The 144,179-nt window shown below is 39.4% G+C and overlaps 1 protein-coding gene across 5 annotated transcripts; it reads right to left on the minus strand.

Moving 5' to 3' along the window:
• Positions 1-480: 480 nt before the first annotated feature.
• SMARCA2 (SWI/SNF related, matrix associated, actin dependent regulator of chromatin, subfamily a, member 2) lies at positions 481-118,540 on the minus strand. Of its 5 annotated transcripts, none has more exons than XM_063321264.1 (34): positions 118,372-118,540; positions 108,329-108,589; positions 97,885-98,008; positions 82,545-82,874; positions 81,720-81,821; positions 79,267-79,516; positions 74,884-75,010; positions 73,463-73,636; positions 73,064-73,237; positions 69,160-69,330; positions 65,327-65,380; positions 63,875-64,005; positions 63,624-63,684; positions 62,001-62,101; positions 61,547-61,694; positions 58,313-58,476; positions 56,348-56,414; positions 55,652-55,762; positions 53,891-54,133; positions 53,482-53,595; positions 51,926-52,033; positions 51,264-51,350; positions 49,689-49,735; positions 48,106-48,272; positions 45,075-45,238; positions 43,385-43,612; positions 39,769-39,846; positions 34,776-34,994; positions 18,707-18,924; positions 7,846-7,951; positions 7,075-7,176; positions 3,363-3,495; positions 2,070-2,212; positions 481-1,438 (listed from the first exon to the last, which is right to left on the minus strand). In XM_063321264.1, exons 2-34 carry the CDS (start codon positions 108,551-108,553, stop codon positions 1,403-1,405), a joined length of 4,707 nt encoding a protein of 1,568 aa, XP_063177334.1. In that variant the 5' UTR covers positions 108,554-108,589; positions 118,372-118,540; the 3' UTR covers positions 481-1,402. The 5 variants fall into 5 exon arrangements, with proteins under 5 accessions (XP_063177334.1, XP_063177335.1, XP_063177336.1 ...); XM_063321265.1 differs by lacking the exon at positions 118,372-118,540 and adding an exon at positions 117,089-117,241; XM_063321266.1 differs by lacking the exon at positions 118,372-118,540 and adding an exon at positions 116,645-116,863.
• Between the last annotated feature and the right edge of the window lie 25,639 nt (positions 118,541-144,179).

A 144,179-nucleotide genomic window follows, 5' to 3' on the forward strand; every position in this document is an offset into this window, starting at 1 on the left:
TTTGATTTTCCAGAGTAGCAACATTAACTGTAGATATGTAGTTCAAATCTTTACACTATCACATCTTAGTGCATCACAACCCTGATACCTCAAGATAATACTTAAAATAAACTGACTTATATGTGGGCTGACTGCCTGCATAACTCATTGTATTCATGCCCACTTGAGGCCTATGGACATACGTTTCCTGAAATAAAAAGAAATGTTTATTTTATTGCTTAATCGCTTCAATTGTAATTAGGTAATGAACTACACTTTCACTTCAAGGTACTATCTTACTACTTCAATTTTATTATTCTTATTTTAACGTGTATTGCATATCTTCTTTCCGTCTCTGAAGATACTTCTATGGTATTTGAATGAGTTCTTATTTTACATTCAGGACAGACCACGGTGGACCTTTCTACAGGAGACATTCCTGCCCTCTTGTCCCTACTATAAAAGGATTTTTGTGGAACTCATAACACAAGGCCGCATCTATTAAGCTAAATTATCTCTTTTATTAGGAAAGCACCAACACCACATTCTTCAAAATTACTGGAATTTTATTTGCCTCAGGCTTATGACTTGCAACCAAAGACATTGTGCAAAGAAAGCAAAGATTAAGTACACTTTAGGGAAAAGGTGATAATCCACATTGGTAACATAGAAGATCAGTCTGATGAAAGAAGCCATCCATTACACTATATAGATTGCAATATTCAATAGCATGTTTTTAACCCAACTTTTTTAATCGAGGAAAAAAAAGTTAAGCAAAGTTTACAGTAGACATAAATCTGATACAATTCAAAAAGCATTTTTCTGAAGATCGTCAAGCGTAAAGTGGAAAAACGTATATATGGGACAAGGTGGATGAAGGCTAACTACTGTACATTTATAAGCTATTAAAGAAAGTTGCATATATGTACCACAGTGTAAAAAACCAATACAGAACAAATAAAAACTTTTAAAACTGCCTGATTAAAAATAAAATAACCAGTGGCTTTTAATGGCTTCTCCTGGTTATCAATGCTACAAAACTTTTTTTTTTATGTCTTTCTGATGCCACTGAAAAACATCCTATCGAATGACAAAACCAGGCACAATCAAATCATTACCGAGTTAAAACCAGTCCATAGAAATATACTATCAAACCACATTTTCCATCAAAAGCTTTTTTTTTGTTGCTTTGTTTTAAAATCTTTTGAGGCCCATTTGGTCACAATATTTTACATTTTTTTCCTTTTTTACACCATGATATCATATGTTTGTCTGGCACTATCCTAAAGCTAATTTATAGAGAATGAGAATACAGAAACAACCCAATGTCTATTTGACAAAATGAATTCACTGGGTGTAAAATAGGAGCAGGGAGAAGAGAAGGGGGAGGGGTCAGTTCTGCCAAGAAAATAAACCCTATGGATCACTCATCATCACTTCCGCTTGCTTCCGACTGGTCCTAGAGGTAAGAGACACAAGACAAGTCAGAAATTCTTTGCCAGCTATTCTGTGGAATTTGTTAAAGAAGGAAAAAAAAGAGAAAGTAAAAGGAAGAAAATTGACAAACTGACAAATCAAGGTAGCCTTAAGAAAGTTACTACGTTATCTAATACTTCGCTCTCGTGACATTTCATTTAATTGCTGTAGGCTTCTTTAAAGAAGGGAAGACACAGAGTCAGGAAACACCAGATCTTTCTTTGTATCCAGACATTTAAAAACAAATGGGAAGAGGTCTGTTTTCATTTGCAGCAACAGTAGAAGTATCCCCAATAAAAATAAAAATCAAGCTAAGAGTTTTTCATCTGTGGACAAAAGCAAACAGACCATGAGGTTTAAAGTTTCAATGAAAGTAGGAACAGCTCCAATAAATAAGCTCCAAACTTCTTGGACTTCTTGTCTTTCAGCACTGGGAGCAGATCTCATAAGCACAGCCAGACACCGTTAACACCCCCTCCCAATTTTCTCAAGATGATCAATCCAGATTAAAAATGTGCTTAAGCATGAATAGTTGAGAATTCTGACAGCAAGCAGGACAGGGTAGAGACGCAACCACTGCAACCACTTCCACAGTCTCACGGAACAAAACTTACATTTTCATCTTGATCCTCATCACTATCATCATCACTCACAACAGGCTTGGCTTTTGCTCGGCTTTGCCTCTTCTTGCCTTTTCCTTTCTCCCGAGTTTTTTCATCCTTCTTATTTAGCTTGATTTTGACTTTCACTGATTTTGCTGCAAAAATTTTAACAGCATACATGAATGTAACTTTCACTTATCAACTTTTAAATGCTGTCTTTGTTTACAGAAATTCACCCCTGGCAGCAGCCTGGAAAGATATTCCCCTCTGCTCTTTATCTGGAGTGTGGAACAAGGAAGCAGAGGTATTTGCTTTTACGTCTCTACTTCTTGATAGTTTTAACAGTAACTTGTATTAAACTACAAAGAATAACTTGAAGTTGACCATGTGCATCTTCTTTTCGCTGTCAAAATGCATGGTGTCTGCAGGGAGTATATGGTCCTGTGAGAAGACACACATCTAAAAATATTTTCTTCCTCGCACAAAGAAATATTTATCCCCTGTACAAACAGACAATTTTTTTATTTTAAACTATAGAAATGCTATGTCACGGTGACTGGCAAATTTTGAACTGACACCTTTCTGAAGAACATGTTGAATTCCCAGTTCCAGAATATCCACTCATTTCCAAATGAACTGCTAAAGTTGTATGCTTTGCACACCCATGTGATGTACTTGGAAGAGTAGCTCAGGGCCAAGTACGACAGTTCCTGTAACCATACTGACGGGGTAGCTGGAGAGTATGGGTAGATGTATGGGGTGGCAGAAAGTGGAATGAAGGTATCCCTTCTTTTCCACTGTGTCATGTTTCCAAGTCTGCAGAGACTGAATGAGTGTCACCTCCTGCTTCTGAAACAATCGGAGTTTCACTTAGTCCTTGCCGCACTGAAGAATATTTGCAACATCTTCTGGTTCTTAACCCGTTTGATATGTCACACCATGCCCAAAGGCTGACCACCCATAGATAAAGACTGTCTCTAGCCTTTCCAGCCACTTCTATTTACAAATAACACGAACAGGACCAGAAGGGTTTACAAACGCTCATGGCCAGTCACATCTATTTTCACAAAGCACATCTGTGATTCACTTCTGGCTTAGAAATAATTTAGTATACTCTAAGAGGTATAGCCAGAACACACAGCCGAAGGCCTTAAGCTGAATGTTAACACCCACAGCAGCAAACTTAGTAAGTTACTTTCACCAATGTAAAACAGAACCTTATAATCAGTCTCCATGCAGAAACTAAAAAACCTCCCCTTCCATCCCCAGATGTACTTTCTTCTCAGTATTTAGCAGGGGACTCACATTCTGATTCTGATTCTTCTTCTTCCTCATCTTCTTCATCATCATTGCTTTCATCCTCACTTTCTTCTTCTTTGGCAATCTTTTGTCGTGCGCTTTTGAACACAGACTGAAGAACAATGGAATCCTCATAGATCTACAGTATGAATACAAGCCTATGTCAGAACTGTAAAGTCAAGCAGTATAAAAACTTCACAGCATAGACCTAAATTTCCAGTGCAAACCCACATAGTATATGGCCTTTTCAAATACTGAACAACAATGCTTTTTGCATGAATTTTACAAGAAATGCCAACATTAATTTTTCATGCTCTAAATGAAGAAATTTGTCAATAGTGAGCCACAAAAATACAACTCTTAAAATGCATTATATCTAAAATGTTCAGTTAGAGTGTTTTTCTTATTATTTTTATTATCACAGGAACTATTGTGTATTTTCATTAGATCATAACAGCCTTGAAAAACTGCCAAAGCAACAAACTTCAGCAGTAAGCAGCTTAATTAAAAAATGGGTTATAGTCTAGCAGTACAGTTGATAATGACAAATGGCTCATGTTGATTATCCTTAGTTTTTTCTAAAATCCGAACTGGCTACAAGGAAAATAAATTATGCCAAGCAGCTCATTCCTTCCCTCCTCTAAGATCTAAAAAGATTGAAAAAAAAATCAGTGCTTGTTCTAAACTTAGCACCTGTTCTCAAACATTCTGTAGCTTGCCAAGTATATTGGGTACATCAGATTTCTCCTTAACTGCAAGCTTGAGGGGACTCTCCAGAATGAGAGGACTACATTTGGTTTGTAACACATTTCTCAGATTAACACAGTAAAAATCTTGTTGTCTTGCTGAGTATCCGTCTGGGACTTCATAATCACCTTAACAAACAAACTTGAACATTTAGTTTTGTAAAATGTCAGAAGCCATGCACTGGACAATTCAGCACTAGTCAATTAAGAATAGTTAATAGAAGGATAGAGAGTCATAGATTGTATTTGGTTTTATGATCATTCTCACTTGAACTACTTTGTCTGTCATACTTTGGCTTTGGCTACATTTGTCTAAATTACAGGCCTTCCCGTATAAAGGGACACCAGGTATTTGTGAGAAAGCGAATGTAAGGATTTTTGGCTGCCATTATACTATGAACAATATAATTATATTATAATATTATTATAATTATTAGATACATATAATTATGACCAACGACAAAACTCATGACAAATCTTATGTTTCAATAGTTTTAACCCCTTACATGTCTGTGTTTCATTTGACCATCACAACATGAAAAACTTTTCAAATTGCTGAGGTTGCGTTGAGGACAAAAGCCTCGAACCACAAAGTCTGTCTCTCCCTGGAAACACCTCATAAAAAAAAAACCCTGGACAGGCTGGATCGATGGGCCAAGGCCAATGGTATGAGGTTCAACAAGGCCAAGTGCTGGGTCCTGCACTTTGGTCACAACAACCCCATGCAGTGCTACAGGCTTGGGGAAGTGTGTCTGGAGAGCTGCCCAGCAGAAAAGGACCTGGAGGTGTTGGTCGACAGACATCTGAATATGAGCCAGCAGTGTGCCCAGGTGGCCAAGAAGGCCAACAGCATCCTAGCCTGTTGCAGGAATAGTGTGGCCAGCAGGAGCAGGGAAGTGATCGTCCCTCTGCACTCAGCACTGGTGAGGCCCCACCTCGAATACTGTGTCCAGTTTTGGGCCCTTCACCACAAAAAAGGCATTGAGGTGCTGGAGTGGGTCCAGAGAAGGGCAACAAAGCTGGTGAGAGATCTGGAGAGTAAGTCTTACGAGGAATGGCTGCTGGAACTGGGGTTGTTCAGCCTGGAGAAAAGGAGGCTGAGGGGAGACCTTATGGCTCTCTACAACTACCTGAAAGGAGGTTGTAGTGAGGTGGGGGTCAGTCTCTTCTCCCAGGTAACAGGTGATAGGACAAGATGAAACAGCCTCAAGTTGTGCCAGGGGAGATTTGGGCTGGATGTTAGGAAAAATTTTTACACTGAAAGGGTTATTAAGCATTGGAACAGGTTGCCCAGGTTGAGTCACCATCCCTGGAGCTATTTAAAAGACCGGTAGACATCGTGCTTAGAGATATAGTTTACATTAGTGATGGTTTTTGTCAGAGTTAGGCTGACAGTTGGACTAGATGATCTGAAACGTCCCTTCCAACCTAGGCAATTCTATGATTCACATGGTTCCTGCTTAGATGGAACTGCTGTGCTCCAAGGAAAAGCAGCATGCATGTATGATGCAGAACAACAGAACACACACGTAGAATTTCACTTGAAGCCACTGTGTACTTAAACAACTGCCTGAATTAGTCTTTTGGTTTTGGGTGCGCACCTAAATTATCTAGTTTACTGAAGTGAACTGGTATGTCAGAGCAAAGCTGGACCCAAACTATTACAAAGAACATGAGGCAGCCTTAAAAACTGGTGGACTGCTGTTATCATTAGATATTTGTAGATGTTTTACTGCTATGTGACTAAGCAGTAAACTGGCAATTTACATTTGGACACGTAGCAAAATTTTGTCCCACGCTTCCTATAGTCATTGATTTTCACATCAAAATATTGTTCAGCTGATTTATTTATAGGTTGTTTCCATATAACTGAAGACAGTAAAAACACCAAACGAACATATTACAGAAAACATTTTCTGTCTCTAGATAGCAAAAATACAATCACAAAATGATAAGCTGTATTCAACAATCCTTCATAATTAACTGCATGCTTATTTTAATTTTTAGTTCTCAAATCTTAATATAAACTCCCCAGTTTAGCTAAGGGTCATCAGGAACGTTTAGGAATTTGAAGGATGCATTAGCATTGGCAGCATCAGCCTTCAAGCTTACTTTTACTTAGGTTTAACATCTTTTTTTTTCTCTTGCACATTATAGGAGTTGTCTGTCTTCATGTTCTCTGTTTCAATTTAATGTTGTGTTTGCATCACACTATTTGGACCTCATCTATAAAAACAATCACCCAGGACTATGTTTCACTGTGTTGTGAAACAACTTTCTTACCTGTCTTCCAGATTTTGTAGTCTCTCCTTTTGTGTCAGTGTCCTGTTCTGAATTCACAGCACTGAGCACATGCATGTGTGTGAAACATCTGTTTGAGATGAGAGATCTTTGCCTTCTAAACCTCTGAGACTCATCTGGGATTTATTATTACTGCCTCTTAAAACAGACACTGATCTTTCAACATTAAAAAATAAAAACTAAAAAAACCCCAAGGGTTCAGAGAGTATAAAGCTTCATACACAAAGCTTTACTGCTGGACAAACCCTGAATTTGTATCTTCCATTAGCAGAACTGAAGAGTTCACTACAAGGTATTTCGTCATCATCCTGTCCTAAACTGTACTGTTACATCTGCTCCTTCTGTCATCCGCTGTGGTAAACCCAAGATGATGTATCACTCTACACGCACTGCTTTTTACCATACGTTCAAATAGTCTTACAGCAGCTCTAAACCACACTCAGATCAGAAAAAGCTGATCTCAGAATTAGAGTCAAAACCAATTTCTGTGCATGCACACACTGCAGCTGTGTCCAGTGAATTCTGGATGTTTCTAAGAATCTGGCCATTTTTCTCTATTCAAAGTAAGAATTAAAGCACAGGGTTTATATACATAATATAATAATCCACAAGCACTGACAACATTAGGTAGGAGAAACTTTTATGTTTAGCACAAAGTGCTTCGTTCAGACCTGTGATCCCTCCAGATTGAATGTCTGAGCGTTGTGACACAGCAACATGACATCTTTCTCCAAGTCTCCAAGGCTCCGATACTTATGGTTGCGAATTCTTTCCTGTTGCGTTTGTTGAGGAAATGAAGAGACGTATGGATGGACAGTGGTACAGAAAGAAAAACAGCAGACAGGACACAGAATTAACATTTGATTTCAACACATTAAAAGCTTTCTCTTTAGAAAGCTACAGAAATGGAGCTCTTTTGGTAAAGGAGTTCCAGTTTCTTCTTTCTAGCACAGAAACAAAATAAGCTATGACATAAATGAAAGTCATAGTTATGACATCACCTAACGTGCAACAAAAAGCCTAAACCCCATTCGCCAAACCATGTTTGGATCTGACCTCATTGTTCCGAGATGTGATGCTTGTTTAGGGATGACACATTCCCCTAGAACCATTAAACCTTCACAAATGCTGTGTTTTTACCAAAGATGTGCTTACAGATTCACAATACAGTCTTTGCAAAAAAGACACTGAGATGTCATCTCTGAAAGTGGTGTTCATGTCACACTGCTACATTTTGATTTGACTTTGCAATTACAGTGTTATACTGCAATACACACTAAACAAAATTCCTAACAAGGTGTGTAACCATGTTTAAAACCTAAGCCATAAATACAGGTACATGCAATATTCATGCTGTTGTCATTTTAAAGACAAATTCACGCTCACCCTTCTGTATAACAAAAAGAAATGGAAGAATCTCCACTTCCAAAAAATATTCTTACCTTTATCTTTTTGAAGTCCACCGGTTTTCTAATCAATTCATAATACTCTGGTAATTCTTTTCTAGATGGGAGCTGAATGAAGACTTCACTTAGCTGCCGCCCTGAACTGTTGAGAAAAACAAACCCGCAATGCAAAGAATTACTACAACTTTCTCACAAAGAACCCCCCACACGTATAAGCTCTAATCATAAGGAAAAATAGTAACAAAAAAATCACAAGTTTTTCTTTCAGAGAATTAGAAATTGAACGCTGCTCTGATTTTTTAATTTAGTACAGATAATTAATTTACAATTGAAAACATATCCTTTGCACTGTTGTCCTAACATACTGCCATTATTATAGGACCATATGTGTTGGAGGTTTTATGGAAGCAGGATCAGGATTTCAATCTGAATTCGACAGCGGTTTGTCTAGTACAGTCTTATAATCTTCTCAAGTTTTATTTCGCAATTTTTAGCAAATGTCCCTCCTGTCACTGTAAGTTTATCTTCTTCTTTGTCATTTTACAGTTGTTTTGTACCTCCTTGTCATAGCAAACCATTTCTTCATACTGATTTCCATTATATCAGATCCTGATTGCTATCAGACTAAGTAGATAATACAACGACAAAGATTATTAACTTCCATTAATGACTGTTAGGTTTCTGGGAAGATCACTGTAACTGTATTGAAAATCAGTACTGACATTTGTACTTCTTCAGTCATCTAAAATAACATGATGGGTTATCTAAAAACCTTTCACACTCTGTGAACATTGCTTATCACTTACAGGTGTTCACAATTTCTAAGATTTCCAGATTTCCCATTGTTCATCCTTTATTAATAGCTATTTTAACACTTAAAAATTGAGGGGCTTTTTTAATCTTATTTGTGGCTTCCCAAGTAATACATGGCTGTAAGTCACCTGGAGAGAAAATCTGCTGATGGCACTTAGGGGCTAGTCTTTTTTTTTTTTCCCCGCTCTGTGTGTGTCATTTTTCTCACAGACAAAGTAGCAGAAAAAAGCTCTGCTGACAGGAACTATCATTCACTGCACGTATTATTCACAAGCATTTCCCAGCCCACATGCACATGCCTCCTTCTCTCAGAGCTACTCCAAAAAGACCCTCATTTGCACCTTCAGGGGTACCAAAATTTCACAGGAGTTGGGCAAGAAGGCTGCCAAGTCCCAGTCTCGACCTGAGCTTCTCTCTTGCAGTCACCCTCCACAATGGTATGGGATCTTATCAGACACATTAAACTAATACTGAATCCAAGGTTAAATGAGGCAATTCTGCCATTGAGCATAAGGATGACAAAAAGCACAAAACAGCTCTGCCCTCTATGAAAGTCATGAATGCTTACTATATCTTAGACATTTCTTAATGCCTGAAACAGTATCAGAATTTGAGGAGCTACTGTTTTTCTTATGGACCTGGTAGATCAATGAACTAGTAGGTATAAACAGATTTTCCTCACTTCCTAAGTAGCTGTTGCTCACCTAATCCAAGATTTGTTATTCTCTGTTTAGCCCTGGGACACTGCTGCTCCTTATACACCTTGCATCAGAGAAGACAATAATGTAAATGTTCTAATCACAGCTTGCTAATCAGCGTTGTTCAACCAATACCATGGGCGCCAACTGGCAGCTAGAGCATTTTTCCATCCAATGCAAACCTAGAAACCTAAAGCCTGTCTCATCTGACAACTTTTGTCTGACTTGCAGCCGCAGAAGCTGTTCCCCTTGCCTGGTCAGCTTAACTGCCGGGCTGCCTCCTGCATTACAGCAAGATTATGGCACGTGCATGAACACCCTTCTGGGTGCTGCTGCTGCATGGTGAGACAAGGTGGCACACCGTGCATCCCTGTCAGGGAAGGTGAGAGTGAAGTCTATCCACCCCATACATTTCTGTCAGGATAAACAACCCAACAGACCACCTGCACCTCACGCTCCAGGACACTACTAGCCATTTCAACCAACGGATCTAATTTATTTCGGAAGCACCCTGTTAGTGAAATAGAAGAAATCATAAAATTACCAGATAATCGTTACCCCAAGTCTTACTGTTTCTCTCCTGACAGCAAATAATTGTGAAACTCAGGCCACGGTACCTCCCATCTCCTTTGGTACTGATTCACACCAAAGAGACAAATTCATTACTTTCACAGTTCCCCTGTTAAAACAGGAGGTGTTTATACTATGCATTTAAAGGCACCAATCTTGTTAATGATCTATGTGAGTGACTATGTCATGCCACGTGACAGAACTTGTCTTCATGTCACACTGCCCTCTCAAAGAGAAACTGGAAGCAATACAAGGAAAAGCAACGCATTAAGTACACACTACACAACTGACTAAATTAACAAGTGTTTCTACTTCTTTGCAAATTGAGGACTGTATTTATTTTTTTTTGTTAATAAAGAAAAGTGTTGAGCACTCACAGCTGCAACTGAGATCAATGAAATTTGTTCTGAGCCTACAGAACACTAAGTACTCTGAGAAATCACATCTCTGGTGCCCAAATGGTGTCTTAAAATTTACGCCTCTATCCTCATTTGTAAAAAGAGAATAAAATGTTGTGAAAAAAGTTCTGTATCTGCAAAACATTCAGACTCCTTATGAGCATTATAAAGAAGCCCAGGGGGAATTCACCATTCATTAACTGATCAATGCCCACTTTGCATATGCAATGCACTGGTCCAGTGGAAAAGCAAAGTAAAGCAAACCACTACACAGCATACCATAATGTACCTTCCTGGAGGAATCACATTAGGTTTCCACCTTTTTTCTCTTACATTCCATTTTCCTATGTCCTTGACTTTACAATAACTTAGTAGTTATTTGAATAAATCTGTGCAATATACTGACATATGATATAGATGTAAGCCAATCCTTTAAAAAGTGTGAAAAGTGGCTTTCAAAACTTTGTGCATTATGAATGTGGATTTGCTACACAGAAGGACTGAGTCATCATTGCTGTGTTTTAAACTTCAGCAGCTTTCTTTTAACAGAAATATCTATTTGAGAAAAAATACTAATACTAAACCAGTGATGCTGGTGTTGCTTCAATGTCTTAACAACAAATAGAATGATTAAGTATAGAGGAAACAACTACTAATAAACTATTTTTGATCACATTTTAAAACATGTTTAGCATATTTGTCCAATTTAAAAAGTTCCTGATTATTATAGAGGTTTTTATCTCATGACTATATAATTTTTTTCCCTTTTAACATACACATACACCCCTTCGTATATTGTATTTTATATTAAAAATATGACAGTAGTAAATTATTAAACAGCAATATCCTATTTTCAAGACATAAATCTAGCCAACTGTGATTTGTTCACACATTCTATTAAACTAAGAATGCCACAGAAAACCTTCAAGCTTTTGCTTGATATAATTAATTACTGAGAATCATTTAAGGCCGTGAAAGAAAAAGCATTAAGGGCATGAAATATGCAACAGACAGAAGACTAGTGCCTGATTTTGTCTACTCAGATCAATAACAACTTATTCTGTTCTATCCTTTTTATAGAACCTCCTCTCACAAAGAAATGTTATCTTCTGCTCCCTTTGTATATGTGCATCTATACTGTAAATTAATGTTGTCTTTTCTTACATAATCTCAAATGGCTGTGTTGTGGATACAACAGGAGAAAATTAGTAATTAGTAACGCAATTCTGATTTTAATCCCTGTCCCCAGTTTTATAATTAGAAAATAATAACCACAACAACTACCACATAAAAATCATGCGCAGTAAAAATCACTTCTGGTTGCCTAGCAACTAGCAGGATACATGCTGAAGGGAAGAAAGACCAGAATAAATTAAAAGACCTGACTGCGAAACAACTGTGAGTGACAGTTCACTGCTGCTGCATCAGCTCAACATGCTAGCCCTGTGCACGCTCACAGGACTAATATATAGTCTCGCACGCTGTGCGAGTTAAAAATCCTTAAGAAATACTGCTCATTTTAAAAATATTTTTGCTTAGAAGAATATTTGTGCTCAATATATCTGGTTTTCTCTCATTTTTGTCAAACTGCTTATAAGGTACATAGAAGCATATATTTCCACCCATTTAGTCAGTATTATCTGGAATTAAATGCAGGAACAATTAGGCCTCACTTGTACAAGGCTGCTTTTGTCTTTGTTTTTGCCGGCAGTATGTGGCCAGACACAAGCTGCCACTGACCTGTCAAAAGTATTACTATGATCAACACCCTTTCTCCTTTGGAATCAAAAGGAGAGACAACTACGAAGCTGAAACTGCAAGACGTTCTTGTATTTCTGGCAAATTTCAGACTTTTAACAAAATACTGCAATTCTATTTAGAGTAGGTAAAATGAAGAGTCCTGCATGCTTGCCCTAGTCATAGCGGTCACAACCAGAACCGCGGCATGCAAATTACAACTGCTAATCAAATGCAACTCAAATTACAAGTCCTAATCAAATGCAACTCACAAGGACGCCTTTAAAAAAGAGCGTGTGTGTGGGAGGAGAATTAGAAGAGCTTACATAGCGAGGTGGTTCCTCTGTATTTCATGACTTCCAACAGTAACCGAGCTATGTAGGGAGATGATTCATTTTCGTTAAATGTATTTAATGGTTTTTCCTTTTTGGAACTACCTGCAGTAATACATGGTGGATCTGTCCCCATCATTGAAATGGAAGTGGGTAAAAATACTTAAAAATATAATTCCTGGTTTTGACACATGGCTATGTGCTCCATAACTTTGGCTTGGCTATAAATAAGAATTATTTGCTTTGCATGTTTGAATACTCAAGAGTACCAGTTGGCATAATTAATTACTAGTTAGATTAGCAGTGGCTAATTACATTACTCACCATTTTACAACAGTTAAACACTGACAACCTCAGAAAACAGCTGGTAGTAGTCTGAATAAAATCCATTTCACATAGAGAAAATTACTCTCTCCCTGAGCTATGTCCTGTCAAAAGCAGAATACTATGGGCACGAATTTAAAAATTTTGTCTTTAATGATGCAGTGATCAAAATGCTAAACACCACAGACAGGGGAAGTCTCTTGCCAAGCAGGAAATGTGGACAGGGTACAACAACCCCATCCTCCAATTTCCTTACCAGCTTCATTAAAATGTGGTCAACAGGCACCTGCTATGTTGAGGAGGCTTTATGAAGTTAACTGGTTCACCATGCACTTGAAGCCTCATGAGCAGAGCAGAGAGCAGGCAGATCACAAATGAAAATCCCTGTATGCAATAGAGTTATCAGCATCCTGGGACTCTTGAAGTCAGCTGTTGCTATCTAACCAAAGCTAATGCAAACTAGCAGTAGCATCAAACTGGAGCCTAGACAGGAAACATCAAACTGTGATGCAAGGCAGAAGAGGACAGTGGATCTGTAGGGAAGCTGAAGGATTGCAAGGTATGAAGTATGATCCTTTTTCTCCACATAATTTTATCAGGAAAGGGAGGTTATACTTACAGCTTGTCTTCCTCTGAAATAAAAAATAAAGGAAAACCATCAAAAGAGGAAAAAGATAGTTTGGGGAACAGCAAAAACCAGCTGTTAGGGCTCAAATTTGGCATACAAATTCCTTACTCTGAAAAGAACAGTAAAACTGTCCCTGCTTTGAAAAGGCTAAAGCATACAAACTAATTTTGCTTTCTGAAAACATAACATACGTATTACACATATGATTCTATGGCTATCCTCTTCTATGGGCGTTCTAAACTTTAGATGGAAGGAAAGACAGGTTAAAAGCATCAGAACTGGAAAAAAGTGTGACAAAAATGCTGGACTGATGCATTTCAACTTCCTCTTTTCTAAACAGGTGTTTTACACTGCAAGATTAGAACAAGGTAAAAGGCTGCAAAGGCACCTAAATCTTAAGTTTAAGAAATAATTTCAACAAAATCCCAGACTAAAGTGTATTTTTGTAAATGGAGTCTGCAAAGATGATGCATATACTTTACACTGGAGAATCAGGATCAAGTGTTTAACTGGAAAGGCGTTTCCAGGTCCTTGAATCTAGGGCCTTGGTTTTGTAATCATATAAAAGTTTTTTAATCAAGGAAAAAAGCCCAAGTCTATCTAGGTATTTCTGCCCCACTATTCCGTATGGAAAGGTTCCAGAACTTGTTAGTATTAATGACTTGAATGCATCCATGAAGGTTTACACTTATATAACCTTGTGATCACCGTCCTGTATTTTACATATTTCTACACTCTCCCTGTGTTTATGCTTCCCTTCTTTCCCAAATGAACTTACTGAGAGCAATCATCTTCTCTCAGATTGTGCTGTGTTTGGATAAATAAACCAACCTGTTTCCTCTCGCAAGACTCTCCCATGCTACTTATCATTGAAATAATTATTTACACTTGTCTCAGTGTAAACTAATCTTTCTTGAATGGAAAAGTATTCAAGTACTACATACAGCAACTCTAAAGCATTAATGGTGTCACATATAATGACATACACATATAATGAGTATTTCCTCATCCACACAGTCAATAGTGTCAGTATCAGGCTCCTATTTGCTTATGGCTGGACAATACTGATGGCTCGTAGCTAGCTTTGATCAACAATTTCTGTGCCTAGGTCACTTTTTTCTGTCAGTTCCACATGGTGACCTTCCAACTCAAAGAAAAGTTTCCTATTTTTAGTCTGTAAGCAGCTTATAATGCACTCTGAGGTACTATACTTCATGTCAGTTCTTTTACTCTAGACTTAACTGTGTTCAGTCCTCCATAAATACCATTCCAACACTAGTATTTTTGCTAGGACATTTAAAAATATATATCATTAATACATTATGATCTGTGCCAACACCAATTCTTCTAGAACTTTCATGGTATCTTCTTTCCAGGTTAATAGTTCCTATTTTAATAGTTGCCTCAGTTACATCCTTTTCCTGTTTTCACTCATGATTAGAGAGCTTACTTGTTAGATCTCCTCTTTCTTTCATATTAGCTTATAATTTTCCTGTGGTATCCTAATAAATGCTTTACCAAAATCATAGAATGGTTTGCATTGGAAGGGACCTTTGAAGGTAATCTAACGCAAGTTCCCTGCCGTGGGTGGGCAGGGACATCATCCACTAGATCAGGTGACTAGAAGTCACAGGACTCTGACTATCTTTTCTATGTTTTGCTTCGTTACAGATTTATTCTCCATTCTAAAACACTACAGATGAAACCTACACCAACTCAGCTTCACCTATGACAACAAAGCAGTGTAGAAGAGAAAAAAAGGCTCGGCATCTGTAGTACTGCTCTGTATCTATGGTACTGCTCTGGCAACATGGTAGATGATTTGATACTTAAAGCTGAGTAGTAAGAGCACAGGTGCAGTTTAAAAAGGTAGCAATGACTTCAACAAGCATTTTTACTTCTTAACGATTTGGAGCACTTACCCCACAGTTCTTCAAATCAAGGTAAGACTATTTCTTTCAAGATTAATAAAGATATGATAAAGAAATGCCTATCAACACGAAGAAAAGCTTAAAGCACATCACCCAATACTGGAATCCAAAGCAGAGCGGCCTGTCAGAAGGAGGTATTGTCAACCTGACAGGACCTCAACAGCTCTCGCACCAAAGGAGTCCAAACAGTCTGAGCTGAACATTTTCACAGTGCCTCACATCTCTGTCCTTTTGCTCCTTTTTTACTATTTCTTTGATGACACGGAAACACCCCAAGTACCAGAATTCCAGGAAACTAATGCAGTTAGGCTGCCAGTCAAGTCAAATCTCAGCATGAACACTGAAGTTTTCCCTCCTTCAGAGTGTTCCTAGTTCTCTAGGAAGATCCAAAGAAACTCAGCTTGTAGCTATAAATTGCTCTGTAAGAACTATTAAAATTTTCATTATTGGAATGTTTCATTAAAATCAGTATGATGTTGGCATGTGGGGTGGGAATAAAAGGAAATACGTGAGTTGCTATACAGGACTGCATAAAAGAGGAAAACCTCAAGAAAAAGCTTGAATTTGCACTGAGGACATGACAGAGATAAACAGTAATTTGACCTCAATGCTAACTTTCACTGTCTTGCATGGACTTCTTTAACTGGGGTTTGCAAGTAGCTGGGTATCTACCTCTGAATTTCCTTTTCAAAGAATCACATGCTGCATTTCTCTACACTGAACACTTATCTGAAATGTTGATAATTTGTCTGTTTAATATTGTTTTGACCTTTATATAATAATTGTGTGGCTCAGACTTCAGTTTACTAGAGCTTATGGCCTCCTTTATTGTAGCCTCTAGTATTGCTAGACATAGGCAACCCAGCCTATCGTGTTGGATGCTTTTTAAATAAGGGAGGAAAGGATTGTACTTGTCCCCAAACACCTGCAACAGAAGTCAAATAGAAGACAGTTAAGGAAGTATCCGGGGACTCCTTCCCTGCATCAACATTATACAGAATCGCCACACAAAAGCAGCCAACTGGTATTCCAGATTGTTGTGGGCACCATGGAAAAATTTGTTTTTAAAGAGAAAAATTGTAACAAGAACAGAGAAGCGGTACTGTATTTACAAGGAGCTCTTCTCAAAAGCAAGGGGAAACATGAGATAAACAAACATTTATTAGTTTAGCAACATATTATCTTGATTTTTTTGCCTTCTGGCTTATTAACTGCAACAAAACTTACTGAAGATTGTAGAATTGGTTTTGACAAAGTAACTCAGGCCAAAGTCAGTAAGATTTTGAATGGGTGTCACCTGACCACCTTTTGGGACACAATCAGCTCCCTGTGGTCTGGATCAGCCCTCTGGACTTTCATAAAGTAGAGACGAGAACTCTATTATCACTGAAAATTTAAGCTAAAGACAAAGATGATTTCAAGCATTCAAATACTAAACACATGAAAAACCTTTTTTTTTCCCCAGATGAAGCTCATGGCCTACTTTTCTTCCAATTAACCTGTCCCTCTATACTTGTCCCAATTGCCTTCACACACACAAAAGCCCAGAGCAGAACAAACATGAACCTCCAACAAAGCTGAAGCGTTCCAATGCCTAAAACTCACTTAATTCTAAAGATGCAAATCCTGAAAATGTTTATTGAACTCCAGAACAACCTTAACACCAAAAACTTTAAGATATTAAAGTTTTCTGATGCATAAATTTACAATTCTGTATTGTCCTGGTATGTACAGCGGTTTGATGCTACCTCTCAAAAAATTCAGAATACAGGCAACGGGAACTCTTCTGCATATTTCATCGCACTGAAAAGCTCAGTTTAACAGACATTTTTAATTCCTAACAGAATAGAGCTCTGTATGCTTTTTAAAGCAGGAACCAATTCTGTCTTCCATAAATGTGGGCTCCTGGGAGAGAAATAGTATGCCCTGTCACTACAAAATAGCACAGTGGTTAACTTGTTTGACAGAGATCAGATATGAACTTCCTGGGGCATAAGCAATAGGCAAAAATCTTTTAACTTCCCCAGTAACTATCAGTTACTATCAGTAGCTATCAGTAGCTATCCCCTGCTGGAGGCCAGCTGAAGTAACTCTCTTGCTATTTTAAAAATGAGAAGTAGGCATCTTGATCAGAAGTGCCTGCCTTCAGGAGAAGGCTCAAGGCCAGGGATCCAAAATGAAGGGATGCTTCCTTGCAGCCCTGACTGGAATACCTGAACTTTAAACACTTCTCCCTTCTCAGCTATTCTGTTAGTCGAGATCCACAGCAAGCTGAATACACTGTTTGTAGGCAGCTTCCTGCTCATCAAGTTCATTGCTGTGAATATCCTGTTCCGATGCAAAAAACTTTTCGATGTATGCTAGAGAGAGCCCACAGATCACAGAATGCTAAATTTCAACAGTTACGTGCCAAAAAAGTCAGGCATCCTGGCTCTGTGTGCTTCACCAGATATTGCACAAGTAAACCTTGTACAGGCAGATCTAGAACAGTGCCTGCCAAAAAAGAAGTACAACTTGCCATCTGAAGTCACGGACTGAAAGTTGCTTACATGCAAAAATGATATTGTTACACTTGTGCAGGTCACCTAATAAAAATACTTCTTGATTTTCTCTGAATGCATTTAATATTAATTTAGCTTTAAATTGCTCCTTATATGATTTAAGTAATTAAATGTACAGCAAAGAAGGGATAAATACACAAGAAGGCTTTACTGATTTTTGGCAAATAGGAGTTGAGTTAAAAAATACAACTTTCTCAAAAAAGTCTGATTCAAAGATGCTACTAACTAATTCTCAATTTCTTCCTCATGAAGCACAGATGATTTTCAGTTTGAAAATGTGCAAAACAGAAGTCTTCAAATGACATCTCAGTTTAGAAGTGCTATTTTTTCCTAAGGTCCAGCTATTTAGGATTTTGTTATACTGAAAATAGGGATTTCTTGACAAATAGGCCTCCATCTCACCTGTGGACAACATATTATGCTCTGCATTTCTACAGTTTTTCCTTTGGCAGCTCAGATGCTTATGATATGAGCCCTACATTTTTTGGGCAGTCTTTCAGGTTATGGTGAGACCCATCTTAACCTGCCTTAATAAATCTGTAGCCATGTATTTGAAAAGATTAATCTTAACATATGCTGCATCACTAAACTGAAGAAAAATCCCACTCAAACTAAATGTTCTTAAGTACACCTCCTCAGTAGAATGACTTAATTTCTAAACAGGAGCTCTATGCCTCCTTTTTGTATTTGTGTTTCAACAGCTTCCTATCAGTTGGGTCTTTAAAAAATCCTCTACAAAGAGTGAGACTTACAGGATCAGGCCCTAAGTGAATTACTTTTCAGAATGCTATGTCAGCAAATCCTTCTGAAGACTGAAAACAAAAATGAAGCCATTAAAAAACACAGAGAGATCTCAATAGAGAGGGTAAAAGCACATGCAAGAGAGAGAGGGCCTCCAAGCTCACCTATCCTTGTAGTTTATCACAGTGTCAATGATAGCATTCATTTGTTTTGTCAGTTTGGGTGGGTTGGGTGACAACTTCTCTGCAGGAGGTCTGCCTCTTCTTTTCTTTGCTTTCTCTACATCCTCCTTCCCAGAATCTTTATCCACATTTCTTCGTCTCTTCCGTTTTTTAAGCCGGACTTCCTCTTCCATTTCTTCCAAATTGCCGTCTTCAATTGCCTGAAAACCATAGATTCAAAAAGTATGATTTTTAAACAAAGGAGATATTGCAAAGGGAAATAACAGATTGCATTTAAAAAAAAATGCAGCCCCACAGGATGCAGACAATTCAGCTCAAAATGTTCAGCTTATTTATAAACAAGAGTACAACAAGAAATTGAGTTACTGGCAATCAAGGAGACACTAAACATTAATTTGTTTTAAGAATTCCACTCTAATCTAAATAGATGCGTATTTACCTGAACCTTGAATTCCAGACCAACTCACAGTTCTACAAACAACAATGGCCTATGGTACTGTGTCAGTAAGTGTACAACAAACATTCATTTGTTCAAGTCAGTGGCAGTTCTGGTTTATGTAGTTCCATGCAAAACAGACTTTGGTATCACACGTTTTCAAACAGGGCAGTCTAAACTGCCCTCGCTCCCAAAGCCAGATCACGCACAATTCTTTGCGTACACAAACAACACACAGATACTTCACTCAATAACAACTCAACTTCTCTTTCAAATAGTTTAAGCAACTTCCAAATTGCCTAAGTATTAAAGCCATCTCTAAAATGTATCATTTTCTTCTAGATTAGTAACCAACAGATAGGCAGAAGCACTGTCAGTACAGTGTTTTACTGTAAAAAGCGCTCATAACGTGGGATGCAAAAAAACCCAACCAACGAACCCCAAACACACAGTCACAAACAATGAACACTAGTTTCAATTACCTGGATGTATGCTTTTAACCAGACCCAGCAGCACTATGCAGAGGGATAAAACAATCGCTACAGAAAACCAAACTAGGAAATACAGGAACCTGTTCACACAATGACTATCAGATCCATGTGATAAAGCAAGAAGCTGAACTTTTATTGATTTGGGAAAGCCAACAAAAGAAAAGAAATAAAAATACTGGGTCACAAGAGAACTGAAATTAAAAATAAAGAAAATGAAAAAAAATCTTAAAACTAGGCTTTCTGATTAATGCTTTCTCAGAACATAACTGATGTTGATATTTGTCCCTTTTGCCTCTCAATATTGCCTTGAGTACATGCAAATTCTAATCAATCCTTTCTCGTAGCTGAAAGGATCTCTAATCATAAGGCAATTACCTTCACTTCTCCACAGCACCAAACACGGCTAATATTTATGATCATGTGAGCATAACAATCAATATAAAAAGAGTGATTACAGCCCAGACATAATTTTTCTCAATTGTGTACAATGCCTCTTGAAAAACATTTTGTGAACAAAATCTGATGCACAACACAAAACAACCTGGCATGTTAAAAACACTACTGGGATTCCAAAATCTGTTTCCTATGCATCCTCCGATGTGCAAATCCACAGAACAAACATAAACGCCAAATCCTGAGGGACAGTCTGAAACTAGGCCTTAATAATCAAAAGACAATTTACATCATGCTTTCACAGCATTCAGATAACCACTATGAAGGAGGCTTGAGATCTGATGAGTTAGGAAGAAAAAAGAAGGAAAAAAAAATAATCTGCACACAAATTCATTAATATTCATTTGGCTAAAGCAGGACACCCACTATAATCCACTGCAGCTAACAAAGATTAAGAAAAGGAAATTTCTCTGCATATCTTGGAAGCTAGAAAAGCTAATAATAAATACAGCATGCAAGGCTGTCAACAGTTAATGTCATTGCTCTCCTTAAGCACTCAGTTGTACATTGAAATACGGAGAACACCGACTTTTGATGTGTTACACACCTACACATGCCTGTGATGTAGTTCTACTGAATCTTCAAGACGGCAATGAAAAAGGATATTTACCTTACCACTATCAGCAGGCCGGCTATCGGAAATCACAGTTAGTGGGGATAAAATTAACAAGCCAGCAAAGCAGCGAGCTGCTAGTCTCTTCATCAGCTGATCAGGAAAAAAAAGAGAGCTGGGGAAAGGCTATGTTTTCATATACAAGTAATTTTATTTTACTGAAAATTTAATACTGAAAGGATTGTGGATACTCAAATCTGCTGTTTCATTCTACCTACTACAAGGCCCGAAGCCTTCCTCCTTCAGCCTGCTTTAATATTGACAACTACTTATCCTATTTCTCCCCTTATTATTCCAGGCATCCAAATTAGGTTTTTAGCTGGGCAGTTACTGATTCTTGTTAGCATTTTAATTATAATAGCAGAATTAGACAATTTCACGTGTGATTTTAAAACTGAAATAGGCTGCATGCATTTTAAAGATGCATTTATTACAGAAAATGTATTCCTATTGCTCCGCAGTGAACAGATCAGGTTTTGGTTATTGAAACTGATAAAAAAATCTATTGTGATTTACAAGAAATTGAAAAAACAAAACAACCCAAGTTCTTATTTTGTTAACTTCAGTAACACTTTTTTGTCCTTGAGAAAACTGGTGTTCACTTAACTAAAGTATTTTTATATTTTTGATTGCTTGATACATTTTCTACCACCAAAAAAATAACATCACAGAGTTACGGCGCTGTCATCACAGAGTTTACTAACATCTCATTTTAGAATTCTGCATAAAATTCTTGCTCAGAGTACTTAGTATTTTGGATTAAAATATCAGGACAAGGAGATATTATAAAAGTAAAAAGATTTTTTTAATATTATATATAGCAATGTAGTAAAGACAAAAAATAAAACCCAAGTAAAATAACATATACTCTTCCACTCGTAAAATTAGTGACTAGCAGATAGCAAATTAAATCTTAGCATATTACACATGTGCAAACAAATATTAAAACTGTCTACTTAGCTAGTAATGTATCAATTGATTACTCAGCTTTCAAAATTTACATGCATGAATGTAAACTCAGTTTTCCTTAATTTAAAGACTTTAGTGACACCACTTGAAAATCAGTGTGACAATGCCAGCAGTACAAAAATGTTGTTGTGACTCCTAACATTAGTTCTCAAGTGGCAAATTTATATTTTGTACATAAACAGTAATATTAAAAGCTAAACCTGTAAGATTTATGCTGCCTCAAAAGATGGCTTAAAACTATAACACATAAATCAATTATCAGCAGATATTAATGCTCTGTGCATATGTTTACACATATGATCCATACATGTGTGTATGAGTAACAAAATATTTATTAAACTGACTCATCTGACTGAGCTCTTTGTTAGAAAAGCTTACTATTCTAGGGCTGAAGGGCCACACTGAAGAGAACGCCCTTCCAAACCTTTACCCGTACGATAATGATACAAATCCCAGACACAAATCTCCAGTTCCTGACAGATGATGGGCTGTGTGAGAATGCAAGACAGCACAGACACCTCCCATGCTCAAATGCCTCTGGATTAGTGAGATGAACAGCAAGGGAGTCAAGGAAAATAGTACACAAATAAAAATTTAACACTTTCCTTCCCTTAACGAAACAGGACCAAAGAGTACAATTAAGTTTGGAGACTTCATTCTTTGAAAGAAAACTGTGAAAATGTAATGCCAAATTTTGCAAAGGATTGGGCGCCTCATGAAAGGCAAGAGATACCAGTGGAAGTGTGAGGACCCAATGTTAAGTACAGTACTGACAAAATCTTCCTGTTTTTCTGAACCTCACTGCTGTATCCTGGTCCACGTATACAAAAAAATTTCCTTGCTAAAGAGCTAAAAGCATGCAGGCTTGCCAGGGCACCAGAATTTTAAGAAAGAACATACTGACCATGGATTAAAGAAACCAAACCGCCCTCCTCCAAAAAGAGATGACCCTGCCCCCACCCTAAAATTAAAAAATCCAACGCAAAACAAAAGTGGATTTTTCAGAATGCAAGTAAAAGTTACTTCCGAGACAGCTGGCCTTCCTATTGCTGCCTGCAATTACATTTTCCTCTTCATAAAGGAAAGTAGCTCTTTTGCGGTGGAAGTATTCTTAGTGAACATGGATACAGATGCAGGAGCACCACAGAAACAAAGTAAATATCAAATGGAAACCGTTTTGTTTCTCTTTTTGAAGAGCAGGACCTTATGGATGTATTCTTAACTTCATGAGAACATGACACAGCAACATGACTGAACACGCTTTCAATTGAGAATTACGGACCCAAATAAGCACTAAGTGCTACAGCTTTGAGTTTTCTTTCATGAATGCCTTCTTCAAGTCAATAATTGTGTTAGTCTTGTATTAGTTTTAAAATTCATTTTACAGCAATCAGGTAACTCAAGTGTCATCACACAGTGCATCAACAGACGTGCTCAGCATTAAAGTTAGTTTTAATGCCTATGGCCTGTCTCTAATTTAGATGACAACACTGTAAGGCATGGTTGGACATAACTACAGTATTGTGCGAAAGTTAAGGCATAGTGAAAGCTATTGCTACTATTTACAGTCAAAGAAACAGTACACACAAAACAAAAGTGGTAGGGAGACATGTAACAAATCTACTTGATAATGATGAAAATATGTTCAGATTAAATGGGAAATGGGCATGGAAGATGTGATCTCTTCCTGCATCCCTCTCTGATTTTATCTTAATGACTTGAACATTAAAATAGCTTGCCCCCTTCCCTTCAGACATCAATGCCCTGTGTCTCCCCAACATCCAAAGTTAGAGGAGAACAACTGTGACTTACATTATCCACGTGAACAGATTTGCTAGCATGCTAATTAAACTCCATAGAAAGCATATAAAACATAGGTGAACAGAAAAAAAAGTCAGCTTCCCAACTCCCTGAACAGAAATACTAACTCCATCAAGCAAAGGTTCCAAAAGAATGACCTTTTCTGGGAGCAACAAGTAACTTACCTGGGCCTGTACTGACTACAGGCCAAGAGGCACTAAACTTAAGGGCTGTTAATCACTTAAAACCAAAAAACACATCAGTAATGCAGTAATGAACACCAGATGACTGCTTTGCAAAATGAAGTTCCCATTTACTAATATGGAAGAGAAGAAAGAAGTAAGACGCCACAGAAGGCTAATAATAGACACTGAAAGCACTAAAATGTGATCTACCTGCCCCTAACAATTTGTCTCTTCAGCATAATCCTTGAAGTCCTATACTGATATTCCAAGTGGATAAATTCTACTTTATTTTTTCCTTCTTGCTGTCTTTGAAATCCTACCCCTCTTTATTTTACATTTTTGTTCTCAGATTATATCTGACAACTGATGAAGACTTCAACTTTCCAACCTGAAGTTCATCTCCAAAAAATCTCTTCAAAATCCAGTCCTCCTGCTTAGTTTCCTGGGTCTGTTTCAAATTTCCACACATTGGAATTATTTCTTAGCTCTCAAGAGCAAGTTCCCTTACATTGTAACTACTTATTTCTTGCTAGACTACAGCACAGAGGTCAGTATATTACAGGTAAAGACTGTCAAGAACACAAAAATACTTGACAATTACATGAAAGGGCATAAGATATTCTACCAACAGCGCAATGACTAAATACCTGTAGATAATTATAAGGATTGTTGAAGGGTTTTTTTAACTGAATTTCCTCTCCTAGTTGGATAGTATTGCACAACAGATTTGACAGACCAGTTTTGCTGGAACTAAAGTAAAAGAGAGTATAGATTAAAATCTGCCAAAGGCAAGGAATTAGTGAAGACATCCAGTTCTTCCTTGCTTTCACTGCTGACTCATTCTCCTCCATATAAGGAATATTCCAAAAGTCTCCATCCAGTACTTAAGTAGAAATGAAAGCATTGTTTTTTAGAAAAACATAAGCAAAATGCAATTATTGCAAAAAACACATAAACTTGTAATGAATCATCTTCTCAGATATGCTGAACTTCCACAAGATAAGGAAAGAGTCCTTCAGCTATACGTTCATCAGTCAAAGTCTGCATCTTCACACCACTGAAACTTGCTTTTTTTTGAGAAGCGAGAGAAGATAAGATCGTTTTCTGTTTTGCATTTGAAAACTATTAATAGTTGCTTAATTATTTGCACAGAAACTTCAGGTGCCTATCCTTAAATAGACATTAAGGAAAAAAATAATGCAAATTATAAATAGTTTTTCCTTGCATTTTGATTTAAAGACTGATGACAAAAAGACCTGATAGAACCATGCAAGAACATACTTACTTTTAAAGAGAAATGGTCTCAGCCAAAACAACAGAGCATAACGTTAAAAAAAAAAAGCGCTACCTATTTAAAAGTACTTATATGATTGAAGTTTTTATCTTCAGTGTTTTCTTTCTGGTCTGAGAAAAACCTATCAGATAAAATAAAAGCCGGACTAGGGAAGTCATCATCCCCCTGTACTTGGCACTGGTGACGCCCCACCTCGAGTACTGCGTTCAGTTTTGGGCCCCTCGCTACAAGAGGGACATTGAGGTGTTGGAGTGTGTCCAGAGAAGGGCTACAAAGCTGGTGAAGGGTCTAGAGGACAAGCCTTATGAGGAACGACTGAGGGAGCTGGGGTTGTTTAGCCTGGAGAAGAGGAGGCTGAGGGGAGACCTTATCACCCTCTACAACTACCTGAAAGGGGGTTGTAGAGAGATGGGGGCTGGTCTCTTCTCCCAAGTAACAGGCGATAGGACAAGAGGAAACGGGTTCAAATTATGTCAGGGGAGGTTTAGATTGGATATTAGGAAACATTTTTTCACTGAAAGGGTTACTAAACATTGGAATAGGCTGCCCAGGGAGGCACCTCCCTGGAGGTGTTTAAAAAAAGGGTAGATGGGGCACTTAGGGACATGGTTTAGAAGTGGTTTTTGTCAGGGCAGGTTAATGGTTGAACTTGATGATCTTAAAGGTCCCTTCCAACCTCAGCAATTCTATGATTCTATGATTCTAAAATATCCTAATATTTAATCTTCATGTAAAATATCTTAATGCTTTATCTTAATCTTTAAGGTGACAATTACCAAGTAAAGCATCATGCAGACCCAGCACTGATAAACTTGCTCTGAGTTATGGCAAACTACGTTGGCAAGGACATAAATTTATAAATCAATAATTAGTCTCATCCCTCCCTCCCCCAAAAGGCAAATGATTTTAAATGGAACCACTCAAACTGATTTTGTACCTAAAAGCTTTTCATAACTTTTAGGGACAGAAAGACTGAAGAGCAGAGTAATTACCAATGATACCAGGCTCCACAGCCTGCTCAGGGAGCAGAAGGAAAGTGCTCCATTTGGGGGAAGGCACTGGGTGATAAAAAGAACAACTGCACCATGCTGACTACAGATACTTTGCTTAACCAATTACAGCACTGAGAAAATACACAGTGTCTTAACAGACACTGAACGTGGAACTACCAAACATCATCACTATTCTGTGGTATACAGCTACTCATCCATGCTCTTTAAAGATCTACAGAACTAACTCTAATTTCCTTTTGCAGTTTTCGAAAGGACGTGTGATTTACCCCTCCCATTTGACATACAGTTGTACTTTATAACAAGATTTAACTTTAACAGCCTCTTGACTAAGCCAACCTAACCTAGAAGCAGCAGAAAGAGGGGAAAAAAAGATCCAAATAATTCGATATCAGAAACCATTGATATCTACCTCTTCATCACTGAACTGTTTTGTTGTGGTAGGGTTTGTTTGTTTCTTTTTTTTCCCAACTAGTCTCACCTTCTTCTTAGGAAGCCAGGTCACCTGCTGAACAACTCTTGCCATTTGGAGTAATAGCCTGTTTCTAAACACAGTGGAAAAACTCTCTCATTGAAGACTGGAGGACAATATGCAACGGACTTGTGAAATACTGTGCATGAAAGTTGCCAGATAATAAACAAGCATATTCTGAAAAGGATGTTATAATAGCAGTTCTGAACTTGATGGTATCCTGTGCAGTTCACACTTCGTTCAGATTGCTCAGAACCTTACACCATATTCATGCTTCAAAGATTAAACATTCTTAATGCATAGGCGTTGGAAATGATTGCAGGTACCTTTGGAATTAAAATTTACAGAATGAATAAGATGCAACACTATCACTTATGAAAATACTGCGGGTAAATTTATGGGGGAAAAAACAATAATCTTCACAGATTCACAGTTGTAAAGGAACACACTTAATGTGACCAAAGCTATTCTTCAAGACTGATTTAGCTAAATTAATTTTAGTTTGCAATTGTAACTTCAAATAACTCAATGACAACAAAACAGGAAATAACTATGATTAAGCGTGGTGTGTATTTTTTTGAAGTTAATATGGTACAAATTTTTCTAGATATACTTCTTTTTAAATTGTTTGGGGAAAATTATCAATTATTTAATGTGCATACATGAAGATAATATTCAGTTGATATAATTGAGATGCATAAAAATGGCAATTTGTTTTTGTACATTGGCTTTTGTCTACAAGATTTAAAAAACACTATTAAGTCATGAGTTGCCATGCTTTTTCTTCTGTACAGAAGGTCCTGATTTCTTCAAGTCTCCCTTGTCAAAAGTGAATCAGATCAAAAACTAAAGGTGAAGAATTATAAGAACCTCTCAACAAGCTTGATAAGGACAGAAAAAGTCTGGGGTTTTTTTGATGACTGCAGGTGCCAAAGGCTTGTTGAAGTAAAACGGATGAGCAGGAAATTCGAGAAAACCTTTGACAGGAACTCAAGTAGGAAACATTTTATTTCACACTAATCACAGAAAAGTACTGTTTAGGAAAGAGGGCTCTGACTGCCAACAAGTCTGTCTTGGTACCTGCTGCAGTATTTCCACTTGTGAATGATAGATTGCATGCAATTTCCACCAGCACAGAAAAACAGCTGATGGAAGAGACATGTTTCCTGGATTCAGGTTCACAAGCAATCCATCTTAAAGTAAAATCTAACATGACAGAGATGCCTCATTTTTTCCCCTTTATCTTGTTCAGTATGACGGAGATGCGTATATTTGTTGCATAGACAAGATCCTGGAGCAGTTAGTGACTGTTTTTTTCAATGAAGAAGAGTGGAAGGGGAAGGTTTTCCTCCTTTTTTACTTTTATAAGCATTTTCTCCCTGACTTATCCAGAATTCTGATTCAGGAAAGCCTATTTCAGTAGTGGAGAGGACAGTATACTGACAAAGGTATTCTAAAATAATCGTTACTCCAGTTACACTTTTTTTCTTGAACCAAGGGCATTGTCTTCCCTCGGAGAGGGGGCAAGGAAAATTAATTGCACTAGAAAATTACCTTTTCTGAGGGGTGCCATGGGGAGGTAGGGAGATTACTTTTCTCACTTTTTCTTAAATTCCTTTAAAATAACTAGCATGGAATTTAGTCATTAACATAACACTGTTGTGTCCTCGGACAGGAGATCTTCCATTTTTCTTGACATCTCACAGTTTAGAAGGAAAATAAAATCAAAATTGTTATGGCTTGGTTTGTACTGTAGGTTTCACTTACAGATCTTCCTTCTTTGGTCTAAAATAAAACTTTTACTGGAGGGATGTATCATTCTATTGTCCTTCTGAGATTTTTTCCTTCCATTTTTAATGATTTGTTAAAACAGTTGATTAATTAGATTAGAACTTATGAATTTAGTAATATTTCTGGTAACAACCACATTCCATTCAGGCTCACAGTCAAATGTTGCACAGCAGGAGGAAAGGAGCTCTAAGGAAGTCATGAAGATACTCAACAACAAAGACCAGATCGCAAATCAAGGAAAAACAGGAATTCTACAACATTCTAAGGATTTACTGTCTCTCAGTCAGAAAAGGCATTGTTTATTTTACAAGGCAGATCACGAATACAGAAAACAATCAGAAACACCGTTACATATAAACACTAATAAACAGTTACGTAGGATGGCTTCTCTTCCCAGTCTTTAGACAAGTACTTCCTGCTGTTCACCTTGTCTTTCACAAAATACTGCTGCCGTTGCCAAAGGCCCTTGGTTTCTTAGTACCACACCATCTTAATTTATGTTTTTTTCTTTGAATAATAGGGCTGGTTTTATGGATAATTACCTTTTTTTACGGACACTATATTCTTCAGTTGTGGAAAAAGGCAGGAAATCTTTACTTTGTAATGTCGCATGTCCTGGCAAAGTGTCAGTGTGGCTAATGTTTTGCAGCTTAAAATGCTGAAAACTAAAGACAGACCTCTCATGTTTGATTTTTTTTTGTTACAAAAAAATTCTCAAAATTCAATCCTTCAGAATGGGAATGAATGGATTATTTTAAAATTTATTTTAAAAAATTTTCCAGGGCTTAGCCTTTCTTCATTCAAAGAGCATTGCCTCCCATTTTCTTCTTAGACCCTACTAATTAAATCAGAAAGATACCTGGTGTAAAGACGAGGCTTATAACCTTACCAGATCAGTCTTTTGGAAAGAAACTGTAGTCTTGGTCTTTCTGGGACCATGTTTGCTTCCAGCGAAGCTTGATAACATTTGCAGTGACAGATTATCTTTTCCATGGTAAGAATAAATTTGACAATTCTAAGCACTGCATAAAGATAAGTACACAGGAACCAACTCTCATTGTTCAACACATCTGACAGTAGGATACCATATCCTAGTACAAAGTTTCCTATAAAAAACAAGACGCCTTTTCTTCTACTATGGAAACAACACAGCTGAGGACTATAACACTAAGGAATGATTAGCAGATTTCCAGTGTGAAATCACCCATTTTGAGCCAAACCTCTAGAATAAGTTAATTATTTGGTTCTCAAGTGAACAGATAACCAGTGATGCCTTCTAACTGCTCAGAAAAATATTAAAAGTCTTTACTCTTTTTGATCAACAGATGAACAGATTAGCAAAAGCCTCTTATTTCACAGATGAGCATAAGTTTTATGCATGCCGTGAAACACTACCTTTCTTAATGATGCAACACGAGAAGCTCATAATACAAAGCTTAAACTGTCACTTTCATGCATGTTTGAAGAATAAACACTAGGAGGTAACCCTTTAACACAATTCCAGTACAGTTTTTTTTTAAGAACTTTGCAGAATTTTGAGGAAGACAGCATGAAATGAAACTAAGTCAAACTTTGGACAACTTGCTGAGAAAAGCTAACTTAAATGTATCTTTTACGTATTTTATACCAAAACAACATTTTGTGAGGCTAACTTCTATCAGTGATGCAGTGAATTCCATGTTTTCAGGATGCTTCTAAAGCTGCAGTTATCAGAGTATGGCAGAACTTACAGTAGAGCTTGACCCTTTAATACAGAAGAAGGTGTAATGGCCTTAAACTAAAGAGGGCAGATTTAGACTACATGTAAGGAAGAAATTTTTTTATGATGAGGGTGGTGAAACACTGGAAGAGGTTGCCCAAAGAGGTGGTAGATATCCCATCCCTGGAAACATTCAAGGTTAGGCTGGATGGGGCTTTGAGCAACCTCATCTAGTTGAAGATGACCCTGCTCATGATGATGACCTTTAAAGGTCCCTTCCAACCCAAACTATTCTACATTTCTATGGTTCTATGAATATGCGCATCACAGCCTAAAACTAAAAATCTATCACAAACACTATCTGTCTGGAAGGGTTTTTTGGTCTTCTGGGATAAGTTGCAATGCAAATCACAGTCTGACAAGCAAAAACTATTACCTAAGCGAAGGCTAACTTAAGAATACAATGAAGATTCCTGGAAAGACAATGAGGTTTAAGAGGAAGTGACGTTTCTCAACAGAATAATGTGTAGTACAGTGTAAGTGCATATATGAAAAACAAAACAAGGCTCTAAGTAGTGACAGAGTCCTATGGTTCTGAGTTTGAAATCCAGCTAAAAATACTTTATTACCTTCTCAGCTGCAACTGAAAAGACTATGTCATGGATATCCATTAAACCATAATCTTTAAACTTGACAATTTCAGACTAGAGGATGAAATTACAGGTTATGATTACTGGAAAACTTTTGTAGGATTTTCCTTTTTTAAAGTTAAAATTCCACTAGAGTAAGGAAATACATCATTCCACTCATCAAGCAGAGTACTTCAAGATGACTCAGGAAGCTAACTGCCTAAGGCTTACGCCACACCTAAGGATAGGTGGAGGAATTTTTGAGAAGTTCAGTCTGAAACAAACTCAAACAAATCCTCTGATTCTTGAAGCCTGCCTTTAGCAATGCAGTCCTGAGTAGATGACCCCTCTAGAAAATAATCTGCCGTGGGATCCAGTGAAGTATTTTGCAGTCCTGTTAGAAGTGATGCAGGGATAGAATCCACTAGAGCATGAAATACTTCCAGAATATAAATGCTTCATAGGATCAGGAAGCAAAGTCCTCCTTCCTGTTTTTTTTTTTTAGGAAATATGGTTGTCATGCCAACAGTTACAGAACTGCAGGCTGCAGCGACAGCTAGTGATGAAGCCCGTTTGTGTCTTACAGCTTCCCTGGGAGGCTGGTTAGTATTGAATTACAGCCAGCAGCACAATCTAACTAAACACCGCATATGTCCATAGGTTTGGGTTCTGCAATAACTTTGCCTCCTGCTTCCAAACTGAGGTACCTGACCTCCTAACAAGGAGGGAACTGACAGACTTTGTCAGTATGCACGCATGCATACCAACCTCGAGGTACACAGCAGATCCTTTGGGGATCTGCCATTAACTTAACTAGACTCCAGTTGGGTGTATCAGCAGAGGGGTCAGGGTCTAACTGAAAAGGAGCAGGTAGCTGATCTCCACTGTCCAAGTTGCGGCTGCTGATTGAGTCAAAACTCCATGGAAAACAAGACATCCAGTCAACTTCCCCGAGACACATAAAGAAAATGAGACAGCTGAGGACTGAATATTCATATTATGAAACAACATTATTAGTCAGAAATGCAAAGTTTTATTCCAGAAAACCCCATGAGAAGATAACTATAAAGCTATAACAGCAGTCACAGCAAGAGATAAAATGAGAGGCATCCCTTGCTGCTGGTAAATAAATGTCATTCTTCTGTAAAACTGCAATAAAAACAGAAGTATCTATAGTTACCTTTAGAGAGTGGCATGAAACAAAACAAGGGTAAAAGGGTGTCTTATGAATTAAACTACCATTGCTAATTCAGAACTTACTGGCTTTTCTATTTTTTCCAGTTTTACTGATAGAAGCAGTTCACTGCATCCAAGTTAACATGAAATGATTAATTCAAAGTTTTCATGCAATATGCATAATACTGTTACCTTACAAGTTAAAGTGACAAAGCCACAAGATAAAAATGCTTATAAGCTATCTACCACAATTTTCTACGTTTATATAGTTAAAGATTCCTTTGAAAATGTTGTGCAAGATTATTATTGCTTTTTCTTCAATCTTCCAGAGATGTCATTACTGAAAAGCACTTACATTCTTAAAGAACACGTAAAAGTGATGGTGGTGGGAGGCCAGTGGGTGTGACAAAGAACTCTATTTCACATACACACACGCGGAAAATAAGATAATGAAAAAACCCAGCAAACTTGACTTAGATTTCAGTATCCATCCAATGGAGCGGAATTTTTATCCTGAACCTGTGTAAGCAGTGTTACATTATAAATATTATTCCTCTGAATTAAGAGTGTAAATAGTATTAGTAGTTCCTACGCTTTGTTTCAACACACTCTCAAGTCCACCTGAAAGCATAAGTTAAAATATGTATACAATAGAGTCACAGTAGTGACTGCTATGTACTGTGAAGCAATCTGACTTAGCTTTAATTTAATTAATTTGAGAACAGCTTAACAACTCAATAGGAGTTGTTAAGGAGGATGGACACTAATTTTTCTCAAAAGAATAACAAGCCACTTTGAAAAAGGGGTAGTATACGTACCATCTTGACCAGCAAGGTTTCTGACCTGGCCTCACACAACCATCTCCGAAGCAAACAATGAAAACAATTACTATCCAGTAAACAGAGAACTGGTAAGAAATTATTTTCAGAATAGTCCTTAATGGCTCTTTATCAAATGATCCAGTGCTTTTCAGTGCTTTTAGTGTCTTTAGGAAGACAGAATAGAAAGTATGCCTGCCAAATGTCTAAAGAACACCAAGCTGACCAACAGTTCACCTGAGGATGGACTTAAAATTCGGAATAATTTGGGTGAAGAAAACTTGGATATCATTCAACACAGGCATATGCTAAATCCTCTTCCTAGGAAGGAAAGATTGACTACACAAAACATGATTCTGAAAAATTGGCTAGGAAGTAGATGCACAAAAAAGGATTAAGAGCTTACACTGGATCAAAAATTCAACAGGAGCCAATACCTTTACTGTTAGGAAAATGAAATACTGGATCGTGGAGTGTAAGTACCCGAGGAGTTATGCAAAGAACTCCTCCTCCTTATTCAAATGAGGCTCCACCTCGAATTTTGATGTCTAGCTTTTGACCAAACTTGCAGAAAGACATCCATTGTACATAGGAGAAACACAGATAGGGGAAATCAGTGAAAAAAAATCAAGAGATCTAGAAAACAGGAACTATGGGAAAAGACTGAATGAGCAGTGGTTGTTAACCTTACAAATTGACTGAACAGGGAAACAACTCTTCTATGACATAAAAAAATGTTAAAAGAGAAAGGGAGCAGCCTGTCTGCATGACCACAGTGATAAGAAGAAGATGTAATTGGCTTAAAATCCAACAAGAAAATTCAGATAAAACATAAGGGAAAGCCAAGCAGTTAAATGCATTTCCCTGTGGACTTCTAAATTCAGTGCTAGGGAAGGCCTCGAAGAACAGATCAGATGAACATCTACTACAAATGACACAACACTGGCTGATTCTGCTCCAAGTAGGAAGATGGATTAGATTATTTTTTCAGGGCTGCCATCTGACAGTAAAGTGGTTAACAAAAATACCAGAGCGAACTCAAGACATAAAATGCGCAAGCTGAAGCGAACTTCTATGTTGCCATATCCAGAATATTCCATCATTAAAAATAATTAGCTTAAAATGACTTTAAGTAGAATGTACACCATACTGCAAGTACTTCCACTGGAGGAAAGGGTAAATGTTCGAGAATCCAGATGGGAGTTTATGTTTCTAGGTCTTTCTTCTCCACTGGCTACTTGAAAATGTCAAGTATCAAACTCCTGTAGTTTCATAAACTTCCTTAGATTTACAGCTGATGTATAATTCAAGCCTTTGCTCCCCTAAGCTTTACACCCAGCAGCAGACTCTGGATTAGCTCTTAGCACAATGCACAAACATGTTTGTAACTGAAGCCAGTAAGATTTCTACTTATCTTTAGCAAATTATACACATGTACATGCATGTATGAATGTATATTCATGTTGGCATTAAGTCTGTAAGTATTCTACTACAAAACTTACTCTGTCAAACCATGTAGTTTGGTTTGTAGTGCTGCAAATCAAACATTTGATGTTTTGTAAATCATAGAATTCATTATATGTGGATTTTGCAGAAGAACAGCAAGAATCCTCAGGTACAACAAAAACAAAAATTTGGTGTGAGTTAAGTTTAGAATCTTTACTTTCAGGTCCTAATTATTCTATCATTTATCAAGGGTTTTGATCTCAGTGGAGCCAAAAAATGCTCAAGACTTGGAAATGAAACAGTACGAGAGAAAGATGACTTCTGGGAAAATTTCCAAATTCTTAAAGGGGTTAAATTCAGGTATTTAAAAAAAAAAATAAAATCAAGCTTCTGCAACACACAAAGCTGTAATGAACACTGATCACTGGTCTTCTCCACTGTAAAATAATTCTTCATATGTCTTAAAGATGACACTTATGAAAGTGTCTAAAAGCCTAAGAAATACGTCAAGATCCATGGCAATATAATAGTTGCAATAGAAAGCTATCATAGTTCTGATTCAGCATTTTAAGTTTCAGCAGTGCAGCTTAAGACTTACTTATGCCCTCAACACAGCAGCAAAAGCTAGATAATAAGGACATTTAGGCCTTAACTACTACATTGTACTCTGCCTAGTGCAACTCTGCTGTCTTCAAAAAGAAAAAAACCCACCACAAATGAATAAATTTCGACTGTAAAGAAAAAGAAAAAAAAAAAATGGACAACCTACCCGCAGCCATTGTTTCTCTGTGAGAGCATCACTGTAGTCCACATCCCTGCGTTGACGGGATCCTCTTCCAAATATTTTCTCTTCTTCTTCTTCACATGTAAGCCTTTCAACTTCAGCATCATCCTTAATAATCCAGGATGGTAATTCATCTTCCTCCATCAAGCGGGGCTTACGCTTGGGGTTTCTGGCATCCTCCCTGCGACGATCCATGTCCATGCGCTGCAATGGCAGTTGTGAAAGGATAAAACAGTTTTAAGGGCAAATATGAAATGAACCATGGAAATTCTTGGCTATTTAATGATACGTGAAACTTTAAACCGAGTCTTTCACAGGTATTTCCCTTCCATGATACTTCTAAATACTTCTAAAATGCAACTATATAAAGAAGAAGCGACACTTGATGGTTGATTTTCAGTCAAGTTCAGTACTCCATAACTAGTTTCTACTCAAGTAACTGAGACAACACAGCAGCTGAGTGATACAAAACAGATCACAAGAACACTGTTAATTAAACAACACTCCTCCTTTTGTACAGATTTTATAGTTTCTTCCTATTCACAAATGTGATCTGCAAATACTGATCATTCCTTGACAATATCCCCATAAGGTGTTATTATGTAACTAAAAAGAATAACTGAAAACACACTCGTTTTGTGAGCCTGAATAGCAGCAGAAGAAAATTTAAAAGCTAGTGTTAGAAAAAAGTAATCAAGAGAGAGAATTAAGAAATTCGGAGAAAAGCTTGCCTACACAGTACCAGAAGGCCAACATGCTTAAACCACTCAGTTTTTCCTGATCTTACTGCTGTACTAGGCAAAAATCAAAAAACACATACAAAAATATCAGATAAGATTAAGCAAAGAATATTAGATGGTAATGTTAAAACTTTAAGCTGAAATTGAAATAATCACATAAATTAATTTCAAGTGTGGCGAACCATGACCTCAGAAAACAAATACAGATACTCAGGATACATTACCATAACCTACTGTAGACTCATCAGTGAGCTGCTTTATAATCCTCCCGGGGAAGCATCCACCTCTCTCTATTGACTATACGCTGACCTAGACTGCTATGGTACTGTGAATCTCATTTACATTTTTTGAAGTAGCGCGAAACAGGTAATATCAATAGCCTTTTCAAATATGGCTTTTGAAGAGTCATACAGTACTTAAACACTCAGTAATCAGTCGCTAAGCAGAGAAAACAAACCGGTGACCACCAAGCATTTAATTTTCATATTTGAAAAACTAACATAAATAGACTAGCACCAGAATTGGCTGTAGCATCAGAACAGGCTATTGCTTTGGCCAGTAAACATTTGTAAAAAGCATTCTCAATTATGCGCAAACCCGTCCCTTGTGTGCACGATGCTGCACTTTTACAGGATACCAACTAGACATACCACCCTTTCACACCCCTAGCCAAGACAGAGACATGCATAAATTCAGAGGTACTACCTATCTATAGGGGCAACTGAAATGCAGACAGATTTACTAACTGAGGCTTAATGATGGCACTGCTGAATGTGTTGAATCTTCTCTCATCTTGGTACTTCTCAAATACAAGCATTCACAAAATACTACCTCAGGCAGAGTGTCTTACAAGTGGGCTTCATCATCTTGTCTGGTGCCCTACCTGATTTCTAAACTCCATGAAAAGCAGAACGCAAGGTGTGTGTCTTCACACTGCTGGTCCAACTACATTCAAGAAGCAATTATAAATACACATGGGTATTCTCCATCCTTCATTACCTCAGACAACGATCAATGGGCTGTATAGCCTTTAGTTTTTTATAGCAGGATTCCACAGTTCACCTTCTAAAGAACATCGCATTCAATCTGAATTAATTTCAAAAGATGTCTCATTCAAGCCAGACATGTGGCGTGGTTTATTGCTAACTTGGCAACCAGCAAGTTGCCAAGATTAAGTATATGAAGTGAATGCTGAAACTTCATCTTTTTCCCTGATGACCACATTTCTATCTCTAAGATACAGAGTGAACACTAAGGTAGTATATTTAAATAGCTGTCTTCTGAAACAAAAGCACTTGGGAAGGAAAATTAAAGACACTTTCAGTTAATCTGAGATGTAAGAGAGAGAAACAGCCATTTGTTTTTTCTTAGGATAGTACTCAAACCACTTTTACCCCTGGGAAACCTCTGGTCCTATCTTCCTATGTCTCATCAAAACATGGATTTCCAAACCAGATTTACCTTATTTTATTGTAACTAACAAAGTAATTGTATTTACACTTCCCTCAATGTGGCCTAAATGCTGGAAATAAAAGAGTCCTATGTTACAAATGATTACACGTAAGTGAAGAACTTAAAGTGTTGGCACACTCAAGGCCTAAAACTTCCAGTTTAGAAAATACAAAGAGCACTGCTGTTCTGTAAACTGCAAATGACTATGTTAAACTTTCCAAATTGTAACTAAAATAGTTCTTAAAAAAACACCCAAGCCACACAGTGTAAACCCAAAAATTTATACATTCAGCTGCTCCTGTATTGCCATTTTGGATTCAAGGAGATAAACTGTATTAGCACAACTACAGTACTGGCACCCATTTTGGTGAGAGGCCTCCCTTGAAAGGCCACTCTTCCACTTCAAAAGCAGTTTTTACATCAGGAGTCTTGATTAAAGTAAATATAATGTTAAAAATAACAGTTTTTTTCCAGGAAGAGTAACACTTGTTGATAAATTACGAGTTGTACAGATCACACTGAAACACTGACTTTTTTCTGAATATTTTCTAAACTTTTTTTACTATGTGATGAAGTGCCATCATTTGCAATGAATGCAAAAGGAAGGTCAGTGTGAGGTCTGAGGCTATCTAGAGTTTTTACCTATTGTTATACATGTGGACCCTCTAACAGTCAAGAGAACCAAGTCCAGTTGTACACATCCTCTTTCTGAACAGTGTACTTAGCTCTACAGCTACATCTCAGAATCTATGCCAAAGAATACTTATAAGCTGAAAAGTGACCACAGAACAGGTTTTCAAGGAACTGATCTGCTCTCTTGCCTATTGTTTTGGAACTGCTGGCTTTAAATAGCACAATACCTGCTTTTACACATCTAAGCCTAGTTAAATGAACAAATCAAAACACATTTTTCTTGGATATTGCAGTTTGCTGAATTCTGATTACATCTGCACAACCTTAACAGAGAGAATAAGGTGGCACAGGTATCACTGAGGTAAGGACAATACAAACGTATCTTTGTTCTCTTTATCTGACTAAGCAAGACCTAAAATATTGATAAAAAGAAGACAAACAACCCTGACTGCCAAACTTGTTTTTCAGATTTTTCTTTTATAATTAAACAGTTTACTAAAATGAAAAAAAAATATTCTTTATTAACAATTAAAATTATTTCTTAGCCATTAATATTTAACTTCACTGTTTCTGTCTCAAGTATTTTCAAACCCCTGGCTTTCAAAGCATGTTAGCTTTGCATCTTCAAACTTTTATTACCTACTACCAACTCTTTACTCTCCCTTACAAACTTTTATGTAAATTATATGAAAAACATAAATTCAGCCTACACAGTGCTAACACTGTCTTCATTCTAGGCACCTCAACTGTTTTACTGAATGGCTGTTAATAGCCTTCAAACTTAATCTAAAAAGATGGAAGTTGTAGAAATTTCCTCCAGACAGACATAAATTCATCAGCTACTTTCAATCCATGGATTAGTTCTTTCCTTCTGGGTCTGAACAAGAACTACCGAAAAGCTTTTTCCAGCAGCTTTCACAGAATTCAGGGTACTTTCAGCCAACAATTTGGCTGAAATTATTCCTTTTGAAATTTGTATCAAATAGCCACCTCTTTGTTTCTGTCATATATATCTCCTCACACCTGCATCACTGAAGGAAATTTTAAAAAGACAGGTGTCTGTAAGCACTCATTTTCCACGCAGACTAGTTTTAGGGATTTCAGTTCCTCTGAGATAACATTCAATGATACTTAATGCAAAAGGACTAAACTGACAAGTAAGCAGCGACAAAAGGCACAGCCATGTGGGGGAATACAGCCTTTGCCAACTGTGCACCTGAACAACTGTCACTTATGTAAAAAGAGCCCCTGCACACTCGTGTAACAGTGAAGTTTCACAGATGAATCCTTGAGCAGAAGATGGTGAAGGACTAAAAACCTGTGGTCCTGCCAATGGTTGTTACTGTGGATACCACCTGATACACCTTCATTCATGCACATGTAAGTGTTTGCCTTGTTCCACCTTGCAGAACAAAACAGTCTCTGTAGAATGAGAAGGGATAGTGCTTTACCTTCAGTACTTAAGTATTCTCCTGTTGCTGTGTCAGTGACTCCTAAAGGTCCTTCAGCAATCCTCACATTGTACACACACTAAAAGTCAAGAGCCATGCCTAAACTGGCATTTTAGTAATTATTCCATCAGTATAGTAGCAGAACTGACAAAAAAGGAAGTACTAATAAAAATGAGTTGCTTGCATTTGAATCACTGTCACTAGCTCTACTTTGGTAGCTGTTCAATCTGTTGTACCAGCAGACATGCAGCTTGGCAAAACCATCAGCAAATCCCAGTTAACTCACAAAGAAAACAGCCTTGTCAGTCTACTAATTTACTATATTGTTAAGTTCCTGTAGTTATCTTTGCCGATATCATAGCCCAAAAGTGGCAAGCAATTGAAAAATAAAAGTATGTTGTAGATTTAGCAACCTGAACTGTGACTATCAGTTTTGCATGAAAACTTCTCAGATCAGGCCAGACTCTTCCTCCAGATTGGCACTATCCCACTATATTGTCTGCAAGGACCTCTGAAGTCTTTCTGTCATGTAAGGAGCTCTGTATTTAAGTAGACTACCCTTCTTATCTCAGATAAACAGTGCAAGTAAATAAAGCCTATTCCTCCAACAAAGTTTTCCAAAATTTGTATGACAAAAGCTTAAGACCTTTGTTAAAAACGCTACTTCTATATATATTCTACTTATGATCATATCCTCCTTACCATGAAGAGATCAAATTCCTCCTCACGTCGAGCAATCATCTGATTCAGAGTCTCATCATCAGGAACTTCATCTTCCTCCTGGTTACACAAATGCATAAAGATATTAGAAAGAAGCTACAGGCAACTTGAAGTAACAACCTCCATCAGGTCAGCGCTGCACTGACTCTCCTTCTTTCACGATATGTGTGAAACACTCAAAATGAAACTAAAACTTTTAAAATGTTCATCAGTTCAGAAGTAATGCAAAATAGACACAATTAGAGAGGTGACTGGGACCTATTACCACCTTCATAAATTGAGAATGAGGAAATGAGCAAATATGTAACCAGGAAATTTTGGGTTGTGGTTTTCCTGGGTCAGAAGCGCAGTTAGTGCTTCAGTTAAAATATATGCATTTCCGTTCTGTTGTTCTACAGTACTCCCTCAGAAATACCATTCTGCATTATGAGCTCTTTGCTGTCAAAGCAAGAAGGATCAAAAGTGCTGGTTAAATGAAGAAAATGAAACATGTCATTATACTGGAAAAAAGCCCTGTTGAATCCCTCTTTCTCTTGACCATTACCTGCTTACAAACTGAGATGTGAACCTCTGACTTCAGACAAAACAAATTATTTCATAAAAACAGAAACAATCCTTGGAAAAACAATTTACAACTGCAGAATTCAACTAAAAATGTTAAAGCTGAACAGCTATGAGACCCATTTTAACACAATCAGAGTCCAGTATGCTCACTTTCCGTCCTTGAATTATTTGAAAGCACATGGCATTTCAAATCCGACAACAGGTCAATCAAAACAGTAGAACTACAGACTGGTTCCTACATAGGGCCTACTGAGCCTGTGTTACAGTATGTTGTAGACTTAGAATTTTTCATGAAAACTCTTGTTTTGTACTCAGTGAAATGGGAGCATAGAATGCTGCACATAACGCCCAACAAACTAACATTCTGTAGCTTTCTTTTTTTCCAGAAATAAACAGAAAAGGCCTTTATCTATATCCACACACCTTATTTTCCCTCCATTGACAAGATTTCTACACCTCGAAAAAAATACAGTTCTTATTAATGCAATTCCGAACAAACACATCTGTACCTTAACTTACATATAATTTAAATTTTAACATGAAAAAGGCAACTAGGAAAATAACAGAGAGCTAGTTCTTCTCACTTCTAGTAAGTGCTCCTTCAACGTTGAAGAAAGGAAGTTATGTAGTTACACACACAGAGGAAAAAAAAAAGGAGTAAAGATCCCTTCTTTTATGATCAATGAAGAATGTGACCCTTGTGCAAGTTTCACATACTTCTTGTCTTGTCAAACAGAATAACTTGTCACCTGAAAAAAAAAAAAAAGGGATCCCACAGCAGTAGCTGTAACATCCATGTCCACATAATCTGTGGTTTGTCTGAATAATCCTGCTGCCGAACAGGTAGACTTGGCAGAAGAAAAAACTATAAACACCACTGCCAACAAAAAATGCCTCCACGAACAAGCTGCTTCTAATCACCTGTCATACATTCCTACTATTCTAGTATGTCTTTCTAAATATACAGAAAATACCTCTTTATCTAGTACTGCTAGAAGAAAAAAAAACAGAGCAAAAAGGAGAGGAAAGAAGAAAGAAAAATATGGAGAGTTTTGATGCTGAATTTACAAAAACTTCTAAATAAGTACGAATAGAATATGGTGCTCTACATCCAAGCGCGAAAAGCTTCGATATGCAAATTTAAAGCATGCTTAGGATGGGAATATTTAACTAGATGGTCACTAACCAATCTCTTTATTAGATGTGCTAGTCCGTATTTGCAAGTCAAAGTTGTTTTGATATTAATAACTTTTAAATGAGAGATTTACTTTTTCTTGTCAATCTCCCATTTGATATTCAAATTTTGTTTCCAGAGCTGTTGCAATGAAGAAGCAATGGCTGACCAGCGCTGGATGGATGGTGCAAATTCAATCCCTCGTACTCCTTCAGCAGTTTCGGTGTTTGGGCAAAGTTTTGCATAGTCTCTGTCCACAAAGAAATTTTACTTGAAAGCTTCATCTTCAGTCTGACTGTTAGGCGTCACACTGCAATATGAACGCTTGCTTTAAAGACTGATGCTGGGTTATGGCAAGCAAGCCTTGGTTAAACCTGTGCTTGCTTCAGAAAGGCAGACCAAGTGTATTTGAACAACTCACAAGAAGCAGATTGTTCTGAAGTCATCTGTGAAATAAGGCATGTTAAGTAGGCCTGAACTACAGTCCTGACTTTTGAAACATTTTCAGATAAATATTTTCTAGGGCTTTGAAAACGTAACAAAATTCTGTAAATTTTAAAACAAATCCACAGGCTTACTAAAAATTTTTATTGGTTTCAAGTTCATCTATCTATTCATACAGATGGTGCTGGCTGCTTAAGACCTACAGTTTCACATATCAAAACTAGCACATATACATCACCCCATTTCCACATTCACATCCTAAATAAAAGACAATTACTGATAAAATTGACTGTTTGACAGTCTTTAATATCTTATGAAAAGTACTAAAACAACAATACAAAATTCTATCTTAATGATGTACTAGCTTTTTCTAAATGCACAAGAAGACAAAGAGTTTAAACAAAAGGTTTAATTATTGAAAAATGATCTTTGAAACTTTACACCCCATAATGACGGATGCCTGTGAAACACAGACTATAGAATCTTCTTTTCTTTCAGTGTGCACCATATTCAGATGTACAAGGAATAGTCAGAGGCAAAATTAGGTTTCAAACCTCTGCATCTTTAACCTGTACAGGGTATTTCTGAGGTGGGAAAAAGTCATTGCAGAATGGGATTTTTTTGTCTGTATCATCAGTGTAATTGATACATTTACACACTCTCCCCAAATGCGCCTTTCATCCAAACACTGAAATTTGTTCACATTGAGAGTCTGCAGTGACAGGCAAAAGGGGCTCACCATTCCACAATCACAATTCCCAAGAACAGAATGAAACACAGGGACATACAATCAGTGATTCTATAACCTCACTTTCCACTATTATAAGGGAAAAATTTAAACACCCAATTGTTTCTTGAAGAGGAAATTATAACCAGAAGTCCAGGCTGGACACAGCACCAGAAATAAACAACTGTTTTGCTGGCTTGCCCTAAGCCCAAAGTACATCAAAGCAGATCTTAACTCTTACCCAGGATCCAAAAGAAGCATTATAAGCAGGGTCTTTCATGATTGAACCTAAGTAGTACTAATTGCTCAGCATGTCTGAAAATCAGATTACCTAGTTTAACATATAAACAGGATTTAGGAACTGTTTTATAATCTGTTTTGGAAAAAAATATTTGTTTGAATACAATTTTTTCCAAAATTACAAAAGAGTAGAATAGGTTTAACTTGCAATGCCTAATTCTACACTGAGATTTAATCATAGCCATTACATCATAAACATTACATCATAACCATCACATCATAACCATTACTGTGACCAAATAAAGAGAGAAAAATGAAGTTGCGTCTTTCACTGGATGGTAAGAATAGGATGACATTTCTAATTTCAAACAAGATGAAAATCTTTGTAACTGATGAAAAAAATAACTCAGTACTTCCTGAAACATCCTCTCACTAATTAACTACCCTACCTCATTTTCTTCTTCATGCTCCAGTATAGCCTGTAGGAATGCTCTCCGTTCATGGCTTGAAGATTTCTGATCAAACATTCCAGCCTGAATAACTTTCTGATCTACATTCAGCTTATACTTTGCAGCAGCAAGTATCTTCTCTTCCACACTGTTCACAGTGCACAGTCGCAGGACTCGAACTTCATTCTGCTGACCAATTCGGTGAGCTCTATCTTGGGCCTGCAAATCCTGTTAGTCAAAGAACATAGAAAGTGATTTATATTGTAAGTGTGCTACAGAAATTGTTCTCTGCTTAAAGAATGCTGAATTCTTCTTGGTATAAAAAGGAAGTACTTGAACAACAGTCCACCACAATTCACATGGCTCGTTCTTCATTGTTTTCTCTCCCCAAACTTCATCAGACCAAAGCAGGGGGAAAAGCAAAAGGCAAAAACATGGACATGCTCTGTACGGTGTAAATGAAGTAAGCCAAAAACTTCTTGAAAGCATGTGTAGGGACGGAGAACGGCTAATGTATTTACTTTTTCCCTTCTATTCAAAGCTCATAGACTTCCAAGCCAGAATGAACCCTAAAGTAAAGCATCTCTTGACTGCAGGAAAAAAAAGCAATAAAATTACTAGGAAAAACCCCATACGTAAACTTATCTACTAAATGCCATTGCTAGTTCTTAAATATGTTGGCTAAAAATTATTTCATCTATTGAATCAGCTTTTAGCTTGGAATATTTGTGCTCAAACAGCTTAAATATGATCTTGCTGCTTGAAAGTTCATATATATAAGACTGTGAATCAATGTAACTATTTTTTGGTCGGGTGATCACACTTAAAAATGGTGGAAGCAAAAAGTACATTGCAGGTCATAGGTAAAGAATTTCTTTTATTAATTCAGAATCTTACCTATTTTCTTTGGGGAAAAGATAAATCCTTAACTCCTATAAATGATGTTTTTCTACTTCAGCCATAGTCAGATAATGAATGCCATCACATTTTTGCGCTACCTCACAACACAAAAATTTCTTAATGTAAAGAAAAAAAACAGGCAATGCCTATTTCAGTACAGCACCTTGCTTTTACTACCCTTGTTAGCTCTTCCCTTTTACAATTCCCTTCCCAAGCACTACATGCAGCTGCTGCAACCTAAAGGTGTATTTGAAGTTTGCATTAACAGTGAAGCTGAAGCTACAATATGAATTAGTTTATATAATCATTTTCAGAAGCACAGGAAAATGGTAAAACGAGGAAACAGAAGGTTTTGTTTCTGGAAATATGCCATTTAAGTGCTAATTTTCTGAGACAGGCAGCACTCTGCACAGCCTTTAAATACTGCAACCTGCTAAAATATTGCAACCTACCTACCGAAGACTCAAAATGGGGTGTTACCTATTAATGTCCTAAGGGTTAAAGAATGAGTACAGTTATACAAATGAAGCAGGTCTGTAAGGCCCCTAGCTCTGATTCCCTGAGACTCAGATAAAACATATACTCAGACACAGAATTACTTCACTGATTCAGACCAAAATAGTTCCTGATGGTAGCAGTTTGCCTCACTAATTCCTCTCAAAGCAGCATTTTTTTACTTACCTGAATCTACTCCTTTCATCCCAGGCTACATCGCCAATTTAAACAAGAAACCCAAAAAAGTGTCATGATTTCTTTGCACATTTCATGAAGATAAGTAAATAAAAATAACCTGATGAGGATTCCAGTCACTATCAAAGATTATAACAGTGTCAGCAGCCTGGAGATTTAAGCCTAGCCCTCCAGCCCTTGTACTCAGCAAGAAGATAAAGTATTGTGACCCTGGCTCATTGAACTTCTTCAGCAGAGCAGCTCGATCCTCTGATTTTGTTGTGCCTGAAAAGAAAAAAAAAAGCCCACCCTGTAACAAAGATGTGAACTGAAATAATATAAATATAACGTCAATTGCTAAAGGTACATATGGAAGAGAAATTTTAGCTCACATGCTCTTTGCCATCTCTGACACATTCTCCATAATACAGAATGAACACTGGCCACAAATGTTTTGGTCAATTGCCTATCACATATAAAGACAGACTTCTAAATACCTCTTTTTAAGTATTTCTTTTGACATTTCAAAAGTGGACTTTAAAATATTGGCTAATATTGTTACAGCTTTTTATGACTCACATAAATTTAAACTCAAGTTACTACACACAAACAGAAGAGAGTTCCAGTTTTGATTAGTGCCTTCTGGATGCAACTGCATCTAAATATTTTTAAAAGTGACTTATAGAGAGATTTATCAAAATGTCAGTCCTGGCCTTCAGAGCCATAATTAATATGAAAGGATTGAAAATTCTTAAAATGTTTTGTCTTGAGAGTGATGGTCTACAATGGCCAGGGGAGAGCAGGCAAGGAATTCAATCATGGTGAAAACATAGACAAAATTCTAAATAAAAACCAAGCCCTGTGCACTCAGGCGACTGGATGAATTTCATATACTTTAACAACGGTCTGTAACTTTCAGATTTCATATACTTTTCATATACTTTCAAATTTCATATACTTTAACAACAGTCACCTTAACCTGGTCCACTGTTTGCCCTTCCTTCTTTACACTTCTGTCTGTAATTGAAAGCCAAAGAAAGTCTGCTATTTTTATTCAGGTATTGATGTATGTGCAGAAGATGAAGTTCTTCTGTTACTGGGATGGCAGCTGGCTGACAGATGCCCACCGTCCCCACACCCCTATCACTCCCCCTCCTCAAGAGTACAGGGGAAGACAATAACATGGAAAAGCTCCTGGGTTGAGATAAAGGCAGTTTAATAATAAAAGCAAAAGCTGTTCATGCATGCAAAGCCAGAAGAGAAATTTATTTACTGCTTCCTGTGATAAGGCAGATGTCCAGCCACTTCCTGGAAAGCAGAGCCTCAGCGCTCGTAACTATTGCTTTAACGAGGAATCTTCCTGCATCCTCTTCCTTCCCCTCAGCTTTTAATGCTGAGCACGTCCCTTTGGTGAGTTTGGGTCAGCTGTCCCTGCTGGGTCCTGGCTCACCCCCAGTCTACTGGCCTTGGGGGTGGCGGGGCGGTTTGGAGAGAAAGCCTTGACGCCGCTCAGCAACAAGCAATAGCCAATAGCCAAACAGCCAAAACACTGGAGTGCTATAATCGGTGTCTTATCAACCCTGCCTAGCCACAAATGCAAAGCACAGCCCTATATGGGCTGATAGGAGGGAAGTTAACTTCATCCCGGACAGATGCAGTACAATCGCACACACGAATTGCTGGCCCACAGAAACCCATTCCCTTAAGAAGCACATGACTCGGGTAGAAAATATCCTATGTGAGAAGGCAGCTGGATAGCATCTACATATATATTACATTCCAGCATGGAAGGAAGGAAGGAAGATTTGTCATCACAAAACTGGAAAAGAAGAGAAAAGGGTTCATCTCACTAACGAATTACCAGCAAAACCCTAAAGAAAACAAGGAGCTGCATTTGTTATTCTGCATATTGCCATAGAAATTCTAGCATGTAAAAGAATTAATTTTAAAATATGTGGTGTAAGGTAATTTAAAACATTTTAAATGTAATATAATTAATCTTTCTTGAATGGAAGCATTAAAACAGTTGAAAGCCAGAGGCACAAGGAGGGTTTTGTTAGCATGGTACTCTGTTCTTTAGCCAGTTTTGACCAAGACATTCTGTGGCACAGTGACACAGCTCATTTGTGCCTCAGGTTCATTATCCCATTTTACATCTGAGGATAATAGTGTTTCAAGTTTATGTTCATTAATATTTGTATAGAATGAGAATACCTCTTAGTATTACTTTTTCTTCCAAATAAAGCATGATGCAAAGAGTCAACTTAAAACACTGTAAAAAGAATATTCAAAAGGACTTTAAAGTCTCATTTTAATAATACTGTTATTTATATTTTTATTAAGTGATTGCTTTTCTATTAAAAAGGTATTCTGATAAATGCTGCTGGCCCTATGTAATACTATAACGTGTGAGATAAATTCATTAAGTAAATATAATGAATATTTAAGAAGGTCGATACGAGGCAGAGATCATTAACAAGGAAGCAGGCCAAAATGGAAACTTCTTTCAACCAGGTTCAAGCCTCAGATGGGATATGATATTTTTAGTTATTTCCCTTGAAATATTACTCCACTATGTTTCTAAACCATCTTTTCATTCAAAGGTAGTAAAACATATCCACACATGAAGTAACTGAGGCTACTGACCTTCCTGTGAAATTCAGGAAGAAAACTACAGGTACTAGTTTACCTGTCACTGAAATTCAGCTATCCTGTTGAGAACAGCAGTTGAGCTTTAAACATGTACAAAATAATAAATTCCACAGGCATTATCATCTGTCATCATGAGAATACTTTCAGGCAACTTAAATGGTGACAACTGAGGGAGACAGGGAATTACTTAAGATCACCTCTACTGAGAGGGGCAAAAGTACATCTTGCTCAGTATCTTGTCTGTAAGAATAGGGAAAATTCTAGCAAGCTGAAGCTTAAGCGTCTACTGCCATAACTTCATGATAAGTATCCTTGCAGACTCTTCCTTCATGGATTTGTGAAATCCTCTTTTGAACCTGTTTGCGCTATTGTATAGTCACTTCACAGCACTGGAGTGATAGGAAGACGCTAGGAAGAGAACTCAGGCCTCCCATGCCCAAGCTAATGAAGTGTGCTACCTCCTAACTCATTATTTATCCTTGTTTTTTCATTTAGCTTACCATCGAGACGCAGGTAAAGGAAATTTCTAAAGGCAAAGTAGTCTTCCATAATGGTCATGAGTGACGTCATTTGACAGAAAAGAAGCACACGATGGTTAGTAGCTCGTAACTTTGGTAGAATACGATCGAGTAGCTCAAACTTCCCTGAGGCCCGATAAAGTTCGGCTCTGTTGAAGAGAAAAAGCACAATAAATGCCAGAATACCCCTCGTTTAGGAAAGTTTTTAGTCATTATCATGTCAGAGTATAACAAGAGAGATTAATTTACTTAAGATAAACAGGACTAATAGCACTTTTCTCTCTTTAAAAGTGTTCCTGTTAGTCAAAATAAAAAAATAAACACCCATGTGAATTCCCATTTGGAAAGGACTTTTCTTCAATTGCAAAAACCGCATGGAGTTTCAGCCACGCAGAACACCTTCCTTTATGAAACTTAATTCTGTTTCATTATTTATCAAAACAAACGTTATTTCTCAGCTACATAAGCATTTTATTGGTTAAGACATTCACCTGCTAGTTTTGCTTTTAACTGGCATTTACTGCAGCTGTAAGTTCTATTCATCAGGCACGTTAGAAACTATTCCCTTTCTACTCAGCTGCTATGCACATGAAAGTGAAATATTCCAACCTGAACTAATATACAGGGATAATGGGTGGAGTTTGACAGAGGATATACTCTTTAGCCGTATAACCTTAGTAGGCATGAACAATGTTTGGTTGCTTTGATTAGCTGCTCTTCTGTCTTCTATGCTATGAATTGCAAGGCAGACTCTTAGCACTGAAATTCAAGTCATAACTGAGAAAATGAATAAAAGTAAAAAGGATGTCTAAATCAGCATCACAGTGATATGCTTTGCAAAAGTAAGTTTCGTGTATCTTTTTTCTAACTTTGAGCCTGTATTCTCAAAATAGAACTTATCATTAGCAACGGTACTTAAGTCCACAAGATTCATGGTCTTCTGATATGCATACATACATAATCAGCAAAATATTAAATTGTTTAGGAGACAAGTAGTCTGGTATACTAGTTAAGGAGACAAATAGTCTGGTACACTAGTTAAGGAAAAAAAAGAAATGTCATTAACACCTCAACAGGAAGGGGGTCAGATGGAAGATACACACCTTTCCTTTAGAAAGCATCCATTTCTAGTCAGCTGCACAGAGAAGTGCCAAGAACAAAATTTAAATCTATTTCGTTTCAAAGAATGGAAGAAATGCTACTTTAGTTTGGAATAAAGATGGTAAAGAGAGAAAAGCAGAAGGCAAAAGTAACACAAAAGAGAAGAAAATCCCAACTGACATCTCTCTAAAAGAGTCATTCCAATGAATTTCAGATGGTATATAAGGTATTTATAAATAAGTCTACAATCTTCTCTGCCTGTCCTCTTCAAAGAGATGAAGGGTCATAAAAAGCTCATATAACACCTATAGTACTGTTATCTTTTTGTTTAGGTATGTGCCCTGTGCCTCCCCTGCCTTTCCATAAACTGCCCAAGTTTGTTAGCGTATACTTTCTAGAAAAAGAATATGACACATTAGTTCCAACACAACATTATGACCAGGAGGTAAAACTGAAAGAGTTACCCGTTGATGACACCATTTGAGTAGCCTAAATGTTCAGCGAAGGACTCCTGCAGAGTTATAAGCGATAAACAGATTATTACAAACTACACAGTAACCCAAAAATATGCATTCTTATATCAATTAAATTGGGGTTTGAGTTCATACTCTTGGAATCGACCTTGTAGCAACACTGATCTGCTTAATATTTTCCTGTATTACTATTATTTAAAATCCGTGGTTTGCAGAAGTAACTTCTGTCAGCATACATTTTACTACACTACAAATACAGTAGAACCTAATTAATTGATACTAATTACTGGAAGATGCATTTGCTAATTACTCTAATTAATTAGCATACAAGAGAACAAAGAGTGAAAACTACAATGATAATACATCACAATAGGTACTTCATTATTCATTTGTAAATGTAACCACATTCCAGACATTTACAACACTTTGTATCTTTCCAGATACATTATTATATTTATGTATTTTGGGTCCTAATGAGATATGCTATATAGATAGTACATTTTTGCTGAAAAAAGAAGGTGCATAGGAAAGGACAATTTTTGTTGATAATGTAAAAGATTAGCAGCCTGCTAGTTATTAAGATCTTACACATGGCATTTTGAACTAGTGTGTCTCCATCATAAATTAGATCTAAGTAGAGATTAAGTTTCTCTGGAACACCTAGATCTAAAAAAAAAACCACCCTTAATTTTTTTAAGGCAGTGTCTCCACAAGATTAAATGTTTTAAAACTAGACTTCAGATTACCAATAAAAAGCTGGCAGTTGGTCCATTTGTTTGTTGGGAGGTATTACTTGTCTAGCTTAAATTGTAAATTTTAATTAGAATAAATTACTTAGGGTTACAATATGGTGTGATTTATGCTGTTTGCCTAGCTTTACTTAGCACGAGCAGCTAGATTCACTGAAGCCTTTAGGCTGCAATGGAGTTAATTTTCTTAGTAAATTTTCCTAGCAGCTGGTACAGTGCTGTGTTTAGTCTTTTAGTATAAGGACAATATTGATAACACACTGATGTTTTGGTAGTGTTTTCCCTAAGTCTGGGACTTTCCAGTTCCCCATGTTCTGCCAGTGAGCACAGGTGCACAAGAAGCATAAACCAGAAGATAAAGAGGGTACAAACATCAGCAGAGAGTGCATATCAACAACATAAGGGCAGTCAACAGCCTGCCTGCCTGGACACAGAGAAAGAATCCAAAAAGGTGTTAGAAGACCCCAGACCCAAAAGACCATTGGACTGAAAGATGCGTGAACAGTGTGTGAAGAGCGTGTGAGGGGCGGGTGTATAGACCATAGGGACTCTGGTCCTAGCAGTTAAAGACTCGGGTGGTGTGTGCAGGACTCCTTGAATGGTGTGTGAATGCTCAGGCAGCAGCTTCTCCTTCTCCTTTAACACATTTATAAAATAAGGGACCATAACAATTGTCTTTTTCAAATGTGTGCTTTTCAGCATAAATGATGTGGACAGAGATGTTCCTCTCCCACAGATATAAGCTTCAGCTGCAGTTTTCTATTATGTTAGCCATCTGAATAAAAGCAACTCTCAAAATTGAACCTGTCAGTCTTACCTCAATGTGCTGAAACATGTATGGGTGATTGCATATCTTTCTCAATTGCATGATAGTATTCATAAGAGTTTTTGCCCCGCCTTTTCCCTATGGGTACAAACAACGCAAATCAAATGATTAACATAATTTCTTATTAACTAAACTAATGAATATCTTTTGAAAGATATTTTTAAATGCAGGCATAATACACTTCTACCCCTAGCCCAAACAACACATTACTAATAAAAAAAAAAAACAAACAAAAAAACCAACCCAAAAATTCCTTAACAGTAAAAAACCAGAAGCTACTGTGCAGCTGGACTTTCTGTATAAATTCATCTATCATAAGGGTGCTCCATAACGAAAAGGAAAACCTGGAAGTAATCCATGAAGTCGAAGGTACATTATTGGATTAAACTTGGCCAAGGGAAATTCTGGGTTTTTTCAAACATTGCCTGTTTGCAGACAGGCGTTGTAACTGCAGTGAATAGAAGTAGTATCTTTTCCTTGTGAACAGAAAGCATGAGCTGCAATCTTGTAAAACAAAAGCAGGTCTTGATAAGAGATTTCTTTTCCCATGACCAGTAAGAGCACACATACTAATTTTATAAAACAGAAATCATCTTGTTAACATGTTTTATCATAATACATTGCTTCCTACGTGTTTTAGCCTTCATTTGTACCTTCTTGTCTTTTTCAGAACCATCTGTGAGAAGGATTCCCTTGGCTTGCATGTGACGATACAGGATCTTCTGAAGAGCTGACATATCACATTTGATCACATATTCCACCTAGTTTAAAAAAAAAGACAACCATAAACACACGAACTCATGTTAGTAGGATCTAACTGCAGGTTGTCATCCTAAAACACAAACCAAAAACCTACTATCTTTTATCCATACCCTAATACCACATATGATTTCAGTGAGAAGCAATCCAACTGCGAGCACAGCAACAAGTACCTCAAAAGATCATCTGTGAGAGTCACAACTATGAGACAGTTGGATTCTAAGACTGTAACTGTAGAATTGCCAAACATATTTTTTTCTTGTTCTGTAATTTAACAATTTTAAAAAATATATTTTTTTAAAGATTTAAAAGGTTTGTAAGATTAAATGAAACTCATGAACAGTCTTCGGACAACAAGCTCAGTCCTCATGGTTGGACTAATTGCTTTCTTCATAAACAAAATAATGGAAACAAAAAGAAACATGGTCCTCTGAGTACCACTGTGTATGCAACTTCTAAATCCTCCTCTTCCAATGCCTATTAATGGATTTCTCAAATAACACTGGCTCTAAGCGGCAGAAATTTGAATAAAGATTTCAGTAATATTTTTAAATAAGTTTCATTCTCAAATAAATGCTTCTGAGGATACTGAGAATCTGACACTTAAAGGAACAGAAATTCACAACAGCAATAGCTTTCACAACTTTACAAAGATGAGAAAGATTTTTTAAAAAGCCTTTCCTTTGAGTACTGTCACTAAGCATTTGTACAGAGCTCTCTGTTCATTCAGCCAGTGTTAGTCAGCTCATAATACAACTTACAAAAATTTAATTTTGGTATCATTTTAACCCAGATGACCTTAGCACCAAATATTCCCAAGTACACCTTCAAATTGACTTCTAATTTAGCTGCTGTTGTTATTCTGGGAACAGTGAATGGGAAAAGTGATGCAGGATTGCAGAGGAGGACAGGGTGTGGCAAGGTAAGTTGCCCAGAGATAAAACAATGATCTTTCAAATCAGAAGAGACAATTTTATGTTCTGAATTAAAAATCACTTGTTCAATTGCAATAAAAAACTTCATACGACTCCTGGAATATTAACACAGGATCAAAATCTGTCTGCTTTATAAAGTCCTTTAGGAATTTCAGAGAACTGGCTACGGGAGGTAAGGTTTTAACTAGTGCAGGGAGGATGGAACAGGGCAAAATCTAATTCTCAGTGTATGGCTGACTCACTCAGAACTTGAAACCAGGTATTATGGAAATAAGTTGCATGTCTTATATGGATGATTACAAACAGAATTAAAACTGGAATCCTGAGAACGCAGAAACTTCAGGTATTCAGGGCTTCCTCAGCAGACGACTTTTTTTGCAGAGTTATAAATAAATGAACCACAGAAATAATAGATGCTAAAGAAGTCCTCTTCTGTAAAATAAATCTGAAAAATGAAGATTACATAATGCTTAAAAAAGTATTAAAGCCCTTCCAAAACTCTTATTTTTGCAAACCTTTTCTGGCAGCTGAGACTCAACCTCTTTCTTCAATCTTCTCAGCAAGAAGGGTCGGAGCACTTTATGGAGACGACGGATGATCAGAATAGTTTCTTCCTCATTTAAGTCAACCTACAGAAGTTTATAAAAGTCACTACAAGGCAACTCTGTATATTAGGTAATGTCTTCTCCCACATGAAAGGTTAAGTATCTGCAATAATTACTTGCATGTTAACAACCAAACTGACTCTGAATCAAAAAAGACAGTGATACTAAAATTTTCTGGCGCTGTAAGAAAGATGGCTTTTAGTTACGTTAAATCCCTGAGTACAGGGAGAGTTCAAAGACTAATCCATCTATATAAGTTCCTTTCTGTTTTTATCAAAGTGATTTGATTCTGATGTTTTAAAAAAAACTGCCACAGTACCCTTTCTCCAGTCATGGCAAATGGAGCGTTGAACCACTGTTCAAAGGTGCTACAGCTCTTGAAAATGGTTGGGAGAAGGAAATTGAGAAGAGCCCAAAGTTCAGGCAGTTTGTTCTGCAATGGAGTCCCAGTCAGCAGTATTCGTCTAGGGGCCACATAGTGAGTATTCAAGACCTGAGTCAGCTTGCAGTGATGGTTCTTCATTCGATGGCCTTCATCTACTATCATGTATTTCCATCGAATCTGCAAGAAAAGGAGGAAAAGTTGGCAAAGTTAAAGCAGGTCAGACTTAGTCAAATTCCTCCCAACAGGTGCAGAACAAAAGTATTTCAAGCCTGAGACATCAATCATTCTCATTTATGAGGAAAGCCTAATCAAGCATTATCCAAGTACCACTGCCCTTGCAAGCAGCAAAAAATAGAAACAAACACTAGGTATGCTGGATCTGATGCTGAATTCTGACTTGAACTGCAACAGCAAACAGCAGATTCCTCTCATTTCTGGGAAAGAGGTTTGGGTGACCAGCTCTTCAAGGCCAGAATACAGTTCACAGCGAAAGGAGGAGACCACATAAACTCCAAATAAACCTATCTGCAACAAGAACCTTGAGAGGAGACAAAAGTATTTTCAGACAAAAATATCTATGCTCATGAACAACAGCAACCCTGAATTTAGTTTTGTTTCAGCTAATCCTTTGGTTTTAGTCCAGAAAGAAGCAGCGTAATTATGATTATCTCAGTTTCAATTTCTTAATGTGAAAGCTTAAATGCAGTCACACCAGATGCTGAAAGAAAGTTGCTGAAACTGTCTGTTACCACCTGTACTACAACATAGGCAGTCAATATATGTGCCACACTGACCATATGACTAGGAAGGCTTTGGTTTGTAGTTTCATAGATGCTAACTAATTCCATTTTCCAGGACAGGTTGAATGGCATAGTGCTGTCTTTCTTATCTTTTAGCAACGGGTGGGCAAAAACTAGAGGGGAAGGAAAACTCTGAAGTCTCAAACTGTTCTTAAGTGTTCAGAACTATGCTAAGAAAATGCACTGCCTTTGTATCAGAGAGGCAATATGAATACTTCAAATATGTAGTATGTAGGAGAATAAAATAAAGTGGAAATGACCAAAAAAGGGAGAGTAGGACCATATGGCTAAATAACTCCTTAGTCTGCTTTATGTGTACATGAAATAGTTTACAGTACAGTAGCTTTCAAATTAATTCATTACATTTGAGGCATTGCCTGTTGACAGTTAGTGAGCCTTTTGAGAACTGAGCCATGTATAATAAAGAGTCTGGATATCAAATTCATGATACAGGTAACTATTCAGTCATTTGTGGAAAAGTGACCACATAGCTAGAAAGGCTCTAATAAGAATGAGCTTCAGGTCAGAAATAACGGAAAAAAGCTACATTCATGACTGCAGATTAGGTTAAATGCCATTAAGCAGAGTGGAGAAAAGTCATGTTTTTCCAAGTGCAGGCACGTATACAGTACTGAGAGGCCAGCAGTGTACAGAGCACAAAGGAGTTAGTCCCCTGGCCACATTCAGGAAAATGCTGGTGCTTACAGGCAGAAGAGGGAGAAGAGCTATAACTGAGAAGTCCAGTCAAAACAGAGGAGCAGAAAATTAAATGAAAAGCTTAACTTTTATTGAAGGACAGAACAACTCAGGACATCCCTATAAAACAAAAATGTGTTTTGTGCTATGCACCATTTGAAGGTGTCTTAAAGGTCTTATTGTTGAGATGTCATATTACCTTAGCAAGGATATGTTTGTCCTTTATTATGTATTCATAGGTAGTTAAAAGAACATTAAATTTTCCACTTCGAAGCTGAGGAACGAGTGAGCGGCGCATCGCAGGTGTACCCTAAAAGAGAGAGAAAAGTGAGTAGTTACTCTTTATTCTCTTGAAGAAAATATATCACTTTTATGAATTAGCAGACACAGAGCAACCACATGAAACACTAATCCTACAGCACTGCAAACAATATATTGATGCCTTCCGGAGTTCTTCAAAGTGCTTTCCCTAAACTGTTGCTAGACTGTAAAGCTCCATTTATGGGGCATGGGAAAGATGCAACTAGCAGCCTAGCTAGCAGTCTCTCTACCTAACAGCCTCCTTACAAATTGCTTGGCCATACCACTACTACAGTAGCCAAACAGCAAAGTATTCTACTGTGTATAAAATGTGAAGTAGTTATCATTTGTATTACTCTCATCAGAAGCCTTGCAATGTGATAATCAACAATTTCATTCTGCATTTCACTACATGAAAGTAATTACTGTTTATTACAGTCTTCTTGTAAGTGTGATTAACTCTCACTGCTCAGTACCTGATATACATGACAAAAGTTCAGAAGTAAACAGTTTAGAAATGCATGCAGAGGCAGAGGAAAAACTGGGTCTATTCTCATTCCTTCAACTCTATAATCATATAAAAAGCAAATCAAACCTTGTAAGATATCTTCACCACAGAAGGAGCCCATTTGTCAAATTCATACGTCCAATTGGATAAAGTCCTATCATAGAGATTATAAAGAAAAAGTAATATATTTCATCGTTTGCGGGTCAAACTTTTTAAATGTTTCCAAGTGGTTGCCAACTTTTCAACACGTTTCATGTAATTAACACCCATAATTAACAGAATATTAAAAAAAATGCATATAATATAATATAATATAATATAATATAATATAATATAATATAATATAATATAATATAATATAATATAATATAATATAATATAATATAATATAATATAATATAATATAATATAATATAATATAATAAGCATCTCTGAGAGGGAAGCAAACAGAAAGAAGCGTGAAACCCTTCTTCATCTTACATTCAGGGTCCTCTTTGAAACGAATTCATAGCAGTATTTTATGTGCATCTGTGTATTCTGGAGCATAGTAAGCATAAGAAAGATAACCCTGAACAAAAAACCCACATCTCTAAGTTCTTTTATACTACTTATCATTCAAAAACTGACGTTACTACTTTTGAAATATAGCCTCATGAAGTTGGTAACACAATTCATCTTTGTCTACTCAAGTAGAACTACTCATAGTGCCACCCAGTGTCACTACGCTGGCCAGTTTTTGCCCTGTGTTTCTACTGTCAGATCACAACAAATAGTTTCTTATGGCTAAGCTAGTTGCTATCGTGACACAGCAGCAAAAAATAACCTTGAGGATTTTTGGTTGCTTGCTTTTTTTTTTCTCCTTACTGGACTTGTAATGGCAGCAGTCCTAGCTATTAAGAAAAGGCAGGGAAATGCAGCTTTTAAAATGTATACAAGAAAGAGTTTTCAGCTCCTCTCTTTTCAAAACATAAGAAAAATCATTACAGAGTAATTAAAAGAAATCTGATTTTTTTACTGTGCCCATGTAAAATCTGACATAAATAACACTCTCCCTTTATTTTTAACTTTGTTTTACTTTATAGGCCTTCTCCCAGTCATTTGTTTTCACACTAGAGCTCATCATTTGTATTCACACAATTAGGAACAGCTGTGGTATTTTATGTTAGTCAATCAGTACTGCAGCACAGCTAGAAGACAGGATGCCTCAAAAGAAATCAAAAGAGAGGGCCATGAATAAAATTTATCCCAATCCTACAACACATTTGCATACTCAGCACAACTGGTGGACAAACTATCTAACGAAAAGGCCAGGGAACTTCCGCACATCAATCAAGTCACACCCAAAAATAAGCAAACAACCCCTCAATATCCTACATCAGTTTTACAATGCCTGACAGTTCTTATTTAAAACACAGCACTCCAAATCACTGAAACCCACACCTCACCTCTGTAGGAAGGAAAATGCATTAAAAGAAATGTATAAAACAAGCAGCATCTTGGAAAGCTAAGGAAAAGCAAAAGGAGGTAGCACAATAAACAATCACAATCTGGATGTCTGACCGAACCGTGAATATTACTCATCCAGGGCTAGTTATACAGTGCTTAAAAGATCATCCAACCTCATTAAAGCATCATTACTTGGTATGACATGGTGAGCCAGTTGTTTAAAGAATTAAGCAACAGATTTTTAGTATCACAGTTAAAAGCTGAACAGGGAACTGCAGGCATGTCGTATTAAAGAAATACCATCACACTCTTGTAGCTTAAGAGTGAATTACAGTAAACTAACTACTCGGTTTGCCGAGTGGACAGTGAAACTAATGGAATCAAGTGCTTTATCAGCCTTCTGGTTACCCTTCCAATGCCAGACAACTACCTGGGAAGAAATGATCACAGAAAACACTGAATACATGCTCAGTGTAATTACAACGTGCACCTGATCTTGTAATTACATGAAAAACAAGTGTGTGTTCCAAATAAACCAATCTGCAATGCTTAGAATGGTAATAGCAGAAAGGGATCCTTTACTTACGAAAGGGATCCTTTACTTACGAAAGGGGAACAATGATGAGATAGGGGCCATTGAGTCTTTTGTGCTCCATCAGGTAAGTGATGAGTGCAATGGTCTGTATTGTCTTTCCTAGTCCCATTTCATCAGCTAAAATTCCATTCAGATTGTTATTATACAGTGAAACCATCCATTCCAGTCCCTGGAGCTGAAATGAAGAATAATAATTTCAGTTATTTAAAACCCACACAAATAATTAACACCAGTACTACAGAACCAAGGTTCAGATGTCCCTGCCTACCTAGACGTGGAATTTCCTTTCATATACTATATGCATGAGAATCTCTAGCTATCCTAACACCTTCCCCCCACAAAAAAAAAAAAAAACACACAAAAAAAACCAAGATAAATTTTTGGTAAGATCTATATGGAAATCATCACTCCTGTTTAGCAGAGTCCATAAGAAGAAGTCAGATTTCATACATGGAGGTTTTTTTGTACTGCAGACAAAGCAACACAGGCACTCACATGTAAGTCTGATAAATACTTAATAAGAGTTTGTTCTTCAATTTCAACACTGTCAAATGTTAAACTTTCTGTGTATATTTCATGTCATTTGCCTCTGTCAATTAAAACCTTTCAAAACCAAACCCATCAAGTTTGCACAATACATGTAAGCCTCACACTTGCCAACTGCACCAGTGGTATGCTAAAGCTCTTGCAGCACTTTTAGTGTCTGCTGTCCATACCTCCACATGTCAGAGTAGGCCTTCTCATTATGCCTTGTGTATAAGATCTGAGAGCTGGTAGGAAGCCAAAGTACTGTAGCTAAGAAATGTCTACATAACAGAGTTTCACACTCCAAGGATTACTGCTAGAAAGCACTGACTCAATTACTCTCATGTCACACAGACTTCGACATATGTGTGTACCACATTACTCATGCAAGTGCAGAGTAAGTTTTTACTTCTAAGATCCAGACTTTTTATGTGTCTCATGCATGGAGAGAGAAGTAAATAAATAGGCCCGAGAAAGTTCAGAGAGAAAACACTACATACTTGAAGTAACTTTCTCCTGTCCCTGCGAGAGAGTATCCAAAATAATGTTGCCAACTTACTGGCTTTGTGTACATGCTGACTGATTTATATTTAGGTATTAAATACTCAGGCCACCATCAGAATTTGTTCTGCAACTGCATATCCCACTTGCAAAGTGGCTTCAGAATTGAGAACAGGAAAACGCTTTTCTACATCATTGAACTTTCTCCACTGACATATAATGATATGAAGGAAGAAGCAATCTGACCCAACTTGACAGTAAGAAACACAGAAAAGCAGAAAAGAAGTTCAGAAGGATGTAAAATGTAAAATCTATAGGACAGGGAACTATAGGGAGTGAAGGGGAGAGTCACAGAACAGTCTCCTTCAGAACATTCTTGCTAGAACCAAAGCCAAGCCTCAACAGTCCCAACATAAAGCTCCTTAGAGAAGTGTGCCTCCTACTTCTGGTGCAATTACTATATAGAAGAGACACCACAAAAAACAAATCCACTTACTCAATTGCTAGATACCACATTGAGCAGCTGAAGGACCTGTCCTAACTGGTAACCCCCGAGTCTATGTAACTCCACAGACTGAATTATTTTGCTTTGTAGCACACAGGGAAATTGCATTGCAAAACACAGATCTGCATAATTTAACAATATTTCCATGTTCCATAAGTAATTACAATTACAATTCAGGAAGTAAAGCAATTATCACAATCTTAATTTCCCATCCATGAGTACTTTAAGCCAATATGGCTATCAAATTAGTATTGTTATACAGTATTCATTAACTACATCAGGTAAACCTTCCCAGACAATGAATCAGGATTATGCAGTAAAGAAGGCTGCTGACTGCATCTGTTGGCTTTCATTGGGTGCATGAGCTGGAAAACATACTGACAATGAGGCAGCAAAAACAAAGATGGTGTCATAGCTGAGAAAGTGACATATTTCTCTATATGGTTGGATTTGATCTTACTCACAGCATTTTTCAGTGGTGCCAGAAGTTATTTAGCCTATCATGTTCAAACTCAGTCTCTGAATGACGTGTTCCTCTTTTTGTTGAGGGCTCACAGTGAGACACATAGAAGTGCTAAGGATTCACAACAGAATTCAAATTCAGGTGGAGTTTTGCTATGAACCAGCAGGATCATGGGATTATTCAGTTTGGAACAGACTTCAGGCAGTCTCTATGCCAATCCCCTGCCCAAAGCAGGTCCTGCCTTTGGGCCTGGTTGCTCAAGGCTTTACATGGTCAGTGACTGAAAACCTCCTAGGTAAAACCTCTCTGAGCACCTGCTCCACAGAGATGCTGTCCTTGCTGTTCTCACACCAAGTGCAAACCCTCTTGTTTCAGCTTTTGTTCATTGTCTCGTTTCCCCACCATGTCCCACAGTAAGGAGCCCGATATAAAAACACTAAAATGCTTTAAAAAGAGAAATCATCTTATCTCTTGAATTTTAAGTTATTTAAACAAGCTACTGTAATAGATGGCAGAGTTGAGGAGCACAGGAAGCAAGGGCTGAAATTATAATGCTTTGCACAATTAGGAAACAGTCGTCCTCTTAGTTCTCTGCAAGTAGAAATAGATATACATCTTTATGACATCTTGGTGAGTAAGTATTATTCTTTCTTTTATGCGGATGTAGAAATAAAGTTCTTGGAGTCTCCTAGTAAGCTGTACAAGAGTAGAAGTGCTGAAAATATGTACCAACAATATTTTCAATCATGCATGAATCTAGCTTATGCCAGAATACAGAAATTCCTAGTTACTAAGTCCACTGAACGTCTGTAAAGAATATGAGACATCAACCTCCATACCAAAATATTTTTCTTGTTTTCAAATTTTATCTATTACTGCAGTGAAATATTAGAACCTTAATTTAAAAATTAAATCCTAAAGAAAGATATTGTTAACCCACCACAAATGAAAACAATAAGCAGAATTGAAATTCCAGGTCAACAAGAATAGCAAAACCAAAATATTATTGGTCTGCAATGAAAAAAAAAGTTACAGGCATATGGAGAAAGCTGGTATTATTCAAGCAGTATGTATGAAACATTATCTGTGATAGGTAACTCTCATTGCTTAGTCCATATAATTCCCAAATTCTAACCTACTAGAGATCTTGCATTTCTTAACAAATTTTAAGTTTGCCACTTGGAATACCACATTGAAATGTCAAGCGTAATTCCAAGTTTTAAATATTTTAATGTTTTAATGATTTCTCACCTGATAATGTTTTAGTGTGCCATTAATAAGAAGAGAAGACTGCTTTTCCACCCTTTCTGTGATTGCGTGAGCAACTGTGTAGTAGGACTGAGACCCTCTAGCACTATACTGCATGCTATATTCATCATCCACATCTTGTTTGGCTGTCCTGGAAAGGAGAAAAAGAACTAAAATCAGTTCCCACAAAAACTTTTTTTGACCACAGCCCACAAGAAAAGAAACACTGTAAATTTCTAAAGAAACACTGCAAATCCCCAGCTCTGGCGAGTACACCAAAGGGTGCAAGGTACTTTATAAACAGCACACAATTAATACCAAATGATCATGTTCCTTCTCCTGCAGATGTTCATGCCAGAGGAGCTACCAGAACTCACTATAATCTAGAACAAGCTACTCTTGGGAAACCGTAAGAAATCACAATTGCTAGCAATAACAGCACCTAAAGAACACTCACTCAATGATTTGCTTTGCATCTTTCTCAGAAACTTCCTCACTGTTAGGATCCAGGAGTATCTTCTCATCCGCTTCTAACCTGCTTGATTCTTCTTCATCATCCTATAGAATACAGAAAAAGAACAGGGGTGCTGGGAAGTGCGACATCTTCCTAAGTCATACTTTCAACTGGCATTCACATATTGGTAGCTTTCACTGATCAATGCTTTATGAGAGAAACCTGATCACAAAGTTCAACTTACACCTATTCCGCAACAGAACTGCACTGCAGCACAAGAAGAAGATAATTTTTGACATGCATTAACCTACAGGAAGTCATGATACTTGGAAATAAAAAGTATTTTCCCCTTGGCCTTACTTAAAAGCCTTACTCTGTCTACCATGTTCATGGAGAGGATTCCAATACTGTGTATATATTTATATCACATTCCAGATGTGTGATAATTTAATAAAGCTTAAAAAAATGCCAAGAATTGCTGGTTTAGGCTGCTAGTTTCTTAACTTTTTAAAAACAGACCCCACTTTTACTCTTTTTAAACCAATTTTTTTTCTGGCTACAGTTGCAATGGATAACCAACAACTTAAAATCTCACTAATGAAGCTGAACAAAACACTGCTGAGTTGTGCACGTGTAATCTCCTAAGAAGGATTTCCCTAGCTGTAAACAACACTGCTGCTGAAGAGTCTGTGCTAAAAATGCAGGCACATCTCTTTTATCATTCCTCCTAGAATCTGACAGGTATCAGGCCCTCCCCTCCTACCTTAATACTGAGAGTCTTCTAGAATTACATTAGCAGTAATTAGCCCTACAAAGGCATGCACCTTAACATCATACAGTCCAGTCTGATTCAGCGGTCATTTGGTGTAGTGTTGTAAAGAATGATAGATTTAGGAGCTCTGAATTCTATACCTAGTTCTGCTACTAGCCTGTTGATTGAACATGGTCCTTTACTTCTCTACTCCTCAGTTTTGCTCTGATTTAGAAAGTATCTGTCTGAAAAATGCTACGCAAGTATTGGTACTGATTATTCACAGTATCTAGTATTACAACCCTGCAAGGTTGGGATCTTTGTGTGTGTTAATTTTAAGATTATTTTTAGAATTTCTGTAACAATAGTATTTAAATTACCATTAAAGTACTGAATCAAGACTACCCTAAACAGTCTGAACCTAAACCCCTGATGTAATCCCTAACTTTTTAATAAACATAATATATAAATACTGTGTTATTCAGAGTTGCCAATAAAACCTCCAGTGCATAAACATTAAAGACGTTAACTTAATGCAGCACAAAGCCACAATACAGCCTTTTACAACATGTATTTTAAAATAAGAACCTGCTTATATCCTCTGGTTCATGATTCTTAATAGTCAGACTAAAACACTTACTTTTCCTAAGCCCAATTACCAGTTAGGCATTTACAGCATATATAAAGGGCAGTTGCTATGAACTGAGAAGAATTACAAAACCAGTTACTATTCCTGTTTATATTATTCTTAAAACACCTACACACCTGCCATCACTTTCCCTTCTTCCTTATGAAAAAGACAGAAATACCACATGGAGTAAGTATTTGGTTTTTACTGTATTGCTTGCCACAATATTTTTTTTAAAGACACATACCTCCTCCTCATATTCAGAGCCACTTTCATCTTCACTGTCTGACCTGGGAGCAACTTCATAGCTGTACAAAGATGACAGGAAGATTACGAATTACAGATAAGAAGAGGAGGAATTAGGTCCAATACACCTCCTACTCAGCTTACAGATAATAAATGAGGAGAGGAGAGGAGAGGAGAAGAGAACTGAGAGAGGCACGTGAAAAATATCAATGCAAATAGAAAAAGCAGCCTAGTTGCATGCTAACTCCTTACCCGGGGTTCATTTCTAGCCAAGCATCCAGCTGACTTGCTTTTGGTGCTTCTGGTCCAAGAAGAACTTTGCCTGTTTCTGTGTGAGTCACTTTGACTGGAAGGTCACTCATCTGACTGCTCTCATCTATGGGCTAAAAATTCAAATGAAATTTTATACCATAGGGCAACTGAATTTCAGGGTTGTCATACATAATAAAAAGATGAATGGCATCTCCCAAACTCCAGATCTGAACAAGCGGTGAAGTTTTGTTATTAGAAGCCACATCTTCTCACACGGCTAACAAGCAAACACGGAGTCACAGTATTTCTGTGTGTAACATATTCTATGTGATGTCCACATATGTATCATAGTATTCCAAATAAATTAACAAGAGCAGCATGGAAAAGGATACACTGTTGGCTTCTGTGAAACAAGACACAAGGTGTGTATGTTTATAGGCATTTAATCCTGTTATTTTTACCAATGTATATCTATAACAAAAGAACATACATTCACCTTATGATCTTTTCTCTTACATGGAGAAACAAGGACGTCACAATTTAGCTAACTTTTTAAGTAAAGAAGGCCTATTTTGAAGATTCACTGTCCTGACTTGTTTTATTAAGCTGATAAAGCACCTGCAATAACAAAACCTTTTACTTTGGTGATCTAACAAAACTGGAATAGCATAATTGCTTTTTCTGGTTTTTCTTTGCCCTGTTTTCTTTGCCCACAGGTTTTCTACTTTAAAACCTTTTTGCCTTCTACTACTGCTTCTACTGAAGAATAATTTCCTCACACTTTGCTATAACTACATCCGCAAAAATATCACTTGCAAGTATAAAAAGACTCAAAAGTAAAACAATAAATACCATTCTAAAGTCTTTATATAAAAAAAAAGTAACAGAAAAATAGCATTAAGAGAATAGCTCTTAATGAGGCAGCATATGCTCTGCTACTGAATGAAAAATATTATTCAAGGAATGACACAGAAAAATTACTCATTTCCATTTGCTTGTGAGGAAGAAAGAACTTTGAGATGTCTTAAGCCACCATAATACTATAGTCTGTTCTGTGTCTGAAAGGCAACTACATGCAATGTCAACAATGTATTTTATAAAATGAGAAGCTAGAAAGTATCATGTTTACAACCTCATTTTAGAAAGTAAATTATGTCTACACACAGACTGCAAGAAAACCATTTACTTTTAAGCATGCAACAAAGCTGAGAGGGATTCTTCAGCATACTCTGTGATAAAGTCAGTAGCTTTTTCTTGTCTTCAATTTTCTGAATAGAAAGCATAAATGTTAATCCAGGTAATTTTTTTTGCTGGTTATAAACAACAGCTCTTCTTAGTACATTTGTGGTGATGATTTTTATTTAAGCTGTAGCAATGGCACACAGAACAATCACTGACACTTTAAAAAAAAAAAAAAACAACAACAAAAAAAACACCTTGTAAAATTCATACCTCTCCATCAGGACCAAGACCAGATGCCATTCCTTCTGCATTTTCTTCAGCCTTCTACAACAAATGAAGAAGTGAAAAATATCATAGTCAAATTACAGGTATAGAGAGAATACTTTACATGATATAAGTGTTTCACTGTATTTCTGAATTGCCTGGGATGCATGTAATTTAAGGTGTGGGTGGATATAGGTAGAAATAGGCACACAATTACTACTACACACGCAAACCATTTACTAGTATAAACAGGGTACCTAAAATACCTCTAGTCACTGTAATAAAATGGCATCTAAGTGGCTGGCCTACTGAATTTCTGGTCCAGACGAGAGGTCAGTTGCTTACAGACTATGCTAATACAAATAAAATAGTAATTAATTTTCATGTGATTTGCTATTAATTTCCTCTAAAGTGCTTTAATCTCAGTTTCAGAGGTATCACCAGGCATCACAGATCGCACATTCGTGCAGACACTTTTATTTTGAGTACGTACACAACTTTCTGGGATCTGACAACTAACTAGCGGGGGGATTTGGGAAGTTCTTTATACTTTATCTCAATTAAGTCTAGACCACAATTACTCAAATCACAAACAAAAAGAACCTTGAAGATCTTAGCTGGAGTAAGCTAGATTTTTTTTCTCTCCATGCACCGCTCCAATGAATAAGCAGTATCTTCATCAAAGCCTATCCTCATTTACCCTACTTCAAAATGTCAGGATAGTATGAGATAATGGAAGGCATAGCTTGGTTCTGAATTGGAACTTTCCTAAACAATTCTGGCAATGAGCAAGAAAGGATACAATACAGTGTCTACTCCTGCCACAGTGCTGGGCTTGCGGTACCACAAAACAGTTTTATTTCAGTTGCCAACGTAAACAGATCAGACCAACAACAACAGACCTCCTGAATTATGTTCTAGAGATAAACAAATTCCAAGTATTGTTAATGTGTGTGATAAATTCAAATAATCCAGCTGTTTCTTTTATTTAAGAAGTATACTTAAGGAATAGGTGCACTTCTGAATACTGAGATCCTCAAGGTCTGCTCCAAGCCTTGAGCTTGCTCTTGGTCTTTGCCATTGAAGTCCATTTTCCAAGGCATGAACTTCAAATGAACATGCAGCAACAGGCATGGGTCAATTCTATGTTTTAAAAAGTTTATTCTTATTACATTTATATAGCCTTCAGACTTCAGGACACGTGCCTAATTATCTTTGTTAAATACCTTTTCACTAGTATTAGCAAAAATGGAAATCTGGCTAATAAGCCAGACAATTTACAACCTATAGTTAAAAACAATTTTGGAAAGCAGAATCATATGTTACAAAGGAGATAAATGTAAATAACAACAGATATCTTGCACTTGTATTTTGGGCTATGCAAAGATGTCTTTAATCTTGACAATTTAATCCTTGACAAGGAAATACCAATTTTATAAAAGTAGGAAGCTACATTTTCTTCATTCTTCGTATAATGACAAGAAAAACTCCTATGGATAAAGGTGAAAGGTTGCATAGCAAGTTAAACAAAGAGTAGTATTTGTGTGCACTCCTGTATCCTTCATAGGTGAGCAAAAGCTTGGTGGAAAGAATTTAATTACAAACAAAAAGGTGCAGATGATCAAGACAGAGCTGAGATTTTTTTTTCTGCTAATCTTCCTTTAGGTTTTAGGCAAGCATATTTATAAGCACTGGATATTTATGGGGCAATATTTTGTTTTTACTTCAGTGACAGAATATTATCTCTTTACTGACATGGCCAGAAGACACTCTGTTCCTCATATGTACTTCAGCTAAACCTACATAGAAATATAACCATATTACAGACGTGGACTGGTGAAGGAATTAATGTTTTTCATTAGAGCAGTGCATTTACTCCACACATTATCCCATTAAGGATTATCTCTACTGTGAATTCTGTACATTAAATGATGTCTGTTCTCACTGGTAATACAGGTCAAGAACACTGTTGACGTTACATCTTTACTTTGTAAGTGGGGGATTGTTCCCATGTTAAGAACACACTCTAAAAAAAAAAGTAAAGTAGTTTTGGAGAGCGACAGGAGAAAACATGGAGCATTTTTTAAGCCACTAATCTCCAAAGTTAGAATTTTTTAAATGCTGGTATGTATTAGCATATTTAAAGTGCTGCTTGTAAACCTTATAATGTTTATATTTATATCAGTAATTAGTAGCAAACCAGGCATGGAAATGGATTATAAAAATCCTCTTATCCATCCTGCAAGAGATGAAAGGTATTCAGAGGTCACAAAAATGACAAATTACTTAACGATTATTTTACAAACAGAATTATTTTTTCGAAAACAGCACTGTTCGGTTTCCACAAGTCTCTCTCACAGGGTAAAATACTTCATATGAAGAAAGGTAATTTTGAAAAGTTTCAATTAAATGTTATGAATGCACAATGAATGATACTACTGGCAGAATATCCACTACTGGCAGAATATCCACTTACTGTAACAAACCTACCCAAATTCTTTCTCTCTATTCAGTTCCAATGGACTGAGCCAAGTGTAGAATCTGGAGGTCTATAAGAGTTGCCCTGTTTGAAACAACTACACAAACGAGACTTTTCCCATCTTCTTCATACCACGTATTCTGGATGCATTGCATCCTTTTTGGGTACTTTAATCATAATTTACAAGTCTGTCCCAATTTTGCCTGTAGAAAGTCTATCAGCAAATCTATGTTAACAGCCCACAATTTTCTAAACCTGCCTCCTTCTCACTTTCTTTGGAATTATTAATAGCAAATTTCATCATAGAATGGTTTAGGTTGGAAGGGACCTTAAAGATCATCAAGTTCCAACCTCACTGCCATGGGCAGGGACACCTTCCACTAGACCAGGTTGCTCAAAGCCTCATCCATGAATGTTTCCAGGGATGGGGCATCCAGAGTTTCCCTGGGCAACCTGTTCCAGTGCCTCACCACCCTTACCATAAAGAATTTCTTCCTTTAATCTAGTCTGAATCTACACACTTTAAAGTTTAAAACCATTACTCCTCGTCCTGTCACTACACCGCCTTGTAAAACGTCCCTCTACAACTTTTTTATAGGCTCCCTTTAGGTACTGGAAGGCTGCTATAAGGTCTCCCCAGTGACTTCTCTTCTCCAGGCTGAACAACCCCAGCTCTCTCAGCCTGTCCTCACAGGAGAGGTGCTCCAGCCCTCTGATCATCTTTGTGGCCCTTGTGGAGATAGATGAAAGAGAGAAAGAAAGTGAGAAAGAAAGAGAGAAAGAAAGGGAGAGAGACAGAAAGAAAAAAAGAAAAAGAAAGAAAGAAGAAAGAAAGAAAGAAAGAAAGAAAGAAAGAAAGAAAGAAAGAAAGAAAGAAAGAAAGAAAGAAAGAAAGAAAGAAAGAAAGAAAGAAAGAAAGAAAGAAAGAAAGAAAGAAAGAAAGAAAGAAAGAAAGAAAGAAAGAAAGAAAGAAAGAAAGAAAGAAAGAGGAAGAAAGAGAGAGAGAAAAAAGAGAGAAAGAGAGAAAGAGAGAAAGAAAGAGAAAGAGAGGAAGAGCAAGAGAAAGAGAGAAAGAGAGAGAAAGGAAGAAAGAGAGAGAAAGAAAGAGAGAGAGAGAGGAAGGAAGGAAGGAGGAAGGAAGGAAGGAGGAAAGAAGGAAGAAGGAAGGAAGGGAGGGAGGGAGGGAGGGAAATATTTCTTACATATTTCAGTGGAGAGAGATGAGTGTTAAGAATTTGCCAGTGTAGATGATTTTAGATACTCTGGTATGGGTATGACAATTGGGTATCACTACATTTATCAACATTAAAACGGGATTTGAAGAAGAGATGGCCTAAAAATACCAGTCGCAATTACTTGCCTTCTTTCTTCTCCTTCTCTTCTTCTTCTCTTTGGCTGCTTGTGCCTGTTTGTGCTCCCATACCAGGTTAGTCAAGTTAGCCACATATTCGTCTGTCTGCTGCAATAGGTAGGCCAGTCGTCTATCTTTCTTTTGGTCAATCAGCTTACGGTAGCCTTCTTCATCTTCAGCCTAGCAATACAAAACAGACATCAGTCATGACAGAAATGGTTCCAAAGAAACAGCAACCAATTCCTAGGTCCATAATCATGTGTTATGTTAGTTAGGTTGTTATGATCTGCGTAGGGGGACAACTAAATGGACAACTAATGTCCCAGAGCGTCATACATTTGTGTTAATGGGTCATAGAATCATCACAGAATCATAGAATGGCTTGGGTTGGAAGGGATCTTAAAGATCATCAAGTTCCAGCCTCACTGCCATGGGCAGGGATACTCAAAGCCCCATCCAATCTGGACACTTCCAGGGATGGGGCATCCACAACTTCTCTGGGCAACCTGTTCCAGTGTCTCACCACCCGCACAGTAATGAATTTAATATCTAACTAAATCTACCCTCACCAGAGCAGAGTAGAGAGGCAGAATCATCTCCCTCAACCTGCTGCCCACACTTCTTTTGATGCGATGGAAGATGCAACTGGCCTTCTGGGCTGCAAGCACACGTTGCTAGCTCGTGCGCAGCTTTTAATCCACCAATACCCCCCTGAGTCCTTCTCTACAGAGCTAGTGAGAGTCACATTCTATCTGGAGACAGTAAGAGGAGGGATAGCACAGGGTTCTACCCTGGAGCATGTTGTGTTTAACATCTTTATCAGTGACCCAGAGGAAGGGATGGAGGGCACTCTAGTCAAGTTTGCTGATGACACGAAACTGGTGGATAGCAGTCAATATGCTCGAGGGCTGGGCTGCACTTCAGAAGGATATAAACAGCCACAGAAGTTGTGCCGTTTCTGACCTTAGAGGTTTTCAAGACATGACTGAAAAAAGCCTTGAGCAACCTGCTTTGAACTCAATGTTGGCACTGCTTTGGGAAGGTGGTTGGCCTAGAGAGCTCTCTGTCAGCCTGAGTGACTCTGTGACTCAGGGATTCTTTGATTCTAAACATCTCCTGCTCTCACGGATTAATGACTGGAAAATCTACAGCAGTTATGACAGGTAAGGAGGGAAGAAAATCACTTAATTCCACATCAAACAGATTGAAATGTCCCAAAACAGAAATGCTTGCTAAGTCTCCTACAGAGATGGTTTTTCAAAGACATGAAGTGCAGGTAGCCCACACCCAGAGGAAGAACATGGTAGTGAATGTGAACTTGCGTTTAGTCCTTTGTCCAGTATGAATACAAATCTTTTTCTTTTAGGTGTTAAAAGAGAATTTCTTTTGGGAAAATTATGTGTCATCTTTCTACTCTGGTGTTATTTCATCTTTGGTACAGGTCACTATCACGGACAGGATTCACCAGATAAGCCATATCTCTGAGTCATTCTGGCAACTTCTGCACCCTTATGGCACTGCTTAAGTGTGTTGTTAGGGGTAAGACATACCAGGAACTACTATTTTTTATGTACTGTGAAGCAATAATGCAGCATTTGAGCATGCCAGAAAAATACAAGGAAAGTAGCAGACACGTCTGTCAATTTTGTCTAAAACAGCAAATAAAGGAAGTATACAATGCCTTATAAAAATAAAAAACAAGCAAGGAATATTTTAAAGATGATTAATTTCAAAGACAGCACTCTGGGAGATACAAAAGATCTCCTGCCTTTATGGAGAGACACCAGAAATGCAGGAAGTTGGCAAGAACAGCTGCGATGTTCAAATTGAGCTTGTGAAATTGCTTGTAAAATTCAGTTGTAATGTTCAAGCCATTAGAAGAATGAGACTCAAAACCTACCTTTTTAAAAATAATAACAATTAATAATAATTATATAATAATTATTATTATTATTATTATTATCATCATAATAACTGAATACACAGTCATTGGAATCTTGCCAAGGTACTTCCTTTATACATTCAATTTTGTCTTGACAGTATCCATTTACATCTTTTTAAATAATACCAATGGCCATTCCTGCATGTGATATATACTAGTATTAATGAGCTGTGACACAACCACTGTTTCTAATCGTAGCCAATGAAGGAAAATCTGTGGAATGAATTCAGCATTCCTGAAAAGATATGCAAAGAGTTTTAGACACAGCAAATTTTCCTAGACCACACTAAGCATCTAAGAGATGTTTGTAAAAACCCCTTGCACATATCTGCAAATTCAAAATTTATCACAACCACACTAAAACTAAATAGGCAAAATAACCCCACTACCATAACACACAGCCAGCTTTTGCAGAAGGATTTAAATGAGCAGTAGGGACAAGGACATCTGAGTGCAAAGCCCTAAACTGAAAATGCCTATGAAGTGCTGTATCTATTGTAAGCTTAACCACAGCCTTGGTGAAGGAGTCTTCAGGGAAAGCACTGATATTATGGAAGCACTGGTATCCTGTGCCATTTCTGGACATTGAAATCTACTTCATATGCTTCAGCAGTGGATATTTTTATTATTTATTGTACTATGTGTTAAACTGACATAAGCTCAACCTTGTGATGTACAAAAATATTTCTAAAATATCACGATTATCTTTTTTTAATCAGCTCTTTTTTCTCTAATAATTAATATTTTTACAAGCTTGGTTAGATAGACTGCTGACAGTTATCGCTAATTATAAAGAGATAGCTGCCAAAAGGCCATACAGACCTGCCAAATAGACCTGCCAAAGCTCTATAATGCAAATTACCATGCAATTTTAAGAAATGCTCTAGGGCCTAAATATTTGTTATTCTCTTATGCAAGTCCTTCATTTACATTTTATACACACTTTTATTTCTAAGTTTTTATTATTTTTATATTTAATTATTTCTACGTTTCGTTTTGTGATTTTTAAAACCAAATTATTCAGTCCTCATTCATGGTGGGAGTAGATTCATTGTGGACAGGGACTAGAGTTTTACATTACATCTGCACCGATATTAAATAGTTACTGTTTTTTTACCAGCATGTTTCAAAGTAGGTATGTCATTTCCCATTCAATTCTATGTTGGTAAAGTGTTAAAAAAGAGCTAACCAATGTCTTGAAGAAATTTTTCCAACCCTAGTTGCAAATATACTTGTACATACACATTACATTCTGGAATTATTTTAACTCCTGAAATGTAGGTAGCCCACTGATTGCTGCCACAGTGTTCTGAAAAGACATGGTTATACAGAAACCCATTCTACTCTGTCCTAAGAACATTACAACTGATATTGTGCAGATGCAAGGAAGGGAAAACTATGAAATAGCAGGAAGGAGTGTGGTCCTGGAGCACTGATGGGTAGCACTGATTGCTACTAGTTCTCAAGATACATGCATTACTGTTATTGGTTATGTATTTTTGCTTGTGAAACCAGCTTTATGTAAAAGTTGCAGAGTAATGCCGTGAACATATGGAATTCATATGGAATCTTCAAAACTGCAAACCTTGTAATAAAACACACTCCACTATTTATATAATGGACCGATACCACTGCAATTAAATAACAGCATATGAAGTTAATGAGATTAAATGATGTTATACAGAAACGGCTGTGCTAAGTTTCCATGCTGCCAGAAAAAAATATATCCTTCTCAAAAACCTTAAAAAAAGAAGTCACTATAGGTTAAAATGAACAGTGTCACATTCATTACCATCATCAGAAACACACATAATCAAATTGTAGCAGTTTTAGATTTATACGTATTGTGTTACAGAGGCTTGTTTCTGCAAAGGAAATACATGGGTGAGGATGAGATTGTATATGAAATATTAAAAGGATACAGTATGTAATTTTAGCTAAAATAACGATATTCTTTCCTCCACTCCTTACCATTAGTCTCCTCATTCTTTCTTTCTCAATTCTCTCAGTTTCTTTTTTCTGCTCACGCTCAGTGTTGGCATGCCAAGTTGCTACAGCTTTAGAAAGCTTCTGAATTTTCCCAGCAACTGACCGGTGGTACTCTTTAAAATCTTTAGCATGCTGCAATATGCTATTCAGGTATTCCTAGAAAGAGAAACAAGTTAGTGCAGACATGTGGACAAAGCACCAGATTTGCAATCAGGGATACAGAAGTTCTAATCTTATCTTTTTCCAATTGCTTATCACATGATTTGCGGTTTTTTTAATCTTAGAAACTCAAAAGGTAAATAAAACATGTAACAGAGAAGACCCACACAGCAAAGCAAAGTGCTTTCTGCCGTGGTGCAAACAGCTAGTAAGTTAAAATACCTGATGCTTCTGCCTACGCTTCCTCTCCTGTTCTATCTTCTGCTGTTTCTCAAGCTTTTCTGTCATACGGGCCTCCCTCAAAGTCTGCCGCTTGCTTCGTTTGTAGGCTTTGGAGTTCAGTGCTGTCTCCAGCGTTGTATCACGACGCATGCAGGCTACTACCTCTTGTCTCAGCTACCAGTGGAGAAAAAAGAAACACTTAAAACAAAAAGAAACAATTTTCAATACATGGACGAACAACTTTAAACAGTGGTATGGCAGAGTAAAAGAGTAAGAGTCCAGAAGATGTGCCAGCCTCCTCTTCCTTTTCCATTACAGTTGTGAAAAGGTAGTGCCTATACAGTTGCAGCAGCTATGCCTGTCGAAGTCTTAAACTTAAGACAAATCTTAAGTCTCCACAGGACGGCCAAAAGTGTTAACCGCTCTTAATCATAATTTATTCCTTCTTTACAAGATGCTGCAAATGACCGTTCTGCTGCAATGAAAGGGGTTGGCCAAGATATTACACCATTGAAGTAAAACACAAATAAACAACATACATAACATACTTTCTAGAGCTAGACCTGAACATAGCTGACAACTCATTTAATTGCCAGCTGCACAGGAGAGGTAAATGTTAAAGGCTTGCCACAGTCCAAGCAGTACAGCAGGGAAGTCCTGCTGCTTTTCATCTGACCTCTGACAAAACTTCATTACAAAGGAGTGCCAGCTGTAGAGGGAAGGAAGACTTGGACATCATAGTACAACTACTGCCAAGGCTTCTGTCAGGAATTATTTTTGCTTGACCTGACAAATCACATCTATGCTCTTCCAAACTAGGTGGAAAAGCCACTGGCAAGAGGCCCAGAAGAGTCTGGCAGTGTGATTCCTTTCCTGAAATTCATTTGATGATTTGATGACTCAACATCCAACTTAGGTATTATCTTGTTATGCTTCATTTTCAAAGTCTGAGTGCCACACTGGAAATCCTTAGAACAGATCACACAGAAATACCACACACAACACCAACATACAACTCTTCCTAAAACAACAGGACCTGAGACAAAAATGAAGTATGTCCAGAAAGAGTTGTCTATTGGGATTTGCATGGGAAATCAGCTTGCTGCCTGTCCAGCTCTTTTTTTTTGTTTTATCTTTGTGCCAAAGCCATGTTCCCTATGAAAGATACAGTTCTACTGTTACACTGAGGAGTGGAAGAAAAGCAGGTAACAAAACAACAGCTGCATGTTCTTATCAATAAAATAAAATAAAAGCTAAGTTAAACATTTCTGTGACTTGCTTATCTGTAAATTTTGTTCTTATGCAAAACCTCCTGCTTAGGCTCAGGGCTGCTGCAAAATCTCTTGCCAATTTACTTTTTGCTACATGGACGCATTTGGCTGTGACCTGTATGAGAATTTTCCTGAAGTGAAAAGCATTACCTGGCGCTGGAAATTCAGTAACCTAAGTGCCTTCAGCTCCACTGTAGCTTTGGTTCGCAGATCAGGGGGCAGAGAACCAGGCAAGTTCTCCAGTTCCTGGATTCTGTGAGCAATTCGAGCCTGAAGCCTAAGTAAACAGAAAATTGGTTAAGACACCAGGAAAAATCTGTAAGGTTACCAAATTATACAGTAAAAATAGGCAATTTGTCTCAGGCATTGATTTGGCTTTCAGTAATTGTTTCTGAACTAACAGGCTTTTGCAGGGATGACATTAGGTATCCTTTTCCACTTTGAAAATAAACTGTCAAATAATGAAAATTGCCCTTGGCCCTTCTTTTAATTTTGACTAAAAGTATATATATGAAAAGAAACTCGGGAATTTTATTATACTCATATTATACAGGATTTTGTTTTCAAGCTATTTTGATGGGTATTGTTTTATGCTTCTTTTATTACTTGAGGTGTGTCTCATCACAGCCACCTTCCAGTCTTTAAAGAGAACGACTGCAGTTTGTTTGACTATTGCTATCTTCATGGAAAAATACTAATAACTATCAGGTAAACCGAACCTGAAGAAAAAAGCTTCCTATATGCTTTTTACAAGCACTTGAAGGATATAATCTCACCGTTTGAAGGATATATTTAATTAGACTTTGCAGTTCAGCAATTTATCTTCATCCATGCAGAAAGTGGCTAGTGCATCTACACAGACAACTCTTTGCAAAACAAGTGATGCACGCCTCTTCCTCATTAACTGTGGTCAACAGCACAGGTTATGCTTGCACATTCAAGCCTGTCTGGCATGGATGCCATGCAGTAAACCATGAAAATAGACAAGAAGCGACTTTGCAGATAACAGAAAGAAACCACAGACAATGGACATGACACTACAAAGTGTATTTTTTTTAATTAGCAATGAGAAGGTGGAAAAAAAGTGCTTCCACATAATAGAACAACTTTAAATTACACATATTATTATCTTCAAGAAATCTATTCAGTGAGATTAAAAAGCAGCACTTCATTTTGAAGAAAGTGCTAAGGAGAGTTTTATAAAAGCACGGTATGAATTTTTAATTTTGGACAGATTTCAAGGAACACAACAAGTTGAACAGCTCTCCACATATGAATAATTTAAACTTACATTTCTAAGAATTTTCAATATCTATGTTCCTTTTTATCCACCTTTACTCACACAGAGATTAACGATTATCATATCATCTCATCTCAAATCAACACATGCTGCAAATAGCTTCTCAGCATCACCACGTAAATATGACAGCAGCTTTAACTCTCCATTTTCTTTCTCTTTGTTAATATACACCGGAGCCTTTTTTACACTCAGATCAAGGCTTTTTAGGAAGAAAAAGCAGTCTGCTGATGTTTCATTAGATTCAAAGCTTTCTCAGATCCTGTAATACGTTAATAGGTGCATACTGCTTCTCCGTCTGTACTGGCCTGTTTAACACGTGGTTAATGAATAGGAACACTATACTATACTTTTAAGTGCCTATTTGATGAATTGTTTGATGAAAGAAACTATGTAACTCCCTAGTAACAAGGACAGGATAAAAGAATTGCTGTCACTGAAAAAAAAATAATTAGATGTAACTTTGTAACAGCAAAAGTATTTAATGTTTACAATATTGTTCTGTGTGTAAGACATGCTCTAATATGTAAATCATGTACAAATTCCATTAAGAAACAGAAAGGTATATGCACTAGCATGTATTCTCCCCTAAAGGTCTGACATTATGCACTTGAGAGGTGTGTATACAAAAGAAATCGCCAAACACATCAGCAATTAACTTTTTAACGTCTAGCTCATAAATTAGTGCTAAATTACTGTGTCCCCAGCAGCACACTTTGCACCTTTAGTCCAGAAACATCATGAAAAGAGAGGAAAAAAAATAACAAAGAGAGAGGAAAATAAAACCCAAGACAGACAAGCGATGCGAGTGAAAGCAATTGCTCACCACCAATCGACCGATGCTCAAACAGTCCCCAAGAAGCAGGCCGCTGCCAGCCTCCCCCCAGTTTTATTGCTGAGCATGGTGATGTCATATGGTACACTAATATCCCCTTGGTCGGTTGGGTTCAGCTGTCCTGGCTGTGTCCCCTCCCAACTTTTCGTGCACCCCCAGCAACCTCGCTGAGGCACTGTGAGGAACAGAAAAGACCTTGACACTGTGTAAGCACTGCTCAGCAAGAACTAAAACATCAGTGTCTTATCAATGCTATTTTCAGAATAAATCCAAAACACAGCCCCACACAAGCTACTATGAAGAAATTTAACTCTATGCCAGCCAAAACCAGTACAGTCACTGAATAAACCTAATATGTGATTTTCAAAATTCATAACATAATCAGGTTCAAAGCTCACACTTTCCAACAATAAGGGAGCATACCAAAATTTTACGTTTTGGATCTACCTGTATGTTTGAAAAAATGAATCCCTGAAAGACCTATGTGATAATTCTGTCTTTTCATGACAATGAGTAATTCAGTTTTCTAAGTATTCAAAGTACAATGCCCCTTTATTAAAAAATTAACTTCTGAGAGATCTCAAGATGCAACCGTTTCATAAAGCTTTCACTAACTTCACTGGTTTCGGAACACAAATGTTTATATTCGCTTTTTTCTATTTCCCTTTTATGAAGAAAGTATGAATATATCATGTTTCTGTATTAAACTTGCCTATACTGAAGTTAAGTCCAGCACCATCCAAAGCACAAAAGCTGTTAAACTGTTTTTTTCAAAGCTTTTTTCCAATGTTACTTACAGAGTTTTAAATAATTAAAAGACTTCCAGAAGTTCTAAGCATTGTGATACGCAAAGCAAAACCAAATTCCAGTGTTCAACATTAAAAAAGCTTGGATTGGTATCTATGTGCTGCCATAAAAAAAAAAGCGACAACGAAAAAAACCCATAAATAAAAACAAAACCCCAACCTTCTGCTGCAGAACCCTATCAAACTTCCACCTCACTTACTTTGCCAAGATCAGGGTACTTACACCCTAATGGATATGCTGTACCTGCAATCACTTCTCCACATCAGTAAACGCAACACCACTATTTTCTGTCACTCCTCACTTTCCTCCATACTAAGACATAATAGTTTAGTACAAATAGTGCAATGGAGCAGGGCTGGGAAGACAGAAGGAGTACCAATTTTAGTTTATTTGATGCAGAAAAGGTTACATTACACTAGCCATATGATTCTTGGCTCAGCTTAGCGCTATAATTCTTCACTCAGGACAACTGTGAAACCGTGTACTGGTGTGTTCTACAAGCTTTCTGAAAAAGCTGTTAGAAAATAGTAATTGCTTATGCTGAAACAGCTATGGCCGTTCAGTCCTAAGGTAAAACAGGTAAGTGACAGAATTACCACAACATGTCAATAAATTACTTAAGCGTTATCTTATGCAAAAAGTAAGAGCTTTCCTGGGATCAAGGTCTGGATTCTGGACATGGCTTAACATCCTAAAACACTTCACGGTGTTTTACCTTGCTAAAGTGAAAGTCATTAAACCACTCTTCAGTGAGACAACCATCCCTTTTGGCTACCTTCCTGTACAAACTCATTGTTATAGTAACTGAAAGATGCATCATCAGTCCAAAACAAGCAAATAGACTAAGTGCAGCTTCTTTGCTCTGACTGATAATGATCAAGAATTTATTTTAGGTGCGGGTCAAGATCCTTCTGCCCGGCAGATTCTCAAGGTCAATTGTTTAATAGCCTTGTTGATGGGAGAGGGAAGAAATGTCTTTCTAACTCCACAAGAAATGTCATACTCTATACATTGCAATAAATATAATTCACCATCTAATTAGGGCATTCAGGAGGCAACTTTTAAAAGATCGTGCTTCCTGGTAACCTTTTTTTAAAATCTTGTCTGTAACCTCCTTAATATTCTCTCTACTGTTTGGTAGTCCAGCCAACCCCATCATCACTAATAAAATTTGGTTTTGCTGTGGCCACTCAGCCTTTTGACTTCCAATGTTCTCTTACAACCTCCCTTTTGTTTACAATTCAGTAACTTTCTGCACTGAATTGGTTTCTCTGTAGACTACAAGGATTTTGATTTCCTAACTTTCAGCATTTGCAGCATTCAAGTAATACACTAACCCAGCCAAGTCCCTGAGTCTGTTTTAAACTTACGTGATTTGCAATGATACTGCCAGTATGCTTTACTAACTGATAACCTGGGGTAGAATTAAATGATTGACTGGTTTGATGTTTTCATACTTCTCTTTGATGACATCTCTCTCTGGAAACTCAGTTTATACCATTGTCACTACAGTGGTTGATTGCAAGGAATTTAAGTGGAGAAAGTGAAAAACAACAATCTGCATATGCATTTGAATCTTGTTATTCTCTTTTACCTATATTCACGTTCTTGGAGTATTTCAACAGGATCCAATCCTTGTGGCTTCTGGATAGGGCTGATGCGATTCTGCTTTTGCTGCAGCTGAACAATGGGTGAAGGCTGTCCAGGTGGTGGCTGTGGTACAGAAGGCCCAGGCATGGCGGCGGTAGGCTGGGCAGCAGGGGGGGCAGGAGAAGGCCTCCCACTAGGGGGTGGCGCGGGAAGCTTTTGCTGCGCATTGGAGACACTCAGATCTGGGGCTTGGCCTGAATCATAAAAAGTACTTAATCATAACATGAAATACAGAACGCAGGAAGAAAATCAAGACAGTTCCTGAAGACAGAAAAGTGATGGTAAGGTAAACATTCAAAGTAACCAGAAAAAGCACACTGAGATAGACTACACTCTGTATTTAAAAAAACATACTAAAGTGCAAGTATGTGATATGCTTCAGGAAGTGGTCCAAAGAAAAACAAAACACCTGAAATTTTATGATGAATGCCATTTCTTTTCCCATTACTGCTGACTTTTAATTCTAGTATTAGAAGAAGTAAAACAGCTGCAGAACCCATTTCATGCAACTGTAGGACTAATTCTGCCTCTTGTTCACTGTCCCTGCACCACCTAGAAGAAGGACTCTCCAATCACCACCCTACAACAAGCACAACTAAATCTGCTTTTAGAGCTCCATCAGAACTAGATAGCCATACCAAAACTTCTACAACTGTACTTAGAACCTGTCATATATAAATAACCTATGTTTCATTACAATCTTCTATTAATTCTATTTAAGTATTTCAACTACCAGGAATTCAATTACTGTTTTATCTTAGAGCATTCTAATCATCTTGAAAATTAACATGAAAATAGTACCTGCCCCTCATAGACACTAAGGTCATAGATTTTGGTATGCCATTAAGACAAGTCACCCGTGCATTCAGATGTTCAAAAATTGTCACTGACGAGATGCACCTGCAATCTTCTAATCAACCTTAATTCAAACACAACATCTTGAAGTCTAGATAAAAAGATTCCTTCAGAGATCACCATTTGTCATTCACGCATCTGCATCAAACTCCAGAAAAGGAACTTGAGCACAAGCTGTAGATTCTGTATTTAGTAACAGTGCATTTCAGCTTATAAAGAATAAAGTAGGCCCACCAAAAGCCTCTGTGTAGTCTCAGTTTTCCGGGAATCATGCAAACTGAACTGTAAAACAAACACTACCACAAATGACTACATAATGAATGAAAAATAAATTTGAAGAGAAAAGCATAATCTTTAAATATACATCAAATAAAACCTCCAAACAGATACAGCAAGGACAGACAATTTTTTTCTTATTAAAAAAAAACAGCAATGAAAAAAGATAAACAGTAAGCAGCTTATAGTTAAACAGGACAGACATATTATTATGACATACTGAATTATTTAGATAAAACTATCCATCTAGCAAATCTGTATACCTGCCAGCATTTTTTAGTAGCAGCATTTGAGCTAGAAGGCACTGTGCCTGGTAAACTCATATATAAAACCTCTCAAGAAACACTTTTCCCCTCTTTATTATCCTACTCAAATTGTAAGTATTCGTTGGGAGTATGCCAAGAAAAGCAATCCTACATCTGAATACATATTAGTATTTCATTTTCTTCTTAAATTGCCCTAAGTAGCTGACTAATGACAGAGAACTTCTTATGACATAAACTATCATGGAGTCATCACTGTCCCCAGATTTACCCACAAGCAACAACATCTCATAATACTTCTACTGTATGAGAAGCCTGTGTTATTCGCAAGCCTCCAACATTATATTTATTTTTAAATCTCTTTAAAAAAAGCCCCAAACTTCAAGTAATATATATTAGTAGGGATTTCTAATTCTTTTCAATACAACACTACTTCTACTCTACTTTCAAAAAATAAAATCAACCCGTAAACCCAAATCTGAATGATTTATTTCAAAACCTGATTATCATGCAGGGAAAAAAAAAGTTACACTGTTCATTAGATCTCCAAGACTATACTGAACTTTCAAAGCAATCCAATTTTTAAAAAAGAAAAAAGGCAGCGTAATTCTACCACAGTTTGAAAACTTTTGTTTACAGTGCCAAAGACTACAGTTGAAAGACAAGCTTGCTGCAATTAAGCATGCTCAGAACCTAACTTATTAAGTAGGTTTTATGGGTATCCCTCAGGCAGCTTACATATTTCCTTTTGATTGTAAAAAGGTACTTCATGTTCAGGCTGCCTAGCAATTGCAGTAATTTCACATTGTCACGTCATTCATGGACGATTAAATGGTTAGACTCTCCTTGATTCAAGTCCTAGGCACAGTAAAGGTTACACTATTTTTCAAGCATTTTTACCTTTCTTTTTCTTTTCCCCCTGCATCTTTTCCCTATACTCTACCCACACTGTTTAACTGTAACTCTGTACAAGACATAAAATTAGCATTAGACTTTGCTATACCTTCAGTCCAAGTTTTAGGGGTAATGGCAGCTGTATGTCCAGGCATCCCTGGAGCAGGCCCTGGTCCAGCTGCAGCACCACTCATTGTATGTAACCCAATACCTGCAATTTGACAGAGGAAAGAAACTTAGTAAGATATAAAGCATTTCCAAGCATTCAAAAATCATTCTATTTTCTAGATTGGTAGTCTATTCAGGCAAGCGGTATTTTTCTTTGGTAAATATGGTATTGAGTAGATTTTATTGTGAAAAAATATATGTAATGAGGCATATTAAAATTGTGTCTGCTAAAAAAACCTTTCTCGGTAGCAAAGCCATATCCACCAAAATAAAGTGACCAATGATACTATTAAAACACTACTAAGAAGAAAATAGTATCACCTTAACCCTCAATTTCTAACGCAAACTCAGTAATGGAAGTGTTCAGAAACTTAACAGGTCCAGATTGTTTAATGTAACACAGTTTTCTTCGGACCAAAATGTGCTTTCTTCTTGCACTGTTAACATCTACTATCATTAGGAGAAAAAAAAAAAGAACATTTTCTTTTCCTTATGTTTTTCATTTGACAGCACACTATACACGGTTTGTTCAACAACCCAAATAATCAGTCAACTTATTGCACATTTTTTACAGCGACAGGAGACTGAAAATTCACTCTAAGAAAAACAGTAAAATTGCAATCAGTAAAGTATGATTAACATTCAAAAAATGTCAAGCATAATCAGGATGGACTGTGAAATACTGCACAGTGAAATAACTTTTCTTAATTTTATAGAGGTAGGACTTCCAAGAATTACCTGCACAATGACATAAGGCTTCACTTACCAGACTGTCTGTTGAAGGCACTGGGAGGCTGCTGCTGTTGAATGCCAGGTAGGGTTCTCTTGCCCTGAACAGCAAGCTGGAGATTTTCTGGTAAAGGCTGACCTCTAGCTAGCATTTTGTATGCTAGAATCTGAGCCCGCAGCTGATGCAGCTGCACAGGGCTAAAAGGGGAAGGACCTCTGTTAGGTTGATTCATAACTTGTGGGTCTCCTGGAATAATGGGTCCTGGCTGGCTGGGAGTCATCTGGGGTGGAGTTGGACCTCCTCCAGACATTGGACTGGACACATGCTCTGGTGCTCCGAGTGGAGATGGGTGTGGAGATATATAACCTAGAACACGTAAGAGGATCACAAACTTTACCTCTCTGCTTAGTCAAATCTAGATTTCATCAAATTTCCTTAACATTACAGAGAGTATAAAAATGTCTCTCTCAAGTCAGGATAGCTGTAGTATTTTCTGCAAGAACAAAAGTGCAATCTGAAGTTCCCTGGGATATCAAGATAGCCTCATGAGCTATTCTTTGAGAAGAATTATGATTATACTGTCCATTAATTCCTAAAAATAACAATTACTCTCACATTTGGAATAAGACAAACTAAAACATGAAATACAATATGGAAACATCAGGATGCGGTACTAGAATGTTGGACAAATATTTCATTGTGGAACACATGCAGTGAAGTCTGCCTATTTTACAGCTTAATGTTGTAAGTTTATTTTGATGCACACACATCAAGGAACACCTGTTCTCTGATAAAAGCCCTCTGCGAAAACCCACCAACATACAGAAATAGAAACAGATCGTATCCAATTTATATACAATTGCTCTTTAATTTATACAGATTATAGGTTTGAGCCAAAAAAAGAACATTCAATACCTTTTGCCATAGAGGCGCTCAATAATTTGGAACATCAACTGCAAGCACAAAAATCACCTTCTGAAGAAAGTGCTGAAGACTATGTGTGAAGACTCCATAAAGTTCCAGGAGAGCAAGCACAGTTCTGAAGCACACAGTGCTTGTATCTTATTACAGCACTTGTGAATGCAGTGGCTTTAAGTCTGAATTTTAATTACACTTCATACATATTTCCTTGAGCTTCACAATACATCCATGAAAAGCGATGGCATAGATTTTTTGTGAGATTTCCAAGAATACGTAGTATGTCAGAGACAAAATACGAAAAGTGATCCTTCAGGTAATGTACAACAGACAGCTAGACTTTAAAGACGTCCACAAAGAGTGAAAAGGAGGTAATAGTACTTACTCACTTCACTCTGCTATTGTGCAGTACAACTAATGCTCTTATCAATTTGTAAAGCCCAAAAAAACTTTTAAAAAATCAAGAAATATTCTGGTTCACTTCCATATCCTTTAGTAAGCCACGGATCACCAAACTCTGAAGTTCAGGCCACATTTCATGGTTCTGTGACACCAAATCTACTCTTTTCTCCACAATTCCTGACACTTTAAAGTCGAACTATGTAAGTTTCATCTATGCATAATCCAAATAACAATGCAAGTCATTTTGCCCGCCCTTTAGCTGTGGTGTAAGATATTGAGCACTTATTTTCAGTCCTGACAGTTCCAGCTGCAAGTCCGTGACTATGTTTTGCAGAGAGGAATTTTCAGAGGCAGGCATTTTTTGAGCTTTCTAGATGTATATTACTTTCATTTTCTCACTCCCTCAAAGTCCTGTGCACTAGGATTCTTGGCAATAGGAAACTTGGCTTGACAAGAGTAAGAATGGAAATAAAATTCCAATAAAATATCTCAGGAAAGAACAAAAGCCTTCCAAACTTCTTGTAAAGGCTCCAAAATGTGCCATTTGCAGAACCTAAATTTTGTGATGCTATACGGAAATTTTTCTTTTTAAGTTTGAAAACTTTCAGAAGATCTAGCAGTGTGACAATACACACAGTCACACGCCTGGCCTAATAAAGTTTCTACACCACTTGCTTTTTTCACACACACATACTCTAATACAGGTGAGCATGCACACATGGGCTCTGAATTAGGACATGTGAAGATTCACAAAAATTGAGTTTAACCAGCATATGTCATAAAATAAAATAAAAAAAAACATTAAAGACACAGTCCATAGGAATGTTTAATATTGTCCTGGTTCCGGTGGGGATAGGGTTAATTTTCGCAGGATCCCCAGGACACAGGTATTCCATGCCATGTGAGCAGTGCCCACCCTGAGCTGGGGAGAGGGCACGAAGTCAGCGCCAAGCAGGCGCCTCCCGGGGTCCAGTTGGTGAGCGGCGGTTCCATAATCATGTTTGTATATTTCTCTATCTGTGTTATTGCTGTTATTTTCTTGTTCCCTTTGCTGTTCTGTTAAACTGCCTTTGTCTCAACCCAAGAGTTTTGCCTTTTTCTTCTGCTTCTTCCTGTATTGGGAAGGCCCGAGCCAGCGGCACGTGGCTCTCTGTTGCCATCTGAGGCCAAACCACGACAGTCCTTTTTGGTGCCCAACATGGGGCAAAAAGGGTTGAGATAATGACAGAATCCAACTAGAGCTTGTAAAAACAAATTTGTTGTGTGCATTTATTGTATTTGGTAAACAGCTGCTGGTCACCACGTTGCTCAGTTTGTTCTCGTGGCTGTGTTACATAAATTCCTATATGGCTTATGTACTCCCTGCGATGCTGTTTATCATCTCTGGAAGAGGGATCAGGATTATCATTTTGCTGTCCTGTACAGTATGAGTTTATGATACGATCACATCACTGTTCAGTCAGTTTGGGGTGTTTATGTGGTACTGCTGTCCTGCCTGTACCTTGGGCACCACCTCGTGGAATTTATTAATAATCACACCCACTCTGTGGGGAAAACAGGGGGAGACACTTTCCCCAGCTCTTTTGCCTCCCTTTCTCCTTCAGTGGCCTGAAGGTATGACAGCTTTTGGGAATTTTTAATATCTTTGGGATGTTCAAACCAGCGTGTTCCTAGTGTCATGTCTCCTGAATGTGTTCCAGGTCTTGTTTAGGGTTAAACAACTATTTAAAACTACCACCCAGAGATCTGCTCCGAGGCTGGATAGTCAGGGGTGGCACGGCATGTGGGAGAACATGGGCAGGTACCTAGAGAACTTCTCACCTCCAATGGTCTGGGACTTCACCCCGGAACAATTACAGGACCCTGATAAAGTGGTAGAATATTTGAAGGGAAAATTCTGTGGCTATTCCAGAGAGGCACAACCCACCACACTGTCCCTGACCAGTATCTACCAGGCACTGCTCAGTACTATGCAGCACCCTCAGGGGAAAGAGAAAGAAATCAGAACTGCAGCCACTGCGGCTACTGCAACCCCTGCGACGGACACTGCGGCTACTGCAACCCCTGCACCAGCCACTGCGGCTACTGCAACCCCTGCACCAGCCACTGCAGCTACTCCAGCCCCTGTGGCAGCCACTGCAGCTGAAACAGTGAACCAACCCCTGCCAGTATCAGTTGCCCCCATACAGAAGAAGAAGTACACAAAGATATCAGTTCGCTCAGTAAGGGATGACAATGAACCAGGGACATCACAAGAACAGGAGGAAGAGGCAGAACCAGAGATAATCACCTGACCCCTGTCCTTGAGTGAGCTGCGCGATATGCGAAAAGATTTTAGACGACTTTCAGGCTGAGCACATTGTCACCTGGCTGCTCCGGTGCTGGGATAATGGGGCCAGTAGCCTGGAATTAGAGGGTAGGGAAGCCAGGCAGCCGGGATCCCTGTCTAGGGAAGGCGGCATTGACAAGGCAATTGGGAAGAAGACCCAACCCCTCAGCCTCTGGAAACGATTCCTGTCAGGCGTGAGGGAGAGGTACCCCTTCAGTGAGGATGTTGTATGTCAACCAAGCAAGTGGACTACCATGGAAAGAGGCATCCAGTACCTGAGAGAATTAGTTGTGCGGGAGATGATTTATTATGACTTGGACAACGCACAGTTTCCCTGATGAGATGCAATGCACAAGGCCCACATGGTGGAAGTTTGTACGGAGCGCACCATCATCATATGCCAACTCACTGGCAGTAACGGAATGGAAAGGAGATGAGGGACCAACGGTGGATGAGGTGGCTGGCCAGCTCCAGTGATATGACAAAAGTCTCTCTTCCCTCCTTGTCTCAGCTGTGGAGAAACTGTCGCAGAAGGTCCAGCAACTTGAAGAGAATACGTCATACTCCCCACCTGCATGGGCCAGCATCTCAGCTATTAGGGGCAGGCATTTCCCCACTCAAGAGAGAGAGTACAGAGGGTACACACCATGAGGCACCCATGGGTCTACCACGGAGAGGACATGAGGAAGTGGGATGGACAACCTACTTAGATCCTGCAGACACAGGTACAGGAATTGCAAGGAACAACAACGACAAAAGGGGATCCCTCCAGGAAAAGTGCCGCCCTGGTTTCCAGTGGGCAGTTCCCCAGACAGAGCAGAAGGCCTGATCTTGCTTCTGATCCTCCTGAAAGAAAGTCATTTCTGCAAGAAGTGAGTAACGGATACTATGACCAGTATTAGGGGGGCCCTGTCTCCGGCCAGGTGGAGGAAAGGGACAACTGGGTTTATTGGACAGTGTGGATTCAATGGCCTGGCACATCAGACCCACAGGAGTATAAGGCTCTAGTGGACACGGGTGCACAGTGTACCCTAATACCATCAAGCTACAGAGGGTCAGAACCCATTTGTATTTCTGGGGCAACAGGGGGATCCCAACAGTTGACTGTACTGGAGGCGGAAGTGAGCCTAACTGGGAATGAGTGGCAAAAACATCCCATTGTGACTGGCCCAGAGGCTCCATGCATCCTTGGTATAGATTACCTCAAGAGAGGGTATTTGAAGGACCCAAAAGGGTACCGCTGGGCCTTTGGCATAGCTGCCTTGGAGATGGAGGGAGTTAAACAGTTGTCAACCTTGCCTGGTCTCTCGGATGACCCTTCTGTTGTGGGGTTGTTGAGGATTGAAGAACAACAGGTGCCGATTGCTACCACAACGATGCATGGGTGCCAATATCACACTAACCGAGACTCTCTGATTCCCATCCATAAGCTGATTCGTCAACTAGAGGTTCAAGGAGTGATCAGCAAGACTCACTCATCCTTTAACAGTCCCATATGGCCGGTGCAAAAATCTAATGGAGAGTGGAGGCTAACTGTAGACTATCGTGGCCTGAATGAAGTCACGCCACTACTGAGTGCTGCTCTGCTGGACATGCTAGAACTCCAGTACGAACTGGAGTCCAAGGCAGCCAAGTGGTATGCCACAACTGATATAGCTAATGTATTCTTCTCAATCCCTTTGGCAGCAGAGTGCAGGCCACAGTTTGCTTTCACTTGGAGGGGTGTCCAGTAGACCGGGAATCGACTGCCCCAGGGGTGGAAACCCAGCCCCACCATTTGCCATGGACTGACCCAGACTGCACTGGAACAGGGTGAAGCTCCGGAACATCTGCAGTACATTGATGACATCATCGTATGGGGCAACAGAGCAGAAAAAGTTTTTGAGAGTCAGTAAAATAGTTCGGATCCCTCTGAAAGCTGGTTTTGTCATAAAATGAAGTAAAGTCAAGGGACCTTGCGCAGGAGATCCAGTTTTTAGGAACAAAATGGCAAGATGGACGCCATCGGATTCCAATGGATGTGATCAACAAAATAGCAGCTATGTCTCCACCAACTAGTAAAAAGGAAACACAAGCTTTCTTAGGCATTGTGGGTTTTTGGAGGATGCATATCCCAGACTACAGTCTAATTGTAAGCCCTCTGTATCAAGATAGAACGATACAATGGACTGTTAAAAACTATACTGAGAGCAATGGGTAGTGGGACTTTAAAATACTGGGATACACATTTAGCAAAGGCTACCTGGATAGTTAACACCAGGGGATCTAACAATTGAGCTGGCCCTGCCCAATCAAAACTTCCACGTACCGTAGAAGGGCATAAAGTCCCCGTAGTGTACGTATGTTAGGGAAGACAGTCTGGGTTAGTCCTGCCTCAGGCAAAGGCAAACCCATCCGTGGGATTGCTTTTGCCCAAGGACCTGGGTGCAACTGGTGTGTGATGCAGAAACATGGGGAAGTCTGGTGTGTACCTCATGGGGATCTGATTTTGGGCGAGAACAGCCAATGAATCAAATTGTATGATGTTAATTGCTAAGTAACCCTATCACTGTATGTCCTCATTACTATAATTGCTATCAGTTGTACTACAGGAAGAATCACCCAAATTAAGGACAGATGGGCTTTGATGAAAAACTGAGTAAAGCACAGCGGTGATGGGATCAGAACTGACCTCAGCAGCTGGCGCCCAGCAACTTCCTTGAGATCTACATCTTCAGCCCACAGACTCTGGGCACGAGCTGCACCGGGTACACCAGCCGCAAGCTCCGAAAATACACTATCTCAGCTACCCCGAGAGACTGTTCTAACAGATGGAGCCCAAAGCCATGGATTAAATTAACTCAACAGATATTTTAGAGGGATGGCCCATAGACTAAGGGCATTATATCTGTATGAATATATATGTGTGTATATATATACATTATATAAGACAGGGGAAAGTGGTGGCAATTCATTGGAACCTGTAAGAGCAGGGCATGGCATAGATGGTATAGAGTAAGGGGTGGATAATGTCCTGGTTCCGGTGGAGATAGGGTTAATTCTCTCCAGGTTCCGGCAGGGACACAGGTATTCCATCCCATGTGAGCTATGCCCACTCTGAGCTGCCAGAAGTGGGGAGGGAAGGAGCAGGAAGTCGCCACTTGGAGAGGGCAGGGGCGTCCCAGGTCCGGTCGGTTAGCGGCGGTGAGCGGTGGTTCCATAATCATGTTTGTATATTCCTCTATCCATGTTATTGTCGCTGTTTTCTTGTTCCCTTTGCTGTTCTGTTAAACTGCCTTTGTCTCAACCCACGAGTTTTGCATTTTTCTTCCGATTCTTCCCTGTATTGGGGAAGCTCAAGGGAGCGGCATGTGGTTCTTTGTTGCCGTCTGAGGCCAAACCACAACAGCTGGCAAAGAATAACAATTAGTTCTGCAAAATATACAGAGCAGAAGACATCCAACACCAGGAAAGGGAAGCCAAACAGTCCAACCCATCTTTTAAAGCTGTGATAACTTTAAAGCTTTATGAGGTCTCTCCACGTCTTATCTAGGTGAGTTCTGAAAACCTCCTACAATGGTGATTCTTAATCAATGTCATGATGAATCTTCTTTCCCTTAAGTCCCATCAGAATTTTAGTTACATAACTTGTGACCATCACTTTTTGTGCTTTTGCTGTGCACCTCTGAGGAGAGTCTGGTTCTGTCTTCTCCATAAACCTTCAACAGGTCGGAGAAGAGGCTACATTATTAAGTTTTCAGCAGCTAAAAAGCACTGCATCCTTAACTGTATGCATAATTAGCAACACTCGTTTCATCCCACTTTGGTATCAACTTGTTTGACAGAAATACATGACAACATGTTATAAACAATGTACATTCTTTACAGTATTGACAATGGAAGAAATCCTAGTTGTTAACACCTCACCAAACACAAGTATTTTTGGAGGGCAGACTGTACGAAAAGTTTCTGCTCTAATCCCTTTTAATTTCACTTTAGTTAACAGAAGCAAAGAACATCTTCCTCATCTGTTTTAAAGCTCAAGAAACAGAGAGCTAAAAACAGAGATTTTTTTTTCTCACTTTTAATGCTATAATTAAACAGAGGAGAATATATACGAATTCTAAACCTTGGTAACAAATATTAGATAGAAGGGGTCAAGCTTTTACCTGTCCAAACACTGGAATATTACAGAGGTCTTGACTCCCCAGTAAAAATTAAGAAGACTGAAATGATTAAAGTGTCTGAGGATCGTATATGTCAAATCTTTCTGCTAAAACTGATAGCATGGGTATACTTTTACTCAAAAATGTGACTCTAAGAGAATTTTTGGATTAGGAAGATACAGATAGGACTGAAGAAATTTAGTTGTGTAATTCATTTAAGTATCACTTCAACCGTCAATTAAAAGTTAGTTTTAAGAAAAAAAAAGGAATCAAGTACATGCCCATAACAACACAGCAGGAAAGCATAATGTCTTGGAACACAATGGAAAATATGTTTATGTAGGACAGAGGCTACAAACTTTCTTAAGGTAAGCAAAATGTAACGTTTCCCTGTCAGTAGTGCGGCCAAGGCTAACACCAGTTCTTGTGAAACTCTCAACAAACAGAAAGAGAGTGTGCAAGTTATTTAGAATCAGGACTGTAGAAATGAACTGTTGAGAGGTCTTATGCCGGCAGGCAGGTGGAAAAGGTGACAGATCTTTTCTCATCTTTAAAAGGCTGAAGAAAATCAGAAAAGGAAGTGCAGCTAATTTAAGAACAGTGGGGACAATGAACGTTGTTTGTGAAGTTGCAGTAACTTGGCGAATTCTGCAAGTTAAACTTAATTGGTGTATCTTTATCAGAAGTTCAATAAATACTGCATGATAATAAAAAATATATATAGACCAAGTCCCAGAACCTTAAATCCTTGCAGTGCTTATGTTTCCACTTACAAATACCAAGCAAAGACACATAAACTGTTCGAATTGGTCTGTATTTCACTGCTGGATCACAGGAACTGCATTTAATTTGTTTCAAATTCTAGAAAAACGCAGAAATTGTTTGTTTCAGTCCATTTCTATCTTTTTAAGAATTCCTTCTAATAAAAAATATTTTATTTTACATAAATATTTGGCTTGTCTTTGCCAATTTCTCCCCATTCCTCTTACGAAGTCAAATACAAACATAATTTTAATCTTGATAACTCTGCTTAGCAGTTTAACAATTTACAGTAAATTTTGTACTTTGGATATCAATGGTGGGTTTTTTATCACTGTTCATTCACAGAGGCTGAAGGAACTTTCCAACACAATTCAAATTCAGTTAAGTGTAGTAAGATTACTGTTTAAACAGCTAAAAATGAAGTTGGAGCAATAGCTTTTCCTCTCATTCAACCTATTAGCATTAAAAGAAAGGTATACAGACTAAACAGGCACATAATTGTGCATAAGTTCAAGAAAAGAAAAACGGTCACCAGAAACAGTCAGGAATGTTACCCTTTCTCCAATTCGGTAGCAAAAGTGGAAAGGAGAAACTGTTGAGGAGAAGGGTACCAATTCAAAATATTTTTTCCATAGAAATTAATATCAGAATTCTGAAAACCATCCTATTGCAGTACGACTGCAATAAAAATGTGACAATCCGACTAAGCTAGCAGCAGAGAAGAGAAGTCTTCCAGGAGACCTTATTGCAGCCTTTCAATACTTACAATAAGAAAGACAGAGACTTTTTAATAGGGCCTGTAGCAACAGGATAAGGGGGTAGATTCAGACTAGGTATAATGAAGACATTTTTTACAATGAGGATGGTGAAACATTGCAACCGATTGCCCAGAGAGGTGGTAAATGCCCCATCCCTGGAAACATTCAAGCTCAGGCTGGATGGGGCTCTGAGCAACCTGATCTAGTTGACGATGTCCCTGCTCATTGCAGGGGCGATTGGTCTGGATGACCTTTAGAGGTCCCTTCCAACCCAAACCATACTGATTCTATGATTTTTCCATAAAATTATTCTCAATGGCCTATATTAATAGACAAGGTCATATTGATAGACAACGTTCTTTGATTTTACCTAGAACCAGTGCTAGACTAAATTATGTTTAACTGTTACATTGCCATTCAGCTTATGCTTTCAAACACTTTCAAGTGGCAGAAGTTTAGGGCCATCAATTCCATAGGATTTTGAACTCTTCAGCTACTTTCCACCAAATGTTTGAAAATAATAACATTAATTAGCGCATATATTTATCTACTTCAATTTGAGGCCTAGTAACAATAAGCCATGAAAAAAATAAACCTAGAACTACTGAGGTGCAATTTCTATCTGACACGCATATTGTTAAAAATTGTACATAACTGCAACGAAAGCTCAACTATTAGACATCTGTCGTGGTTTGAGGTAATACAGAACCAATTTTCTGTTTTGTAATTTTACTTTTTAGCTGGGCCTCTTCTAACTGACTAAAGTCTGAAATTAACAGCATATTGTTCAGAAACTGTTCACTCTCAGAGTGATAAGACCTGATTATATCAAGGAACAGTGTGCATAGAGGGTCCTGCTTATACTTATTGCTATAATAATCAAGGTCAGCTAACTTCGCTGCTTGCCCTGTTAGGGGGTCGGAAGTGGAGAAGCGTAGAGGGGTCCCACCTGCAGGGAGGAGCAGACGGGACAGGTGACCCAAAACTGACCAACAGGGTATTCCATCCCATATGCAACATGCTCAGTATAAAAGCGGAGGGATCAAAGGGGCAAGGCTGCTCTGGCTCACTCTTTCTTCAATGGCTGACGTCTGAGGAGGACCCTGTCTGTTCGTCTGCCTTTGATTCCAATCCAAGCATTCCTGACGCTAGTTCCAGAATTCAGCTCCTGTCCATTGCTGACTCCAGTCTGGGACTTTCCCTGTGTCTGCTGGTGATGCGACTGTCATCCTGGGAGCTGGATACGGTTTTGTATATACTGTATACTTTTTTTTTCCTCTTTAATTTTTATTATTCTATTATTATTTACTATTTTCTTATTTATTATTAGTTTCATTAAAGTAGTTTAGTTCTTTTTCTAAACCCGTAAATCTTCTTGTCTCTTCCTCTCCTCTCTGAGGAGAGATGGGGAGGGGGAGGGTCATCTGTCGTTCTGATTGGCCAATCCGGCCAAAATCATGACAGATTTATTGGCGCCCAACATGGGGCCCGACTGTGGCCCTAACAGAGTTCTGATAGATGGTTTGAATAGTTTGAATTCCAGTTTACTCAGAGATTGATACAGACAGCTCACATCATGTCGTTGCTAAACAGATTATTGTATCGTCTGTTTGTAGGGATTACTTTAAAGTTAATTGATACAACAATGCTTAGCTTGCCTTATGTGTTGTATTGCTTGCTTGCTCTTTCTGTCTGTATGCAGTGGTTCAAACGTGCTATTTTCCTGCTGGTTTTAATTCTGATCCAGGCTGTGATTGAATGTATAGCTTCTTTACCTTCATACCTTGGGCAATACGTAATGGATTCTGTTACTACTTACACTAATTATACTTTGAATTTTACGATGGACTTGTTTACTTCGACCTTTACTTCTTATGTCAAATTGTCACCATCAGAGCCAGGAGAGGGATCTCCTTTGGGTACTATGAATGACATTTGTGTTCCTAAAATCATGCTTTTGGTGTCGATTTTCCTGCATGGGGTGCAGGGGTGGTTTCTCTTTAAATCTTGGTGCAGTAGGTGTAGTACCAGTGCCAGAAGGTGACCAGAAGGAAAAAGAAGAGGTCGGTAAGTTCCTCTGTGCCTTGTGATAAAGACCAAGCAAAGCCAGATGGCAGGGGGGAGGACTCTTCTGATGAAGATCGAGGAAAAAGTTCTTCAAAAGACGATAGGGGAGAGGCTCCTGTGTCAGCCCAGGAGGAGGAATCAGATACAGAGGTGATCATTAAATCCTTCTCTATGAAGGATCTGCGAAATATGAGAAAGGATTTTACCCGGAATGATGGTAAGACACTGGTCTCCTCGTTGCTCCGATGCTGGGATAATGGGGCTGATACCATGGAGTTGGTAGTGAAGCTAGGCAGTTAGGAAACCTGACCAGAGAGGGCGGTATAGATAAAGCTCTTGGGAAAAAGTCACAGACTCTCAGTTTCTGGAGGCAACTTGTATCAGCTGTAAAAGGCAGATATCCTTTTAAGGATGATATTGAATGCCACCTGATTAAATGGACCAGAATAGAGAAAGGTATTAAGTACCTGGGAGAAATGGCTGTGAAAGAGGTGATTTATGGTGACTGGGAAGTGAACGTAGATCTTGATAAAATGCCATGTAGACAACCTATGTTGCGAAAGTTTGTACAGAGTGCACCACCAATGTATTCCCATACCTTGTCAATGCTGATTTGGGGAGGAGCTGATGATGATTCACTAAATGTAAATGAAGTGGCTAGCAGAATGCAACAGTATGAAGACAGTCTCTCTTGTCCCCTCACTGTAGCAGCTGTGGAAAGATTAACTGATAAAACTGAGAAAATGATTGTGAAAAAGGAGAAACTGTTTGATAAAGTATCTAGGACGGAGGAGAGACCTTATTCTTCCCCTGCGCAGACCCGTATTGCAGCCATTAGGAGAAGAACCCCTCCTATGAGACCAACTCAGAGGAAACAGAACACACTACGAAATGTCCTGTGATTTTTCCTCTGTGACTATGGAGAAGACATGATTAAGTGGGATAAAAAGCCTACCTCAGCCCTACAGGCATGAGTAAGTGAGTTGCAAGGTAACGCATATATAAGAACAAATTATTCCAGGAGGACTGCTGCTCCAGTCCGCAGGGGGCAGTTCTCCGGTCCAGGCAGAAACTCATCTACTAATTAGACATTAGTAGTGCACTGCCTCCAGCCAGAAGGAGGAGAGGGACAACAGAGTTTATTGGACTGTGTGGATTCAATGGCCTGGCACATCAGACCCACAAAAATATACAGCCCTTGTGGACACTGGTGCACAGTGTACCCTATTGCCATCAAAACATAAAGGGGCAAAATCTGTCACTATTTCTGGTGTGACACGTGGGTCTCAAGACCTGACTGTTTTGGAGGTCAAAGTGAGCCTAACTGGGAATAAATGGGAGAAGCACCCAATTGTGACTGGCCCAGAGGCTCCATGCATCCTTGGCATAGACGACCTCAAAAAAGGGTATTTCAAAGACCCAAAAGGGTGTCAATGGGCTTTTGGTATAACAGCTGTAAAGACTGAAGATATTACACAGCCGTCTACCTTACCCGGTCTTGCAGGTGATCCTTCTGTGGTGGGACTGCTGAAGGTTAAAGAGCAGCAGGTGCCAATTGCTACTGCCATGGTGCATCGGTGACAGTATCGCACTAACCGAGACTCCCTGGTTCCCATCCAGAACCTGATTCGTCGGCTGGAGACCCAAGGAGTGATCAGCAAGACTCACTCACCCTTTAACAGCCCTATATGGCCAGTGCGAAAGTCTGATGGAGACTGGCGGCTAACAGTAGACTATCGTGGCCTGAATGAAGTCACACCACTACTGAGTGCTGCTGTGCCGGACATGCTAGAACTGCAGTATGAACTGGAGTCAAAGGCAGCCAAATGGTATGCTACAATTGACGTTGCTAATGCATTCTTCTCTATTCCCTTGGCAGCGGAGTGCAGGCCACAGTTTGCTTTCACCTGGACGGGTGTCCAGTACACCTGGAATCGACTGCCCCAGGGGTGGAAACACAGCCCTACTATTTGCCATGGACTGATCCAGACTGCACTGGAACAGGGTGAAGCTGCAGAACATCTGCAGTATATTGATGACATCATTGTGTGAGGTAATACAGCAGAAGTTTTCAAGAGAGGTAAGAAAATAATCAAGATTCTTTTGAAAGCAGGTTTTGCCATAAAAAGAGGTAAGGTCAAGGGACCTGCATGAGAGATCCACTTCTTAGAAATTAAATGGCAAGATGGGCGTTGTCAGATCCCCATGGATGTGATTAACAAAATAACATCTATGTTCCCACCTACTAACAAAAAGAAAACACAAGCCTTCTTAAGTGTTGTGGGTTTCTGGAGACTGCATATTCCAGGCTATAGTCAGATTGTGAAACATTCGCCGAAATCAAGCAAGCTAAAAGGTTAAAACCTTTGTGGTATGGGGGACGATGGCTGCAATATAAGTATGGGGAGGCTTGGCAAATGGACTATATCACACTCCCTCAAACACGTCCGGGTAACCGTTAACGTGCTTACAATGGTGGAAGCAAGCATCGGATGGTTGGAAACCTATGCCATGTACATTTTTTGTGAACAGACAATTGTGTAAGGAGAATTGATGCAGAGGCAAAGAAAGCTAAAACACTCCTCAATAATGTCAAGTAGAGTATTTAAAATACTAGAATGTGATGGGGGGGGGGGTTAACCATTTATTTTAAAAGTTTGCTTACATTAGAACTCCAGTATTCTGTTTACCTTGGAACAGTCGCTAACATACACCAAAAAGAGAGCAAGGATCTGTAGTCTTTAGCCTGCCACAGCTTCTGCTTTTTGCAGGGCAACACAACCTGGAAGTCTGACCTCAGCCAGCACAGGGAAGAAGAAAACAACTCGGAGCTACTTGTATTTAAAGCATTTCCAATTTATGGTCTTGCACTTTACACTCATTATGTTTGAATTGGATCCATCTTCATCGTCAGACTATGTGCCCTGTTCATTTTAAGAAATAAGTTCATTAAAAGCAAAAGAATGCGAAGTCAGGTAAATTTTTGCTCTTGGGTGATCATGCTTACACGTCACTGAAAACAGTGGAAAAGGTTTAACTGATGGAGAATTTTTCCCTGTAAAGTCAGTTTTATTTTACTTAACTGATATTGAAAGCTGACATGGAAAAACAAGACTTTCTGATGTTCAAGGTCCCAGACAGGGATTCAGTTAACAAATGACAGACTAGGGTTTCAGTCACAGCCCACTGAAAAGTCAGAATGCAGTTCAGGATGAGTCATTCTGCTGATCTTTACCTGTTTCTCCTTCCAGAATTTTTCTTATCCTATGTAATAAACATGTAAATACATCAAACAGGTACCATGTCATAATAGATTTGTACAGAGTGTGTCAAACCAGGACGCTAATTTCAGCTGGGATTCTTCAGATGTTGCTGTAATATGCAATATACAAAGCCTTAACTGCTGGACTAAATAATACTAGCAGGTGTTACCAGTTAAATCTCCAACATACTGAATTGCTTACAGAATGCATGTCCTCTTATGTTGCAAACTAAAGGACACAAAGAAGGCATGTAGCAATGTGGTAAAAAGAGTTTATATTTTCTGCCATAAGAAATTTTGAAAATACTTTGACCACCCCTTAACCAAACATTATAGATATCAAAGAAGGCATCTCCAGGTTTTCCTGGGTTCTTACCTCTTATCATTCCTTCACACAGGATTAAAATAAATTATATTCTAATGCATTTACAATAGCTACACAAGATAGGAAAGAACTAGGTGGCGTTTTTTTAGTGATGCGAACTGAAATCTGTGATACACTTAGGCCAATTAATTGCCTCAGCCACAGACCTGAACCTTAGCTTTTTTCTAATACATGACAGATGGACACTTCAGAAGGCAAGGGGATTCAGTTATTCACCTTGCCCTGTGATATCACTTCAGCCTTTCCAAACAAAGCTGAAAGGAAATGGAAATCTGTTACATATAACTGCTGACTCTCTGTGGAACACAGGGCCCCCAAAATCATACAGCATGAACAGTATGGATAAACCTTGGCTATGCTGGTCCATTGGACTCTGAGGTGGGCCCATTCCAGGGTGAGGAGGTCGCATACTCTTCATGGAGCCACAATGAACATCTTCAACCATTCCTTTTTCGTGCAAGCCATCAATAGACTGTAAAAACAAAGTAAGTATTTATACAGAGACAGTATATAAATCCACTATAAAAATCCAACATACTTTAACTCAAAATCTAAACAAGCACATCAAGAGTGAAAATGTCTCTTTGCAGCTACTCAAAATAAATGCAATGGGAACCTTTACCCCTGAAATCAAGACATTTGGAGAAGCACAGAGCACCATTAGACTGCTTGCTCCCTGTTTCCTTTTTGTTTTTTTTAATCTCCTTATGAACTCTTTTGCAATGCCAGGGACGCAAACTGTCCAAATACAAACACATGAACTATATTGGCCTCATATTACAAAGCAGTGTAACACACACCAAATAATGAAAGCACAGCCTGTGGCTTGGCTCGAGTTATATTTAGCCCAAACTTTGCCCTTTCAGTCAGTGGTATACTGGAATGTCCCAAACACTGTTTCTCTTTAAAAACAAAGATGACATTGCAGGGGGTAACCTATTATTTGCAGGCAAAACCAGGGACAGGCAGTCAAGAAAAGGGAAAACACGGTTCTACTCAAATACGTGCTCCCTGCAGTTCCTGTCACCTCATTCACTCCTCAAAAACTACAGTTCCCGTGGTACTTGAAATGCAAAACAAGGCAAGTGCTTGCTTCAGAAAGTGAAGAGCAGACAGCTTGGGGTCAGAAAAATATGCTGAAGGCATGCACGGCACTGGAAAAGGCACCATTATAGAAACTGAAGGACTCTGAATATGAAAATAGGAGAAAAGTAACATCAGAAGGAAGATGTCTTAAGAAAATTATAAAGTTTTACCTGAAAGAAAAATTACATCAGGTCCCTGATTTGGGAAGAGATAGTGCTCAGTAACTTCTAACTTAGAGGACCACAAGACTTTGTCTTAGGAAGGAACTGACATCACTTACTTCTCTCTACAGAAATATGTCGCTCTGCCCCTCTCTGTAACACATGCATGCATGGGCACTAAATACTGCTCTTGCAAACCCTACCCTATTGGAGACCTTGCGGTATGTTTAATCTAAATGCACATCTATTTGTGGAGAATTCTTTTTAAAAAGACAGTTAAGAAAACCTACTCCAGTGGAAAATACAGGCAGTTAACAAAAACAGTGTGCAAGAAGCTACATCAAGGCAAAGAAAAAAAAAAGACACTGTCACATTTCCTTTTTTTGAGCAATTTGTTGCACATGAATCAATTTAAGCAGAACTAAACATAGGTCATCCTTTCTACAAAGGAAAAAATAATTCTAAATTTTAATTTTTAAACCCTTCATATAAACTTTCCACTTTCCATTGCAATAAATAGATTTGATTGAAAGTATCTTTGAACTCACAGGGTTTATTTTATTTATCAGCATTTTTGAAGGATTTCACTATCATTTTTCCTATCAGAAACTATGGGTTAAAAGGAGAAAAGTTATAGAAAAGGACAAGTAAAATGGATTTTTTATATTTCATCGAATCTTTTAGTTGTCATAACAGTATAAAACATTTGTGGAAAGAATTTGTATCAGAAAAATACCTGTTACTCGAGAAGCTATTTCTTATTACAAGAACTTGGGATATCGAGTACAAATGTAGAGATAAATGACTGACACATTAAAAAATAGTTCCAATGTGCCAACCACGTAAATCCTAATGCCCTTTTCTGAGGCCTGAAGATCCCTCCCTCTCCCTTCGCCCCTACTTACAAAGATAACCAATGCAGAAGAGAACGCTCATCCACATTCTGCCCACAGGAGCTGAATACTACAAAAACTGAAACCTGTAAAGCCGGATCCATTCCTATTTTATCATGGTACATGTTGAGGAGTTAATCTTGAAGGCTGCCAAGAGGAGGAGGCGGCTGTGCAGGAAATTCGATCTGATTCCCAGAATGGAGGACTCTAGCTGGACGCATCTGTGATATGACTGCAAGGATGAGTGTCACTGCACTAATGAGTGGCAACCATGAAACCTCTGTGAATGCAGGCAGCTCAGATGGGGCTAAGACAGGACACAGCACACATACCCAGGGCATCAGAAGTACCAGCATAATGAAGGTGTGGAAAATACCTGGCATTAAGACTGCTTCTGTGAAGAGCAGGAGGAGGGCAACAGTCATAGGGGTGTCCATTCTAAGGGGAACTGAGGGTCCCATATGCAGGCCGGACCCTTCCCACAGGGAGGTCTGCTGCCTCCCTGGGGCCCGTGTTAAGGATATAACCAGGAAGCTCCCTGGCCTGATACGGCCCTCAGATTATTACCCTCTTTTGGTCTTACAGGCAGACAGTGATGGGCTGGAGAGTAGAAGTCTGAGGGCAATGAAGAAAGATTTCAGGGCCTTGGGACGGCTTGTCAAGGGTTTGGGAGCACAAATCTGTTCTCCTCTGCCCTTCCAGTTTCGGGGACTGACGAATGGGTGAACAAGAAAATCGGACAGGTCAACACCTGGCTCCAAAATTGGTGCTACGAGCAGGGCTTTGGGTTCTCTGATCATAGTTTGACCTGCAGGACACTGGGCCTGCTTGCTAAGAATGGGAAAACCCTATCCCAGAAGGGGAAAAGGGTACTAGGCCAAGAGTTAGCAAGGCTCATGGACAGGGCTTTAAACTAGAAATGAAGAGGGAAGGGGATAAAACCAGGCCCACTAGTAATAAGCCTAGGGATAAAGGGCCAAGGATGGGGGTGAAATCGGTAGCCCAGCTCAAGTGCATCTACACGAATGTACATAGCATGGGCAACAAAAGGGATGAGCTGGAAGACATTGTGCAGCAGGACAGCTATGATGTAGTCACCATCATGGAAACGTGGTGGGATGACTGTCATGACTGGAATGCTGTGATGAATGGCTATAAGCTCTTCAGAAAGGATAGCCACGGGAGGAGAGGTGGGGGCGTGGCTCTGTACATTAGGGAATGTTTTGATTGTATAGAGCTAGATTCCAGTGATGATAAAGTCGAGTGTTTATAGGTAAGGATGAAGGGGAAGGCAACTGAGTGAGATCTTGTGCTGGGAGTATGCCATAGACCACCCAACCAGGATGAGGAGACGAATGAAGTATTCTATAAGGGGCTGGCTGAAGTCTCACAATCACCAGCCCTTGTTCTGGTTGGGGACTGCAACCTGCCAGGTATCTGCTGGAAATACAACACAGCAGAGAGCAGGCAGGCTAGGAGGTTCCTCGAGTGCATGGAAGATAACTTCCTGACACAACTGGCAGGTGAGCCTACCAGGGGAAGTGCCTTGCTAGACCTACTGTTCACAAACAGAAAAGGACTAGTGGGAGATGTGGTGGCTGAAAGTCATCTTGGGTTTAGTGATCATGAAATAGTCAAGTTTTCAATTCATAGCGATGTAAGGAGGGGGGTTAGCAAAACCTCCACCTTGGACTTCCGAAGGGCGGACTTTGGCTTGTTCAGGACATTGGTTGAGAGGGTCCCTTGGGAGATAGCCCTGAAGGGCAAAGGGGTCCAGGAAGGCTGGACACTCTTCAAGAAGGAAATCTCAAAGGCCCAAGAGCAGGCTGTCCCCAAGTGTCACTAGTTTAAAGGGTGGGGAAAATGGCCAGTCTGGATGAATAAGGAACTTCGCATGGGACTTAGGAATAAAAGGAGGGTTTACCACCTTTGGAAGAAGGGACAGGCAACTCAGGAGGAGTACAGAGATCTCGTTAGGTTATACAGAGAGAAAATTAGGAAGGCAAAAGCCCAGCTGGAGCTCACCTTGGCCACTAACATTAAGGACAACAAAAAAAGCTTTTATAAAAACATCAACAAAAAGAAAGCCAGGGAGAATCTCCATCCCTTACTGGATGTGGGGGGGAAAGTTGCAACCAAGGACGAGGAGAAGGCTGAGATACTGAATGCCTTCTTTGCCTCTGTCTTCAATAGACAGACCAGCTATCCCCAGGGTGCTCAACCTCCTGAGCTGGAAGATAAGGATGGAGGGCAGAACAACGCACCCATAATCCAGGAGGAAGTAGTCAGTGATCTGCTTCTGCACCTAGACGTACATAAGTCTATGGGGATGGATGGGATTCACCCAAGAGTACTCAGGGAGCTGGTGGGAGAGCTCACCAAGCCTGTCTCCATCATATATCAACAATCTTGGTCAACAGGGCAGGTACCAGATGACTGGAGGGTGGCTAATGTGACGCCCATCTACAAGAAGGGTCGGAAGGAGGATCCGGGGAACTACAGGCCTGTCAGCCTGACCTCGGTACCAGGAAAGATCATGGAGAGGATCATCTTGTGTGAGCTCTCACGGCAAGTGCAGGGCAGCCAAGGGATCAGGGCCAGCCAGCATGGGTTTAGGAAGGGGAGGTCCTGCTTAACCAACCTGATCTCTTTCTATGACCATGTCACCCACCTTCTGGATGCGGGGAAGGCTGTGCACATTGTCTATCTGGACTTCGGTAAGGCCTTTGACACCATCCCCCACAGCATTCTCCTGGAGAAGCTGGCGAATCATGGCATAGACAAGCGTACTCTTCGCTGGGTTAAAAACTGGCTGGATGGCCGTGCCCAGAGAGTTGTGATTAATGGGGTGAAATCCTCTTGGCGGCTGGTCACCAGTGGTGTCCCTCAGGGCTCAGTTTTGGGGCCAGTTTTGTTTAAAATCTTTATCGATGATCTGGATGAGGGGAGTGAGTGCACCCTCAGTAAGTTTGCAGATGACACCAAGCTAGGTGGGAGTGTTGATCTGCTCGAGGGTGCGAAGGCTCTACAGAGGGACCTGGACAGGCTGGATCGATGGGCCAAGGCCAGTGGTATGAGGTTTAATAAGGCCAAGTGCCGGGTCCTGCATTTCGGTCACAACAACCCCAAGCAGCGCTACAGGCTTGGGGAAGAGTGGCTGGAAAGCTGCCCAGCAGAAAAGGACCTGGGGGTGCTGGTGGACGGCCAGCTTAACATGAGCCAGCAGTGTGCCCAGGTGGCCAAGAAGGCCAACAGCATTCTGGCTTGTCTCAGGAATAGCGTGGCCAGCAGGAGCAGGGAAGTGATCGTGCCTCTGTACTTGGCACTGGTGAAGCCTCACCTCGAGTACTGTGTTCAGTTCTGGGCCCCTCTGTACAAGAGGGACATTGAGGTGCTGGAGCGTGTCCAGAGGAGAGCTACCAGGCTGGTGAGGGGTCTGGAGACCAGGTCATATGAGGAGAGGCTGAGGGAGCTGGGCATGTTTAGCTTGGAGAAGAGGAGGCTGAGGGGAGACCTCCTTGCCCTCTACAACTACCTGAAAGGAGGCTGGAGAGAGGTGAGTGTTGGCCTCTTCTCCCAAGTGAATAATGACAGGACCAGAGGAAATGGTCTGAAGCTGCGTCAGGGGAGGTTTAGATTAGATATTAGGAAGAGTTACTTTACTGAAAGAGTGGTCAGGCACTGGAACAGCCTGCCCAAGGATGTGGCTGAGTCACCATCCCTAGAGGTATTTAAGAAACGTCTTAGATTTGGCACTTCAGGGCATGCTCTAGTGGCAGAGATTGTAGGGGTTTGGGGTTTTTTGTGTGTGTATGGTTGGACTCGATGATCTCAAAGGTCCTTTCCAACCATGAAGATTCTACGATTCTATGATTAACAAAGAGCAGCACTGAAGAGGAAAACAAGTAAGTGGCCTTTCAAAATGAGAATTCAAAAAAATCAAACAGGAACAGAAAGGTAAAGACATGACCATAAAAGAAAACATCAAGTGAAGGAAAGAGCTGATCAAAAGAACAGGTTTTTGTAAGATAAGGGAAAAAACAAACAAACAAACAAAAACCTGTAGCAAACTGAAATGCTTCAAGTCTAATGGAAGGGAGCCTAAATATAGCAAGAACAGGGTTTGCTTCTGTATGTTTGCAGAAATTATGCTCTGAAAAAACTGAAAGTGAAATTCATTAGAAATATATTAGGAAAGGTAGACCTCATTAATGAGTTTTTTACAAGCAAAGCTATAAAAGATGAAGATGGCATAAAACTCTTTGAAGACAAAATTAGTTTTAGCTATCACCGTACTGCTAATTCATGCAAAGAGACTTGTATTTCCAAGAATATTTTTCACCTAAAAGCACCTCTGTCGTCTATGGACAAATCCTGTAAAACAGGGGAGACAATTCATCAGATGAGTAAAAGAACTGAAAAATAGTTCTTTTTCATAACCTCTTTGAATCACTGTGTAACTACAGAGTTAGATGATAACTTTACATCTATGTAACAGCCTAAAAACTACAGAAAAGATCTTACATACAATGCAATTTCTGTAAATTCTTCAGTCCTGTACAAATTGTTAAAGGTATCTTCCACAACGACATTGTTGGCATGAAAAATGTAACCTGTACTACTAATAAAGCACTACTACCACGTTGGGGCACTTTTTAAAAATTCTTTTGATATGACAGAACAGAAGGGAAACAGGAAGTTGAGATATATTCATCTTTGAGTACACATTATTATTTTCATTGGTCCCCATTAAGTAAGAATAAACACAGAACAGGCCAGATATATAAACACTGCTTCCAGAAAACACAATGAGGGATGAGCTTCAACTGTATGCAAGCCCACACCTACAGACTTGGCACACTTACAGACTTTACATAATGCCTAACGCATAGGGAACATTTTGCCTACAATGCTTTTACTCTCAATTTAGTTACTGAAGTCTACTCAAAGACAACATTGCATCACAGTTTGACCTATTTCCAGGTAAACCCCCAGATTATGGTGTCTTGTTTTGTTTCCTTCCCTTTCTTAAAACAAACAAACAAACAAAACATCTGCCTTGAAATCGGAGACTGCGTATCAAACTAGGTTTCTTCTACAGTATGCTTCCTCTATACTAAAAAAAATTACATAGACCAAACAATAATGTATTGTCACATAACTGCATAGCATAACTGAATGCATTAGTGATGGACAAGCAGACTGACTGTGGTTGTCCTTGCAGTAGGAACTTGGCCAACAATTTTGTTAATGCCTTATAAATCACTAAAACCATCATTTTACACAAGGTCTCTGCTGATTTCTCAAGGCTGACAACAATGCTTTCCTCTTTTTCCACTAAGGTAAACACATAACAACAGAAATAGAGAAATAAAAAAGAAGAATGCTGAATAAAAAGGCATTACTTCCAGGACCATGACAAAATTTTAAGATTCTCAGAATGCCTAATGTGCACAGACCTGTTTCGAAATGGGAAGCCATTTGCCTTCTGTTTTAATGGAACACCTTAGTGAACAAATAATATATTTAGTAAAAAATACCATTTCTGTGGGAAAAGATTTTTTTCTATCACTCACTTTTTCTATCAGTCACCAAAAGCAGTAATATTGTCCATGACATCATAATAATTTTTCCACAGCCAGGAATCATCCACAGTACACCCCATTACAAATTCACAAAAGAAGTGACTATGGATCAAGTTACAATTAAATGGAAAAGAAAATAAACCAAGGGCTCACAATACTCTTCCCATCCCTCAAGTGAGAACCATGCAAATTAAATAGATATACTATTGTCATAACTAAGAGTTGAGCAGTTAAAATCATGTGGCCCAGCTGGTGCATAAGAGCATACAGTTCAGACTAAACAATCTAACCCCACGTTCTGCCTCCAGAGGAGCTCATATATGGATGCTGAGGAAAAGTAAGATTAGGGCAACAATAATGCTTTCCTTTAATACCTTCAGAGCTTCCCAGTATTTTCACCTCATAAGACTCTCTGAAGTTGTTACGGTTTGTCCATTTAGCAGTCCCGCATGACAGACTTCCCATTATTTCTCCATAAATGTAGCTGTCTTGCATCCAAGATGTACTTCAGTAAAATTTGGAAGTATTCCCCTGGCAATTTGATTGATAGTCTAAAGATTACTTATGAAAAGTAGCAAGAAAGACAACTAATTATTGTTTCTGTCAAAACTGCATTATGCAAATCAATAATAAATATTCCTGTGGAAGGGTTTTCTGGTTACTACATATTTTAGGAATTATGATTTATTAATATTAATTTGTATCCATCAGTGTTTTCTCTATTGTTAGATACTTTGGATTTTTTTTTAATGTATTATATTATTCTTTTTAAGACAGACAAACATCTAACATAATGAAGGTGTTTCACTACTTAGTTTGTGAATTTTAAAAGTAAGAACCACATCCCATTGTATACATGGGATGTGTACCCCACAAGCAATTGCATAACTGGGACACTTCTTGTGCAATCTCTCACTTTTACTGCATATAATTAGGAAAAAAAATAAAGGGTTATATTACATCACGACTTGAAAGTCAAACTACTTTACATAACACTAAGCAGAAAGAAAACGTTTACTTGGTCAAACTGCAGGTGGCTGGCCAGTTTTTTAATTACATGGAACAACACTCAAGTAATACTTGCAAAATAGTCTAGAGGTACCCTTCCACAGCATTTCTTAAAAAGAGCCTTCCCTCAGCTGTCACAATACACTATTTCTGGGGTTACACAGGAAAACAGACCAGAAAATTGATCTAGACTGAAAAATAAACCAAGATTTTTTTTTCCAACTGGATCAGTTCAACAGACCTAGCTTAGTCACACATACACAAACGCATGCTGGAACTTGTGACTTGGCAAACTAGAGGACAGCAAGGCTGCTGCTACTAAAATAAAGACTTGTGAAATTACAGCCTTTGTTCCAATATCAGAATCAAGGTACAGAAAAAAGAAATTACAATTATACTGAGTGGTCATCTTTGAATTAGCTATCCAGACTCTTCACATTCATGGTGCATTTTTCAAAACATTTCAATGCCACCTCAATGGGGGAATTTCTACTCTGGCTCACAGAACTTCCGAGATGCTCCTGAAGTCTCTGAAAGAACTCTGTGGGATGACATTTTTTGTTTTGTTTCTAATACTAACATAGCATCAAATGTCTGGAGAACACAACAATGTGAAAACACAATATAGCAGTTAAAAAAATAATGTATGGAGCATTCAGGCATTCTAATGGAAAACTCCTGGTGCACCCCTCTTCTTCTGCAGGTACAGAATCTCTTAAAAACAGAAAGAAACCAGAGAACCGAAGAACGTAAAAACCCTGGCTGTCTATGAAGCCTAGGGCATTCACCAGAGACACTTGGGCTGTAACTGACCCCACAAACAAGGAAATAATGATTATAAATGTCTAATCTGGCTAATAGCTAAATTACATGCTTCAAGTTTCAAATGCAAGTTTCAGTTTTGGTTACTGAATGTACTGACCTCTCAGAAATTACAACAGTTCAGTACAAACGGGCAGCTGAATCATGGACTCCTTCACTTCAGCTGTCTTTGTGCTGTTAGAAATTTTAATGATACAGTTCCTCATGCAAAAGATGGCAGTGTCATGTCTTTACTGACTAGACACTGTTTTAACAGTTTTAATGAATGAAACTGACCCATATGTGGAAACGGCAACATGAACAAGTTGCCAATTCATAAGGAAGAATAAAATATATTACTTTAAAACTAAATCTTTACTGTAATTTTTTTTCTATGTGCATATAACAATCTGAAGTGGAATCAACACTAATGACCAAATGTTTTCAATATCTTGGCTCTGTAAGCTGTTACTGCATATTTCTGAGAATAGAACATCAGTGAAATTGAAATTATCCTAAACTCTAAATCTGTGGTACATAACCAAATAAAAATTACAACACATAAAGAGAGTGTTCTCATAAACAAAACTCCATACAAGCAAATATTTCCTCAAAGCAACAGACCTTCATGATAGTGTAAGCACACATGTCATTTTAAGCGTATGACGACACAACCACTGAAGTCCAATTATTCACATGTTCTACACTACATAGTTGTAGATGGAGCCTTTATAAAATAACCTGGAAACCACTTTTTTCATCAACACAGAGGAGTAAACAAATTCATAAGCACAAGCCCTTTAAGTGTTAAAAATATTTCTTTTGAAAAAAAAATCATGCAAAACTAAAGAGAACGCAAGAAAAATGCAAGGTAAGTCCAAACAGATAAGAAGGAAAAAAAAAGAAAAAGAAAAAAAAAAGATGTTTAGAATGGTATACCATAAGGCTTTAACACTATAATTCAATTGTTTTCCCCTAGTAATATCTATCTTACTGAAAAGTACAGTTTACAAATGAAGATATGCAAACTACTAACTCTATAGTTCAAAGTAGTCTGCTAAGTACAAAGAAACTATGTTTAATCTGATATATGCATCATCTTTAGAAATAAAGACAGAAGCAGGAGGGAAGCTGAGGTTTTGGAGATGACATGTGATGTCATAGTAGTTATGCAGGTCTAAACCTAGTGCTAAGTAGTCTTTTTAATCAGTGGAGAGAACTCTAGGAAAAAAAAGGTTCACTTGTAATAAACTATTACCTTATGCATTTGGTGCATGCCTTCTTGTTGATAATCAGTAGCCCCCATTGTCGGCATTGGATGCGGGACACTGGGCGGACCAGGACTTGGCCCCATCATGCTGTGAACTGAGCCAGGAGATGGCCCTGGTCCTGGGCTAGGTCCTAGAATCGGTCCAGGTGAAGGTCCTGGTCCAGGGGAAGGACCAGGATGAGGCATGGCGCCAGGCTCTGTAGGCGTGGACATCTATTTTCTGTCTCCTTTTCAATTAGCAGAATAGCTCTAATAAAACAAAACAAAACAGAAACAAAACCAGAATTTCTGTATGACATTAAGGGCATTGAAAAAATGTAATAAAACCTACTGGCAGTCGTTACACACACACGCACACATACACACGCAAGCTGTCATCAGCAGAAAATGCTTAAATTATCCTTAATGTTGCACATTAGTTTGACCATCCTTCTAAAAGCCCACTAGAAGCATAAGGATCCTGATAGTTCAGTCAATTTCTGGATGTTCATATGCTACTCAGAGAACAAAGCAACCAGTATGCTAAGAGAACTATCTACCAGAGACAATGCTGGTATGAACACTTTCTGAACACGTGTTCAAAAATCTCCTAAACAGACATGACTGTGATGAAATTCATACTTATAAAATTCATGGTAATGCAGCAAAACAAGTATTAAAAGGCTTATTAAAACTATTTTCTGACTTTTTAAAAAAACTTAGATAGTAGTGTAGGACCTCTCTGGTTTTATCTGTATGCAATCATAATGTCAAACAAAATAGACAACAGAAAAGACAATTACTTTGGACTGAAGAGTTATAATACACTTGAGGGGTTCTGTCAATGTCACAAACCAGGAAAGTGCAGCTCAAGTGGCTTACAAAACAGTAAGTGCTCCAAGAACAAATGACAGGCTTTTACAGGATGAAAAACCAACTATTACTATATTTTTATTTCTGTGTTCTTACTAGAGCAAATTGATGCAGGCTACGGGTTTGAAACATTCTCCAGTTTTCTGAGAACTTTTATTAATGGCTAAGATTGGGAACTTTTTGTTTACTAATGTCAGAGTATTGTAATGCAGTGGCACAGCTGCCATATTTTTACAAAACTGATGGTTAGCTGCTGCCAACAAGATCAGTCGTGTTTCCTGGCATTCCCCACTCCCAACGGCAGCATTTTCATGCATTTGATCACACAGTGATCTCGTTATTTGAGTAATTACACCAGCAGAAAAGCAATCCTATATTAAAACAAACAAACAAACAAACCACCACTAAACCATCTAGTGATTCAGGTTACTGAACTGACTTTCTGGAAGGACAGATGAGTCCCAGTGCCAGCACAAGGAAGCAAGTAGGATCACCACTTTCAGCAGCAGCTGACTGTTAGATGGGCTTAGCCTGTTCTCTTTATTTGTTTTGGGTGTAGTTTTATAGTAAGGTTACCTGCCCATGATTACTTGTCCCCTAATAATAAAGCCAATACAATGAAAAATGTGTCTTATTAAAAAGCATTCTAATTTGGTACATTACAAGGTAATTACAATGTAATGGTACACTACACGGCCTCAGATGACTCCCTGCCCCAGCCTCTCTCCTTACAGAATTTATCACGGAAGTGTGTTTCATCTTCCACATCTGGGTTTATCACTATCCATATTTAGCAGTAATTACTTTCTAACATAAGTGGTACAACCCTGTTATGACACTGCTTATATAAAGCCATACTGTAACATTGCAAACACCCTGGCTTGTAATCAAATTTAGAAACAGACACCTAAGTACCCTCCCAAGGTTCCCAACACAGCAGAAAGGAGACCCATCTGCAAGACATGTCGGAGAAAAAGTGGATTGGTGCTTACTGATAGCAATCAGTACTGATAGCAATTCAGAGCTTACAGAACTGATCATCTTTCTTCTTTTATAAGAAAGAGTCTTTACTTATGAGAACCCACACAGAAGATAAAATGCTACTGTATCAAGACCATTTTCACTTACCCACAATTACTTAATTGTTTTGTCAGGATCAAAATCTACTTAATAGCTTTTACTTACAAACTCCTTTTTGTTATGTTTTAGTAGCTACTACTCTCTTCTGACTAAAGGCAACAAATTAGAACGAAGTTTTAACTCATTTAAAATAAAACACCCTGACCTGAAATAAGCTACCTTGGGAACCTATTTCCTTGCAAGGTGAAACAGGGAGACACCTGTGAAGCTTCTGTGTTCAAAACAAAACACTACAGTCACTAATTAGTCCCCTATAACCCCATGACATTACCACAAAAGGAATCAAGTTATCAAATGTTCACAACTGCATACACCATGCCATAGCTTCCTATAAGAGGCTCGCAGTTTGGCTGTATAAAGGACAACAGACATTTCCACACAACAAAGAGTTTTTATATCAGTCAATCATTAGGTTACAAAGCATAAGACTGACGCTCTCACAGTTGACTGTCTCTGCACATTGTAAGCCAAATTCAGTCCATTTAACAAGGCAAAACCCAGCACCACCACTATCCAGAAAAATGTATACAGAATGACAACGCGATCAATTACAAAACTACTATCAGTATACAGGATCCCAAAATACCCTACTTCACAGAAGACTTCTACCTACACCTATGCATTAAAATGAGTAACAAAATCTCCTCCTCTATTCACCTCTATTTCAAATTGAACTTGTAGTTCTTATAAAAATTAAATGGCTCCAGACTCAGCTCCACGAGCTACACTGTCATTTACATATACATTAAACATGTCCTGTACCCAAATTTGGAAAATTTAAAATTCTGTTTAATAGGCTAGCAAGTGCGTAACCTGTAAAAAACAGTAACTACCAGAGGGGAATGTTGCACTCCTTACACCAGATCAAATCCTTCCATTATCTTTATGAGCAGACAAACTCACACAATCTTACGTAATTGTGAATTGTCTTAAACAGATTTGTATTTAGAGATTTCTGCATGTCAAAGAACATACTTCTATGGGGAAAAAAATTAATTTGTAAGATCTGTATCGGGGGAACATAAAATCTGGGAAAATACTGCCTGAATGCAAGTAGTAAATCCTCTCCAAAGATACCCATGGACATAGAGACAAAGCAATTTTCTCTGGCGATAGGAATCCACAAAATTAAAAAAACAGCCACAGCCACAAAGCAGAACACATTATACATGGCCCTCCCAACTAAGGATCTGTTCACATAACAGAACTGCTAAAGAGCTTATGATTTAACATGTTTCAAAAATAGCTCCATTTATATTTACTAAGACTGAGATTGTATAAAAAGCCCACAGAAATTAGGCACCCTGCTCTCATTAAAATTCAGTAAGAGCTAGACAACTAATTCCTCTAGGCCCTTATAAAAGTCTCATTAAAGTCAAAGCAGAAATCTACAAAGAGACAACAGGTACAATAGTGGCCACGCTCCATCCAGATAACATTGGTACTAGTTTTGGTAAATTCTGGTGGCTATAATGAAATAAGCAAAATGAAGCCAATTCCTTGCTAAAGCCAGCGCTGACCCATTTGTTTGGACTGCTTTTTAATGAGTAGTGCCTGTTAGAATCACAAAGTGGTGGTGGTGGGGGGAGTAAATGCTTCTAACGGATTATAAGGACTTTAATAAAATGAAAAAAAAATATTTCCATCTCATTGTCACAAATTGTAAGACTACTGGCCCTGATTCTCAAATGCATTACATACTGTCTAATTGTTTCTCAAGTGTCCAATCTTAAAATTTCCTCAAAACCCTCATGAGAGTACTGTTATTCACATGACTTCAAGTAAGACATATCTCTTCTTGAACTGTAATCCCTCATCACTTCTTGGGTTTATTTACATCAACATCACCAAATCTCTTTTGTGAACAGCGCCAAACGAAACTAGTGGGGATTGAATTAGTTGTGATGAATCACGCAGTTCTTCCTGTGGTTTCAGAGAATCTCACCACCTCTGCTGGACACACCGGAATTGAGACAGAGAGGAAAAAAATCTGTTATTGTCAAGGTAACTTTCTATGCACCAGGTTTTGTGCATGTAGCTAATTTATTGTACAATAGTGTCTCCGTCAGCTCAATGTTTCAGGACCCACAACATCCAAGCACATTAAATATATTTTGGTATAAACTTCATACATATATAAACTTCCAAAGGTAACAAAGGCATGGATTTCCTTCACACAAAGAATATGCAATATTAGTAGATCCAAAACTGAAACACAGCAGGTAACAAACCACATGCATTACTTTGGAATTCAAGACCAGCTGGACACCCAAAAAGATCCAGAGATTATAGACTGCTTTGACACAGGGCACACACCAAGTCTAAGAACAGATGGAGCAGTAAGTATTTATAATTCTAGCTGTTTCCCTACACCATCCAAAATAACTTCTTCCTTTCCATGACTTAGTCAACCAAAGCTGAACTTCAGCCAGGATGTTTTGGCCAGATCCCCTGCCTTGGATAGGTAGTGGTAAGTAAGGAAAATTGCACCACTTACATCTGAAGAAAAGGAAATGTGGACCCACGCAACAGCCACATACACACTGCAAAGCAGACTGTAACTTTGCCTTCAGAGAAAAATAATTACAGTCTACTTCTCCCCACACATCTCCAACTGAAGTCATGATTCACAAGTGGCTTTGTAAAGATATACTGTGAAATTGTGATACACTACAGGCTAAAGGAGTTATCTTTATTAAACTACATGAAACATGAAATGATACTGTCAAGTATTTGCTTAATATGCTAACCATAATCAAATGAAGATGTTCAAAGTTTAAGAACTGATTAATAATGACAGCAGCTCATCATAATTAAACCAAATAACTTACAATACTTAGAAGCAAATCAGAGTTCTGTATTGTCCTACCCCACAGGACACTGTACATTAACATTTATCAGGATTTAACTATTGCCATTTCATTAGACAATGATTCAACCAATGAACAGGTTTACATGAAACAACAAAAAATCAGTAAGCAGAAGAGTCAAATCTTCACCTAACATAAAGCAGAGTTATTCAGTTCACATAAGAGAAGCCAAACACACTAACTGCTGAGAGACTCTGCCTTTGCATACTCATGTATACAACTTCAAAACCTTCTGAAAGGGAATTTGCAGTTTAAAATACAAACCACAGAATGAGAAATGCTACACCGTAATTGCATGTCCAGACACTCAGGCCAGGGACAAAAACCTCTGGACTCTGCTTTAGCCACTTGTCTGTCTACCAAAGACTGTCTGCATGCACCCCAGCAGCGCTAGCAGAATGGGTGGTGTGCTTACACCAGAAACTTCATTGTCACCACGTGCAGGGACTGTTTACTTTAGCGTGATAGTCGTAACATCCCCCACCTTCAACCCCTTACAAATATTCTTGTAGAAATTTGTATTCCTACTGTGTAGCTGTTTCAGTTTTTCATAAAGCAACTTCTCAACCACTCTAACTTACTCTCTCAGGAAAAACTAAAATCAAAAATGACTGGCTAACAGCTGAGGGTTGAATGTACTACAGTCAGTCAGAAGGCATCACCACAAGTCAGAGTTCAAAGAAGTTAGCCTAAGCAACGCTGCCAGACTTTTCAAAGAGGCTACAGCACAGATATACGTTTCTGATGGCTTTGCACCAGAAGGCACTCGCCTTCAGGGAAACAGGAGGGCAGACAGCTCCAGTTGGAAGTTTAATTGCCTTTTAACCCCACAGCCACAGCAGACAATGCCCAAGACCAAGTCCATGTTTGCTACATACGTAGACTCCACTGTATGTTTTGAGCATAGAAAACTGACTCATGACAGCACTGACTGGTTAAGGATTAAGTTTCCATACCGCGACCTTTACTACGGGTATTAATCACAGTTACTGAACAACATCTTCACATTAGATTCCGAAAAACCAAAGCCATAATGAGAGGTTGCAGAAGGAAAGGAATTTGCTATATTACTGACAGGCCTTGTCTTTACTTAAACAGAGTGGAAGGGAAGGAAGAAGGGAGAAGATTGTTTTAAATACAAGTTACTTACAGTAAAATGTCAGTGAAGACATGAAAAAGGTATTGTTTCAATAACAACAAATTTATTTTTAACATTTTTCCCAAAGGCCCTGCGTGCTCAAACCCTGCAGGAAATATTCTCTAACAAGTGGAGACAAACAGGAAAATGTTTATGCCTAAGAAGTTACGACTTCACATGTGTCAGAAACAAATAAAACAATTTTCTGTATTAGCCTTCTTATTCTGCTATATTTGCAAACTACCAAAGCTGTGTTTGAGCAAGCCTTACTTCTTTCTCTTATTCATCCTTTCTTATTTTATCTTGCAAATAAAGCATAAGCTTTTCTCTGCTGCCATTGCCATGACAAGTGATCTTTATGGCATTATCTTTATGTCATAACGCTGTTGCCATTTTCATGACAACTGATCTTTATGTCATAACGTTGTGTTTACTACTTCACTAAAGGATCAAACAAATAAAAAACTAAACAAAGTTCAAAAGAGGTGGAGGTCCAGGAAACACTCTTTACACGTAGAGAACTTCAACTGCAGCACAAAATACAAAAAAATAGTATAGGCATTTTAATGAGTAATTTGCAAAAATGTTCTCAGTCATACAAAGAATGAAAAGTCTCCTTCTGAATAGGATTACTAGTTCACAGCAGTATTACTAATCAGGACTATGAAAATTGGAGGTGCCAGTGCAGACATTTTTTAAAGTTGCTACTGTGCACATTCTGACCTTAACTTCAAAAGTCCAACAAAAATTGAGAAAATGTATCTGCAAATATTAATTTCGTATAGACCTTTGTCAAGAATACATTTAATATAAGAATAGCTGGAGCACTTCTCTTGTCAATTTCCAAGCCTCAGGTGTTGGTGAAAGCATTTTTCAAACTTGACAAGAAACGCTCACTTCAGAAATGAACAAAAGAAAAGATCTAAGACTACTTTGAACACACTCTTTTGGCACATGTTCTATGAAACACCGCAGAAATACCAGTCCTAAAGCTGAGACATAACTCATGAGAGAAATGCTGTATTTAATGAAGCTTTACCTTCAGCTCTGTCAAGTCCACATATGCTGTATGATACACTTTAGATTTATTTTTAAATGTTCATTACCCATACAATCTTTTTGCTTTCTATTATTGATATATATGAGCACAAAAATCTGCCTCCCATCCTATCCTTCTGGTACACCACTTTTTGCCTTAGAATAACAGAAGGACAAAAGAAACAAAGTCAAAGACATTAAGAGGGCAATTAGGCTCCCGAAGAGAAAGTGTGCCTTTATTTGCACAACAATGCTAATTTACACAGAAGACACTGCCCCACCCCGAACATGTAACTGGTATACTACTAGAGGAATTAAATTCCGGTACAACGTTCATTGTCTGGGTCTTAGGGGCTGTGGTTAAAATCAAGTAACAGCGAAGAAACCTAGGGCAAAACAGAAAAGAACACAAGCGGAACAATGCCGTGTCACAGATCCCATATAATTTTTTTTTAGAGAAAGCATGCAGAATACTTAAAAAGCTAAAAGTAAAAAAAAAAAATCTTCAATTCTTTAGTTGCTTATTTACTTACCTATCTAAAATACTCCTCAAAAGACACCTTAAAAAGAACAGCGTTAACCTAAAGTTTGGAAAGTCAGCATATCAAACCTAAGCAGCAGATACCAAGGAAAACCCACTTCGGTGCGATCTTCGGATCGACGCTGACACTTAACCACTCTCTTTACTTGACCATGATGCACGCTTAGGAAGAAAAACAAACAAACAAAAAACCCCAACAAACAAACCAACTATAGTTAACTGTAACTTCAGTTCGAGTTTAGAAGAGCTGTAACTTTTCCAGCCCTGTGCAGTTTGTTGTTCCACCATCATAAATTTGGGGGCGGAGACAAAATAATAAAAAAAAAAGCACCTCCATTTCCCCCCGCACCACGGACATAACGAGCCGTGTTGGTGGGGGACACCATGTGTCGGGGCCGGGCGGGCCGCCCGCTCCCTCCCTCCCTCCCTCGGCGGCAGAGCCCGGCCGCTCTTCCGGCCCTGCCGCCCGGTACGCGTAGGCCTCGGCGCCGCGCCGCCATCCCCCGGCAACGGCGCCGGGGCGGCCGCGCACAACCGGCGGGGCCATATTCCCGCCCCAACACACACACACACGCCGCTCCGGCCTCTTTGGAAAGTTTTCGCCCCGGCCGACAAGCTCTGAAACACCCCTGCCTGGAGATCCAGCCCCGCTGCCTCCTTCCCCCTACCCTCCGCCGAGCAATGGCTGCGCCGCTCCCGGCGGCGGGCCCCGCAAGGCCCCGTACCTCGACAGCGATGCGGGGGGAGCTCGGCGGCGGCAGCAGGCGGGCGAGCAGCCGGGTTGGGACACACACACACACACACACACACACACGCCTCAGGGCTGGGCTGGGCCCGTCTCCCCGCCGCTCCTTCCCTCCGCCACCATGTCACGCCGACCAAACATGTCCGTACGCCTGTGTGTGGCAGCGGTGACTTCCTGATCCTCCGCCGCTCGCAGGGGCAGGGGGACGGGAAAGACCACCCCCCCACACACACACCCGGCGCTTGCCACCGCCTCCCTCTCCCCAGCCGGAGCCCCGGGGACGGGCTCCGCTGCCCTTCTGCTCCTCCCGGGCGTTGGCTGCAGCGGCGGCCCCGCTGCCTGCCTCCGGCAGGGGAGAGAACTTTTCCCGGTGCCGACCACCGCCGTTCCCCCTCTCCCGACGGAGCAGACGAGCCGCCTCTACCTGCGTACGCATCCTCGCTCGCGCCCGACCCCGTCAAAATTTAAAAAAAAAAAAAAAAAAAAAATTTCCGTGCACACCGGAAATAAAATGGTTTTTGCTTGGAAGGCGATTACAAAATTGCAAGCGCATGTTTTGTGCTACTCCGCTTCGACGACTGCTGCAACGGGGCGGGGGGGGGGAAGGCGGGAGCATGATTTCTGCATGGAAAACGGGGGGGGTAGGGGGGGACACAAGCTATTTTGGGAAGTACATCGCGACACCTTTCCAGCAGGAGTGACTGACTGCACAGTTATAAACCAAGACTGAAAAGCAACAGGAGCTGCAGCCTGTCGGGCGAAGTCCCAGCCCCCACCGCCTCCCCCCCCTCCCCGATGTGTGTGTGTAGTGCTTGTGACAGGCAGGCGGGGAGATTATCCGGATCATGGCCTCCCTGGCTCTGACGGGCAACGCCGCCACTCTCAACAGGCGAGACCGCTCCCCCACGCACCATCTTCCTCATTCCTCATGTCTCCCCGCTTCCCCTTCCCCGACCGGGTCCACGCCAGCCAGTGTCACGGCAGAGAAACAGACACCCCGCCGCGCCGGACACCCTGAACTTCACCCTGACACCCCCCGGCTGCCGCCGAAACGCACCCCTCCGGGCGGCCCGCAGCTGGTGGGGCAGCGGGCGAGGCCGCCCCCGGCCCGCCGAGCAGCCCCAGCGGAGCGCGGCGTGGGGTTGGGTATTTGTTGTCTGTCGTTCCCCCGGATCTGTTTATCTCCCCGGTCGCGTAGCCCGGAGCCCGTGACACGGTGGCACCGAGAAGTGGCCACGGGCTGGTGGTTTGCTGCCCGTGAGAGCCCGCCGGCGATCAACGCCACACAGCGCGGCTACCCAGGCGCCGTCCCGGCGCCCCGACTCCCCGTGTCACTCCTCACACACCAGCCACCAACGACACCGGGGGCCGGGGGGGATTCCCCCCGCTCACACCCTCCCACCCCGGTGATCTGCACCGTGATTATTCCAGAAATACCGGATCAAAACTTTTCTTCTCTCCACCCACCGGAGGGGTGGGGGGGATATAAATATTTGGAGCGGGCCGGGCGCCGGAGGTGGTGGAGGAGAGGAAGCAGGTGGCACAACGGTGCCAGTGTGGGGAAGGGAGGAAGGGAGGTAAGGTGGACACGGTGCGGTGCCGCCGCGATCACCGACAATAGAGGCCGGCGCAGACACGGCCGTGACAGGGTCGGGGAGCGGAGCGGGGCGGGAGGGGGGGGCGGACCGAGTTGTAAGTGATATTTACCTTCCGCCCGGGTGGAGCGAGGGCCGTGCTGGGTGTCGCTCCTCTCCCCCCTCGGTGAGTCACCCCAGCCCGGAACCGAAGCGAGGGACTATATTATGAACATGACTTCACCGGTGACAGCCATTCCCTCCTCTTCCGAAACTCCGGCCCCTCCTCCGGCCCCCCTCCCGCCGCCAGCGTTCCCTCACCAGGGACGCTGCTCAGGAAGCGGCCTCCCCATTGGCCCGCCAGACAGGCAGTGCCCGCCCCCCTGCGCAAAAATGGCGGTTCTATTGGCGCTGGCTACCTGTCGCTCAACCGAGGGGTTGGGGAGGGGGCGGGCGGAGATCGTTGTGTGGGTGAGCGAGCGCGCGAGCGCGTGCCCGCAGGCCGTGGGCAGCGCTGCTCGGCCGGGCGACCAGCAGTGGGGCCGCCCTGGCGGTTCCTCCGCGCCCCTCCCCAGCTCGTAGGTGCTGAGGGGAGGGACGGGAGCTCCCTCCGTGAGGAGCCGGCGGCGGCGGGAGCAGTGTGGGGAGAGGTGAAGAAGGTGCTGTAATTCCGCCGTGCGGAGGCGAGCCCGCCGCCGCCGGGGCGAGGAGGAGTCGGCCTGGGGGGCGTTGGGGTCTCCTGTACCTGGCGATTGCGGGGGGGGGGGGGATGTGGGAAAACAAAAACCAAAAGGCACGGAAGGGCGTTGTCGTTTGTCACGAAACTTACACCCCGGTCCCCGATGGCAGAGGGTGCTGTCGTGGACGAAGAGAAGGGTGCCGAGAGCGTTCCAGCCGAAGCGGCCTGTCAGTCAGACAGGACTGTCAGTCAGTCAGACCGGTGGGCTCCCGGTGCCGGCGGCGGCGGGGCTGGCGGTGATTTGCCGCCCGGCCTTCGGGAAGAGCCCCTTGCCGCTTGTCGCAGGTCTGGAGGCGGCCATCGGCAGTAGTCGCCCGACGGGACAAGGCTGTGCGGAGAGCGGAGGTGGATCTCATGTTTCTTAGGGGTGGGAAGGGTGAATAGTGCAATTATCTGCGTTCCGTCTCGCTCGCTTCCGTCCTTTTCGCTTTTTAACAGTTGGTTTGGAAGTACAGTTTTCGACTGCGCGTGATGGTACTGTATTCCATTATTATTTTATGTTGCAGATCGTTTACCTGATCTGCAGCCAACGCTGCAGAGCTCTCACGTTGTTTGCCGAAGATCTACCTGTTCATGTACACGTACTAAGTACTTCATTAAAGCAATGGGCCTGCCAGTCTGAGGGGTTTTTTTTTGAACACCAGTTGTGGAGTCAACATTACAAAAAATACAGCCAAACTACCGCATGTGGTGTTATATGTGATTATCTTTTTTTATCTCTTCATATGGGAAGTGTTTTACCGTTCTAAAGCTAGTGTAACCGTCTTACTGGGGATTTCACTTTGTGCGATGGAGCAAAAATGTTAAGAGGAACTTCAGTATTAAAACCAGTAGCAGCTACAGATGCTCAGGTGACAGGGTTTTAACCTGAAGTTCCTCTGCAGTGGCCAGGTGGAGTAGTTAAGGACCTGAAGCGATGCTGGGAGCACCAAATGGACTTTGTGGTCATTAAGTGACAGCTATTGTTTACCTGGTGTTTAGTTTGGTGCTTTTTTTATTGGTTGAATAGGACCGGTAATCACCAAGTTCAATGCTGGCTATACAGTGCTAATTACTAGCATTTTTGTAGTTTTTCAAGGTGGTGTCACTTGGTCGTTAGCTTAATCTTACTTGTTAAGTAAAATGACTACCAAAATGCTAAAGGATAAGTGTGTAAGAATTATGTTAACTGGTCAGCGCTAAGTATCCAATAAATAAATAAAATATTTAAAAGGCTATATTTTCATTTCATCATTGTCTGTGAAGAATATTTACTTGGGAACGAAATCAAAGAAATGGAAGAATTCAAATCTGTGTATACATAATAGCCAATATCATTACGTAAACTCTTGATCCACGAATAATTTATAGTTTTGGTTTTAGCTTTGTTTTAAACTGTGAGTTGCAACCTGATGTCTTGGAGATAAAAGAATGTAGTTAACATTCTTGGAAAATTATGCTAATGGAAATGAGAGAGGTAAAGGGATTCTTCCTTTCTTATTTTTTCCTTCATACCCTACTGTAACTCTCATTAGGCAGTTTGGGGTTTTTTAATTTTCTTCTCTCTCTCCTCCATTCCCCAGGGGGAATCTGAGGGCCCTTTGCCTTTTCTCTCTCCATAAAAGAAAACAAGCGTTAAGTAATGGAGGGGAAGCTTCCTTGCAAGACAGCTCAGCTGCTTGTTTGACTCAGCAGCACTCAAACCATTCTAAAACCGGTCAAGCCATTCTTTTTGGTGGAAGGCATATGGAGAAGAAAAAAGGAATATAAAATTAGTCCTTCAGGCAAAAGAAAAAAAGTTCACTTTGGGATAAAGGCACCTATGTTTAGTTAAGAATTACATTTATTTTGGGAAGGGTGCAGCAGCCAGTTTCATTTTGGGGCAACAAAAGCTCCAGTCAAATGGGCATGTTGCTGATGTCAATCTGAAGGCTTTTTGTATTTTGGCGAAGTATCATTTAATCTCATTGTAACCTGTTTTGAGTGATTGGAAAACATGTTTTCTGTCAAGGCAGGCACGTTCAACTGATGTGAAAATCTTTACTGAAATTAGTAGGATTAATGAGTGCTCACTATATGAGACTTGGGTGGCTGAAGCTTCATACGTAGTGCATATGCAAACATGGTGAATAATCTCATGCTAAAGGATAAATTTGCTTCCCCCTGATTGATTTGTCTAGGTTAGCAAAAGGAAAAAAAGATGAGGGCCTTTAACTGAATTAATGCTTTGGATGATGCTGACAACAGTAAAATTGCACATAAAGTTTTCAAACTGGATAAAGTACCATGGTGAGATGAGGTGCCATTTTGTTATGGAACTGAAGCTTGTTTATGTGAGGAATTATACCAATATAACTAAAACTGTTTGGAAACTGATACATCAGTGGAACTCTTGCAGGGACACTCTTATATCAAAAGAAGGTCATTAGTGGTCATTACCATCAGGGAGTTGCAGGTGTTTACAGCAACCTCAACATTACCACCTCGAAACCCCTGACGTAACAGTTTGTCGTGGCACTTTCCTGCTACCAACTTAGCAGAAGTGCCAGAAAGGCATACCTTTTTAGCGCCCCAGCTAGTTCCTAGCAAAGTCCAGCTGCTTAGCTTAGGTGGCAAGTGAAAATGGGTTTAAGCTAGAACATTCCATGTAGATGGCTTCATGCTCAGGTTTGTACATAAATAACCAGAATGAAAAGGATTTTTGACATGTGGAGGGAAGTCATAAGTGAACAAACTGAAGACTTGCCTTACGGAAACGTGTAACGTTTTTGCATATGTCTGCTGCTTTAGTGGATAGCATTTGCCCCAAAAAACAAAGAGAGAAAGCCTACTTGTTTGAATTTTAATCAAGGCCTTCAAAGGTGAAAATGGGGTGGAGGCAAGATACTTCAGTATTACAGTGAGATATGTTCACTGAGATCATTGTCAGGTGTGGAAGTAAGACTGGCTTCCATGAGTTTGCAACAGTAAGGTGGAAGTGTCTTGTCTTACACCAAGATAGTTCATGTGTCTTGGGTAACTAACAAAGAAAAAGGCCATTTTTTGTATTATTATTAAGCAGTGAAGGCAAACCTTGTGATGATGAAGTAAATCATTGAGATAAGAAACACTGGGTAGTGTCTGTTTTGCTGGTATTCCCTGCAAAAGTCTTCTCATTCCCTACCCATTGTAAACTGGGAACACTACTTTTCCTGAAGTACGTGAATCCTGGAGGGAAGGATACCTACCCATCTATTGCTCCTCAGTGTATAATATTACAGGTGAGCCATACTCCATTGAAATGGTGCATCTCAGCCTGATGTGATTGGCAACAAAGTAATCGTTAGAGCTGGTTAGAGTCTTTCCTTCTCTTATGGAAGATGTAATTGCTTTCTAAATTAAAAGTAAAATTTCTGTTCTCATACAGCTTCCATGAATGTGCTTGGTACTGGTTCCCTTTTCCTCTCAGCATTTTTTTTTTCTGGAGACTTACATGTTCATCTAGTTGTCTTCATAGGTTTAGAAGATAGAGCCCCTTTCAAAGTAGCTTCCTTTGTTCTAAAGTCTCAATGTGTATTTGTGATGTCAAAACGATAGTGTTCAGCTGAGGTCTTCTCAAGGCTAAGAGTGGGGAATGATTACGTCCTTTGTCTAAAGAACCTTTCTGAATACATTCCGGACTGAAGTCTGTATGTGAGAAAGGTGGGTTGGCTTGCAGTGATAATGTATTAGTGTTCCTATTTATTCTGTAGTCCACGAAATTCCAAAGTTAGGTTTGATGTCATATTTTAAGGGAGAGGAGAAGCACACTGTGGTGTTGATGTCTTTCCTTGTTTTTTCAGGCTGCTGTTTTGCTTCTAACCAGGTGGTCCCAGTTTTGTTGTTGTGTTTTTGCAAGAGTATCACTTTACACTTGATTTTATTGAATTTTATCTTAATGGTTTTTGAGCTTCTCTGCAATCTCTCAACATCATTTTCAGTTCCAGTCCTCTCTTCTGAGGTGCTCACCAAATCCCGCTAGCTTTGTGTCAGCTGCAGATTTTATAAACAAACTCATCACTGAAGCAATTAAAAAGAATATTGAATAGAACCATGCCCAGAATGGATTTCTCCAGGACTCCGAGGTGTCCTCAGTTACTAAGCAATCGTTCCTGGGTGCTAACCTGTTCTTGTTCTGGCAGCCAGTTATCTTTTCACGTGTTTTTGGTAAGATAGTCTGTTTCCTAGTTTTGGCTGTTCCTGGTCTGTTAAACTGCCTGCTAGCAGTGGTCAAACAACTTTGTCTCAGCGGGGCAAACCCAGAATGCTGAAGTGGTGCCAGTAGTTCTTGGAGAGTCCCTTTTGTTGTGCTTTTTGTGGTTAATAGCGTTCCTACTGCAAAAGTGAATTTACTCATCCTTAAACAGTCTCCGAGTTTATCTCTTAAGTACAAGAAACAGAAGTAAAATCTATGGGGATTTGCTTCTTCTAGTGTTCCTGGTATTGTGCTAATTGGAGGACAGTGTGGAAATACATAAGCATAATTACAACTGTAGAATTTTGATCCTGTAAGCAGCAAAAGTTGTGAATGTACTAGATTGGGAAAAATGAATTCTTTGTTGTATGATAATAAAGACTAGGGTGATTCAATTTAGTCAAAGTGAAAAACAAGTATAGAGGACCATGTTGTTTTCTAGTAACACTCAACTCAAGCCAGACTACTACTCAAAGCATGGCATATATTACAGGATCAGTTCTAGTTTGCAGTATGAAGTTGGGTGAGAAAGGAAGTATATTTAGGCAATGAATACTGGGGCCTTTGAAAAGTGTGACTTGCGCTTGGATTCTGGATAAGTAACAGTGACGTACCAGGGAAATGTTAGGACTGTTCTGTATATCAGGCCTGCTGTTAACAAAGACATAATCACAAAAAGCTGGATCCTCACATCAGTGGAATTTGCCATAGCTTGCTCTTTTCTCCTCTGTGCACTTTTCTTTCCTCTCATCCAATTTGTGAGAGTTGTGTTCGAATCTTTTTGCTCACAATTGTTTAACTTTTTCACTTCACAGCTTCTTCCTTTCTACAGATACCTACTTTTTTTTTTCATTTGTATTATGCTTTCTTCCACTAGATTTGTTCCTTAATCAATGCTGTTCATGCCAGTGTTATGCATTGTGACTACAAGGTGAAATTGTACTAGCTAAGAAATACTCATTTAAATAAGCTACTGCTTACCGTTTTTGCAAAATTTGAGAACCATTTATGAGTACCGTCTCCACTTCTTGAAATATGGGCTCGGTTTTCCCCAGATAGAAGCACATTTAAGACAATGGGACCAAAATAAGGCTGAATCTGGCCTAACTTTTCTAACTGCTGCTAACATGACTTACATCCTTACTAAACACACATTTTCTCTCATACTTGACATACGTACATAACTTCATAGCATGAAAGAGGGGACATCCTTGTACTGGCGACCAGGGAAAAAATAAAATACCACAGAGAAAAACGTAAGTCTGACTTTCTGAAGAGAAATAGTAGAGATTTTTTTTCTGTTTTCACAGTATTATTTTGGGACACTATTGCCTGTCTCATGTGTTCATGTTTGAGAATACAAAGCAGTGAATCCACAAGCAAACTACAGGTTATATCAATATATTTATTTTTTTTTCTTGAGCAGTAGAATATATTTGCAATTTCTCAATTATGGCATCTTTTTTTGCCCACTACAATAGCAGCTATCAAATAAAATTATAAGACTTATCAGTGCGTTCTAAGTAAACCAGACAAAAGCCTATTCTGTATCAAGTAGCAGAATATGTTGAGATTTCCTCCTACCCAAAGGTGGAACTTCTGAGGCAAGTCCAAGAACTTCTCATTAGCCTTCGTATTTCAAAAGTGTATTTTATCAGAAATTAACCCAAAGGCTATGATGATAAGGGAAGACAAAACAGTAAAACAGGCAGGCTAATGGTCAATTAAGAGCTATCTGTTTCAGAATTTTGTTAAATATATTTTCAGGTGCAAGGGCAGTTTTCTCGTGTACTGTAACACAGTTTCCCAAGGGGAGTGACAGCTATCTGCTCAGCTACACAGTTTGATCAGAAAGGCCAAAGGCACATAGCAGACCTGGGACGCGTAAGCTTCTCCAGAGGCTATCTGGCCCCTGGATAAATTGGGGCCATTTCTGATGCCATTCAACTTGTAGAATAATGGCAAGATGTAGCCTTAAGGTTGTTCTGTTCCTGCTCGCTTATGAGCTCGTTGTTAACAGTTATAGGTAAACAGGGATCTGGAGATGTTTTTATTTTATATTTATGCTTGTTCCTCACTAAATCAGTTGCATAAGCATGAAATATGGCTGCTTGATAAGGAAGGTGTGTGATTTAAGGTGTGGAGTTCTGATTTCAGCTAGAGTATACTGGTCTCATCAATATACAGACTTTTCCTAATTCAAAGTTCACACCATGGTTAGGGTATAAGAATAGTTTTCTTCTGTTTAGCTTTAGTCAGTTGATCTTGAAGCCAAAATAAATCATTCACCATGGAACAGGGGACAGGACATCCCTAGATTCAGCTATACCGATGGAAGAAGTAGACATCAGCTGTCTGCCACTGCTGTTCACAATAGTCACTGCTTGCAGGAATCTGCGGACACAGCAATTCATATGACCATGCTCTAGTATGAGAAATTCAGATAAATCAGGTTAATTTTCTCTGTTAAGGTAAATAGTGTGAGCCAACCCATCAGACTTTGCCAAAGCAATGCTGCTACAGGCTGTGTTTTCAACATATCACAGAGAACTTAATTCTTCACAAGAAATGTGGTGATGGGTGAAGGCAACATTCAATAAAAAAAACTAGCTGAATCTGGAAAAGGACATCCATCCATAAACAGGAATTCATTCAAGGGATTCATAATTCAGTTAAATAATTTTAAAGTCACATATTCTAGTTAAGTCAGGGATGTTCCTATGTTAAAAAAGATCTGTGTGCTGCTTTCAGAAACCCTAATGAGTTCTTCAGCCTATATACACGCAAACTCTGCTACCTTAGCTTGCATGGGGTTTTCGTTCATTGTTACACTGACTTTGCCTGTTGTCTCTCTGAGAAGTAGAGCCTGTTCAGCCTTCACCATCTTGTTTGGTGACCTGTATGTGTTAAACTTAAAAACTCTTATGAAGTGTTGTTCTAATACAGAATGTTTTGGTCTACCTGAGTCATGTTCTTGTGTAAGTCACAATAATGTGCTTGGAAGCTCCAGGGTGGGATAGCGATAATGGTACTTACTGTCCAGTTCATTTTGTGCAACAAATGTTAAGTTTCATAGCTGAGATAGCTAGGGGCAGTTAGCCTTGGCAAAGAAAGTTCTTTCTTGGAACAGCTGTAGCTACATACTGTCTTCATACCTTGGAAAATCTAGTGTTTATTAATTTCAGAAACTTGGGTATAAACGCAGAAAAAACTGACAGTACATGAAATCGTGGGACTCGGCAATGAAGACTATTCTCCCCAACTTCGCTGGAGACCTCCTATGAGAAATTACTAAGCTTCTCTGGGTTACATTAGGCTCAAGTAGTGTTCTTACAGCTCTGACATAAATTCTGATAGATTCATATAAAATATTTTAATAGGACACTACCCCATGGGTAGGCTTCCTTTCCCTCTCCCATCAGCCACATTACCAACCCTTGATGTAGGGCCAGGAGAAAAGAGCATGTTCCTGGAATTGGCCTACTAGGTTCTTAAGCGTTTGTGAGGATAAACTGGCAGAAGCTTGACTGTGCTGTTCCAGCGTAACCTGTGATTGGTAGCTGAGGTGTGGACATGGTACTGCTTCTGAGCCAAAACCATAAAGTGGTGATTCTTGCCCTGGGGCTTTGTGGATGTCTAGGGATGTGGAACAGGATGCAGTGTTCTTGCAAAGATGTGAAAGAGCAGCTTGTTCTGAGGATCGTTTGGGGATCTGATTTCCTTGGATTTGAATAGATTTCCAGTTGAGAAAGTGTAGGGTGGAATTGGATGTATATGCTGAAGGCTGAAAAAAGTAAAATTAGTACACGTGCAAGTTTCAAAGGCAAAATTATTCCTTTAAGAGGGTAGTGGTGCCTGACCCAAAGGAGAAGAGAAATCCTGTTACTGCCCATTTCGCAAAGTCACCCTGCTATTTTGTTGAACTGAAAATAAAGCCTGCTGAAGAGATTTTACATCACAGTGCTGGGACACTCCATTGTCCTGGCTGGCGAAGGCAGAACAGTCTGTGTGTTAGTTTGCTGCAATGCTTATGAGTCAGAGCCCTACACCTCTCCCCAACCACTCTTTAATGCCCAGGCAAAATGTAATCTCTGTGAGAGACCGCTATCATTCAAAACATCATGTTCTGGTCCACCTGTTTGATTTTTAGGACTTCTAAAAACCTTTATCAATTTGAAAGCCTCTGTCTCTCAAACAGACGTATCTAGCCTCATGCACTCTTTTTCTAAGTGAATAATAAGAACTATACTTTAATGAAAAAACTCTCAATGGGGCTACAAATTTAGGTTTTTTGAATGCTTTTTGTGGCTAAAGAAGCAGAATTGGATACCGTTTCTGAAAAACGTGAAAATAACCCATTTCTGATACAAAGATACTCAGGGGAGTTAAGTTCTTTGTAACAGGCTGATATAAATGGTTTTCAAATACTTCTGTTAGCAACTGTCAAGAAACAGAAATTATTTTTTTTTTCTTTCGCTTTCTCTAAACTGTATAAAACATACGCAGTTAACCAACACTCCTTAAGTTCGGACAATTCACCACTTCCTAAAAATCCTATGACTTTTCTGTGAAATTACTTTAATGATGACTTTTTGCTCCCTAGAATGTGCGTAGGGTGACCTGCTAAGAGCAATAACAAAATAAAGCAAAGAACTTTAGACGTCAGGTCACTCCTTGGGGCAGGGCAGGGAAATCTGGGAAAAAGTCAATTATCATTTGTTATCTGAGGTGGCTGTCGGGGTCATAGAGAGTATTAAATAACCTGGAAGTACTTGAAAAGTATTACTATAAGTTACTGAAGAGAAAGATGCCACAAAATCTTAACATACTAGTATCTGGAAGAAAGTAGGTAACTCAGAATTCATTTGTCCAGATGAGAAGATGAAAGTATCCAGGAAAATAGACAATCAGGCGCCTGTGGGTTTGTACTGGAGAGGTGTTTGTCTAGCAGGGATTTATAGAATCATAGAATGTGTTGGGTTGGAAGGGACCTTTAAAGGTCATCTACTCCAACCCCCCTGCAGTAAGCAGGGACATCTTCAACTAGATCAGGTTGCTCAGAGCTTCATCAAGCCTGGCCTTGAATCTCTCCAAGGATGAGGTCTCCACCACCTTTCTGGGCGACCTGTTCCAGTGTCTCACCACCCTCATCGTAAAGAACTTCTTCCTAATGTCTAATCTAAACCTACCCTGCTCTAGTTTAAAACCGTTGCCCCTCATCCTATCGCTACATGCCCTTGCAAACAGCCCCTCCCCAGCTTTCCTGTAGGCCCCCTTCAGGTACTGGAAGGTCACTATAAGGTCTCCCCAGAGCCTTCTCTTCTCCAGGCTGAACAACCCCAGCTCTCTCAGCCTGTCCTCATAGGAGAGGTGCTCCAGCCCTCTGATCATCTTTGTGGCCCTCTTCTGGACCTGCTCCAACAGGTCCATGTCCTGCTTGTGCTGAGGGCTCCAGAGCTGGACGCAGTACTCCAGGGGCGGTCTCATGAGAGCAGAGTAGAGGGGGAGAATCGCTTCTCTCGATCTGCAGGCCACGCTTCTTTTGAGGCAGCCCAGGATGCGATTGGCCTTCTGGGCTACAAGTGCACATTGTTGTCTTATGTCCAGCTTTTCATCCACCAGTACCCCCAAGCCCTTTTCCGCAGGGCTGCTCTCTATCACGTCATCCCCCAGCCTGTATTGATAACAAGGATTGTCCCAACCCAAGTGCAGGACCTTGCACTTGGCCTTGTTGACCTTCATGAATTTTGCTTAGGCCCACCTCTCTAGCTCATCCAGGTCCCTCTGGATGACATCCCGTCCCTCTGGCCTGTTGACCGCACTACTCAGCTTGGTGTCATCTGCAAACTTGCTGAGGGTGCACTTGATCCCACTGTCTAAATCATTGATGAAGATGTTGAACAGCACCAGTCCCAATACGGATCCCTGAGGGACACCATTTGTCACCCCTCTCCATCTGGACATCAAGCCATTGACCACTACCCTCTGGATGCGACCATCCAGCCAGTTCCTTATCCACCAAACAGTCCACCCATCAATTCCGTATTTCTCCAACTTAGAGAGAAGGATGTTATGGGGGACCGTGTCAAAGGCCTTGCAGAAGTCCAGCTAGATGATATCCATTTCCCTTCCCTTGTCCACTGATGCAGTCACTCCACTGTAGAAAGCCACTAGGTCTGGTCAGGCAGGACTTTCCCCTGATGAAGCCATGCTGGCTGTCTCGAATCACCTCCCTGTCCTCCATGTGCCTTAGGATGGCTTCTAAGAGGATCTGTTCCATGATCTTCCCAGGCACAGAGGTGGGGCTGACAGGGCGGTAGTTCCCAGGGTCCTCCTTTCTCCCCTTTTTAAAAATGGGTCTGATGTTTCCTTTTTTCCAGTCACTGGTGACTTCACCTGACAGCCATGACTTTTCAAATATCATGGAGAGTGGCTTGGCAACTACATCAGCCAATTCTCTCAGGACTCTGGGATGCATCTCATCAGGTCCCATAGACTTGTGTATGTTCAGGTTCCTCAGGTGGTCACGAACTTTGTCTTCACTTACAGTGGGAGCGACTTTGTCCCACAAGTCCCTGTCCTGCAGTCCTTCAACTCAGGAGGTGTGAGGAGAGAGGCTGGCAGTGAAGACCGAGGCAAAAAAGCTGTTGAGTACCTCAGACTTCTCCTCATCTGTTGTTACCAGTTTGCCATTCTTGGTCATCAGGGAAGGTACGCTTTCTTTAACCTTTTTCTGGTTGACGTACCTGTAGAAGCCCTTCTTGTTATTCTTTGCATTCCTTGCCAAGTTCAGCTCCAGCCGTGCCTTGGCCTTCTTGACCTCATCCCTACATAATGGGGCAGCCTCCCTACACTCTTTCCAGGATACCTGATGCTGCTTGAACTGCCTGTGCAGTTCCTTCTTGCCTTTTATTTGACCATCAGGTCCCAACTCAGCCATTCTAGTCTCTTCCCTTTCTTGCTTGATTTATTACATGTGGGGATTGAGAGCTCTTGTGCTCTATGGAAAGATCAAGATGTCCTTGAAGATCTGCCAGCTCTGTTCTGCCCCCTTGTCCCTGAGGACTGTTTCCCAGGGGGTCCTATTGACTACCTCCTTGAAGAGCCGGAGGTTTGCTTTCCTGAAATTCAAGGTCCTGACTACACTCCTCGTCTGACCCGTATCCCTTACGACTGTGAACTCCACCAGTGCATGATCACTGCAGCCCAGGCTGCCTCCAGTCTTGACATCCCCGATGAGCTCACTTGCACTGGTGACTATTAGGTCCAGTATTGCATCCCCTTGGGTAGGACTGTCTATTTTCCTATCCTAGGAAGACAGGGATTTAACTCTAGTACTCTTGCTAGTTTCAGTAAATATAAAGGGATGCATTTAAATGGGTCATCTCTGGTTAGAAGCTTTTGAAAGCAAAGCGATTCCACTCCAGGGAAGCTGATGAGCTAGGCAAACTTACACTCCTTAGTTACAAAGAGCCTGATATTAATATCTTGCAGGATGAAGCTGGGTAGATGTGTCATTATTATTTTGTCAATAATGCCCATAATTTTGTGAATTGTTTTCTGTATTATTTATTGGCCCTTCGTTTTTATTTCCTATGGACAAACGGATTTTTCTAGGGATGTCAGGACTACAGTCCTCTGCCTCAGTATTACCTCCATCCATTCTGATATGTGCTCACGATAACATTAAGGACTATACGGCTGTGTACCTTTTGCCCCTGACTGCCATCTGCCTTCCTACTGGACCCAGTGCTGTGAACAAATCATCAAGCACAGGAAGCTTACAGTCTGGGTGCTTGTGGAAGCCACTAAGATTTTTATGAAAAATTGTGCCTGGGTATAAGTATATGCTGAAGTTTCAGTTCATGTGTGTTAGCAGCATTTAATGCTGTATGTTACTAAGTGTGGTATACAGACTGGTAAGCAGCACAGGTGCATGATTGTATTAAACTTGCTCAGAAGCCTTTCAGGAAGCACAGAGAACCTGCATTTTGCTGGTGAACTTCTGAACCTCCACTGAGACTGGATGCATTAACAATAATTAGCAAGGAAGAAAACAAATCTGTGAGTGGGCAGATGCAAACAGTCTGAGATAGAAGAGTAATAAGAGTAACCAAATAAGGTCACATTTAAAAGATAACTGGAAACCAGTACTGGCCTGTTGTGCAAGAGTCCTAAGAACAAGGAAACAAATATAATCAGTTACAAAAAACAGGCTAATATAGCCCAACTCATAAGCGATATAATGACAAATTAAAGCAAGATAGCAGCAGTGTAGCTGGAGGTGCAGTTGTGTAAGGCCTGAAACAGGTATGAAAGACAAGGAAATATCTAGAAATCTCTTGCAAAGCATTCGTTATACTGCATCACAGTAAGCTAATGGCGCTATTTTTTTGTACTTCCAAAAGAATGGTACATTATTGTTAATTATGATTTGGTAATAATTGATTCATGATTTATAATCATAAGGTTCTTGCAACAGGAAAAAATTGATTTGAAGTAATGATTACAGGTATGTCTCTCTTCCCTCTTTCAGCTCTTCTTCCCACATCTCTCCCACTACAGCCAGCTACTGTCCTGCCTGTTAGGCTGCTGAGAAGGGACTAAGCTTGCTACTTCGGTCATTGCATAGGACAGCCAGAAGAACAAAAGGACTTGCTGCTTTTCTTGCTCATGTTTGTTTCTGCTGCTGCCTTGCATCCCTCAACGTTTTCCCCAGAAGCCAAGGTTATGCAAGGAGGAAGTAAAACTGACTCTTCAGGTTGTATAGGCTGATGAAGGAACTGATTATTGCTGTCTTAGCCCAGACAAAGAAAGTAGTCTGCTGTTCTAAGTTGCTGCCTACGTTGCCTGGGCCAAAAGCTAGTCCTTTTCACTTGCAAGTCTCTAAACAGGCCGCATTTTAGAACCTATGACAGAGCTAAATTCAGAGTAATCCAAATAGAGAATGCACAAGCATGGCTGCTTCTGAAGCCACCACACCAAGGACTTTCCCAAACAGCCCCTGAGAGCAAAGGTGTGGCACAAATCCTTACACAGGACAGATCCAAACTGGAAGGTTAACCCTAAATGTACCAGCAGCGTGGTAGACTCTGAAACCATCCCAGAAGTTAAATAGAAATTCCCCACTTGAAAACCAATTGGCTTGTTGGACAGACTTCTAGCTATTCAAGTTGCCTGGCAAGTTGGCCTGCACAGTAGGGCTGTGAACCCATGTTTGTCACTACATGAAGAATTTTGGAAGAAAGGGACTGAACCATATGCATGAGTAAGGGCAAGAGCAGCAAGATCTCATTTCAGCCCATGGGCAACTTGACTGTTGAGTTGTTACCAATAATTCATGGGCTGTTGAGGAACAACCCCAATACACTGGAGACAGAGGTCGCATTGCTGTGTAGTCAGCATTCACAGGGTGTAGTATTCTATTACTCTGCCAAATCTAGATATGAGGCTCTTTCATCAGCATTGTGAATATATCCGTAGCTGTACACTCCTCCCTGTCAAGTCATCTGCCAAACGAGCAAAACTTTGGCCATTCTGAAAAATGAAGGATCCCAATAAAGAATGCTGCTCCTTCTGAATACACATTCTTTTTCCTGTACCCAGTTCCTTTCCTTTCCTCTCCCTCTTCTCTCCTTTCTTTTCTCTCTCTTCACCTCTCCTTTCCCGTCCTGTCCTTTGTAAATCTGCCTTCAAATGTGCAGGTGCACACAAAACCTGTTAGCTTAATTCTGTGTTCCTACCTGGTATGTATGGTGTGTCTGGAAGAAAAATGGACTTTTGTTTATTTGAGGGAGAAGCAGAGGACAGGTAGGAAGGATCAGAGAAAGCACAAGAGGAGGTAAGAATGAGAGGGAGGCCATAACGAGAATGAGAAACAAGTAGAGTTAACACTAATTGATCGAAAGAAATTCAGGCCAAGGAATGTAAAATGGAGGTTCCTGGCAACTAGTGGGAAGCACATTTGACTGAGCCAGTTCTTTTGCCTCCTCATGGCTGCAACAGCTTTTGCTGGTGTGTAAGTTCAAAACTAATTTCTATATTTTTTTTCATTTGATAGGTGTTTTTGGGACATCCTGCGTAAGCGACTTCATATGGAAGCAGTTATGATTGTAGTTGGTTAGAGGATAATCTCAGAGATAAAGTAGACTGCATAGAGATTGTAAACAAGTAACCCTCTTAACACACTACCTTGGCTTATGTACAGTTTGTTATTTTCTGTTACAGTTAAAGCAATGGTAAGTAATTTGAGGAACAAATACCTTAACAGGGCTGCAGTTGTGGAGAGGTTACTGCTGAACTGAGGAGTAAGGAAGTCAGCCGTCAGAGAAGATCTCAAATTTCAGTCATTACGAAAGCGCCATTTTCCAGGCAGGTTATTCAACGTGTAGGTGGATTCTTTCTTTTATGTTCTTGGGTGATTTTACTCAAGAAGCATCCTTGCTATTAGAAGGCACTGGTGAGTAGAAGGTTTGTTGTGAAAAGGACACTGATAGTTAGCAAAAGCCCTGGAAGGGATCAGTACAACCCGCAAGTCAGACAGTCAGGAATGGAGGTCTGCAGCAACATTGGGGTTTGTGTCTGATGACCAGGCTTTGACAGAGACCCTCTAGAAAAACAAAGCACTGATTTCAAGAATTGGCAAAGATGTAAGTGCAGATGGGACTTGAAATGTCATGGGTGGAACCTTTCCTACTTGGTTTTTGGAAGTACGCATATCTGATCTGGGTTTGTCCCTCTTTGGAAATTCTTTCATTTTTAACTTAAATAACAGCAAGTGAATTCCTGCCAAAGCATTCTGGAAATATACTGCACATAGATACCGCATTTTTCTCTTCCTGAGAAATAGTGCTTTCATTTCTTTAGTACCTTGAGTTAAAGGAAGCAGCATTAATGTGCATTGGATGCTAAACTGAGTTAGTAAACTGTACCAACCCTCCTCTTCAGATCCCTTACAATGGCTGCCTTATTATGTGCTCCTGGCATATGGAGCCATGTTGACACATGATGGTAAAATTTCTGGCTCAGCATGCTATGGTGGTGAATTTTCTCCCCCAGTGTTTCCTTATGTCTGCAAGTATACTGTGGAGAATAATATTCTTGTGTTGCAAGTGTAATTTGGACAAGCACCCAAATTCTTGCAAGATAGACAGTCCCCACTTTGAAAGCACAGCAGCAGCATGCAATTTCCCTGAATGAAAGAATAAACTAGTGGCAGAGATACGGACAGCAGACAGAGGTCAATTCTTTATCCAGTGATCTAACTAGTAGAAATGTTGAATCTTTGTTGATGTGGTGAATTTCCCCTTGTAGCTCAATAAATAGCATTAATTACTTGATAGGCAGAAAAGGGATATTTTGAAGGCATTCTGTGGAACTACCACTGTCAAGAAGAATTATGACAGGCAGGATTAAAAACTTGTGGGTTTGAATTTGGTTTCCATTTAGTAAAAAATTCTTTAAAAAACTAGCCTTCCAAGAATAGATAGGGAAAATAAATAGTGACTTATCTTATCCTTGTAACAACTTGCTGAGTAACTTCATGGGGTGGAAATGTTTGTAGGTGGATGTACTTTGATTTCAAACACAAGCAGGACTTTGTAAACATGTTCAAATCACTGTGCACATAGCGGCTTTCTTTGTGCCCAGAACCTATTCCAGATGGGTTATATATAAATGGAATACAAATCTCATGCTACAGTTACAGTACTATGCAATTAACATCTTTAAAGGTTTTTTTAAGATACTTTGCCATTTTCTTTCCAATCCCATAGAAATTCTCCTATCCATCTGATCATAGATTTTTGCATTACTAAGTTATTTTGATGCAATCTCCAAAAAGCACACTACAAAAGACCAGCAGTATCAGGCTGTGCTGGTCTTGCCTTGCAGCTGGAATGCTGATTGGGTAAGTCCATGACTGCATCCCGTTCCAGAAGAGACATTTTTTGTTTTTAATTTTTACAGCTCACCACAACTCGCAATCCACTGCCTTCAAGATTCACCACCTAGTTTTTTGGCCAAATTTAAGACTGAAAAGAGGGGACCAAATAGTGGCTGAGTCACCTCTGTTGTGTGCCAACAAGTTGCTCGTTTGCTGATTGGCCACCTGCCTTTGATCGGGATTATATCATACCAGGGAGCTGCTCCAGCTGGCCGGAGATTGGGGAATGTGAGCTGTAGTCAAGGATACCTGCAAAGCACTGTGAGCTGCAGCAAAGTGTCTTTGAAGAGAAGCACAGGGAAAGGCAAATTAGAGGGAAGGCAAGGGAAAAATAGAGGCAAGGAGCCAATTTCTGATCTCAGCATCACTGATGTCACCAATGAGAATCTGGTCCACAGAGTGCTGGGGAAAGAAGAATAGAAACAGGTCAAGAGGGAAAGGTGACAGACAAGCACAGGTGACAGAGAGGGGATAATTAATCATGTCTCAGCAGCAATCTTAATGGCTACTCTGCTTTAACACTTATAATGCCTTTTACTCAGCCAAGAACACAAAATTAATAAAATCTTTCCAAGAGACTGGCTTGTCTGTCATAGCAGCTCCAGCAGTGGTTTTTACAGGTGGCACCCTTGGCTGCAGATCCATCTGAAGAGTAACATGCCCAGATCTAATGAATAGGAAAAGATTTAAATGTCCTCATCTTTCAGGTGAAATCCTATGGTAACAAACTTCCGTATACTGAAGATCTACTCTCTTGTGATGTTCCACACATTTCCGAAGTTGCTTAATTTGCTGTTACTTTAAAGCTAAGTGAATACCAACAAGCTTTTAAAAAAAAAAATAATCAAAGCTTCAGCTACACTTTAGAACACATTCTCCTCCAAAAAAATAAGCCAACAAACCCACAGAAAACTTACCTTCCTGAAATATTTTCTTTTGAAAGTGCTCATGTGTTGGAACTCTATTGATGAGTCAAAAAAAAATGAAAAAAAATGTTAAGTTTGGTGCAAGGAATTTTTGGTTATTTCACTAGACTATTTGTTCTGAAAATAGTTTTTCATCATCTAAAACAAAGAACAAAAAGTATGCATGAAGAACCCCTCATCTGCTTCCATATATTCTTTAAGCTAAAAAAGTTATTTTTAATTAATTATTTGCTTATAATTACTCCATTCCAAATTCTTTCATTTTACAAACATTTGCTCCAGCAAAAATTTTTGGGTAGGTTGACCTGCAGCCATAAAACTAAAGGCAGAGCCAATAGCCAGTTTCATATGTCTAGATACAGCTAGAGGTAATGACATTCAGTATTAAAAAATACATTTTGATTACTGTCTTTCATTAAAGCAGACATCATGCTCTAAAATAAGGCTTTGGAATTCTTTGTCCATTATTTGACTAGTAGCCTGATTTTCAGAAGTGCTGTGCCTGAGAAGTCCTGCTGAGTTGAGGGAAAGGAGGCATTGTCTCCTACTCCTGTTGTGCAGATACTTAGAGGCCTGATCTAGCAACAAGATGTGCTGTGTTGTTTTTCTGGCCATTGCATTAGAAAGTATAGTAGTTTTTGCTGGAATGTTTTGTAAGTATGAATTTAAAGGGACTTATCTTTGGCTTGAAGCTGACGAACTTTGTCAAGGTTGAAAAATAACCTCCCACAAAAAAAGCAAAGAAAATTCGACTTCCAATTAGTGACAGGCTTAGACATAACTAAAACATATTAAAAGTCATGGACCTGCCCTGAGAAACAAAACTGTCATCTGAAGTCAACAGCTTACATTTAAGAGAGATTTAAAATTTCCATTTCCAGATATTTCTGTTGCAGTTTGAATTCTCTTATCTTAGACTACATCGACAACCCACATTTGCAAGTGGAAGCAGTTTTACGGCCTGAGACTTGAGCCCCTGTAGAACCGCTGCTCACACAGGGCAGCCCTTGTGATTTCAGTAGGATTGCTTGCAGTATGTAACACTTGTCACATTTACAGGTTTCCAGCTTGGAGCCTAAACGAAGCAGGTGTATGACTAGAGAGCTAACTCATCTGACTGAGCTTTTTAAAAACTCATTTGAATATGCAGCATGTAACTCTCCATATAACATACAGACCCCAGTTTTTAATATTGCGGGACGGGGTCATTCTAAATTGGAAGAAGCTTCAGTAGGGAGAGAAACCTATTAAGAAGAGTCATTAAGGGAGTCAACAGGGCTGTATGGTTCTCTATAATGGAAGTCAAATCATGTTATTCAGCAAATATTTATGTGTAAGTTTAGGAAATATCTGTAGAGTTTTGCAACTCAGTTCCAAAGTTGAAGAAATTTTAGAATGTGAGATGTTTTGCTGTAGTAAGTTTACAAAATATCTTAATGCTATTATTTTGGAAAAATAAATATAATTGTGCATTGATTTTCACTGCTGTACTTACATTTCTTCAGTAGAAATGAAATTTGTTTCTCTTTACAGCAGCTGGAGCTGAGTTATGCTCCATGTCTTCCTAGTATAACTTGTCTAAGAACTCATCCAGCTACAACCATTGGGGACAGAAACTTGCTCTAAGCTGCTAGTGTAAACTCCAGTGCACCGTACATGCAGCCAGTCGACTTCTTACCAAGACAACTTCTCTACTGGTCCACTGATGAAGGATCTCCCCACCGCGATCCTCCTTGGAAGAGTGATCTCTTCTTTGTTGTATGCTCACTAGGGAATATGGGTGAAACCCAGGATGTGATTGTAAAGGTTCCTTCCCTTCAAGCGTGATTGGTTTTTCTTTGTCATGTCTTAAAGAGAAAATCTATTCATTGCCAAGAGAGCATTCTCCATTTTGCTGGGAGAATGCGTCACGGGATGATCATATGCAGCACACCTCCTTGCTTCCCTCTCAGCAGTTCATCCTCTCCTGTCTTGCAGTCCTCTCAGCTGCTAGCTTGGAGGTGAAGCCCATTCTGCACTGAGTTTGCCCAAACCAGACTCCTCTTCAGCTGATGCCCAATAACAATAATCATCTTTCAAAGCTGAGTAAGCCGTTTCATCCATAAATTGCCTTTGTTAATACAAAGGAATGTTTAAGAAGATGTGTATTAATGACACAGGGCCATAATTCTCAAACAGTCTAGTTTCGGACAAGTGCTTTGAGCAATACTTTTTAGTCTCCTTTTAATATCAATTTTATATGCTGCTCATTTGAGAAGATCCCCCTGATATGCAGATTGCAGCCAGGAATAACAAGGACATATAACGAGCTGTTAGGAAATTAGATGACACCTTTGACATGAATGAGAGCAGGGGTCATGGTACCACTGACATCACAGTGGTGGGGTTGCTGCAGTCTGTGGAAGATTGATTTGTTGCACATTACAGGATACATGCAGATAAGTTCCTTGCATCAACTGTAGTAAAGAGACGAGACCCTGAAATCCCTAACAAAAACATTTCTGCTCTGCATTCTGCAATGAAGAATGATATCTGATGGATGGGAAGTATATATACCAGAAATGCACCAAAAACTTTTTTTCTCTCTGAGGCTAAAATTTGTAATTGACCTGTTAGAAAAAAATGGAGTTCAGCATCATCCAAACAAATATTTTTTCTTCTGGCGATGCCTGTTCTCCAACAGGGTAGTCCAGTTGTGCATAGTATTCTCCTTTCATTCATCTGCTTGTACAGAATTCTCTCACAATTTCTCCAAGAATAAGAGTAACGATATTTATACTTCAGACCCATCTTTCTAGCTCATAGAAATGACAGGAAAGATGTGATCTTGACCCCAAGCAAGAACATTCTCTGTGCTAGCTTACAAACCACAGTGAGACAACGCATGGGAAATTGCTTGGGAAAATTCCCATGATTTCTTGGTAAAGTTGTGGAAGACCTTCTTTTTTCTCATTCTTTTATAAATCAGGTTGATATAAAAAAGCACAATATTCTTTTAAGTTGCCTAGATTCTCTACAATCTTAGTAACTGCACTTATGTAACAAGATGTAGTAACAGATGCCAGTCTTGATATGATGTTAATAACAACATTAACATAAAACAATAAATTATAAATGTAATTTATTCTTTCCGACATGTTAAAATGATTTGATTCATTGATAGTTCTTCAATCCAGTCAATTAGCCGTTCTTGTAACTTCAGACATTCCTAGGTAATGTGCTGAAAATACTGAAAATAGTTGGAATTTAAAATAAAGTGCTGAAATCTGTGGATTTTAGTCCTCACCACAGTTTGAAATAAAAAGAGCAAGGCATGCTTTAAATGCAAGCAGGAAGTCAAAGACACAGGTTCTTGTACAGCTTTTTGAACCCTTCACAAACTGGATTTATATATTAAATATAAATAGCTGAGCTACAAACCCTTTTGTATTTCTGGTTTCTTCACCGAATGACAGGTTTGGTTGCAGGCAGAAGTTATCCTTTCAGACTGCTTTAGAGTTTTGGTGGTCCAGCATACTCTGTGTATCATGGAAGTCACGTAAGGTAGTGTACCAATAAAATAAGGCTACTGCTGTTTTCCCACAATGACTTGGAAGTACTTCTTTAATGTAAACAAGTGTAATGCTTCACAGCTGCTGTAAGTGGTTTGCCCGTAACAGGTTCACGTTTTGTCCAGAAACTGGAATTCCATTTTCTTCAAAAGTTGCATTTGTTTTCTTGTAAAAGAAATTACAAGGTGTTGTGCTGTGTGTTTCTTACAGCTTGAAGGTGCTTTTAGAAAAAAAGGTTTTTCAGTTTCGAAATATAACTACACCTGCAAATATAATCAGAATGTGATCTATGCTATTTTTCCCTAATCTCAGTCATTTCTTAGTATTTTTCCCATAACATTTTCCTAAGCATTGCAAATGAAGGGGAAAATTGAATATGCCTAAAACAATAGTTTTTGATCCACTATGTCATTTAGCATTTTCTGATAGCGTTTTCTGCCATTGCACAAGAAAAGGAAGTCTTTATGGCTGTGCACACTTTTTTTTAAAATTTTTTAAGCTTTATAATTGGAAATGTAACCTGGTATGATTACAGCAAAGAATAACAATTTGCATGAGTCTTTGAGTATTAATGCCATTGAGCACCATCTCAATACAAGTTGCTCAGTAGAAGTCTCTGAAAAGAGACAAGGAAGTCATTTTATGGGACTGAGACTACTACTCCCACAGTTTCAATCACTAGAAGTACTCCTCTGTGGGTTAGTATCTTTCCTGAAAGATTGATGGACCTTACTTAGTTTAGCAATCGTAGGCTTGAAAGGAAGTATGAAAGAGAATCCAAAAAAACCTAACAATTCTTACCTCTGACAGGGTATTATAAAATGAACACTTCTGTGTCCAAGTAGTACAGCTGGTGAATGATGATGTGCTACTGAGTCCAGACCATTGTTATTTTTTAATTAAATAACAGCAGAACGCATACTGAGTCAGGAATCAGTCTTTCATTTTGCCCGTCTTGAAACATCCAGACGCTGTTTCCTTGTTTATGGATATGAAGTATGCAATACATTTTTTTCCATGAATGTTGACACCTATATTTCCTTGGCCACTACATCTCGCTTTAAGAATGTCTGTGAAGCTCCATACTCCAAGAAGAAGGAAACAAAGAGGTCTTTCTTTCATAAGTTTTCCTTCTCATTAGAAAGAGCATAGAACAGACATTTAGTTTAAAATTTCAGATGAAACAGAATGAAGATGCTGACAACAAGCGCCTGAGCACTTCAGTGCCAAGGCTTGCTTAAGTCCTGCACAGAGACGTAAAAGTGTCTATAAAATATATTCCCAATACCGCAGAACCCTGAAGGCCAGAGCATGAAAAACCATCTGCAAATAAAAGAAAGGAAGCAATATTGTGCTAAGACTCTAACAGGGCCCATTCTTTTTGGTGGGAATGTTGTGGAATGACTGACCATGTGCTCAACAGACAATGCCTAAATAAATAAGGTCAGCTTCTTAGTACTAATAATCAAGGTCAACATTTTTAGAAATGCAAACTGTTAGTTATGGAAATAGTTACGGCCTTTTCTTACAAACTTTCTCACAAGGAAAGTTTTCTTGGCTACACAGCACTACACAGTGCTCACCAGAGTAAATGTACTGAGACCAAAATTTGCTCTCACACTGACTTTCTCCACAGAGATTTTATCACCACTGACTGAATAACACTGGTTTTTGCTTTAGCAGTAACTGTGTGTGTAGGATGCTGGAATTCAGTCATTTTGGTGTCTGCTTTTGAAAAAGAGAGCAGTGGGAGAAAGGGAGGAGTCCTGTTGCCTAAAAAGCAGAAACATCTGCTGGAGTTATTAACAGTTTTTTTGGTTGAGTTCAGCAACAGGGCACTTTGTGGTTGATAGATTCTTCCCCCAGCAATTCCAAATAATGTAGTTAAAGCAAGTTTCTCATATCCAGAGAAGCAACCTAATGAGGCAAAACCTACTTTTAAAAATGGGGCACCCATACCACGACTTACCAGCCATAATAATCCTCAGAGTTACTTGCAACTGCATGACTAACCAGGATTTTTGTAGCTCCAGTTACATTATTTATAATGTTTCTATAAGTTTTACATTCATAGATGCTGACAAGTCTTTCACATAGCTCATTTCACCTTCTTCAGCCGCCAAGGAGATACTTGGGTTTAAAAACAGTTTATTAGGAAGATCTGGGAGCAAATTCAAAGCTGACCAAAACTCAGATGCTTCCATTTTCACTGATTGTTTAAGGTTACCCTCCTGCAGAGTGATTTAAATCGAGCTGGCGAACTGTGTAGATGAAAACAGGCAGACTTCCATCTTATTTCCATTGTTTATGACAGATTGGGTGGTGCTTGGAGGAAGGTGCGTGTATAAACAAGCTCTAGGGTAAAATACTGGCAAGTCTGCAAGTGCTGAAAATTGGGCATGCACCATGCTGAAGTGCTTCCTCAACAGAGAAAAACAATCCTCATCTCAGAGGTGTTACACAAGATGTCTAAGGTTTTTGAAAGAAGTGATAGAGGTGCTGGACTTGTTATCCCTTCTCTAAAAATTAGCCTGTACCCAGTGAAAATGAAATAAAAGGTGCTAACTTGCACTTTCAATAGGGAAAATATGTTCTTTAGGTTGGGTTAATTGAAAACTGTTAGCTAAATTTAGCTGAAAGCCAGACATTTTCCCTTCCTTGTAAGTTCTTCACCGCTGCCGGGATGATTTTTTCCATGGTCCTCAGATTTACAAGAGGTTCTTTTTCTTGTAATGTTGAAAAGTGAGAATTTGTGTCATGTGCTGTTCAACTTTTTCCATTGTGAACTTTCCTTATAGAAAGTATATCCAAATTACAGTGTCTCTCTGATCATGTGACACAGTAAAACTGTGTGCTATGCCTTATTTTGTATGCTGAGCAGGTACTTCATTAACTTTTCCAAATGTTCAACCATAATATTAATTTTTTTCTGTAGTCAAGTTTCACTCTCAGATTGGGATAAATATGATATTAACTAGCATTTTTGTTCTTCCCTTTAATTTTTATAAAATAAGCAAGTATTGCCCTTGTTTTGCAGGTTGGCAGTCAGGATAGAATAGCTAAGTTCCTTAACGTGGAAAGTTTAGGCACCTAGAAACTAAACAAAAGCCTGCCATCCATGTGGGTAACAGAACCACGGTCACAGAGGCTGGTGGGCGTTCCTAGCAGAGTCGGGTGCAGCAGATTACTCAGGGCTGTGTCTGGTTGGTTTTGAATATCTCCAAGGATGGAGACTACACATCATCTCTGGACAACCTGTTCCAGTGTTCGATCACCCTCACAGAAAATTTATTTTTCCCTTGTGGCTGAATGGAATGTCTTTTATTTTGGTTTGTTTCCACTGCTTCTCCCTTCACAGTATATTACTGGGAAGAGTCTGACTCCATCTTCTTTATTCTCTCCCATTGGGTATTTATGCACATTTATAAGACCCTCCAAGCTTTCTCTTCTCCAGGCGGAACAGTCTCAGTTCTCTCAGCCTCTCTTTCTATGAAAGGTACTCCAGTCCCACCATCATATTTGTGGCCTGTTGTACTCACTCAAGGATATTTGTAGTGGCCTAGACCTGGACTGAGCTTCTGCATGTGCATCTCCAGTGCTGAGCAGAGAGGAAAGATCACATCCCTTGACCTGTTGGCAATGCTTTCCCTAATGCAACCCAGGAGACCATTGACTTTTTTTCCACAAGGGCACATTGCTGGCTCATGATCAACTTGTTGTCCACCAGGACCTCCAGCACCTTTTCTGGCAAGGCACTCTCCAGCTGTTCAGCCCCCTGTATGAAGTCCCCCTGTGTGCTGGACTCATGTATGTCGTTTGTACATAGACCCATCCAAGCACATAGGCACCTGAGTTTTCATCATAAGGTACTCTAGGTACCTGCCAATGCCTAGGCTGCAGCTGGCTTGGCAGGTCTGAGCACTCTGCTTTCCAGGTCATGCCTGAGCCTGTTCAGAGGTTCTTTGATAAGTGATGCTGTGCTTAAAACTCCAAAGGGTTCCAGTGCTGGGACTGTGTTTATATCAGGCACCTGAATGTATACTGCTGTCAATGAATCACCCCGAAGGAGAGCAGCTTTTTTTTTTTTTTTCAACAGGACTTGCCCAGCAAACAAGGAACTGGGCTTCTTGTTTTTTGGCAATTTCAGGAAGTTCAAAATCACAGCTTCCAGAGAACCCAAGTTCAAATTAACTCATTTATTTTTCGGGCCAGTGCATACATGCTGTTGAACAGCCCTGGCATGATAGTACTTTTAAGACCTCAGCTAGGCTGGGTGCTGTTTGTAGGCCTGCAGCAACAAGCTGCCTTTCCAGTGCTGCTCAGATACCATGGCAACTGTCACTTTATAAATAAGACAGATAGCAGCCCAAGGCCCTGAGCCATCCTGTTACCCGGAGCTGGAGCTTTGCAACTTCCAGTAAACATTAGGGGTTACACTAAGCCTGATGTGAGCAACTGCAACTCTAGTGACTTGAAAGGAGTTTGTCTCACTGTCACCCTCACTGAAATTACTATTTCAGTGTCAGCGAAATTATTCTCATCAAGTCTGCAAATTACTGAGAGAGAAGCTTTTGGGTAGAACTTAACTG

Source organism: Chroicocephalus ridibundus, chromosome Z, assembly GCF_963924245.1.
Source record: "Chroicocephalus ridibundus chromosome Z, bChrRid1.1, whole genome shotgun sequence".
In the NCBI taxonomy this organism is placed as follows: domain Eukaryota; kingdom Metazoa; phylum Chordata; class Aves; order Charadriiformes; family Laridae; genus Chroicocephalus; species Chroicocephalus ridibundus.

What these genes read in the sequence shown, in the direction of transcription:
- SMARCA2 (XM_063321264.1), bottom strand. Translation starts at nt 108,553, where the DNA reads ATGTCCACGCCTACAGAGCCTGGCGCCATGCCTCATCCTGGTCCTTCC. An exon ending in CCCTAAAACTTGGACTGAAG is followed by an intron (nt 79,517 to 81,719) that starts GTATAGCAAAGT and finishes TTTATGATTCAG; the next exon opens with GCCAAGCCCCAGATCTGAGT. An exon ending in GCTCTGAATATGAGGAGGAG is followed by an intron (nt 62,102 to 63,623) that starts GTATGTGTCTTT and finishes TGTATTCTATAG; the next exon opens with GATGATGAAGAAGAATCAAG.